Source organism: Mustela erminea, chromosome 13 (assembly GCF_009829155.1).
Source record: "Mustela erminea isolate mMusErm1 chromosome 13, mMusErm1.Pri, whole genome shotgun sequence".
Lineage (NCBI taxonomy): Eukaryota > Metazoa > Chordata > Mammalia > Carnivora > Mustelidae > Mustela > Mustela erminea.
The window spans coordinates 29044582-29188760 of NC_045626.1; positions in this window are offsets into that span (position 1 = coordinate 29044582).

Here is a 144179-nt window from a genome sequence, read left to right on the forward strand (position 1 = left end):
GACCCATCTCCTGGAAAACATTCACATTCATCACACAATACACAATAAATGCATAGGAATTCTAGAAATAAAAATTTTAGGCATGAAGGATACAAAATTACTTAGGTATTTTGATTATGATCACTGTCACTGTTACTTGAAAAAGTCTACTGGCTTGCAGTGGTCTTCTTTCCCCCCGCCCCCCACTGGTGGAATTACACATAAATTTACCCCCAAGTTTTCTGTAGTAGTAGTGTAACTCTTACTTAGTGTAACTCTTACTACTGAACAGTATTTAATTTTTTTTTCTTCTCTTCAGGGCATCAAGAATCAACATTGTTAATGTGTTTGCTATTGCTGACTTTAGAAATGAATGTTTGGATGTTAATCTCATTTTTATTAAAAGGATAAAAGTAATACATGCTCATTGTTATTTAAGGAAAATCTTCATAGAGATATGTATTAAATTAAAGTATAATTTACCATTCTTTTTCTATTCTTTTATCTCCAGTCCAAATCAATACATTTGCATCTTAACAAAGTAAAATCTAGATGTTTTAAAAACGTAAGTGTAAAAAAAAAATAGCTTCAAAACTTGAGAAAATACATAAGATAACTTACAGGTATCTATCTTCAGAATGATCACATCCAAGGTGATTATTTAAACATGCCTAATCATATAGATATATTTTTATGTATTTGATAGCATTAAAATGAAAATGATTTCTATGGCAAAAGACAACATACCAATATGAAAAGATATAACACAAAGGGAAATATATATTTGTAGATAGTATGAAATGTTAGTACAGACTACACAGAAATTCTGGAAGTCAGCAGTGAATAGCACAGTGTAAGTGGGCAAAGATTACAGATGGACAATTCTTAAGATACAGATAGTTATTGCCAATGTAGATGCAAAAAATGCTAATCTTCACTTGCATGGAGTGAAATTCTTACTAACTAAAATAATTTACTAACTAATGAGGTTAATAAATTGTATTATTCACCAGGCAAGACAATTAAAAATCTCACTATACAAATTCTTGGCAATGACCTGGAGTAAAGGAACTTTTCTGTATTTCTTGTGGGAGTGTGAATAAGACCAATCTATTTGGAGATCCCTTTGACAATACTTAATAATGATTCAGCAATGCCCTTCTATGTACAGAGCAACTACATAGTCTCCATACATGAGGTCCTCACTCATAATGATCATCTGAAAAGAACTATCAGGACATGCCTTAAAGACTCTCAGGGAAGTGTCTATAAGCTCAGAGGAGAAAAAACAACTTTACCTTAAGAGAAGGAAAAAATAAAACAAGGTGGGACCAGGGAGAGAGACAAACCATAAGAGACTCTTAATCTCAGGAAACAAACTGAATGTTGCTCGAGGGTAGGGGGAGAATGATAGGGTGGCTGAGTTATGGACATTGGGGAGGGTATGTGCTATGGCGAGTGCTGTGAATTGTGTAAAACTGATGATTCACAGACCCTGAAGCAAAAAAAAAAACAGAAGAAAGCATTCAAATCACTTCCTATCAGTATATAAAGACTTTGTGGCCATTCTAGACATACTATGCAAAAATGTTAGCTTATATACACAAAGAAACATGTACAAAATATTTATCCTAGCAATGTTTGTAAGAGCAAAATGGAACAAACAAAACCAATAACATCTTTAATGTCCACTGATATAGGCATGGGTAGGTGTGATTTAATTCATATGTAGATTTAAAATTGATGATCCCTTTTATCATATCAACCTATACAAATTAGTAAACATGTTTCACCAAAAAGCCAATTACAAAGTACTATGTACAGCACCTCTTTATAGAAGAAAATTAATTATAGACATTAATATTATTTATTGAAGGGTACATATATACACAAACATATATATGCACACACTTACATGTGTATTTATTAGACACATATAAACATATATGTACATGTAGGCATTCAAAACATAGAACAGATAGTCTATTACTTCTAAGTAGAATTGTTTTAGGACAGTGTGTTTTCTCTGGAAAAGCAGGAGGGTTTTGTCATATGTATGTTTTTTTCCTAAAAAATGTATCTGAAACATAGAAAATGTTAATATTTGTTGGAGCACAAGTGTTATCTATTTTTTTCCTCTCTACTTTCAAAAAGTGTCATAATTTAAGAAACAACAACAACAAAAGTCAGAAGGCAAAAATTATTACTAAGTGCTATGGAAGCACAGAAGAAAGTACTAAATTTTCGTGAAGAGAAAACAGGCTGTTTACAGAGTGGATGATACTCATATTTGATCTTGAGTGATGCACAGAATGTCAGCAGACAGATAAGAGGAAGGCCATTCTAAGCAGAAGCAATTTGATTTGGGGTAGAGAAAAATATTTAGAATGATAATTCAAAGAGTGCTGAGGATATATTAGAAGCATATTCAGGAAAATACTATTTGAGAGAAATTTTATGGAATTTAGGAATATGAAGGCAGCAGAAGAAAGGAATTGGGTCAAAGTCAGATGTCAATGAAGTGTAAAACAGAATGGAGGCTGAGAGTAATACCTTCATTTGTACTATACTGAGAAAAGAGAGTCTAGGTATAGTTTGATTTGAATTAAAAGTACAATGGATGGGGAAGTGGCAGCAGCCACCCCAGGCCTTCTTTGCATTACTTATTGGAGAATGACAAAAATACAGATAAAAGGAACACTTCAGCTGGCTACATGCAAGTTTGTTGTCACTATTGTTTTGTTTTTAAGCATATGGGATACTTGGATATATTTCTATTCTGAGGGGAAATCATCAGAAGAAACAATTATGAGGCAGGTCTTGGGGGACCTGGAGGAGATAGACAAGGTTATTATCCATAGCAGAGGCTGAAGAGTAAAAGTAGCAATATAGTGATGGTCAGAGGGAAAGAAGAGGATTGAAACGCTTGTGGTAGAGGACCTAGACATCTGCAATAAAGTGAGAAAATAAGACAGAGCAGAGACAGGGTTGCCACCTTGGAGAATTAGAAATAGTTTGGAAAGAATGCTAAAGGGAATGAAAGTGGACATTGAGTGTAGACACAAAGCTTCCCTGACACACTAGACTTCATTCCATCCTCTGCTGAAGTTTCTCTCTGGTCTGTGGTAACACATGCTGCATTGTGTTGTGGCTATTTGTATGCCCACTTTCCTTTCATGACTGTTCACCGGCACATGCCAGGAACATAGTATGTGTTTAACAAATGATTCTTAAATGGATAAGCAAAACATTGCTTTAGTTCATAAGCTCTATTCAAATTCTGTGTCTCTGGTTCATACCAGGGCATCCAAGATGAGTTCTATGAATTCCAATAAAAACTGCTTGAGAAAATTATTAGAAATAGGTAAGAACCCAAGCAGATGTATTGTTGGCATTCCCTTTTCTAAAAGAGAAGCTCCATAGGACTGTTTTTCAGAGTATAAGCCTGAAAGATAGACTGTCACCACCTAACAAAGGAGTGATCTTGGACAAGTGGCCTTTCTTTGTAAGAAAAAGTAGGTTTGACATGAGGACAGTATTCTCTTACAGTCAGGGTTCATAAAATCTTAGCTATTTTACTATTTGAAATAACTTTACTATTTACTATTTTAAATATTTTACTATTTTAAATAATTTTATTCCTTTAAGCTCTGTCCACCAGATGCAGCGTGCAATCACTGAGTGCTTCTTATGTTCATAGTACAGCTTGAGGTATACCTTTTTTAGGTGAAGGTAGTTAAGTGTTATTTTTTATCATCATTGGGTTGCTTGGTGGAAAGCTCTAAGTGTTATTTTTTATCATTGGGTTGCTTGGTGGAAAGCTCTATATATTTTGGAATTAAACTTATGTGTATATTCAGCTAGTGACATGGATTAGAGCTAAATCCCCTCACCCTGTCAATTAGCTTTGTCATGCTGCTTTTTAAAGAGCTTGTATGATGTATAGGATACGGTTTGCAAAAGTTTAAGTACAAATTTAGGCAAAGGAGTTAGACATTAAAGGAAAAGCACAGTGGGTAACTAAAAATACTCTTAAGAACCAAATTGAATATTTACTAGGTGGATGTGCCAGGTTTAGCAAAATTAAATTTTAAAACCATGTCTATAATAAATCTATGATACAGAACAGGAATCTGGGCTTAAACAGAAAATCAAAGGGTAGAGTAAAGGAGAAACATGGCAGAGGCACACAGTTTATATTCCCAATTATGTATGTTCCATTCTAACAGATCTTAGAGCAAGTAACTTAGATCCTCTGTGACTTTTGTCTATTACTGGAGTAACAAGAGGCTACTGCTGTGGTCTGTAACTATTATATTATTTTACTCGCAAAAATCTTATAAGTCTTAAAAGAGCTTGGTGCTCTTTTACTCAAGAGAACTAACTCCAAAACATAACCTTAAATTTTCTTTGTCCTCCATCCCCCAAGAAGGAATTCTCCCCATAAATAGAATAATAAACGTGGGTGTTGGTTCCCTCAGATATCTAAGTCAAAATGAACAATATTTTGTAATGAGAAAAACCAGAAGTAATTTTTAAAAAGATAAGAATATGAAATAAGAGAACAACAAGTTCAAATGATTTATCTGCCTATAGGAGATGTAGGCAAAAATATTCTTTAGGTCCAGTTCTCTCTCACACAAAGGGAAAAATCAGTTCTTGAAAAGGATGGAATGAAACTTTAGCAGATAGAGAGAACAATCCTTGGAGCACAAGTGTGGAACAGCACCACTCCTGAGATGACCCTCCCTGGAAGTCAGTCCTGGGGGAAGATACTGGCAGGTCTCCTTCCTCACAGCTCACCCCCTTTCCTAACCTGCACATGTGGCCAGTGACATCAAGGCCCTGACCATGTCTCCTTTGGAAAGTGGGTCCAGTCATATCTAACACACTTTCCTAATAAGATAGTAGGACACAGAAGGTAAGTAATCCTTGGAAAAGTATAAAACATTAATGAATTGTATGAGCAAGGATTTATTCACATGGTCAGATTGCAGCAGCAATGATCACAAAGCCAATGGCAGTGTTTACACAGCAGTGAACAGGAAGATGTAAAGTGAAACACTCACTGTTCAATCAACCGGATGAAGGAACTGCAGAGTGCCAAACAGCTGGGTATTGGGAAACATCGAGACATTTGATAGCACAGTTCTTCCTTAAAAAAAAAAAAAAAAAGGATTTCTCTTCAGAGCCAGAACATATTCCATACAAGGGAACTGGTTCCTGTCAACACCTTCTTTCCCTCTCCTTTGCTTTTTTTTTTTTTTTTTTAAGCCATAGTATGATTACTTTGCTCCTTATTTGAAATATCTATATTGAAAGTACTATTCATTGTTCAAAAAAAAAAAATCAAAGACACCTTCAAAGAGCCAAGATTTGTGATTCTTTAGGATATTTAGTAACATCGTAAGTCATAGGTTCTGAGCACAATTATGAAAGGTGTCCAATAATGGTCCAAGGATGAAAGAGACATGCAGCTTCAAAGGGACTGTTAGAAGGATGAATTCATTTGGCTATGCTAGTTTGTTTCTAAAAACAAAAATACATTACCTGTAAGTTTTGTCACCTCAACTAAAATATAAGTTCTGTATTTTCAGGGAGGGATAATCTTGATTATCATCATTTTTATTCAACCTTCTGCCTCCTATATACACAGAGAATTGACTTTATTGACATATATACTCCATACTTGTCTATGGATTGAATGGTGACCTGAGTGTCTTTTTGAAATGTACTAGTATGAAGCTTGTGCTGGAATATCCTACATCTGGGGGTGGATGTGGGGAGGGGGAATAACCAACATTTTCATTGCAGAACATGTGGTTACTGGAACTGAAGGTTCTTAATTGCATCTTTAGAAAAGGCAAAGGCATCTCTATTAGGCATTTACATTCACTGCACTGCAATGTCTCTTTTTGCACTTTCCTCAGTAATTGGGTGTTGACTCTGTGCCTTCAGGCTAATTCAATGCTTATGGTGTTAAGATTTAGACTGGCTGCTGCTGTGTGAATACTTCCTGGCTTTAGTCCATGACCCATCCTTTTCCCAGATTTCAATAATAAATAGAGGCCTTCATTCACTGAAAGAATGTCCTTGGACTTGTTTATGCTCCGTGATGCTCATACACTGCACTGTTGCCTTGGCCTTTGGCTTAGTAGCCTGTGGTTGTCCAGCAGCCTGGTTTCTTTGACAAGCACCCTTATGCTGTGGTTTTGTAGAACGGGGATCCCTTCCTGCCAGAACCTAATTCAAGTCTCTACACACACTCTCGAAACGGCACATACTTACTTAAAAACTTCGCTTTAACATGATATTTCCTATTCAAAAAGCATCTGTAGGTCTTATTTTGATAAAATATCATAATATAAATCTTCCGGTTGGTTCTCAAGGATTTCTATAAACAAAATTTGGCATTTCTGCACTTCTTTATATCTGAAAGTACTGTCACAGGCTTCTGTCAAATATAGGACTTCTTCCTCACTTTCTTTGGAATATAGCAGAAATCTGTTATATATATATATATATATATATATATATATATATATATATATATATAAAATACATATGTAATTACAGAATATATATGTTCTATTAATAAATACTAACACTTTCGTGAAAATGTTTGTGTCATCTTTTCCATTAATATTTTTTGGAAAATGAAGTATAATTTACAAAAGTGAGGTGCATTGATTTTAACTGTATAATTCAATGCATTTTGGTAAGTGCTTACACCTGTATAATTCATACTGCTGTCATGATATGAAACGTTTCTGTCATCTCTGAAAGCTCCTTTATTCCCCTCCCAATATGCTCCCCAATCACTGTTCAGCATTCTACCACCATAAATTACCTTTGCCTGTTCTAAACTTCATATAAATGGGTTATTAGAGCATGTACCCTTTTATGTCCAACTTGCTATCGCTCAACATATTTATTCATGGTTTTTCATTGATCGGTAGGCTATTTTTATTGCCAAATATTATTCCCTTGTATGAATATACTATAATTTGTTTATCCATTCCTCCCCTATTGGTGGAAACCTGAGTTCTTTTCAGTTTTGGCCGTTATAAATAAAGCTGCTGGGAGCATCCATCAGCGAACCTTTGTGCAAACATCCATTTTCAATTCTCTCAGGTAAATATACGAGAATGGATTTGCTGGATCATAGGTAGGTGTAACTTTCCAAGAAACCAGCAAACTTTACCAAAGTAGTTTTGCCACTGATAGAGTTCCAACTTTACTGCTGGTAGAGTCCCAGTTTCTCCACACCTTCACTAATTTGGGTTTGTGTTACTTCATAGCTTTAACTATTCTGGAGGATGTGTAATGCTACCTCATTTGATTTTATTTCTATTTTTTTTAAGATTTAGGGGACGGACAGAGTGAGAGAGAAAGAGAGAGAATCTTAAGCAGACTCCCCACTGAGCATGGAAACCAGCATGGGGCTCGATCCTACGACCCTGAGATCATGCCCTGAGCTGAAATCAAGAGTTGGATGTTAACTAACAGCCACCCCGCTGCCCCACCCTCATTGTGCTTTTAATTTTTCTTTCCCAGATAACTTATAATATTGAACATATTCATATATACTTAATGACCATTCATTTTTTCCTTCTTCCCTTTTGTATGGGAGAAGTGTTCTGTTTTTCACTTCCTAGAATGTTATATGCTACGGGAGTTTTAGATGCCCTTTATCAGACTAAGGTAATTTTCCTGGCATGCTGAGGATTTTCATCCCAAGTGTTTCTTGAATTTTGTCAACTGCTTTTCTGGATCTGTTGAGAAAATAGATTTTCCTTTTTTTATGTTAATGCAGTGAATTACATTAATTGATTTTTCAAAGGTTGAATAAATCTTGCATTTCTGGTATATACAACACTGGTCATAAAGTATTCTTTTTATATATCACTGGATTTTATTTGCTAATACTGTTTTGAGGATTTTTGTGTCAATGTTCATGACATATATTGGTTTATAATATTCTCTTGTTGTAGTGTCTCTGTCAAGTTTTAGTTTCAAGGTTATAATCACCTCATAAATGAGTTGGGAAGGGACCCCTCCTCCTGTACTTTCTGAAAGAGTTTGTTGAAAGACTTTTATTACTTCTTTCATGAATGTTGGATAGAATTTGCTACTCTTTTGTCTGGTATCTGACATTATTCCTGGCTTTACACCCATCTATATTTATTTTGTAATTATCACTATTCCACCTTTCCTGGTTGTTCTAAAGTTTCCATCCATCACAAAAGTATTTTCTTCTTTTTTTTTTTTAATTTTTTATTTTTTATAAAAAAAAAAAAAAGTATTTTCTTCTATTAAACGTTCCTTAATGCTGTGAGCTGAGAACAATCTTTCATATTCAAACTTTCATAGTCCCTTATCTCATTGATTTGGTGCTTATCATTTTCAACCCTTGGATTTCAATTATCAACCTTCATGTTTTATATTCCCTAAAGAGACTGAGCTTCTTGAATGTATCTTTTTTTCCTTGAATGCATCTTAAAATTGTTTTGAATCAGCAGCGTACAATATAAAATTTTTTATCTAGTTAGTAATTCATTTTTTTATTTAGTTAAAACCAATGGAAGGTGGACTTTTGCTTCTAACCAATTTAAAGTAATGTAACAGGGATAGTGTTTACCTTGTCACCTGAAACAACTGCATTTCCCCTTCCTAAGGGCAAAATATATGAAATAATAACTTTTAAGACACTTCACATCAGCAATGAAGGGAAAGCTATCCCTGTGAAATGGAAAATAAAATGACTGTCCCAGCTGCCTGCCTTGGAAGAGTTTCTAGGCCACAGCACTGAAAGGTGGACACCAGGCTAAGTCCAGTAGAATCCCTCTGTTGAGGAGACAGATCTGAGAAGGTCTGAGAAGTGGCTGAAGTTCACAGCACACCAGAGAAAAAGAACTTCAGACGGAGAGACTCTGAAGGTCTCCAGAGGACTCCCCTTATGTATTCAGTGGAGAGCAGCTTAGTCAATTTGTGTGAGGAAACTACCGAAGACCAGGAAGGTAAGAATGGCTGGTGCTGACACAAAGAGAAGGATAATACTTGTTTCTGTAAGTCATCCTGGAAATCTTCATGCTTCTCAGGGCTTTGGGTAGAAAACCCGGAAGGGGGTTTCTTCAGTAGTGGGATAATTAGCCCAAGACTAAGTGCTGCTCTGGTTTCATATAACAAATTATTGTTCAATTATACTATAGCAAAGCTGCTTTTTTAAAAAAAAGAAGTTGAAATTATTCAGTTGAAAATACTTTGGAAAAATTTCTCTGTAATGTTATCTTTGACCTAGTGAATATTTAGGAATTTTTTCCCCCCAAATGTTGGTGCTCTTTTCTTTCTTCAGGTGTCCCTTTCTTATTAATGTAACATTTAATTCTGCTTTGTCAAGACAATAATTCTGTATATATTAATTCTTTGACTTTTATGAAAATGATACTATTATCTGAACTGAGGTATAATTTTCTGTCATTGCTTCTCATCTCAGGATTCTGAACTCTATGCTATCTCCTTCTACTTTCAGCACTCACCAGAAGGTAGCCCTACCCAGAGTCTGCTTTCAGTCCTCACTGAGTTCCAATGTCAGTGTTCCAATTGAGACAGTCTTTCATTTTAGCTATGCCCAGTGAAGTTTGGAACAACACCAGTACTCTTTATGTCTCATCCGTCACTCCACAGAACAATAAACAATAGAGAAGTTGAAATGGAACATTTGGGGGTTTGCTTAGCTTATGTGTGATTGGCCTCTGATAGGATGTCCAAATTGCATTTAAACCCACGTACAACTCCTCTATTACCTCAAAGTCATCAAACAAGGTGAATTCCTTTTGTGGACACTTCAGCCATAAGAGTAATATCATGTTACTTGTAGATTCCTCTCTTCTTCCTTTACTTATCCACCCCAGGTTTTTATTAATGTCTTTTACTATGCACATTTTTATGTCCCAGGCCACAGAATAAAACCATGGTTAGCAAATTCTTCGTTAAGATGAGTAGAAAAAAAAGTGTGTCATTAATAATCACTATCTTTGTTTTAATTAAGTTCTGCTAAGTTCATTTAGTTTATAAGTAACTGTGGGAGACAATAAGACCATATGTTTCTATCTCCACATATACATATCTCTACATATTTAAGAAGTTTCCCCACACTTCTTCCCATACTTAATTTTGAATAATTAACAATAATAGCAAGAACTTACTTCCTGGCAGAATGCAAATCTTCAAATAAATGAAAATGCATTTACCTTTTCCTACAAATGGATGGCCCAAGATCCATCAATTATTCCTTCTGGAATTAACTGGAATTAACTTCAATCCTCTTTATATCTAGTAAAGTTTGCACTAATAATGACCATGCCATATGAAAGTGGTAGGAAAAATATATTATACACATATACATATACACACATATATATCAGAAAGTTAAATTATTATCTAGATCTATCCGCATATCAATATCTCTCTATTTATAATTTAGATACTATAGATAATATACTATATATATATGTCACACTCTTCATATATATATATATATATATATAGAGAGAGAGAGATGGAGATATTAGTCTATCGACACATATCTAAATGGATATTTGGGTAGATAGATAGAGAGCAAGAAAGATAACAGCTATGTTCTAGAGTTCTCATTCCTGCAGCTGGCCACAAAGCTGGGATGGTATATTTAACTTATTTTCTCCACTGTTCATTCAACATTCCTCTTGTCCTCAACCAATGCCCAGTTTGTCAGAAGTCTTTTACTAGAGGGACAATTCATATCACAAATCCTGAAGAATCTGAGTCTCTGATAGTTCATAATATAATTAAGATCTCAATATACTTTATATTTAACCTGAGAAACTTTTGAGTTGGAGAGAGCTATTAATAATTATGCTAGTAATGGTGTGCCTGGATGGCTCAGTCAGTTAAGCACCGAACTTGATTTTGGCTCAGGTCATGATTTAAGGGTTATGAGATCAAGCCCTGTGGTGGCAAGCTCTGTGCTTAGTAGGGAGCCTGCTTGAGATTCTCTCTCCTTCTTCCTCTGCCCTCTCTCTATTCATTCTCTTTCTCTCTAAAATAATGAATAAATAACCCTTAAAATAATTATGCTAGTAATAAGATGTATAAATGAAGACAGTCTTAGACAAACCAGGACATCTGGCTGTTCTATGTATATGTGAGTTTCTTTATTGGTATGCTGAATTTTACTGATGGACACAGAGATACTAGGAGAAATTCAGAGTACGCCATGTGTTCCATACACACTTTTTCTTACCTCCTTATATAGCAGAACATCAGTTTCTCCATAATAGTCAAGATTAAGTACCCTATGCATCAACTATAATTCAAAAATAAAATTTAAAAAAAAGATTAAGTATCTTAACTGACATAGTGAACATGGAAGAGTTGTCCCTTCTATGTCTGATGGTTCAATGTCATGAGAAACTAAATGATGTCTCTGATAAAGGATTAGTATCCAAAATATATAAAGAACTTATACAACTCAACACCCAAGAAACAAATAATCCAATTTAAAAAATGGGCAGGGGGCGCCTGGGTTGCTCAGTGGGTTAAAGCCTGTGTCTTCGGCTCGGGTCATGATCCCAGGGTCCTGGAATCGAGCCTTGCATCGGGCTCTCTGCTCCAAGGAGAGAGCTTCCTCCTCTCTCTCTGCCTGCCTCCCTGCCTACTTGTGATCTCTCTCTCTGTCAAATGAATAAATAAAATCTTTAAAAAAAAATGGGCAGAAGACATGAGTAGACATTTTACCAAGGAGGACATCCAGATGGCCAACAGACACAAGATCATCAAGGAAATGCATATCAAAACTACAAGGAGATATCAACTCATACCCATACCTGTCAGAATGGCTAAAATCAACAACACAAGAAATAACAGGTATTGTCGAGGATGTGGGGATAGAGCAGTTCTCTTGCACTGTTGGTGGGAATGCAAACTGGTGCAGCCATTTTGGATAACAATATGAAGATTTCTCAAAAAGTTAAAAATACAACTACCCTATAATCTAGCAATTACATTAGTAGGTATTTACCTAAAAAATACAAAAATACTAATTCAAAGGAATATATGCACCCTGATGTTTACAGCAGCACTATCTACAATAGCCAGATTATGGAAATAATCCAAGTGTCCATCAACTGTACACACACACACACACACAGAGGACTATTACTCAGACATAAATAAGAATGAAACCTTGCCATTTGCAATGACATGCATGGAGCTAGAGAGTATTATGCTAAGTGAATCAAGTCAGAGAAAGAGAAATACCATATGATTTCAGTCATATATGGAATTTAAGAAGGAAAGCAAATTAGCAAAGAGAAAAAAAAAGAGAGAGGTAAATGAAGAAACAGATTCTAAACTATAGAGAACAAACAGGGTTACCAGAAGGGAGGGAATAGGAGGATGGGTTAAATAGATTAAGCAGTGTACTCGTGATAGGCACTGGATGTTGTATGGAAGTGTTGAAACGCTATATTGTACACCTGAAACTAATATTATACTGTATGTTAATTAATTGGAATTTAAGTAAAAACTTTTTTTAAAAAGATACAATTCACATAAACATAAGTTCTTGGGGGATTTAAATTAATGTTTCAATAAGAACTTTCATTTCAATAATTGAAGAGTCCTTCATAAAGGAGTCTTGAGACCAAAAAGTTAGAGAACTTCTCTAACTAGTTATCTGCTGAAAGCAGCAGAATTTTGCTCTAGGAGCAAACCGCTAGGTGCCTATACACTGTGAGACTCTTATCAGGGCTTTTCAGAGCCCATTTAAAACACTCTAATCTGCCATTGGCACCATAAGAGCCAAATGGCAGAGCTGCTTGAATTGCATCCCAGACCAGGTGAAAAGCCTTATTTTTCCCTGGATCTTCCCCAAAGTTGTCAGTTTAGGGACTTCCCAATAAATAGCTAGCAGCAAAACAACCAGATACATCATATGTGGCCTCTAAAGCCCTAAGATCCCTACCCCCAAATTAATACTTTCTGAGCAGCTGTTGTAAGGTGTTACAATTTTTCTTTCCTTTTAAAGGGAATATCCCAATGGACCATAAGATTTCTAAATGTTTCATCAAGTGGCAGAACCCTGATTTTTTTATGGGATTTATCTACTGACCCATGTATATAACAATTGCAAGTTACCAGGACACAAAATTTCTTCCTATATTCTGCTTACCAGGTCTTATCAGCATGAGAAAATCAATGTAGTAGACTAATGTGTCCTGTGGGATAGAAGAATATCAAATTTCTTGCAGACTAATTACAGTTGCTATAACCCTGATATAAGAATATAATGTTATACCATTGTCCAAGTCAGGAGAAATCTGAACTATGCACATGTGTACACAATAAAATGTACTCAAAAGATCAATAGCTACTAATCAGATGTCACTGACTGTGCTGGTTTGCCCTATTGAGGAGACTACATGTGGAACAGCTGCAACTGCCATCACTAGCTGACTAAATTTATGGTAATCATTCTCCTTCTTCAAGATCCATCCATTTTCTGCACAGTCCACATTGGTAATTTAAAGGGAGATATGATAAGGATAACCACCTTGTGTCTTTTAAATGATTGAATATGGCACTAATTTTTTTTAAATATTTTATTTATTTGACAGAGATCACAAGTAGGCAGAGAGGCAGGCAGAGAGAGAGGAGGAAGCAGGCTCCCCACTGAGCAGAGAGCCTGATGCGGGGTTCAATCCCAGGACCCCAGGACCATGACCCAAGCCGAAGGCAGAGGCCTTAACCCACTGAGCCACCCAGGCGCCCCTATTATGGCACTAATTTTTGCAAAGCTCTCATGAAGGAAGTACTGCATTTGTTTTATTATTTTCCATAAGAATGAGAGCTCCTGTTTGTTTGCATTAGTTTTTGTTTTTCTTTTTGTTTTTTTTAAAGTTGGCTTTTTTGAAAGCTCCAACCTAATGGGTCAGAGAATCTGGATAGGAATTCTGTCACTTGCTGAGTGCACCCAGTCTAACAACACACATAAGGACTGGGAAACAGCCATATGGCCACTCTGCATTGAAGTAAACTTGAGTCAAAAATCCATTTATCTCCTAGTCCCATAAATTCTCACTCTGACCAGTGGCTCACTAGGGCTTTCTGGGTTCCCAAAGATAAACAGTAACTCAGATTCCTGACTCAATTATTTCAAAAATGTCTGGGTGTTTTCCTTTCCTCAGTGCACAGCCACCTTGTTATGCCTATAACAAGCATCATGTAAACACCAATTACTTTGGAGAGGAAAGTTCAAGCACAGAGGAAAATTTAAGCACATACTTGGAAATAACTGCAAAAATCTTCCTTAAGCTTCTCCAAAATCTCCCCATTTTCTTTCTTTCTTTTTTTTTTTTTTTTTTACAAGAGAAACTGTTCTTTACTACATATACAGATATTGCTAGAGCAGAAATGCTTGAGGAGCTTTTATTCAGATCATATTAAGTAGGATTTTATTTCTAGGGAATCTCATAATCAATGAGACATCATCAAAGATCTCTACATTATCAAAACATTGATTGTCATCCCTATTTTGTCTCTGATAGTTAAGTGCTACTGCCCTCTACCTCCCAGGAGTTCCATTATCTGCCCTATAATCAGTAGTCCTATCACAATGCTAGCATCTTTTTACTTGCATCTATAGTCTGCAGAGAATAAATTCAATATTTTTCAAGGATGCTAGAACTCCTCTCAGAAATTCACTTCTCATGATTCTGTGGAGCAAATTTCTATAAATGGAGTCCAGAGTGGGTAAGCTGGTCACATGCAATACGTCCACACTTATTCCCCTTCACCAAAAAATAATAATGATATAAGAGTAGTATTTAAAAGACTAATTTCCTGGGGGCACCTGGGTGCCTCAATCAGGAAAGTGCCCAACTTGTGATTTTGGCTCAGGTTATGATCTCAGGGTTGTAAGACTGAGCCCCTCATTGGGCTCTCCATTCAGCAGGGCATCTGCTTGAAATTCTTTCCCTCTACCCCTCCCATTACTAGCATGCTCGCTCATGTGCATTTACAGGGCTTTTCTGTGTTGGCCTTTTCTTTCTAAAGATCAGACTACTCATGATGCTTGATTGACCTGTCTATCCAGACGATGAGCTGAAGAAATAAGCAACAATGAAAATATATGTAGCATATGACTAATTTTGGTAAAATGGAGACCAACTAAAAAACAGATGTCTCCTTTCTCAATCCAGACCAGTTTTTAAACTAAACTTTAATTTTTAGAGAAGTTTCAGGTACACAGCAAAACTAAAAGTAAGTGTCAGAAATATATCATATCCTCCTTGTCCCTACTCACACACAGCCTCCCCCATGACCAACATCCTGGACCACAGTGATAAATTCATTACAACTGTCGAACCTCCACTGACATGTTACAAACACCCAAAGCCCTTGGTTTACTTTAAAGTTCACTAGTGGGTTCTACGTTCTGTGGCTTTGGACAAAAGTATAATGATGTGTATCCACTATTATACTATTATACAAAATAGTTTTGCTCCCCAAAATTTCTCTGTGCTCTACCCATGTCCCACTCCCCATTTCCTGGCAAAAACTGATCTTGGACTGTCTCCATCATTTTGCTTTTTCCAGAATGTCATATAGTTGGACTAATGCAGAGTGTAGCCTTTTCAGATTGGTTCTTTCACTTAGTAATAAACATCTAAGCTTTATCCATGTCTTTTCATGAGTTGATAACTCCCCCTCCTTTTTTAATGCTAAATAATAGCCCATTGTCTGAATATACCACAATTTCTTCATCCATTCACGTACTTAAGTTTGGGCAATTATAAATGAAGCTACTATTAAAATCTGTGTGTTTACAGGTGTATGTTATACACATCCACATGACTTGTGTATGGACAGTTTTCAACTCCTTTGTGTAAATACCAAGGAGCACAATCACTGGATCATAGGGGAAGTGTATGCTTAGTTTTGTAAGAAACAGCCAAAATGTCTTCCAAAGTGGCTGTACCATTTTGCATTTCCACTAGAAACAGATGAGAGCTTCTGTTGTTCAACATCCTTACCTTAGGTGTTGTCAGTGTTTCAGATTTTAGCTATTCTAATAGGTAAGTAGTGATATCTCATTGTTTTTTAATATTTATTTCTCTGATGGTATACAATGTAAAGCATCCTTTCCATATGTTTATTTGCTGTCTGTGTATCTCTATGGTGAAATGTCTGTTAAGGTCTTTGGCCCATTTTTTTTAAAGATTTATTTTATTTATTTGAGAGCCACAGAGATAGGGTGAAGGGGGTGGAGAGGGGCAGAGGGAGAGAATCTTTCAAGCAGACTCCCCCCGAACATGGAGCCTGACATGGGGCTGGATTTCACGACCCATGAGATCATGACCTGAGTCAAAACCAAGAGTCAACTCCTTAACTGAGCCACCCAGGCTCCCCTGTCCCTTTTTTTTTTTTTTTTTTTTTAAATAAGGTTGTCTGTTTTTTTATTGCTGGGTTTTAAGAATTCTTTGGATATTTCTTGTCCAAATATATAAAAGATGCCCAGTAAAGGTACTTATCAGATATATATTTTGCAAATATTTTCATCTAGTCTATGGCTTGTCTTTTTACTTTCTTGGCAGTGTCTTTCACAGAGCAGAAATCTTTCACTGTAATGACATCTAGCCTATCAATTCTTTCTGTCATAACCTGTGCCTTGGTGTTGTAATCCAGGCCATTTTTGACTGAACTATTCAGATAATTAAGCAATTGAAGGGTTTAGAGCATAATTTATCCAAATTATCATTGCCATGGTTATATACTGTATGCCAGTGATATATATCATACTGTTTCTGTAACTCAGCAAGACCAATATTAGTATTATATTCCAAGTTCTTGAGTCAATTCATATAAATAATGAAATGTCATTATTAAGAGTACTTTTTAAATTAAAAATATAGACTATATGGACATTGGGTAGGGTATGTGCTATGGTGAGTGCTGTGAAATGTGTAAGCCTGATGATTCACAGACCTATACCCCTAGGGCAAATAATACATGATATGTTAATAAAAATAATTAAAAAAGAAAAATATATATAGGCTACATATATGTCTTCAGAATATTCAAGTGAGAAAACATAAGTACATTTCACTGTTTACTCTCAGGTTCAATTTCACTTCAGGGAACCTCTCTGCAAATCCCTTTAAAGTGCTGAGTTAAAGGAGGGAAGAAAGCGTGTTAGGAGCCTAGAGTCGGCTAAATTTAGATATGTAAATGAATCAGCAGGGCTTGCTTATACTCTATAGGCAGTCTGTGCAACCTCCCTTTTTCCTCCTTACTCCACCCTCAATTAAAAGAGGAGTTCAGTTACTGGGTCAAATTCCCTGTGTTGACCTAGCTTTTTGGCCGCTTTGAGAGGGTAGAAGCCTGTACACCACAGAGAAATGGGAATTAGTTCTGTCGTAATTAAGAAGTGAATGGCACTAGTGAATGGAGGTGGGCATTTCTATTCTGCTGAGGGAAAAACATAGGATGAATTAAGGAGAATTTTCTAGGCATAGCATCCCCTAGAAATAGGTTCACCATTTTTCTGAAAATAGCATACAGTCCTGGGATGATGAAAAAAAAAAAAAATTACGGCAATTTTGAGTTAGCCTGGAAATTGGAGAAACTCATGCAGACCTACTCAAGAAGAGAGGCCCTTGGAACAAATTGGTGCCATTTATAATGGGATAAAAAGGTCTGTCAGCCCCCCAGAGAAGAACTTCAACATACTGTCATGTGTTACTTTAGAATCAAAGATGATTGGGTATAGAAATATATATGAAGTTACTGTTTTTAGCCTTATTTCAAATTGCCAGGTGTTCAAATAACAGAGGGGATTTATTCAGCTTTGTTTTTGGCGCAGGTAGCAGAGAACTAGTCAACTTATTTAAGTAATGGGGATTATTATTGCCAGAATAAATATCAACAGATTTAGAAATATAATCAGAAAAGTACCAGGAACCCAAGTAGCTGTATAGGTTGTCCAGTACCTAAGTCTCTTCTTCATTGTGTATCTGATGTTTTTCTGAGTTGAAATCCCTTCTCTCTTCTAATCAGCTATGTCTGCTGACTCACTATTCTCAGTCCATCATAGCTTTGACTTAATAGGGCTCTCAGCTTGGCATACTTCCAACTCAAGTTCCCTACAAAGATTTGTTGCCTTTTAACCCAACCAACTGATTCCTTTGCTTTCATATTCCTAAGAGAGGAAATGTGAGGACCAGCTAACTTTGAATGTCAGTATGCCCTAATTTTAAATAATTAATCTGCCCCAATATTTCTATTATACCAATGTCTGTGTTTATTTTAGAGTATTAATTCCAGTCTGTAACTATCTTGCTTTTAAGAAGCTTTTAGATTTTTCTCAGTTCACAAACACACACACACACACACACACAATGTGACTTACAATAGTTTTCTATTAGAATCCTATTTGACCTGGAGGTATCCTCCCACATTCCTCATATTTACTTTTCTTGGCTACAGGGAACCATTTGAGTTTTTCCAACACACAGGTGGCTGCAGAACTTGGAGATGGTTTCAGTCCAATGGACTGGACATATGTACTGGTCTACTGGACAACAGTGCTGGACAACAAACCACCTCAACACTCAGTGACTTATGTGACTTATAAGTCAACAGTCAGTGACTTATGATGATGAACATTTATTTCCTGTATGTGTGTGGGGTCAGCTATTTTATCTAAACTAAAAGCCTCACTGTCACCCCTAGATCATTGCTCTAAACTGTGCAGAGCTTCTGAAAGATGGGTTACTTCCCAGAACTACCTTAGGGAAGAGGGCTTTAGGTCTCTATCATCCCTACTTTCCCCCTTACTCTACTGTTTGCCTTGAACGTCACTGCCAAGAATTGACAGAGACCAGTGTCTCTTTTCTAGCCAGGTAGATAGACATGGTACGTATTTAGATTCTTGGCCTCTTGCGGAAGCTGTTTTATTTTGTTCTACTTTTCTTTATTTTGTTTTTTAATTAGGTCTCTAAAATGAACATGTTATTTTTGTAGTAAGCTAAAGGAGGAAAACCCACTTGATCTATATATAAAAAGTGCTTAGTGTATGATATCTGAGTCAATATGACCATGCCACAAAAGAAGGCAGAGGGACCATTTATTTTATAAATAAATCCATGAAAATGTGACATTATACATTAAGGAAATCCCACAGACACTCTAATGTCAGCAGACAGAAGTTACTTATTTTTCTATTTCCTAACTGATGACTACAACAGTACCCTCACAGCCCTCTGACCACCTCTAATTCCAGCCAGCTACTATGTACCTCTGTCCCATTCACATCATCATCGGGGAAATCGAGCCTTTATACCAACAGAATAGTGAGGGAGAAATCATACATGCTCTAATTCTTCTCTTTTACAGAACACTTTTTCAAATTTTGGGGTTTCCAAAATAAGTATCCATCTTATTAATGATGCCTTATAAAACATCAGTACACACTGTTGAGAAAAGCACTGGTATATGCCTTAATGGCTCAAAATTTATGTGAGTTACTTCACTGTCCTTCATAGAGGGAGGATTCATTTTGGACTCACTTCTAGTAGTGGAAATAGAACCGTAGACAGTATTTATCCCCACAAAAGAGGTGTTTTGTGAAGTCCTCAGTCATCGTAGTGCTTCAGAAATTTCTCCCTTTGGGACTTTCTCACTCTATGTATTGGTCTGACTCTGTTACTATAATTAGTTAAAGGAAAGGAATGTGAAGGCTTTAAAACGAAGGAACCAATAAAACTAATCTAAGTAGCAGATTGTTGGCCATCAATGTTTTAGCAATTGAATATATACTCTTGGCAACTGGCCACATAGATTAGCTTTATATTTCTCTTTTCTACCTATTCTTTCAAATGGGTGTAACCAGTTGACAATGATAAAAACAAGAAGATATTCCCACACATCAAATTTCTAATCACAGACATCTCACACATGAAAATGAATTTCCTCACTGAGCAGCTACATTGACTTAATTATTTTATGGTAAAATAGTTTATAGATATCTAAGTTATGTAGTTGAATAAATATATTGAAATATAGAATAAGTATGAGTTGAAAACCATATACACATACACACACAGTGTCACATCTTAAAGCAAGAATACTAAAAATACTCATAAGACCCTTGTCCTGAAATTATTTTAACTGAGCTTGGGAGACAATTCTGTAAGTTTTGAGAGTTTTCTTTTAACTTTCAGAAGAGAATATTAAGTGGCTACACACCTATAGGAAAAAACACAAAGGCATATGCATAACTGTGCATACATACACACAGTGATATAAGCTTGTATCCACATAAGCAGACAGTCTAATGCATAAAGCAGAAGTCACCAGTTTTTTAACTCCACCATTTGCCTGAAAAGAGTACTGAATGGGCTGTTTTTTATATCATCATAAATATTGTGGTTTTGTTCTTTTAGCTTCAAAATAGGAAGCAGGTTTTGACCACAACTATGGGAAATGTCTTTCTTATTTGTTACCCAGGATTCTCAGATTTCTTTGGAAATCTTAAAAGAAATAAACACACAATGAAATAAACAAGCAAGCCAATAAATTTTACAATTTACACTATATGGAACACTTTTAAAATTAAAAGAAAAGTTTTCACACATCACAAATTTCATCAACAAACCAGAAAACTGTAAAAGGGAAGGGACTTGGATGACCAGTTGTTTGGTTAGTTTGTTTTATTGCTGTATCCCAAGTGCCTTGATCAGTTTTTAGCATATGGTCCAACACTCAGTAAATATTTGGTGAAGGAATAAATCTCTTATGAATGAATTCTTCATATTTTTCACAAAATTCATGGTCAAGAAAACCCTAGATTTTGGGGGGCATCTGCATCAGCTTTCACCACTAGAAAGAAATATATTTCCTAAACTAGCGTATGGAAAGAACTTTGTGCCACTGAGTCAGAACTGTGACAATGCTTTGATAATTCTGCAAAGCAAATAGCCAGTTTAGGGTCATGTTATGGAATAGGAGATTAGAAGGGTATTGAACACTTTTAACACTAAGAAAAAGTGTTTACACATCACAAATTTCATCAGCAAGTAACAGAGAATCAGAAGCATATTTTCAATCAGTGAAAAGAACACTGTGCCCGTGAAGGATTAAAAAATTTAGAGGAAGTAGAGACATATGTAAAGAAGTTAAAATATAAAACCTTTAGCTAAAGGACAGTCAGTATCAGGATTATAGTCCACCAATAATGGGAAAAATAACAAAATGAAAGAGAAAATAAGAGTACGGGAAACCACCATGATGACAGCAGATTACTTTCCTAACTTGCCAGGATGACTGGTTCTCAAAAGAAGTTGAGGACCTGAAACTTTGAAGCACAGCTCAAGAGAAAGTGTTGATTCTATCACCTAGGACAGTACCTGGCATGTAGGAAAAACTCAATAAATATTTGTTGAAAGGCAAAATGATGAATTCCTTTATTCTTAGTTCCTCTGCTTTCAGGAATCCTAAGGAAAAAAACACAATTATGATTATTGCAACCCAATTACCATGAAAAATAAAATAGTAGTACTTCATGGGGGCAAGGACTTAATCTGTTGTGTTCCTGTTGCATTCTCATTGTCTTGAACAGTGCCTAGCTCATTTACCACGCTGAATGAATATTTGTTTAATAATAATAATGACAATAATAATAATAATAATTGTAAAATGGTAATAACAAAGATCATAGGGTTACATATCCTGGAATCAGCCTACATTTTTATGGCATAATGCTCCCCACCCCCATACCTGAAATAGTTCTTTCAGTACTTCACAATTGCTAAAGATTAGAAATAATTCCTTCAGATTAAACATTGTTCTTTCTCTGTAAATCTCACTTAAAATGAAAATATCCATTAAAAAAATAACAGAATAATTTCCTATCACTTTAACGCTAACCTGTGCAATGAAATTCTCATTTCCTCCTAGGGCATGCAGCTCCCAGGTGATTTCCTAATGTTTCCCCTTGGGCCAATGTCTCCTAATTCCTCGTGTCAACCAGGAAAATTATAGAAAAAGGGATTTTTATTTTTCCATGAAGCACATTTGAAAAATGACATTGAATATTCCATGCCAGCGGTCTTGCCTCATTAGGATAGGATAAGAAGACAGCTGTTTCAAGCAAGCTGCAGAAAGCAATTAAGTGAGAGACAGTAGGAGAAAAAATTCTTTTTAATCTTTAACTTTGGAGTATCCAGTGTTCTAATATGCTAAGTAGTCTTGTCAACTAATCAACTTTAAAAATCCCACTCGCATGGCCACTTAAAAGAGAGTTTTTCATTAAACTCTGTTCCAAGAAATTCTAGGGTATCACTTCACATCTGTCTTCTTTCTCACATCACATCTGCCTTCCCTGTAAGTCTGAGATCAGAGTGGTCTGTTCCTGGTAATCTTCCATCTTAAATCTTGAAATTGACCAAGCAATTTAACAAACTCTTTTCTTATCACCTGAGATTGGCGAAACTAGTTTCTGGGTTTAATGAGCTCCTTTGTTCTGAGTATTTCTCCAAGGCCTGTCTGAAAAGTAGACTTGGCATACCTGTCTAGCACAAGAATCAGGTCCTTATCAATGACACATGTGTTAAAGGTGATGTACAGAGTCATTCTAAAGGCATGAGTAGGACAATGCAAGAAGAATTATAGAAGTGGCTAAGGGTGTCCTTATTATCATCCTAGCATCTCTTTAATCACCTTTTCCATACTTTTTGGGGTCCTTCCCTAAACTCCACATGCGCACAGAAGCAGACGTAGCATCAGTGGTGAACTTTATTAACAATGTTTTTGGTGAAATCATTTTGGCGTCTCATCATAGTAATGTCCCTTAACCCTCTCTGGTGACTAATCTGGGACTAATGGGTTTACCAGACACGAGATATTCCCTGATAAAACTAGGAAAGTCCTGGGCAAACTAAGATGGTTAGTTACCTTAATCCCTGCAGAAATTATTTGCCTAATACTGTTGTGGAATGCCCTTATTTGCTGCTACTCCCTCTCCTCTCCTAGCCACACATGCTTCATCTAGATGACCCTTACTAACCCTCTAGCCCTCATCCAAGTCCTCAGTTTCTCTAAGAAAACTTCCTGGACTTCCTTAAGACTGGCATATGCTTATTCTACAAGTCCAGGTCATTACCCTGTTTGGAACACCTTTGGTAATACTTAACATATTATCTTAATTGACACTCCTCAGTTTCCCAGGCAATTTATCATGTTTACTACTGTAACCTCATACTTACTACATTTTTTTTTGAGAGATGACAGCGAGGTCTAGTAAATATTTGTTAGAAAGAAAAATGGTTTCCAACAATAGAGGCAAGAATGGGCTAATGTCCCAGTGGTCTAACAGCAAATGGACTTGGAGGAAAATGGTGAACATTATGTCACTGGAAATGCTGAAACATTCATCAGGAGATTTTATATGTAATTCATGCTTTAGTTAAGTTTTCAGACTAACTGAACTCCACAGTCCCTTCACACTGAAGTCATATGAATTTTAGACCAATCTCCTTAATCTACGTATCGGAGTTATCTGAATCCCCAAACTCTGATTCTAATGGTATAGAGTCAGACTAATGAATTTCTGTATTTCATTGGCCTCCCTAGAGATTCTGGTATACAGCTAATTTTCCACAGTGGCCACACCAACTTACATTTTCCCCAAAAGTACTTGAGGGTTCCTTCTTCTTCAAACCCTCACCAACAGAGTTGCTACATGCTGTAGCAATGTTTAAAACAAAAGGCATATATGGGTGCCCAGGTGGCTAGGTCAGTTAAGCTTCTGTCTTTGGCTTAGGTCATTATCCCAGGGCCCTGGAATAGAGTCTCACATCTGGCTCCCTGCTCAGCGGGAGTCTGCTTCTCCTTAAGCCCCTTCCCCCACTTATGCTTTCCCTCTGTCTCTCAAATAAATAATAAAAATCTTAAAAAATAAGCAACATACAGTAGTCCTTGTTCAGTCACCACTCACAGTCCAGATAAATGGTCTGAGAACTTCTTACACGATAGAGTGTTTAAGTTCTAGTTTGTCTTTAAGTTCTAGTTTGTCTGGGTCTGACTAAACCCGGCCCTGCTCCAGTGCAAAACCTTTGAACTCCCATTAATTACCTCAGAGTCATAGATCTAGAGCAGTGGTTTTCAATCTTGAATGTGCATTGAAATCTCTTGGGGAACTTTAAAAATATATGGATGCTTATCTCTGATCCTGACATAATTGGTGTGGGGATGGCCTTTCCAGTTGATTCTAAGGTTCAGTTTAGGATTAGAATGACTCTAGAGGAAGTAATGGCTAAGCTGATCTGAAATGTTCAGGAGTTAGTTGGTCAGATGAAGAGATTGTGTGTGTGTGTGTGTGTGTGTGTGTGTGTGTTGGGAAAAATATGGTTAAGTAGTATGGTTAATAAGAGAGGAAAATCTAGACAAAGTTTTTCAGCTGGGAATAGTTCTAATAAGTTTTGTAATTGGCAAGACCTGTGACTGAAATTAGCTGGAGATAATGTACATAAAATATTTTGTAAAATAGAAGGCATGGCTTAACAAAATAAACTGTAGTTAATTTAACTGAACTGAATTTTAAATCTTTAATGGTACTATTTTTAATCTAAAGAAATTAAAACTACTAAAGATATTTAAGAGATCAACTCTTCATATATAGGTCATCCTTTAAGGTAGTCTCTGGTTATTTCATTTCATTTTATTTTACTTTATTCTGTGATATAGATCTACCCCCGAATCCCAATTACCTTGAATCCCATTTGGCTGTGGAAAACTTTCTTAAATGGATGGCTCTATGTTCTTGCCTCATTAATTCCTATCTGGTAAATACCACTCCTTGAATAAATGAGTAAGTTTGTGATCCCTCAGGGACATCAATTAAGTATATAAGAAATTCAGAGAGAATGTCCCAACCCTACAACATAGACAGGAAGTGGCTTTTTAAGAGAAATGGCTAATATCAGCTCACTTTACTATAATCAGCTTCTTTCTCTTTAAAGAAAAATTCTGGGTGTGGCGTATTTAATTGTACTTAACTGAGTTTGCTACATTCCAATTCATTGTAGTTTCCTTGTACTTGGTAAGTGAAGGTGAACTGTAAAGCTCTTCTTGAGCAGAACTTTGTATTGAATGACCTGTCTCATGGGCCTACTACTGAGATATAAAAACATCTCTGCCAGGATCCCCTGTGCCTGATGAATAAACTTACCAAACTTCAGTATAGATGTTTGTGCCATGGAATGGTCTGTTCTATGTTGTAATGTGTCTTTCTTGTTAAGGAGAGTGTGGCAACCTTAGAAGAATACAGGCTAGCAATCAGAACACTTGGGTTCATCTAACTTAACTCACTGACCAGGCCCTCAGAGATTCTCTCCTCAGCTTTCAACTAGGAAATACTAGTCAACTAGAAATAATAATAAATATCTCCATGATTTAATTTAAAAGCTGAGTTAAATAAGATTCTAAAATATCACAAGTCTTCTAGTTACAATGGGAGACCCTGGAAAATGTTTAACTCATTAATGGGTCCTTCTGACTTCCAATGGCTCAAAACATCTCCCTTTGTGTGCCATGATGGCAGGGAAAATTAAGTCCTGAACCTATGTACTTTACTTTCCTGTTCATTGTGAGTTGATCTTTTCTGGGGTTTCCGGAGTGTTCCTGATCAGGTTCTTCCAGACCTTCCCTTGTTTCCCAGTGTGGTAAGCAGCCTTTAAAATGGCCCCGTGGACTCCTTCCCCTGTTTTTTATGGTCCTGTCCAATTCCCTTCCCATGAGTATAGGCTGGACCTAGTGATTCCCTTATAACAAAGAGAATACATAGGAAGTAATGGATATCAATTTAAAGATTATGTCAAAAACAAACTGGCTTCAGAGTGCCTGAGTGTCTCAGTTGTTGAGCCTCTGACTCTTAATTTCAGCTCAGGTCATGATCTCAGGGCTGTGGGATCAAGCTCCTCATCAGGCTTGGTGCACAGCACTGAGCGTGCTTGGGATTCTCTCTGTTTCTCTTGCTCTGCCCTCTCCCTGCTCATGCTCTTTCTTCCTCTCTCTCCAAAATAGATAAACAAAATCTTAAAAAACAAAACAAAACAGACTAGCTTCTTCTCTGAGCCACTGCTCTTGGAGAAGCAAGCTGCCATGCTGTGTGTAGCAAAGAACTGACACCTGTTGAAGCTTGTCAACAGTCACCTGAGTGAACTTGGAAAAGGATGTTCTGAGGCCCACCACCATCCAAGTGGCTGAGCTTGGCGGCATATCCTTCTCACCCCAGCCTTGAGATGACTGCAGTCCTGGCCATTACTGTGACCACAGCCTGTGAAAGATCCTGAGACAGAGTCTTGCAGCCATATCTTGCTTGGATTCTTGACCCACAGAAATTGTGAGGTAATAAATGTCCGTGGATCTAAGCCATAATGTTTTGAGGTAAAGTTTTATACTGTGGGAGGTAATTAAAATAGTCTCCCCAGTCCCAGTGGACACCAGCACTGGCCTTTCTTCTTAAAGCCTTAGACTACCACCACATAGAACCTGGGGTTCAAGACATTCTCATTCTATCTCTTAGCCCTAACCAAGCTCATGCTAAGCCCTATGCCCCCATCATCCTAAACCAGAGCTCCAGCGCTCCTCAGCTCACCGAGGAGGGATTGTGGTTATTTATAACAACTCATCAGTGACTCACCTTGATTCTCCTAAGATATTGTGAGATAAGTATTATCATACCAATTTTATAGATAATGCTATTTTCACTCAGAAAAAATAAACAACTTGCACAAGTAAGAAGTATGATTTTTGACTCCAGTTTCAACAATATTATATGAAGCTACCTCTGTTCTGTTCTCCTATATATTACAGAGATTCTCACAAGTTACTAAACAAAAAGAGGTAGTTCTAGAAAATATCAAACCATCTGTATGAAGTTCTGAGTAAATTTATTTGTTTTTAATTTTAATAAAGTTTCATACTACTATAAAATATTGTCATTAATATGCACATGTAGAGATTTTTTTTCCTGTTTGAATCTTGTGGGAATTTACACAGTTAACTTTCAATTAAAATTTTCTCTAATATTTGGGACTCATACACACCCCTTATATGTACATTTGGATAATTAAATTTGACCCTGTATATATGGTCAGATATAATGTATTTTTCCTCTGAATTTCATTGCTGAAGTTGATATCGATTTTTATTTTGATTTTATTTTGGTAAAGATTAAACAAGAAGGGAGTATGTCATAACAAATACAATTCATAATGAATTCTTTCTCTCTACTGCTTGTGTTAAGGGACAGGGGAAAGAGAGATTTTTAGCATAAACCATCCCAGATCTTTAAATTTGTATGTAAAACTGGCACCAGTTCATCACTGCTTTTGCTGAAGAAAAAAAAAAAATCAAAGTCGCCCACGAGGATTTCCCCCCCTTTTCTTTAATAATGGATACTTTCAGAGACCTCCTAAGGTCCCATTCCCCCTGTCATGTTTAAAGGGTTTATTGTTTCCAGAAAAGCTTTTGCTGCTCCCTCTGGAGACTGAGCTGATCCAAGGTAATATTAATTCTGTGCCTCTCTCTTGTCGGAACTCAACTTCAAATGGAATATATGAGATGAAAGCTGAAAGAGAGGTTATGTGGGCTGTCATCTGCCATTGTGTCTGAGGCATCAACGGTGCTCAGAACAAATTAGGTGTCAGTCTGGTAAATCACAGTCAGGAAGGCAAATCAGTTTATAGAAGACTTATTTGGTCTCCTGGAAGGCTCCACCATTCAAAGATTAGCTAATCTTTCTTTTCTTTTCTTTTTGGTAATTTAAAAAAAAATTTGAGATTTAGTTGGTCATTTTTATTGTCTCCTCAAACCCCTCTGCACTCACTCCCTGTTTCCCCTACAGGGATGAAGAGCTATTGCTCTAAACTACTAGTTTAGTAGAATTTATAGGATGAATCACAGGGAATGTTTCACTATTTTAGCCTAATTTCCTAAATGATGGAAGATCCCCAAAAAGGAAGGGGTTGAGTCTGAGCAAGGGAATGATGTGACTTAGCTGCTGGCCTTGTGTGTGGAATGTTTCCAGATCAAGGAGAAGCAACACAGGGAGAAGCTGATAAATCTTGCTCTCATGGGATTTGTTTCAGTTTTTTCAAATCCTTCTTGATCCCATTAGACCCTCATTAAGAAGTTTGGATGGCAGAAGAAAGGGAATTGCTTTTTACCTTGGAATGTTGAATTTTGAATCTGTCACACCTCTAACCTGAGGGAAAAAGAGAAAAGAAAGAAGAAAAAATTGCATTTGTCATATTAGGCTATTCAGTCATTTTTGCTTTAATCTGAAATTTTTAAAAAATCACTAAAATTTATAAAGAAATAGGTCCCAGAAAACACACACACACACACACACACACACACACACTCCCCCCTCCCCGCAAAAAACTCAACCCTAGATCAGGAGTATTCTAGTTTTGACTCAACCAGTAATTTCAAGACCTTGACATAATTACTTTAATATGCTAGTTCACCCTCTTCTCATCTACAAATGGCGATTATTATTTCTACCCTTGCATTTGTTAACATTGTTATTATGTGGTTCAACTGAGAGAAAATCATAATGAAATATAACATGTAAAAAATCAAAGGCGATATTATTATAAAGGCCCCACCACTTGGTCCCATCTGTGCCACCACTCTTCACAAGCACAGAGGTACCTGTTCTCAAAGTTCATGCACTGTAATTTGGAATTCCACTTTACTTGTATTTGCCTCCACTGCCAGCTCTCCCAAAAGTACTTTGGGTGCTTGTGACTTGCTTCTGGAGGTATAATCAGAGAGTCAACCATTCCAACTTTAAATGATTTCCTGGAGTTTGCCTCATAGTTCCTGCAGAGAAAAAAGCACTGGGTACCAATAATTGTACTTATTTTCTCATTTGGTTCAGTACCCTGATCTCAGGTTTTTCACCCTCTCCTAAAAACCCATTTGCTTGATTCAACATCAACCTTTCTACCTGCTTATTCCAGTCGTGTCTGTCTGTCTGTCTGTCTGAACATCTTGACTCCTGATCTTCCTTCTGGTTCTAGGATCTAAATTTAATCACAAATCATATGTCTAGACAACTTTTCTTTTTTCCTGTTCCGTTTATACTGAACTTGCAGCAACTCAGATATAACATTAAATTTTCGCAACAGTCATGTTGCTTGTTCCCATTAGCTTAGATTCTGATTTCCTCTCCTGTTTCCATTGAGTTACTGCAACATCTTAATAGAAACTGATTCACCCATTTGGCTTATGGGCATGTAGAAAAGCACATCACGCCCCATTCAGTAAAGCCTGTGTGGAGGCTGCAGCATCATATCAAGGAGAACTGTGCACAAAGGACGTAGGTGGCTGCTAACAGCTAACAGGGCCAATATGAGAAGTGGAAGCCAAGGTGATAACATACACTTGATCTTCTAAAACTTCTACAAAGAGATGATCAGAGGCTGGCTGGTTGGGATTGACATTTGTAATATATTCAAGTTTTCCTTTCACCTGCTATTTCTTCTCACTGGCAATCTTCTCCTACAAAGGTATCACCCCATTGCTCTTCACTTCACACTTGTTTTAAAGATTAGCTACACTCTAATTTCTAGTTCATGATCGCTCACTCACTCTCCCTCTGGGATTTTGCTTTTTCCAATCTCTCTCCCAAAATGACTCTTCTATTTGTATCTATAATCCTCTAATCACCAAATTTAACAATCTCTTTGTTTCTCATACTCCTGGAAATCCTTGTGACATTTACAATGTCAGGCACACACCCTGGGAAAGGCTCTCCTGTTCCAGTTTTCATGTCCTAAACATGCTTGTTTCCTCCTCCATTCCTGACCACTCCTTTTCTATACCCATCACTTCCCCTCAACTGTCTATCTTTGGATCTTCTCAACTCTTTTCAAACTCTACTAACTTTAAATTCTGGGCCCTGTACTTCTTTTGTCATCAAGTTTTCAGCCCTTCTCTTCACTTCACATCCTGACTGATGTTTCCAGCAACTCCTTAGGCATTCCATATCCATGGCATATGGGTATATCTGATGTATTATACACGAAACTTAACTTCACCAGAAGTTCGTCACTTTCTTCTCTTGAATTTTTAGCCCTATGTTTCACTTAAGAACTCTGACTAGAGTTTTTATAGTTATTTGCAACTCAAGTTCTACCTCTCATATAGATCCCAGGTGTGTCACTCTTCCGTCAGATGTAGTCTCACTGTCATCGTTAATGAAGGTCCTTGTCATTTCTCAATCTGACTCCGAACATCCCCAAGTAGTTTATTTTACTTTTTCCCTATTCACTCCCACCTTGTGCAATGCAAGCTTCACGATATGTTCTTTCCACAGCTTTCTGAATATGTTATGCTTTTGTCTGCTTTTTTATTTCATACGGATTCTCCTCTGCTAAAAGTGCTCTTTCTCTCCAGGTCAAATGCTTTCATATGTCTTTGCTGAGTTTTGGCTCCTCCTGAGTTACCCCACTTCCACTTTGCTTCAGATAAATTTGGTTACCTGCTAGGTATTTACAATTTGTTGCTGTCTGTATTTTGTTCCTGGTATCAGGTTCAAACTGAAGTCAAGCATATCCTTTATTTTACCTCAGAGCTATAATCCATGACTTTTTCTGATGGGAGAAACTGTGATTTCCCTTTCTTTTCTTTTCTCTTTTCCTTTTTTTGTAAGTAGGCTCCATGCCCAACATAGAGCCGATGAGGGGTCTTAAACTCATGACCCTGAGATAAAGACCTGAGCTGAAATCAAGAGTCAGATGCTTAATCAACTGAGCCACCCAGGTGTTCCTCCCTTGATTTTTCGGATGGGAGAAATTGTGATTCCCTTTTCCTTTTCTTTTTTAACTCAAACACTGTCTCTTTTCCATTTTAGTAAAAAGGGGTTTATTTGTTGTTTCCAATTGTGTGGTTGTAATTCAAGCCTACTTGAAAAGTGATAATTTTGACTATTAAAATCTGGAGAAAGGCAAACCTGGATAAGCTAGTGGAGCTACGTGAGGCTGCATGGGGTATGCTGGAGCCACCTGGATTTATTTATATCTATTAAAAAATCCTCTTGTATTATGATAGCTGGCTTTTAGGAGATCAAAGGAACCAGTGTGGAAATGTTTTTCTGACTGTGCAGTGCACAAACATCATTTAAATGTCACCTCAACACGTGCATATATCCAAAGCCCGTCAGAGCATCAGGGAGCAATGGGAGCTGGCACTATGCCTGCATTGTTAGCCTTGCTCCATAATGATGGAAATAACAGGCAAAACAGAGACAACAGTAAGGAAGGAGGTAGAACATGTTGTGGCACGGGGACACAGTGCCTGTAACAGATGCCTGAATTTCCAGTTTTGTCTTGAGAAAGAAAATCAGTCTGAGGATGGCTCTATAATTTCATGGCTGGAGGTTATCTGTCAAAAAGCTCCTGCTCTAGTCTCTTTGGAGATGGAGTTTGTGGCTATACAACATCTTAGCATTGAGATTAATCTCCCAAGTTTGGATGGCAGAAGCAGCAAAATAGGCAATGTGCCTGTCTATGTAAGTCGAATGACAACTGCCAAGAGCAAATAATCAGCAGAAAACAATATTTCTGGTCATTCTTCTCCTAGGAAGCTGTTGCTTCCAGTATATTGTGAGTGCACTCCATGGGATGATTTTCATGACATTAAATTATCAAATATATCTTGCTATTCAAACCACTTTTATATTTATTCACTCATTTGGAACTCACATCTCTCCTGTAACATTATAAAACATTAGAGCTGGAAATTTTGTTAAAGATCATTTCTCCAACACCAGCATTTACTAAGACCAAAAGAGATCTCAGTTTGGCTAAAATTCTGTAAGTAGCTTGGATCATATACCACTGATTTTTCACTCTAACAGTTTTCCCCATAACCCCAAAGAGCCATCCAGGCAAGAATTTGTTCATCCTAGATCCTTTGCAGGATATAAAAGGAGATTATGGCTTCTACAGTTGAGGATGGGGGCTGCACACAACACCTTCTCTAATCTAGAGAGGTATGTGAGTGAACAGTGCAAAATGAGATGCTTTTCAAACAAATATATGCCAATTACGCAGTTTTTATTTTTAGTATTAAATAGTGGGGCTAGTATTATCCTACGTTCTTAGTTTTCTCTCCATGCTTTATACTGAAAGAAATAATCATGTATATTACTATGAAAGTATGGGAAAGGCATGCTCTTAGTTTTGAGGTTTGCTCTCTCCTCTGGGCATTACTGAGGTAACTTCCCACACAGGAAGGGCACACTCCTTTTAGGTCATTCCCTGATGTGGTGAGTTGATTATTGGTCCTAACTATCTCATAGGTTAGATCACGATGATATTCCTTGACAATTCCTCAACTTACTATAGAATATTTAAAAGGATGAAACACTTGGATTTCTGATCTCAGTAGTGAGAAATGATGCTTCACTATGTTAACAGATTTTTTTCTCTAAAAATTTTCCATTCAAATAGTTCCAGTAGAAAAATAGTTTCCAGTAGAAAATTCTGTTGGGCATACAGAGGATACCAAACACTACTCACTCCACATGCTTCCTCTCTTGAAGTGCTTTCATTTCCTACTCATCTAAATTTTACCTATTGTTTGATCCAGTCAACATCACATCTCTTATAGGAGGCATTTATTGAACACAAAACAACGAATTATCTGGATTTCTATAGCAACAAAGAGTTCTAACTACAAATCTAGCATTTAAGGATAAACTATGTTTTTTGTCTCTTTTTTCTTCCCTAATTACATCATGGGGTTTAGTTAGTCTCACCAGAACTCTAGAACTCTAGGAAATTCCAATTTAGTGCCTTTAAAATATTCTATCAGAAGCTTCTGGAATTGTCAAGGAATAGCTTTGTGATCTGGCCTTCAAGGAAGTCAGGATGAGTAATCAATCTGCCACCTCTAGGAAAATGGCCCTTCAGCATGCCCTGCATGGGGAGTTACCTCAGCAAAGCCCAGTATAGATCCTTTGCATGTTTTTCTCTCTCTGCTATGTCTTATAGTGCTCTCAGTGCAGGAATGGACCCAGAGTAAAAGTGGTTAGTATTTGTTGATTTCTTTTACTTTCTCAACTCCCAACATCAATAAGAAAGATTCTGATAACTCCATCTGATACTAATTGTGTTATTGCCCCTAACATACATTATTAGGTATCAACCAATTACAGTCCTTTCCCCAAGTCTGTCATGTTGTAGTTATATGAAATTACACAAAACCATTTCACTCTAAGAACATGTTTATCTTCAGTGTAGAAATAATAATTTTTGTTCTGCTCATCTCTAGAAGCTCTAGCGAGGAAAAGAGTCTTACGTGAAATGGCCATAACATTCCTAAGCTTTATACATAAGAAAAATACTATTGTTGTGACATTATCATTTGTTCTTACTACCATACATTTTGAGTCTTCATATTTAGCTTAATACTTTGATATGCTATTTCATATCTTCTATCCTTTCTGCTCTTAAATCTCATTTTAGTTTTATACATGTCAAATGCAGACAAATATATACATGTATTTTAAAAGTCTGCTCTTAAGTCAGGTCAGAAATCTCAGCAAATATTGCTTTTACCCTGGATTTGAATCTATCATCAGACTCTGTATTGAGAACAGAAATACTGGTTTCAGTATATGAAAACAGAGGTGTAGAAAAAGAAATCATTCAAATTTTCAGTTGAATTTTATATAATGGAAAAAGAGATGATTAAAGTATATATCCATGGGAGACAACATTACATTGGGGGGGGGGAGCACTTGTTATATGTTTGTGGGACTCCATCTGCAATCACTGCCACCCTGTCAAGAGGTCAGAAGATGTGATTATGGAAGAGGCAGCCTTGCCAACACTATTTAATCATGCACACAGAACTGCTCACAGTAATCAGGAGCGACAGGCAGAAGGCTGCTGTCTGTGTGGGGTGCAGGGAGACAGCCCTCATCTGATGAGCTTCTCAGTACTCAGTCTTTCTCTCCTCACCTCCAAAGAGTCACAGGCTGAAACTGGCTGCACTGACTCCCTCGTTGCCAGCCTTAGCTGACTGGCAGGTGACTGAAGTCTTCATGCAGCTAGGTGACCAGGGATACCTCATGTACCCTCCTTGTCTACCTCTACCCCAGTCACCAGCCCAGAGAGCCGGAGGAGCATAATTGCATTGGCATTGCTCCAGCACTCCAAGGGCTCATTGCCTGCTACTCTCTCACCTCTTCACCAGGCAAACAGAAAGGTTAATGGTTAACGATGTCAAGTTTGATTGCTCTGCTAAAGCATAGGTGTGAAGGATGCATAAGTTTCAATCCAGGAATCAGTATCTTCTGTGTCAGATATAAAGTAAGACAGGGAGGAACTATGATAGTGTACTTCTGGGCTGGGGCACCAGACTTGAAGTTCATGTTTTAGCTTTTTTATTTAATCTTAGCTCTTTCCTTTGTTGAAGATGGCATTTAGTGAAAAATAATCTCTAATTTCTCTATGATCTCAAAAGGATCCTTTAAGTTTGAAAACTGAATTTTTGCACAGGGAACCTCTCTACTTCCCTATTTGATGAAAGATTGTCATATATGAAATAATATAAAACAGTTCTAATATGGTCTTTTATGATTAATCCTGGAAATTATTGTCTTAAATAATCCATTCCATTAAAAATATTAAAATAGATCACATAAAAAATAAGAAATATTATTCGGCACCTGCTCTATGTTTACCATTTTCTATGCTTCTGTCCTCATCAAGATTAAAAAGATTAATATGTAGGAAATAATTTAAAGGCAATGAAAATTATGTATAATTAAACTATGTGGCAGCCATGAAAATTCATTCTTTCCCCATCACTGACTTCTACCTCTAAGGAGTATAGCTGATCAAGAACTTCACGATGGAGTTAATGACTGTATTTGTTAAGAGACCACATTTTAACAGGGTTACACTAAGGGCTGACCTATTTCTGGGAAATCTGGGGCTCCCCTAATGGCTATGACATGCATTCTTAGGCTGGCATGGCAGTCTAGGATCCTTCCACCTAATATTTACTCCCTCTGTACTTCACTTGGGATCTGATTTGTATCATAGTTTTATAGTCCTTACAGCCTTCCCTGGCTCTCTCCCATTTTCCCTCATCCAGGCGTCCCCAATAAAATCCTTGTACAATAAAACCTGTCTTGACATCTGCTTCTTGGATCATTCTAACTAAGTAAGTCTAAAGTAAGTAAGCATAAAGTAGAAACTGAAAATTGTAAAATTTACCTCTGGGCTCGATCAGCAGCTCTACCAATAACTAGATCTATAATCTTGGCTAATGACTTACCCTCTCTGTCTCAGTTTTGTTTACTGTAAAATGGGGATAATAGTATTATTTACATCTAGGGCTTCGGGGAATACAAAATAAGTTAAAATGTGTCAAGCCCTGAGAAGAATGCCTATTATATTCTTTTTTTAAATTTTTTTTTAGATTTTGTTTATTTATTTGACAGACAGAGATCACAAGTAGGCAGAGAGAGAGAGGGGAAGCAGTCTCCCTGCTGAGCAGAGAGCCTGATATGGGGCTTGATCCCAGGACCCTGGGATCATGCCCTGAGTTGAAGGCAGAGGCTTTAACCCACTGAGCCACCCTAAATATGATGTAATGGTTAGCTACCAAAGATGAGATAATAGAAGGCCAAAGAGTTTAAAAAAGAAAACAAAAGCCTTTGTTTAAAATCTCAGAGCTAACTAAGTAGAGGCATCAAGGTAAGTGCTTGATAGATTTCCTATCAGATGCTCAATATATTGGTTTTGTTTTATTTGTTTTTTTGTTTTAGCTTCCTACATGTATTATCGAAATATGCTGAAATAGGTGTAGAAAATTAAGATAAGAAGCTGCTCTTGCCTTCCAGGAACTTATAAAGGGATGCTAATGTCTTGTTTCATATCCTTACTGCCCTCAGGGTGACTTTGTTGTTTGCTGTCAAAGCTTTGTCACTTCACACATTAATTTATTTATGATACACTTACTGATGTTCTTCTATTGGTTAAATACTATGGTAGGTACTGGAATACCTTGAAAAAGAAAAGCTAAGCTGGAGGCATCACAATTCTGGATTCAAGTTATATTAAAAAGCTGTGGTGACAAAAACAGTATGGTACTGCCACAATAATAGAACACAGATCAATAGAACAGAATAGAAAACCGAGAAATGGACCCACAACTATATGGTCAATTAAACTTTGACAAAGCAGGAAAGAAAATTCAATGGGGGAAAAGACAGTCTCTTCGATAGATGGTGCTGGGAAAACATGACAACACGCAAAAGAACAAAACTGGACTACTTACTTACACCAAACATAAAGATAAATTCAAAAGGAATAAAGACCTAAATGTGAGACCTGAGACTATATAAATCCTTGAAGAGAACTCAGGCAAATATTTCTTCGATATTGGCCCCAGTAGCTTCTTTGAGGGTATGTCTTTGGGGGCAAGAGAAACAAAACCAAAAATAATTGGGACTACATCAAAATAAAATCTTCTGCCCAGTGAAGGAAGCAATCAACGAAACTAAAGGGCAACCCATGGAACGGGAAAAGGTATTTGCAAACAACATCTGGTAAAGGATTTGGATATATATATATATATTCAAAATATATAAAGAATTTATACAACTCAACACCCAAGAAACAAATAATCCAATTAAAAAATGGGCAGAAGACATGAATAGACATTTTTCAAAGAAGACATCCAGATGGCTAACAGACACATGAAAAGATGTTCAATATCACTGACCATCAGGAAAATACAAATGAAAACTACAATAGGCTATTAACCTCACACCTGCCAGAATGGCTAAAATCAACAACACAAGAAATAACAGGTGTTGGTGAGGCTATGGAGAAAGAGGAAATCCCTGAACCACTGATAGGAATGCAAAGGGCTGCAGCCACTCTGGAAAACTGTTAAGAAGCTTCCTCAAAATGTTAAAAATATAAATATCTTATAATCTAGTCATTGTACTACTAGGTTTTACCAAAGAATACAAAAATACTAATTCAAAGGGATACATGCACCCCAATGTTTATAGAAGCACTGTCTCTAGTAACCAAATTATGGAAACAACCCAAATATCCACTGACTGATAAATGAGTAAAGAAGAGAGGGTATATGTAATAGAATATTACTCAGCCATAAAAAATACTGAAATCTTGCCATTTGCAAGGAAATGGATGGAACTGGAGAGTGTTTTATGCTAAGTGAAATAAGTCACTGAAAGAGAAATACCATGATTTCACTCATATATGGAATTTAAGAAAAGCAAATGAGCAAAGGAGAAAAAAAAAGAGAGAGAGAAGCAAACCAAGAATAGACTCTTAACTACAGAGAACAGAATGACTGATGGCTACCAGAGAGGAGGAGGGTGGGCAGATGGGTTAAACAGGTGATGGGAATTAAGGATGACACTTGTGATAAGCACAGATTATTGTATGGAAGTCCTGAATCAATGTATTGTACACTGAAACTAATATTGCACTTTATGTTCACTAACTAGAATTTAAATAAAACTAAAAAAGGGACATCTCAAAAAATATTATATCAAAATGATAATCAAGATGGATAGCATTTAGTAAGCAATCACTATGAGTCAGGCAGTGAATTACATGAATTATTTAATTGAATGCTCATGGCACACTTTTGAAGCAAGTTCCTATACTGTCATTCCAATTTGACAAATAAGGTACCTGAGTACAAACTGTGTTAAATTTTCAGAGTGAGGATATAAAATAAGTGTTTGGGATGTTTCTTAAATTCAAGAATATCTAAATTAAAGGCCAACATTCTTCAGACAGACATCATCCTTGCCCTTGAGAGAACACAATAAACTTGACAGAGCATATAGTGTCTGATGGGTGTTTCACAGCCCTTGATTGAAGTATGTGGGAAACTAGGAAGATTTATGCAATTCACTGGTGCACCACAGGGGTACTAAAGGATAGCAGATTGGTCAGAATTTGAGGAGGGCTAAAGTACCCTCCATAGTAGTACCCACTTTCTCCAGGAAGCCTTCCCTAACAATAGATAATGGACAATCTCCACATCTGAATTTTTGCAGTTTCTTAATACTTAGGAAATATATTTTTATACCGAGTACTAACCTTTAAAGTATAATTTTATTAGTCTATTTAAATTGCAGTTCTTTGAGGGCAGGGCCTATTCTGGGTACTCTGTGTAGATCTCCACCCAGAAAATATGTTAAAATAATAGTTCAATTCAATTATATTCTCATCATGAGTGATTTACTGGCACCTACTAGTTCTCTTCTATGGACAAAACATGTGTATCAGATACTGTTCTTGTCACCACACAGCTCTAGTTTCTCTTAGGGAGAGAACATTTACCCATTTAACAGTAGGAAGCCTTGTCACTTTCTGTATTTCCAACCTTTGCTGTGTTCCATACACATTCCAACTTAACATGAAAGTTCAAGTGCCAAAAAGTGAAGGTGGTGGGGAGTCTTTCCAATAATCAGCATGTGACTGGAATTGAAGGCCTTTCAGAAATCCCTGTTTAAAACCTGTTTTATTCATTCAGCAGCAGCAATTTCTTTAACAGCTACAGTTATAATTGAGAGGTTTGGGGCAGAGAGAATTGATTTCGATAAACGTTTTATTCTTTTACCAGTAATTCTCTTAAGTGGACTTCAGTGAATTACCTTTGTTATGCAGCTAACCAGGGATAACCTCAAAATAACTGGGGCATCAGCCAAGGAATGTCTTAACTATTGTAAGGGAATGTAGCCCTCCCTAGAGAGGTAGATTTTTACCCCAGTGCTGGGGATAATAATCACAGCACAGCATTTGCCTTTCTGTAAAACTGGGCATTTGAATCTGGGACTACATAAATTAAAGCTCTTAATAGAAACTGTGGGAATTTTTCTTAGAAAATTTGTGAGAGGGAACTAGTTTTGCTTTTTTTGTCCACTACAGTGAAAATTAGTAGCACATGGCTTATTCTGTTAAAACCTGTAAGGAACTGTATGTTCCACCAATCTTTCTACCAAAAATGTTCTGCCTAAATATCAAAGAAGGCTCTTCACAAAAGATGATGCTGGGTCTTCCAAAACACACAAGAGTCAGTCACTTAAGAGAAGGAAAGCAAAAAAAATCAGTCAAATGAAAGCTAAGGACACTATAATTTAAATGAAGTGTTTGACTAATAGACAATAGAGCTTGAAGACAGAGTATATATAAATTATTCTGAAATGAGAAATTTATAGAGGAGAAAAAGTCATAAGTTATTAAGGATATAAACATATATTTAAACTCATCAGTAATTTAAAAAAAACTAAACATTTGCAAGATTAGATATCACAACAGCAGTTACATTGCAAAATGTTAGCAAGTAAGTAGGGATTTAACAAAGTTCATAAACTTCTGGTAATAGAAAATAGTTGTTGCTATCCTGCAGAAGAATACAGTGGATGTTATTAATTTAACACATATAAACCATGTCTTTCTTTTGCTATGAAGAAGAAATTATTAGATGAAAGCTCATAGTGCAAACTGGAAACGAAAAGCAATGAATAACTGTTTGAAAGTATGAAAAAGCAACAGAATAAGCCAGAATGTGGGAGCTAAGATTCTGAAGAGCAAATATTCTAAGATGAGTTTAACATTTTGCACATAACTTCCCCTTGAGCAATTTGCTGACTCCTAAATTGCATATGGATATAGTTACATCCAAAAAACCATATACAAAGCAATTTTTAAGGGACTAAGCAGCTAAAACTTCTTTTTTGAGTTTAAGATCATGGAGAAATAGATGCCCATCCTTCTTAAAAACCCTAGAGTTTAGTTGTAACCTTGGAAAATATACAAACTGATGTTAATGACAAATAAGAGCATACCATACATTCACTACCTCACATACTTCACCTCTGGAGATAATATAATGATATTTAGACCCTCTACATTTTTTTCAAATATTGTACAGCATAAAAACAAACTTTGCCGGCCACACTAGGAAAACAACAACAACAAATGATCAATGTTCCAGTGAAAAAAATAGTCAATAAATTTAGGCTAATGGATGACCAAGATATTAGTGTTCAAACATGAATAATCAAAAATAAATTTCAGAAGATACTGAATTCTATAGGATAACTGGCATCTATAATAACCAAATCACTACAATTTTAAAAACCAATAATTTCAGCTAACAATTCAATACATGAGTTTAACCATATAATGTACAGTGCAGAAAATAAAATATCCAAAAGTAAGATATGTAAATACAAAATATCAGTATTGAAGGAAAAATAACTACAAAAAGTAATCACAGAGAAATGGATAAAAAAACATATGCACATCATGGAGATCTCAAGGATGTACATACTTCCAATCTAAAAAAAACAGAAGGGATATTTGAGATAGATGAACTATCTGAAGATATACTTGTCAAGAATTTCCCAAAACTAATGTAAAACATAAAGCCAAAGAATGAAACATCTATATTATACAATCACCAAGTAGTATAAATTGAGGGAATGATATACTTATTCACATTAGAACAAATTTCTGGAAACCTAAAGATAAATGTAAAAATTTAAGAAATCAGCCAGATAAAATAAACATTTATTTTCGAAGCATAACAAAAATATGACAGCTGACATTTCAACAGAAACAATAGTTTCCAGAAAACACTGGAATGCCAGTTTTTAAGCATAGAAAGAAGATAATGGCCAAGTCAGAATGTGATGCCTAGTGAAAATAAGTTTCAAAACTGAAGGTAAAATACAGAATCATCAGGAAAAATAATTGTCGAGAATAGATCTGCACAAAAATAAAAACCTTATCTAGGTTTCTTCACATGGAAGAAACAGGATTCTTGAGGGAAGTAAAGCAAAATAGAACGAAACGAGAAACAAGTAAAAGATCAATTATGTGGATATATCTAAGTAAATATTTACTATTTAAACAATAATAATGATATTTTCTGGGGCGCCTGGGTGGCTCAGTGGGTTAAGCCGCTGCCTTCGGCTCAGGTCATGATCTCAGAGTCCTGGGATTGAGTCCTGCATCGGGCTCTCTGCTCAGCAGAGAGCCTGCTTCCCTCTTTCTCTCTCTCTGCCTGCCTCTCCATCTACTTGTGATTTCTCTCTGTCAAATAAATAAATAAAATCTTTAAAAAAAATAATGATATTTTCTGGGATTTTAAATACAAATTTGGAATTTGTTGAATTTATACAACTTATAACAATAGAAAAATGCAGAGTAAATGGACCTAAAGGTTCATATGGTGAGATATTACTTAGGATGTGGTTAAAGTATTAATTTAGAATAATCTCTAATAAATCAAGGATGCAGGTTTGTCTCCAGGGTAACCACTAAGAGAAAAGAAAATAGTGTAATGTTTAAGTTACAGTTTAATGGGGAGTATCAGGCAATGGATAGGATGAAATATTAAGGCAACACAAGAAAGAAGAACAAAGTAAATGAGGCAGATGGAAACAAATATTGAAACTCTACTTCAGATATATCAATAATTATATTTAATGGAGAAATATATTACAAACACTGCAACCTGGATATAAAAATAAATCTACTACATATGGCTTACAATTCTAAAATATGAGGAAAAACAAAGTTTGAAAATAAAAGAATGACAGAAGTTAAATTATGCAAACATAAACCTAAGGAAAGCTAATACTATATAAGTAAATTCTAACATCTATAAAAGTAGAACTTAAGAATACCACTAAATGTAAAGAAGGTCAATTCAATAGAAAGTCATTAATTATTGTTATATTGAATTTTATTTATGAAATATGATCAAAACAAATGCTAAGTATGTGCTAGAAAACTCAAAGCAATTCACCACATTAATATAAAACATAAAAGGTACATGTGTATAAACATACATTTATGCAAATGTATAGTTGATAAAAATATAAAAGTTAACCCTTATAATATAGAAAACTAGAAAAGAAGGAATTTCTATTAATCTTGAAAGAAATAGCAAGAAAATGTCTAGAGCAAACACTAAATCCAATGGTGAAATACTGAGACCCTTTACTCTGAATAGAAATTAACAATCAGCACTTTTATTCAACCTATGTGGGTCATAGCTAGTGCTACAAGCCAGAAAAAGAAACCAGATGCATAAGAGGTGGAAAGGAAAGCAAAAACTTGTTGGTTTATCCTCAAACAAGATAATAGGCAGAAAATCTTTAAAAATCTAGACTTTTCTAATTAACACATGCATTTAACAAGATTAATTTATAAAAGTTAATATACAAAACAACTATATTACTGCATATCAACAACATCAGATAGGAAAAAATTAAAGAAATAGTACAACGCAGAGTAATACCTATTAATGTAAGAGAAAATATGCAAGACCTTTTCACTAAAAAATAGAATATAAATGTAAGTAAGTTGAAAGAACACCGAAACACTTGGAGAAATACACTATTTTCATGGATTGGAAGACTAAGCATAAAGGTGTCAGTTCACATTAAAGACATAAATTAAAGACATAAATCCAGTGTAATCTGAACTGTGTTCCAAAGATTTTCTTTCTGCAAAATTGGCAAACTGATTCTAAAATGTATAAGGATTTGCGAGGGGCTATACAAGCATGACATGTATCTATCCAAGGACTTAAATATCTAGATTATATACAGAACTCTTACATCTCAATAATTTTTTTAAAACACAACTAAAAGAAATACTGCAAAGATAAAACAGACATTTCACAAAATATTCAAATGTGGAAAGGTACTCTACATCATCAGTCATTAGAGAAATGCAAATTAGAAATGTAATGGTAGATATTACTTCTTTACCAGAAAAACTAAAAGTGAGACCAAAATAGACAAAAAAAGACAGTAATAAAAACATTATTTAAAATATTAGTGAGGATTTGGAGCAGCTGCAACTCTCAGAACTGTTTATAAGGATGTAAGTTAGTATATTTTTTAGCAACTTCTTGACAGGGTCTTTTTTTTTTTTTTTTTTTTTTAAAGATTTTATTTATTTATTTGTCAGAGAGAGGGCGAGAGCGAGCACAGGCAGACAGAGTGGAAGGCAGAGTCAGAGGGAGAGGGAAAAGCAGGCTCCCTGCGGAGCAAGGAGCCCGATGTGGGACTCGATCCCAGGACGCTGGGATCATGACCTGAGCCGAAGGCAGCTGCTTAACCAACTGAGCCACCCAGGCGTCCCTTGACAGTGTCTTCTAAAGGTGAAAACATTCCTACCTTGACTCAGCAATTCTGCTCCTTCAGAATACGTTAATGTGAGGCACAGAAGACATATACAAAAATATTCCTAGCAATTATTATGCATAACAGATAACCAAAAATAACTCCAATGTTCATCCATCCTAGAATGGATAAAAAATAAATTGGTATGTTCATAAAATGGTACAGTATGCACTTTCAAAAAGTGAACTACAATTGTATGCAAGGACATGAATTAATCTTCAAGTCATAATGTAGAGCCAAGAAGTCAACTGCAAATGTTCATATATTATTCCATCCATTATATTAGTTACATTTAAAAGCAAATAAAACAAGTCTATGTCAACTGAATAGTGATTAAATTTGGTGCAGCTAATGACTAGAAGGGGCACAAGGAAAGCCTCTGTGTTGATAATGTGCTGTATCTTGATCTGCATGTAGTTATATGTATGTGATACTTTATTATGTATTTTATATATTATGCTTGAATAATGAAACTTTAAAAGAACAGACTCAGTTGCAAAGTAGACACTAGTATTAATATTTTATAGATGATAAATCTGGTAGTAAACTGGACTCAGGAATTTTTACAATTTATTTTCCCAACAAACTTCAAGAAATGGTCTTCAAAATGGCTGTTCTGAATGTTACTGAAATTCATCCTCTTTCTACTTTAATGCTGATGGTCTGATAAAACTCCATGGAAGTTCTCAAGTTCCAGAAACTCTAACACCCCATATTGTTTTGCCCTGTAGTATATTTATGTTTTGTTTTCAAATTTCTGCATATTATACCCTTTTTTACTCTCTGCTACTAAAACCTCTAAATGATATTTGAATTATACATCAAATTATATTTGAACCTTATTTTCCTTATGATTCTTCAGTCTTATGATTTCCTAATATCTGACAGTATTAAGATTTTATAATGTTATAAAATCTTATGATTTTATAACATTATAAAATAAAATATTAAGGTTTTATAATGATTCATTTTGGACCTTTATATCCTGGGTTGGAATGCAGGATTTTGGTGACTTTAACTTTGTATGTGATTTAGATGGATGGGGACATGTTAAGTGAAAGGTGAACTAGGTCAAGCAATGCAAGCATTTGAATCGGTGCTTTCCAAACTCTTTGGTAAATAAGGATCACCTGGGGAAATGCTACAGTAGAGATTTTGGAACCCCATATTCACAGTATCTGATTCAATAGTCCTGGAGGTAGAGTGGCCCAGAAATAGGCAAGTTTAACAGACACCTCAGGCTTTCTGCTACAGATAACTACAGAGGACTACATTTGCACAGTTGTTCTCTGATGCTTTACCATCAAGCCTTAGTGAATATAAAGATCCCGCTAGTACAGACAGGATGAGTGGCATAACAAGAAAGAAGAGGGTCACAGGGAGAATTGAAATGGACGGTAGCCAAAGATAAATTTACCCACTTCACTGGAGCTAAGCTGGCACCTGAGGCATAATATAAATTTGTCTAGATATTGTGCACTAAAATAATTATAAGTTTCCCAAACTTATGTAAAAGAAAAAGAACCATCATTCTTAAAGTCAGAGATCTATTCTAATAAAAACTCAACTAAGAACTGAAAATATTTTTTAAAAATACAGTGAAATTTTTTTATTTTTTCAGTGAGATTTTACTAGGTTTTAAGTTATTTTTATGATAAATGCAAATTTATTTGTGAAGATAAATGAATGTTCTCTTCTACTGTCTTCTTTAGGAGTAAGCAAATAATAAGATCACAGACATGGCTACCATAAAGAAAAAACAGAATGTCTTGAAAAGTTTTGCTTTTTGTTTTTTCATAAAATAACATGAGAATTCTACATTTTCCCCACCTGTTCTAGTTGTGAGACATAGTCTCTTTATCTGGAAACGCTGATGGGTCCTTTTTCCCTTTTCTATAAAAATTTATTTCAAAAGCTCAAGCTAAAGCCATCTCTTAAAGTCCAATAGAACAACTCAAAATGGAATGAGTTCTGGAAGAAAACTTGTAGCATCTGAGTTGAGTTTTGGCATAAAGGACTTGCCAAATGTTATACACTTTTGCTATATGAACTCGGTTGCACCATTTATCATGTCTGATACAAGGCTTCATCTTTTGTATAATGGGGCAATAACGTTGGTACTCACTGCAGAGTAGACAGGATCCACTAAGATAGTTAATGGGCCTTAGAGTTCTTTATAAAGTCAAATGCCCAGTAAAAATATTTTGTAGTATATGACATATGATAGGTGACTGGGGTGCAGGTTATATAAAATAGAGGAAAGAGAAAAAAGATTGCGAAGACAGTTTCTGAACAAAATGAGCATGGGTTTGAACTCCCAGACCAAGGAATATGAAAAACGGAACATGAGAGAAAATGTGCTAGTCAACTATATGAGTGGAAGTAGTAGAAAGAACACTGAGTTGAATACAGCCTTTGTTTTCTAGCTATTGGGGGACTAAATATATGAAACAACTCTCCTTTTTTTTTATTAAATTTATTTATTTTCAGCATAACAGTATTCATTATTTTTGTACCACACCCAGTGCTCCATGCAATCTGTGCCCTCTATAATACCCACCACCTGGTACCCCAACCTTCCACCCCCCTGCCACTTCAAACCCCTCAGATTGTTTTTCAGAGTCCATAGTCTCTCATGGTTCACCTCCCCTTCCAATTTCCCCCAACTCCCTTCTCCTCTCTAACTCCCCATGTCCTCCATGCTATTTGTTATGCTCCACAAATAAATGAAACCATATGATAATTGACTCTCTCTGCTTGGCTTATTTCACTCAGCATAATCTCTTCCAGTCCCATCCATGTTGCTACTAAAGTTGGATATTCATCCTTTCTGATGGAGGCATAATACTCCATAGTGTATATGGACCACATTTTCCTTATCCATTCGTCCGTTGAAGGGCATCTTCGTTCTTTCCATAGTTTGGCGACTGTGGCCATTGCTGCTATAAACTTTGGGGTACAGATGGCCCTTTTTTTCACGACACCTGTATCTTTGGGGTAACAACTCTCCTATTCAAAACAACCAAAATGCTGATTGTAGGTATTTCTGTTTAAAAGAATTGCCAAAGTACCTTGAAAGGAACAAATCTTCTGTGGTCAAAATGAAGTAGAGCTCCAAGCCTGAGAAATAATTATCACTATATTGCTTTACTTGAAGGTTTATACCAAACCCTAGAGACCCCAAAGCCTTGCCTTAGTGCCCTCAGAAAGCTGAAAGGAGATGACATATATATATGGCGTTGGGTATTGCCAGATCAGCACATCCAATAAGAGCCCATACATGAAGCAGAAATCCCAAGGGGCTAAGTGAAAAATAAATCTGCTGCAAAGAAGGGATAAAGGCTAAATTTCCTTGTCTTCATTATTCATCCTGAGTTGACAGAAATACAATCTTTCCTGAGAATTTCTAATGACAAGACAGAATATATACAAGTTTAAATCTATAATATTTGGAATATTAATTCTTTTGAGGATCTTTAAAACATAAAGAAGATAATTACATTTAGAATGATTTAAGATAGTGCCCAAGAGAGGACTGACAAAAAATCCTCTCTTCATTCTCAAGGGAAATGCAACTTTAACCGGGAACACAAATAATCCCCAAGATAAATTTCCAGAGAAAATGCTCACTGTCAAAAATTACAAATACACAAACAAATAGGTCACCATTAATGAACACCACCAAAAAAAAAAAAAAAAGAATGACAAACTATTTTAATATTGAAAATTTTATACCAGTATATAAAATGTCCTTGAATATCTGAAACCAAATTAAGGCTTGATTTCACAAAATTCACAAAAAGGAAAGGAGAATATAAAGGAAAAATAAGCATCTCTGAAAAGGAACTAAATGTAAATTCTAGAAATGATACATACAGTTGAAATAAAATCTCAAAGCGTGGTTATTTAGATTAGACACAGTTGGAGAGTGAATAAATGAAGAGGAATATACAGCATAAACACAGCACAGCAATGCAAAAAATGAAGAATGTGATAGACATATGAAATTACATAGGGGACAGTATGGGAAGTTCTAATATATATCTAATCAAAACTCAAAAATAAGAAAAACAAAAACAGGGGAAAATAGTGTTCAAACATTTTCTAGCAATCAAAATATGGTCAACATTTGGAAAAACAATTCTTGAGCACAAGTAGCCTAATAAAATTTCAAGCTTGAAAGCAAAATATAGGTACATAAAGATGCACACGAAAACTATAGTAAGTCAATGTTGGGGTACCTGGGTGGCTCGGTCATTAAGCATCTGCCTTCGGCTCAGGTCATGATCCTGGGGTCCTGGGATCAAGCCCTGCACTGGGCTCCCTGCTCGGCAAAGAGCCTTCTTTTCCCTCTCCTGCTCCCCCTGCCTGTGTTACCTCTCTCACTGTTTCTCTGTCAAATAAATAAATAAAATCTTTAAAAAGAAAAAGAAAGAAACATTACATATACGTTGACTTACAATGTAAGTCAATGTAAGATAGGATTATAAAAGTGGCCAGAAAGAAAAGACAAATCCTTCACAAAGAATCATTATCTAACCAAATATCAACTCCTCAACATCAGCAATGGAAGTCAGACTGTGTAAAAAAAAAAATCAGTGATGTACAAAAAAAAAAAATTCATGTCAAGCTAAAATTCTATAATCAGAAAAACTGTTAAGCATGAGAATGAAATGAAAATGTTTTCTGAAAAATACCAACATACACTCCCTACAGCAGATTCTAAAGAATATCCTTTGGGATTCCTACGTGGCTCAGTTGGTTGGACAGTTGATTCTTAATTTTGGCTTGGCTTATGATCTCGTGGTCCTAAGATCGAGCCTTATGGTGGGGCTCTGCACTCAGCAGGGACTATGCTTGGGGATTCTCTCTCCCCCTCTCCCTCTACCCCTCTCCCTGTTCTTTCTCTCTCTGTAGAATAAATAAATAAATCTAAAAAAAAAAAAAGAATATCATTTGTGCACAAGTTAAATGATACCAGAAGTTAGATTTGGAATGCGAGAGGCAATTTTGAGCAAATAAATACTGACAAATAGGATTGCTTCCAATGAAAGCAACTATCCCTAATTTGTAGATTAAGAACAACAACAAGATTTTATTTATTTTTTTGACAGAGAGAGAGAGGGAGAAAGCACAAACAGGGGGAGCAGTAGGTAGAAGGAGAGGGAGAGGCAACAACAACAACAAAAAAGAAAGAACAAACTAGATTCTCCTTCTTCCTCTTTTTCTCCCTGATGTTCCCATGATGCACTTCATTCATTAGGGCTTGCATGACTAGAAGGCTCCCATCTGGTACATGATAGCCCACAGAATTTGCAGAACCTTGGAGAGTCAACTAGAAGAAAAGTTAATTACAAAGCAACTGAGCAAATAAGTAAGTTTATAAAGAATAAGGAACTTAGATATTTTATTGTCAGAGAAGAAAGTTACGAATATAGAAAGGGGTAAGGTAAATTAAACTTTATGGTGTAAGATTGCAATTAGAGTTATTAGTATAAACTTTGTGATATTTTAATATATATGGATATGTATACAGATAAAGCATATGTGTACAAGTGTTGGTACACAGATGTATTTCTTAGCTTTGTCCATTACAAGAGCCCAAGAAGCACTGGTATCTTAAGAGCAATAAGCACACCTGGCATCTGTATGTTGATGTTCAAATATGATTCTCTGCTAGAAGATACCAGCAGAGTTTGGAGAAATATTTGATTCCAGGGCTGGGGTGGGGAAAAATATAAGATGAACCCTAGAATATCTTATTGTGCCTTTAAGTAAGGAAGTATTCAAGGAATAAGCTAAATGGAAGGGACTGACTCCCACTGTTCAAATATGTGACAAACTGACCTCCAGAATAAATAATGATAGCCATGGATTATAAATGATTAAATAAAATGGAAATTCTGAGTCCATTCATATATAAGCAACAGAAGACATAAATAAATGACACAGAGAGAAAAAACTTCATCTTAGCAAACAAAAAAACATCGCTTATTGGGGCCCCCGGGTGGCTCAGTTGGTTAAGTATCTGCCTTCAGCTTTCGTCATGATCCAAGGGTCCTGGGATCAAGTCTCACATAAGGCTCCAGGCTCAGCTGGGAGCCTGCTTCTCCCTCTCCTTCTGCCTACAGCTCCCCCTGTTTGTGCTCTCTCCCTCTCTCTCTCTGTCAAAAAAAAATAAATAAAATCTTAAAAATAATAGTTGTTTATTAACAATAAATTGTTATAAATGATTTAACAAAATATGAACAAAAATACTTATTAAAGTTTATAATGAGGAAGACTGGCAGACACTATCTTAACAAGTGGCAGGATTTAGCATCTCCAGTAGCAGGATGGATTGGTATCATGCACCTACTGATTGGATGCACTGCAGTATTCCTGTCATAGTTGCATAACTTGCCATAGTTGCATAACCTTAGGGAAACAACAGACCCAATTCAAGAGGTATTTGGCAAAGTAGATAGCCTGTTCTTTTTAGAAAATGTCCAAGTCATTAAGATTAAAAAAAGACCAAGGAATTGCTCTCTTTTGAAGCAACTGGAAAAACAAGACTACTGAATGGAGTAAGCAATCCAGAATTAAATACTAGACCTGTCAAGTATGTTATTGGGACAATTCTTGAATGATGTAGATTATATGGCATTATGGTATTAATTTCAATTTTAGAATTCTGATGGTTGTACTGTGATTAGGTGAAAGAGTGTTCTTGTTTCTAGTAAATGCACACAAAATTTCTAAGGCATAATTAGGCACTATGTCTGCAATTTACAAATGATTCAGGATGGAAGAATGATTGGCTAAATAGGTTAAAATGTTGGCAACCGTAATATGGGAGTTCTTTGAACTACTTGGGGAAACTTGCTGTAAGATTATAATCATTTCTAATTGAAAAGCTCAAAACTTTAGAATTTTAAAAAATGAGGTATCAGTAGTTCATAACAGAGGACGTGGAGTCACCAAGGTTAAGGCCTTCAAAGGAGCTTGTAGGGCTTGGGTGGCAGGTCAATAGATTTAGTTCAGACTTCCTTAGTTTGAAGTGGAAATAGATTAGCAAAACCACTTGGAAAAAAAAAACAATAACTTCCAAAATAATAAAAAGAGAAAAATGAATTGAGAAAAAAATCTTCTAAGAAGAATTTATTATTGGCCTTCAAAAGGATGAAGATTATTCTTAGATGGAGAAAATAAAAAATCAGATCTTCTGTTTTGAGCAAATCTTTAGACTAGATATCTAGGTATCATGAAAAAGGTTTTTCCCACTTAATTGCCAAGAAAACTGTGATAATATTATATTACATATATACATAAATATATGGATAAATGAATTAATAAACATGCATTCATTTAAAGTTGTAGCCAAATTTCAAGAATGCAGGTGAAATCTCTAGGAGTCAAGTTTGCTTGAAGATATTAGAGAATTAGAGAAGATATTAGAGAAAAACATAGGAAAAAAGTTAATAAATTACATAATAGCCAAAATAAATAAAATTAAAAACAAATTTTCAATTATGTAATGCTTTCTTAATAGTAGCAGATGCCACTAAAAGTAAAAAAAAAAAAAAAAAATGTAAAAAAAGCAAACCACGCAGACTGGGAGAAGGTATCAGACAAAGGATTTATATCCAGAATATAATAAAACTGGTAATCAAGGAAGCAACTAATTCAGTAAGTTCTAAAAACAATAATCAATTTAATAACCCTCTGGAAAGAGTGGAAAGGGCCAAAATAAACTTAATTCCAAAATCGGATAATGTCATTATAAGAATAGAGTATTAAATGCCACTCATACTTATATCTAAGAAAAGAATTTACATACTAAATCCAGAAATATATACAAAAGATAATAAGACATAATGAGTTGTTTTATCCAAGTAATACACAATTGGTTTCAAATTAAATAACTAAGCAGTGAAGGACCTAGGATCTAGTATATCATGGCAAGGAAACACTTCTGTTATCCACTATAAAAAGAGAGAAAAATTACAAAAATAAAAGAGTGTGACAGCAAAAATGACATAATGAATTAATATTCCAGAGAAGGAAAAACAATCCAGAAGTTTGCTAATGATTGAAGGCCATTCTCCTATACAGAAATATGCCAATGCTGGGCATGCCTATGGGTTACGGAGATTGCTCCTACTTGAGGAAATTGGCAAAGTGAGGGAGAGAGATTGTGAAGGGTCAGAGTAACAAAACTAGAGACATGTAAGTCCTCAAAGAAAAAGCCAATTTATCCAAAAAAACTAAGAAGGTGAATAATTGGGCTGGGCAAAAATACTACATTAATGTGAGATGCATTACACAGCAAAGAGTATGACAGGCAAAACAAAAATAATGAATTTATAAGAATGTTTAAGCAAGTATTTCTTAAATTGGACAAACATTGGAGAAAAACATCAATAAATTAAACTTGAATAAAATTAAAAACTTCTGTGCTCATCAAATGATATCATTATGACTATAAAAAGCAAATCATAGACTGCAAGAAGATATCCAAGGATTTATATCCAGAATAAATTTTTTAAAAATTCTGCAATTTAATAAAAAGACAACCCAATTTAAAAAACAGACAAAATTCTATGGCACTAAAGAAACAGAAAACCAAAATGACTAATAAGCATTTGAAAAGATACTCCACATCATTAGTTATCATGAGATATGACAACACATCTGTTAAAATGACTAAATTTTTTTAAAGATTAAAAATATCAAATGTTGGTGAGGATGTAAATAACTGGAATTTCTGGTGGGAATGTAAATTGGGACAACTTTGAAAAACTGGCAGTATCTACTAAAGCTCAACATATGCTTATCTTATGAATTAGAAACTCCACTTTTAAGTAAATATCCAAGAGAAATAAAGACACATGCCTGCTAAAATCATATATTAAAATGACCAGAGAAACCTTATTCATACCAGTTTAATATTAGAAAGAACCCATTATATTCAAGAAGATAGAATAAGTTAATATCTATTCATACGACATAATATATATTATATAACATACATTACATTTTACCATGTACTATGGAAATTAGATTGACAAAATGAAAAAAGTGTACATATCATGATTTTATTGACAGGAATTTTACATAGCTGAATACAAAATTACGCAGGTAAGTAGAAAATAATTAAAGTGAACCATAGAGGGGAAAAAAAGACAGAAGAGAAAGAACATAACAGAAACTGGAAAATACCATGAAATGCACTTAAAAGTTTTAATATGAGAATTGGATTCTCCTAAAGAAAGCAGAAAGAGAGACTACACAGAAGAATATCTGAAAAGATACAGGCCCCAATTTTTTTTTTTATTAATTTTTTATTTTTTATAAACATATGTTTTTATCCCCAGGGGTACAGGTCTGTGAATCACCAGGTTTACACACTTCACAGCACTCACCAAAGCACATACCCTCCCCAGTGTCCATAATCCCACCCCCTTCTCCCAAACCCCCTCCCCCCAGCTGCTCCATATCACTCGGCATCAGGGAAATACAAATCAAAACCACAATGAGATATCACCTCACACCAGTCAGAATGGCTAAAATCAACAAGTCAGGAAATGACAGATGCTGGCGAGGATGTGGAGAAAGAGGAACTCTCCTACACTGTTGGTGGGAATGCAAGCTGGTGCAGCCACTCTGGAAAACAGCATGGAGGTTCCTCAAAATGTTGAAAATAGAACTGCCCTATGACCCAGCAATTGCACTATTGGGTATTTACCCTAAAGATACAAACGTAGTGATCTAAACAGGCCCAAATTTTTTAAAAAAATGATTAAAAATGCCAATCCATGGATTTAAAAATGTCAATGAAAACCAACAAAGCAACATAGTTAACAAAGAAAAACTACCCATGTTAACCATAAAATACTGAAAAATAAAGAAAATATTTTAAGTGCCCTGAGGGAAATAACAATACTATACAAAAGCCACAATGGATAACTGACTTTAAAGAGACAAAAGAAAAAGAAAAGAACAAAAAGAAAGAAAGAAAAGAACAGGAAGGAAGGCAGGCAGGCAGGAAGAAGAAAGAGAATGAAAAAAAGTCTTTAAAGGCTAGAAATGGCTAGTCGGGATTTCTATGTCCAGTAAAAATATCCTTCAGAATCAAAGGTGAAAATAAAGATATGTTCACACAAACACTTGAGGAAATTTTTCATCAGAAGGCCATCACTTAAAAAAGAAACACTAAAAGAACTTCTTCAGCCAAAAAAGGCAATGTGAGACAAAAATATGTAAATTCAGGAAAGAATAAAAGTAAAGGAAAGTTTAATAATATGAGTAAATAAAAATGAATATAAAACTAACAATAAAAATACAAACAATGGGATGTCTGCTCTCACCACTGTAGTTTAACATGGTACTAGAAGTCCTAGCCTCAGCAATCACACAACAAAAAGAAACAATAAGCATTCAAATTGGCAAAGAAGAAGTCAAACTCTCACTCTTCTCAGATCACATGATAACTTTATGTGGAAAACCCAAAAGAGTCTATCCCAAAACTGTTAGAACTCATATAGGAATTGAGCAACATGGCAGGATATAACATCAATCCACAGAAATCAGTTGCATTTCTATACACTAACAATGAGAGATAAGAAAAAGAAATTAAGGAATCAATCCCATTTACAACTTCACCAAAAACCATAAGATACCTAGGAATAAACCTAACCAAAAAGGTAAAGGATCTGTACTATAAAAACTATAGAACACTTATGAAAGAAATTGAGGAAGAGACAGAGAGGGAAAAATATCCCATGCTCATGGATTGGTAGAATAAATATTGTTGAAATGTCTATGCTACCCACAGCACTTCTCACATTCAATGCAATCTCTATCAAAATACCATCGACATTTTTCACAGAGCTAGAACAAATAATCCTAAAATTTGTACGGAACCAGAAAAGACCCCGAATAGCCAGAGGAATGTTGAAAAACAATGTGGTACTGGCACAAAAACAGACACAGAGATCAGTGAAACAAAATAGATAACCTAGAAATGGACGCTCAACTCTACTTTCAACTAATCGTCAAGAAAGCAGGAAAGAATACTCAATTGAAAAAAGTCTTTTCAACCAATGGTTTTGGGAAAATTGGACAGCCACATACAGAAGAATAAAATTGGACCATTTCCTTATACCACACACAAAAATAGACTCAAAATGGATGGAAGACCTAAATGTGAGATAGGAATCCACCAAAATCCTAGAGAAGAACACAAGGAGGAAGTTCTTTGACCTTGGCCACAGCAACTTCTTGCTAGACATGTCTCTAAAGGCAAAGGCAACAAAAGCAAAAATGAACTACTGTGACTTCATCAAGATAAAAACCTTCTGCACAGCAAAGGAAACATTCAACAAAACTTAAAACTAAAAATGACAGAATGGGAGAAGAAATTTGCAAATGACATATCAGATAAAGGGCTAATATCCAAGATCTATAAAGAACTTATCAAACTCAACACCCAAAAAGCAAATAATCCAGTCAAGAAATAGGCAGAAGACATGAACAGATATTTCTTCAAAGAAGATATGTAAATGGCTAACGGACACATGAAAAAATACTCAACATCACTTGGCCTCAGGAAAATACAAATCAAAACCACAATGAGATACCACCTCACACCAGTCAGAATGGCTAAAATTAACAAGTGAAGAAACAACAAATGTTGGCAAGGATTCGGAAAAAGAGGAACACTGTTACACTGTTGGTGGAACAGCCTCCCTGGAAGTAGTAGAGAGGTTCCTCAAGAAGTTAAAAAAAACAACTACATTATGACCCAGCAATTGTACCACTTGGTTTTTAACCCAAGGATACAAATGTAGTGATCCAAAGGGGCATCTACACCCCAGTGTTTACAGCCACAATGCCTACAAAAGCCAAACTATGGGAAGAAGATGTGAAACACACACACACACACACACACACACACACACTGGAATATTACTCAGTCATTAGAAAGAATGAAATCTTACCATTTACATCTCTGTGGAGGGAACTGGAGGGTATTATGTTGAGAGAAATAAGTCAATCAGAGAAAGACAATTCTCATGTGGTTTCACTTGCAAGAGGACTATAAGAAACAATACAAAGGATCAGAGGGGGCAGGAAGGAAAACAGAATGGGAAAAAATCCAAGAGAGATGCAAACCATGAGAGACTCCTAACTATGGGAAAGAAACTGAGGGTGGATGGAGGGGAGGTGGTTGGGATTGGGTACCTAGGTGATGGGCATGAAGGAGCTAATTTGATGTGATTAGCACTGGGTGTTATATACAACTGATGAATTACTGAACTCTAATCTAAAACTAACGGTGCAGTACATGTTGGCTAATTGAATTTAAATAAAAGATAATAATAATAAAAGAAAAAATACAAACCACATAATTTGAAAATAGGGAAATTACTTGAATATAAATTTCTTCAAAGAAGATATGCAAATGGATAACAAGCACATGCTCAACATCAGTGTCATCAGGGAAATGCACATCAAAAGTACAATGAGGTGGGAGGTTGGGGTACCAGGTGGTGGGTATTATAGAGGGCACGGATTGCATGGAGCACGGGGTGTGGTGCAAAAATAATGAATACTGTTATGCTGGAAATAAAAATAAATAAAAGAAAAAAAAATAAAAGAAAAAAAAAAAAGTACAATGAGGTCCATTTCATACTCTCTTTTTTTTTTAATTTTTTATTTTTTATAAACATATATTTTTATCCCCAGGGGTACAGGTCTGTGAATCACCAGGTTTACACACTTCACAGCACTCACCAAAGCACACACCCTCTTAAATGGCTATAATTTTAAAAATGGAAAATAATAAGTGTTAGCAAGGATATACAGGAATGGAAACCCTTTTGCATTATTGATGGGACTGTAAAATGTTTAAGCCTCTATGGAAACAATTTTGCAGATCCTCAAAAATTTAAACATAGAATTTACATATGACCCAGCAATTCCCCTCATAGATATATCCCTTAAGGAACTGAAAAATTTAAAAAAAAATAATAAAAATATAAAAACACTCAAACAAATGTGTTTTAACATGTTCACAGCAGCACTATTCACAACAGGCAAAAGATAAAAACACCCTTAATGTCCACCAACAGATGAAAAGATACATAAAATGTGGTATATCCATTATAATGGAATATTACTCAGCCTAAAACAAATAAAATGCTGATACAGGATAAAATGTGGATGAACCTTGAAAACATTATGTTAAGTGGAAGAAGTCAGACATAAAAACACACATATTCCATGATTCCACTTATATAAAATACTCAGAGTATTAAGTCCATGGAAGCATAATGCCTAGTACTAGTGTTTGCCAGGTGAAGGAGAAGGATGAAAGGAAAAGCAACTTCCAATGGGTACAGGATTTCCACTGGGACGATGAAAATATTTGGGAACTAGAAGGAGATGGTAGTTGCACAACATCATGAATGCACTAAATGTCCTGAATCATTTATCTTAAAATGGATATTTTATATTATGTGGCTTTCACCTCAATAAAAAATATTTTTTTAAAAAATAAACATTAATACTACAGAACTATAATTTGTTGGAGATGTTAAAATATGAACGAATACATAGCATTATGCATTCTGCAAATTAGTGCATGGTGCACAAAATACAAATAAATGCATGACTAGGATACCTGGCTACAGGAACAAGATTGTTTGGAGGAAGCAAAAGAGGGGAAAAGTTTCTGAATTCTAGTGGCATCAGGAAACTGGTAAAAATAATAGTTTTTAACTGATGGAAATGAATCAAAGATTTATATCAAGGATAACTACTAGAAATGGTAAAAAAAATGTATAATTAAAAGATCAGTAGAGGAAAAAGGGGATAAAATTTGATTAATTGGTAAAAAGACAAGAGAGGAGGAAATAAATGGTAAATAAAACAAGTTGTGCCAAATGGGGGGAAAAAGATGGGAGGTATAAATTCAAGTACATCTCTAGTTACATTAGATATAAGTAACTAAATATTCCTAACAAGGGTGAGACTGTCAAATTGGACTTAAAGAGAAATTGATGGTTGAGAAAAACAGTCCTCCAAGGGCCCAGCCCTTCTTATCTTTGCTGTGTCAGTTTTAAGGCCTAACCATCCTCTGACCCTGGGACCTTTTAGCATGACTACTATGCAACTGCTTCTTCCTTGGGGAAGTAAGACTGGTTTGTTTGCTGTTTGCTACAAAAGATGTAGAGCACTTGACCTTGGTTTCTTCAGGTATAGCACAACCCAGGATGTATGGGCATTATCTGGGCTGGCTGGATCACACAGTGGGGCTTGGTCTTATTGGAACTTGTGCTACATGCAGAATCTCCAGCTGCTGGCTCGGCTTGTGAGTGATAAATTGTCTTGCTCCAAACCACTGAGTCTCATGTGCAGAGTCTCCTGCTATTGGCTCTACCTTGCCCCCAAACACCGAGTCTCACTGTCTCTTATGGCACCTCTGGAACTGTGGCAGCCACTGCTTATTATTTAGCTGCTTAGTTATTTCTTTTGGTTTCTTTTTATTCCTCACATCCTCTAGGATGCTGGGAATCTACCCTGACCTCAGTCAATGTAATCCATTATATTCACCAAGTAAAAGAGAAAAATCATAGTTTGCTCAATTGATGAGAAAAAGCAATTTGATAAACTTTAACATTTACAAATAAACATTTAGTAAATTATGAATAGAGGAGAGCTTCTTAAATTTCTATATAAAAAAACCATGGCAGATATTTTACTTAATAGTGAAATATTGAAGTATTTTCCTATAGCATGGGGAAGGAGATAAAGATGCCCCTATTACTCTTTCTTTTAAGTGTCCTATAAAATGTAGGCCTTATAATAAGGCAACAAAAATAAATAAATAAGAATTTGAAAATTGCAGTATTGTCATATAGTATGTTTTTCCTAACAAAATCCAAAGTAATCTGTTTATTAGAAATAATATGTTTACTGAGGTTGCTGACTGTTAAAGTTAATAGATAAGAATTAATTTTATTTCTTTATACTAGTTACACACTTAATAAAATTAAGCTAAAGATACCATTTTAAGTAGTGGCAAATATATCAAATATCTAATAATTAAACTAATGAATTATGGGTAAGACATCTATACAGAACACTATAAAGTACCATTTAGAAAAATTGAAGGATATTTAAATAGTGGGTAAATATTACCTGCACATGAATTAAGACAGGCAAATTCATCCAGAGATTCAATCCCAACTAAATCCCAGTTAAAATCAGAACTTCTTAAAAATTAACAAATTACACCTAAAATTATGTGAAAAGGAAAAAGAAAAAGAAGAGCTCTGTCTTGAAGATAACCAAAATGGGAGGAAATAATGGTTTATTATAGGAGATAATAGAATTTATTTTACAGCTGATTTGAAACAGTTTGGCACTGGTACAAGAATAAGCAATTATGCCTCTGAATAGAATAGAGTCCAAGAACAGAACTATATATATGTGAAAACTGAATTTAAGATAAAACTTACTGCTGAGCAATGAGTTTATGCTTGTCCTTTAAAATAAACACTGCTTGATCAGTTGGAAGGTGATCATATCTTTTATTGTCTAAATTATGGCAATTTTCAGTGAAAGAACAAGATCTGATAATCCTCCAAAGCCATAGGGAGCTAGGACAATTAGATTACTGAATTAGAAACAAATGCATGCCTCCCTTTCTCATACAATTAATTAGTAAAAAACCAACCCAAGAATACTGAATATTGATACATGACAGGTAAAACATTAGATTTCCTAGAACATCATTTCTTTATTACTTTGGAACATGAGCTATTTTTTAAGCAGGACAAGGAAACAATTACAGTACTAAGAATTGGCAAATTTGACTATAGTAAAATTAAGATTTTTTTTTCACTAAAAGATGCCATTAAGACAGTGCAAGGCTAAGTATTAATATATTTGTAACATCTCGAGCAAAGTGTTTATATCTAAGATATATAAAATACCTATGTAAGTCAGAAAGAAAAATGACAACCAAATATTAATATATATAAGACACTAATCAGGAACTATCCAAAAGAGGATATCCCAATGAGAATATTCAAATGGCCAATTAACCTATAAAACAGACCCAGCTTTATTAATAATCAGAGAAATGCAGTTAAAACTGCAATGAGATGCCACTACATAGTCTTCAGAATGGCAAAGTTACAAAGATTCACATAGTCAATCTTTTTTGTGGATGTGGACTAAGGGGAAAAGTCTGATTGACAGCAGGCGTGTAAACTGGTACCACCCCTTTAGAAAGGTATTTGATATTATTTGCTAGAGTTGAAAATATACATGTGCTATGCCCCACTCTTAGATATACATTCACCAGAGGTGTGATATGCACCAAGAGAAATGCATAAGAATGTTCTTTGCAGAATTAATCATAGGAGAAATCAAGGATAAAAGTTTTCACAGCAGTAAGAGGAAAAAGATGAATAAAACTCAACTGTTCATACAATGGAATATTCTCTAATGCTGCAGAGAACAAGAAAAACTACAGCTACAAACTTAGCAAACAAAAGAGTGAGCCAAGAATGCCAGATAAAAATTAATGTGATACATAATTCAATTAAAGTTAATAAGAGGCACAATGATACTATGTTAAAAGTTAGCATAATTACTTTTAGAGCAAAAAGAGAGGTAGAGATTGCAAAGATCATTAGGAGATATTTGAAGGTGCTGACAATACTCTCTCTTATGTTGAAGGTGATTATACTAGTGTTTATTTTGGGGAATTAAGCAATATATTTAAGGGGTGTGTGTGGGTGTGTGTGTGTGAATGTGTTTTTTTGTGTGCGTGTTTGTTTTTTGCATATTGTATGTATGTTCTGATGCAAAATTTAAAAAACAAACTAAAAAGTATATAAATGTGTATAACTTAACACACTCGCTATAATGAAAAGGACAGAAAGTGATGGAGGCAAGTCATTTCATGGAAAGTCAGGGGCTCCTTTGGTTTCCAGAGCTTTCTGCCTCTGCCTTCTCCTTTGGGAGCGATTTCGATTTTTCCAAATCTATCTGTGCTTTATTTATCAGAATCAGTTTCAGTTGCTAATAACCAAAATAATCTCACTAATACAGCTTTAAAATGACATGAGTTTATTTATTTTGAATATCCTCCACTAATGAAGTTTGTATTTCAATCAAATAAGCTTTGATATTACACACACACATCAAATTTTCTATCAATTCAATTTATAAATCAATTTCATTCCAAAGAAAACTTCTAGGGCATTATTTTTGGAGGATGATACATGATTCTAAAGTTTATCTAAATAATTAAAGCCTTTGAGGAGCCATACTTTTGAACAAAGAGATAGTGAGGGTGGTAATTTCCTACTAAAAATTAAAACACATGACAGCACCTCAGTAATTCAAGCAGTATTGTACTGGTATAGGAAGTCAGGCAGAAAAATAAAGGACATCTGAGAAATGCAACAAAAATATCTGATTTTAGGTTCTAGATACATATTTAAGTATATAGATAATAAATTGGTAAGTGGATGAGAGCCAAACACAAAAAAGCTGTTGAAATAATTTATTTACTTTGGAAAGGAAATAAGTGAAGATCTAGGCCTCTAATAAAACAATCCACCATAGATTTGACATTTTAAGAGTAAAGGTAACTATAAAATTACTAGAATAAAATGTAAATCAATATGTTGTCTTGCAATTAGAAAGGACCTGTATACTTTAGTCTCAAAGTTAGAAACTATAAAAATAAGAGCATTACCATTTTGACTTTAAAACATTAATTTTTTAATATAATAAAGGTACGATAAGTAAAATTAAAAGACGAAATACAAGATAATATTTACTCTGCATACACTTGACCAAAGTTATACATCTTTAATGATAAAAAAGTTATTTTAGGCATAACAGAAAAAAAGGGGGGAGTATACCCAGAGAAAATTAGTAAAATACAGAAAAGAGAAAACTACAAAAGCAAAAACACCAAGAGTAACATAATCTCTTCCAATCCCATCCATGTTGATGCAAAAGTTGGGTATTCATCCTTTCTGAGTTATATTCCACTGTATATATGGACCACATCTTTATCCATTCATCTGTCGAAGGGCATCTTGGCTCTTTCCACAGTTTGGCTATTGTTGGCATTGTTGCTATGAATATTGGGGTATATACGGCCCTTCTTTATACTACATCTGTATCTTTGGGGTAAATACCCAATAGTGCAATTGCTGGGTCATAGGGTAGCCTGTTTTTAGTTTTTTGAGGAATCTTCACACTGTGACAATATATATGTAAAAAAAGTTTCAGTGGAGATTGTTTAAAATTATATACAACAAATTGGCAATAATGAGAGTATATCCACTCAGTGAATTTAAATAAGTCATTAAAATGATCTAGTTAATTGTTTACATGGGAATATGTTTTAAATATATTTGTAAACTTAAATGACTGTATGATAAAACTATTAGAATTATAAGTAGTTTCATTAAATAAAAATGCACATTTACCTGTTTAAAATAAGCATTAGAATGGACAAATATATACTAAAATGTGAAGTAGTTATCTCTAATTACTGAGTTCATATTTTTTCTCTAAGCAAGTCTGTACTTTCCAACTGCCACATAATACTACATGAGGTCTGGCAGTTTCTGTAACAAGAACCTACTCTCAGGGTGAAAGCATCCAGGTATAGATACCTAACTCACAAAATTCGTCTTTCTGGGGAATCTGGAAGTGATAGAATCTAAGAGTGATAGGCTCTGAGTTGCAATCAATGAGTGTTCTCCACAGAATCCCTAGGACAGACTGCTGCCGTAACCAAGTGCTGCTCATTGTATTTGCTAAGATTAATGGTTATTTTTTATTATTACTTTTTATTGGCTGACGTTTTCCAGCAACCTTTACTTTCTCCCACTATGTTAGTCATAAGTTATTCCATCGTTTCTTTCCTGGTAACCTTGAGTCACAAGATTACCCAAGCAGTTTTTACCTCAATATCCTATAGAGTCTTTAATTATCATTAAGTTTTGATCATTTTCTCATGGTGGCCACAAACAGAGACAAAATATGTTAAGAAACACTTTGAGGGGCACTCGGGTGGCTCAGTCAGTTGTGTCCAATTCATGGTTTTGGCTTAAGTCATGATCTCATGGGTTGTAAAATAGAGTCCTATGTGGGGCTCAGCACTCAGCAGGGAGTCTGCTTGAGAGTCTCTTCCTCTCCCTTTGCCCCTCTCCCAACTCATGTGTACATACTCACACTCCTCAGTCACTCACAAATAAATAAATAAATCTTAAAAATAAAAGAGAAACACTTTGCTATATAGAGAACTGTCATCTCAATGACTCACACTTGATTTCTTTATCAAAGAAATATAATATAATATAATTCTGGACTCTTTCTTTCACAAGGACACCTTTCCCCCAGAAAATTCTTCAGCTTTTGTGTAGTGTCAACTGACTTCTCCCTAGATATAACCAACACAACCTCTTAATAAAACAAAGCTGAGGTTATCGTTTACCACAGTAAAGGAGAATCGGAGACCTTTGGAATGTCTCTGAGGGGGAAAGGCAAGAGAAGTATTTACAAATAATTTTAAATTTGGTTTAAGGCAGGTATTTGAAAGTGAGAATTTGATTAGGATTAGATAAGGCTTACAGTAGAATGGTAGAATTGATGAAAATAACAAGGCAAAAATTCAACTAAAATGTTGATGGCTATTTTGGGCAACTCCTTTAATGAGCAATCAAGTTATCTGCACGGGAAAGAGTTTCCTGGAATAGTACACTTAATGAAGACAATGGAGGAGTAATGATAGCTTCAGTTCAGTTCAGCTGGTACTTTCCGTCTTCAGTGTCTATCTGTGTATGGGAGTAAATGGTTTTCTTCTTAATAGGTTCCTAGTGTCCTGAGTTACCAAGTTTGTCAGACATGACATGATAGCCCTAAATTCCTCGTTAAGCTCAGTCTAGGATTCCTGCTCCTAATGAGTTTGATTTTGATATATAGGAAGAAAACTGAAGATAATTGTCTCACACAAAAAAACAGTCATACACAAGAGTATAGAGTTAGAAACTAAATATATTTTGCTGAGGAAAATGGGGATTGCCTAGCCACAGTGGAATCTTTCTTTAGGAACAAGAACAAAATGGATAAACATATGATACAGTATAATAGCCCAGATTTTACCCCTAATTTTCTAAGTGACCTTAAATATTTGAATTCTTGCCATTAGGACAATTTTCCACAACTGTAAAAGCAATTCTTCAGACTATTTTTTTTCTAGCTCTAGTAGCTACAGTAGCTTATGAAAGCTAATATTCTGATAATGATGAATACCTTCCAGATGGGCAAATGGCCAAACATTATTTTTCTGTCTCTCCATCACAAGTACCTTCTTGACTAGAGGAGGTAATGGTATCCCAGCAACAGATAAGCAATGCTCCATTTAATTGCCAAAGATTATATTTTAATGAACTCTGGAAAAAGGAAGTCAAGTTGACTATAGGGTTCTTTGATTAATTTGATGAAAATCTATAAACATCTGACCTAGCTCATTAACACCTTAATGAAGACAGAAGAATCTCTTATGCTCAATTTCCACAGAACAAGTGTTGTGTGTGGCATTTTGATTTTTCCAGCCAAAGAAAAATGAGGTCCATGAAGTAAAATTTACATATCTGTAAGTCAATGTGAATGTGGAAATCATCAAACAACAAATGGGGTACCAAGGGCCTTGGATGATCTTATTAAAGACAAATTCCCAGTTGATACTCTCATCTCTTCCTCCTTTCTATTTCCCTCTCCTTTTTTCCTGCCTCATCACTGACATGCAAGTACACAGTATAAGTTTACTACCACCTGAAAGACAGGTTCCTCATGGAAGAGGTGACTGGGAACACTAAACATTTATTGATCAATTACTCTGAGTTAGAAATCACTGGAGTTGAAACACTGAGGGAAAAAAAAGAAAATCATAGATGATCTTTGCCCCTGGGAAGCTAGCAAATTTGGCTGATTAGGATGACAAGGAATTTGATGGAGATATTTTCAGATAGTTAATGGAAGGGTCGCCTTGGTGGCTCAGTGGGTTAAACCTCTGCCTTTGGCTCAGGTCATGGTCTCAGGGTCCTGGGATCAAGCCCCAAATCAGGGTCTCTGCTCAGTGGGGAGCCTGCTCCCCGCACCCCCCGCCCGCCTGCCTCTCTGCGTACTTGTGATCTCTTTCTCACTCTGTCAAGTGAATAAATAAATAAAATCTTAAAAAAAAAAAAAAAGATAGTTGATGGAATTGTTGGGAATACTACAAAACCAGGCCAGGCTGGCTCAGTTATAACAGCTAAGACCACAACTAGATGCTGAAATGAATCTCCCTGTCTTTAATATACTAGGAATTCCACTTTGAAATCTCTGATTCTGTTACTTCCTTTTAGGTCCTTCCTGAGTCCTAAGTCAGTCCTGTACCCTTAAGTCAAAGTCTTGCCTGTGTTTCTGGTTAGTGGGATCTAGTCCACTAGTCCAAGCCACAAATGCAAGGGACTTTGGAAAGCAGATAATACAATAATTTCAGCTTTTATAAGGGAGCATGTTTTTCCCACCAAGCCTCATAAGGTGGGGATTCCCCAAACAGAGAAGGTTAGTGGATGCTTAGAAGGGAAAATATTTACAGCATGTTTACAGCTTACACTCCATGAAGCATCAAAAAGACAAAGGCCGGGACGCCTGGGTGGCTCAGTGGGTTAAGGCCTCTGCCTTCGGCTCAGGTCATGATCCCAGGATCCTGGGATCGAGTCCCGCATCGGGCTCTCAGCTCAGCAGGGAGCCTGCTTCCTCCTCTCTCTCTGCCTGACTCTGCCTACTTGTGATCTCTGTCAAATAAATAAATAAAATCTTTAAAAAAAAAAAAAAAGACAAAGGCCAAGGCAAGGTTGCAACAATGCAGGAACTGCTATCAGAAGAAAAAAAGAATGATTGACACAGACAGAGGTAGAAAAGAATAACACCTGTGGTAGGGAACAGGTAACGTGAATAAGGATTAAGAAAGGACATCCCAGGAAGTGGTCATAGCGCAAGCAAAGGCTCAGAGGCCTGAAACAAATGAAGAATTCCCCAAATTTGCATCATTCTCTGAACATGTTATATCTATTAAAGGAGAAAAAGCAGTTGGATTTTAAGATGCACCCTAAAGGACAATTACTGTGATAAAAACTGAAAGGCATCTGAAAATTCACATGTGCTAGGAACTACAAGGAACTATGGCAAACTGAAATCGTCAAAGAGATCAGATTTTACCGTAAGAAGTTTACTTCATCAACACAAGACAGCATGGAGCCCACAGTAAGTATTACTTAATTTAATATGAGGATTCTGTTTCTTGAACTTCGTATCTATAATCACATTTCTCATCCCCTTTTCCTTGCTGTAATAAATTATCAGACCATATTTTTAAATGTGTTTCTATTTCTTTTTTTGTTGTCATTAATTTTATTTTCTTCCCAAGTTTTTATTTAAACTCCAAGTTAGTTAATATATAGTGTAGTGCTATTTTCAGGAGTAGAATTTACCTACCATCACTTACATACAATACCCAGTGTTCCTCACAAGGCCTCTCCTTAATACTCAAGATCCATTTAGCACTCTTCCCCACCCACCTCTCCTCCAGCAACCCTCAGTTTGTGAACTATAGCTAAGAGTCTCTTTTGGTGTACTTCTCTGTTCTTGTTTTTATTTTTCCTTGCCTTCCCCTATGTTCATCTGTTTTGCTTATTAAATTCCATATATGAGTGAAATCATATGGTATTTGCTTTTTCTCTGATTTATTTTGCTTAGCATAATACACTCTAGTTCCATCCACACCACGGCAAATGGCAAGATTTCATTCTTTTTGATGGCTGAATAACATTCCATTGAGTGTGTGTGTGACACCACATCTTCTTTATCCATTCCTTGAATATCAGATCAATTCTCACATAGTATTTTGAATATTTCTTCAATTAAGAGACTTTTACAGATTCTTCTATGGGCTCCTCAGTGGGAGCTTTATTGGCTTCTTATTATATAACCAAGAGTATTCCTGAATTTCAGTTCTGTCAGATTTTTATGAAGAGGGGCATGAAAGACGTTAATGTATAAAATGATGATATGATTTTGCAAATTTGTGTAATAACTATCCGTGGAATAGCCCTTTTCAGTGGAGACTCTTAAAAACAAACCACTTTGGGGCGCCTGGGTGGCTCAGTGGGTTAAGCCTTTGCCTTCAGCTCAGGTCATAATCTCAGGGTCCTGGGATCGAGCCTCACATCGGTCTCTCTGCTGAGCAGGGAGCCTACTTCCCTCTCTCTCTCTCTCTGCCTGCCTCTCTGCCTACTTGTGATCTATCTTTGTGTCAAATAAATAAATACAAAATCAAAAAAAAAAAACTTAAAAAAAAACCAATCCACTTTGAAGACAGTATCATAGTTTTAGGGAAAGAGCACTAAGACTGGAGCTTTTTGACAGTAGTGCTTGCCTGGTGACTTATTAAACTTTTTAGGAAAACTGCTTTCTTCACCATTTTAGAAAGTTATACTCACAAATGAGTTTCACTGTTTTAGTTTCTCCTTGTTGTCAACCCAGCAAAAAGAAGAGTGTTTGTAATTGTCTATCATTATAATTGTCTACCATTTTTCTCTATATAAAATGGATGACTCTAGGAAATTTGGATCAAGAAGGCTAAAGCAAGTATATAAAGCACCATCTTAGTAGGATATAAACAACAACAACAACAACAAAAATATATATATATAATTATTAGGCAAGATGACATGTGGGATAATAACACTGACTGTGAATTAAATTGTCCTGCTATAGAGTGTTTGAGAGAATTACATGCCAAAAGATTAGGTAATATGAAATAGTTTTCTAAGAGGTGTCAAACTTTTATCATGTGAACCTATAATTATCTGCAAAATACTAGAGTAAAGCCTAGAAGGAAATGAATGAAATTATGTGTAAATCAATCTAACCAATTATAAATTCTTGAATTGAAATGGTGAGACTTGGACCATAGATAAGTAGTATTTAATTCAATGTTGATAGAATAAAAGAAAGAATGAAAAATAAAATGAATAAATAAAAACAATTGACAAATATTAACTGTCTTCTATGACTGCATATACTACACAGTTTTAAATGTGAAAAGACAGCAGGGTAAATATATGTGTTGATGCTCTAAAATAATTTTAAATGTATTTAAAATGCTCTTCTATTACCACAGTAATGGCATGCCAGAATTTAGTCCCTAGTACTCTTATCCATTTACATACACTTCTTTAGTGAGCTCATCCTTTCAAATTTAAATATTATCTAAATGTTCACTGTTCCTAAATCCATGGATACAGAACAGACCCTTCTTCCAAATGAGATTTAAAAATCCAAATGACTCAATGTTTCCTATCAGTTGTCTAATAAACACTTAAAAACTTAACTGGTCTCACGACTGTTCCTCCCAAATTTGTATACCTGTGTTAGAGGACAATTTTTGAAATAAAAGTAAAATCGTAACTTTCATAGAGATATAAGATTATCGTACATTTCAAAAACTGACCATGTGTTAAAGGTCATGTTTAATTCATTATTAATCAGGTAATAAATAGGATGTTACAAGCAATTCAAAGGATAATACAAACATCAGACACATTTATAAATCAGGAACATTGAAAGAAATGTGCAAAAGAGGCATAACTATCTTCTACCAATGTGGAAGTGAAGTAAACTGAATCTCCCTTAGACAGAGTTTGGGTGTCTACAGGTAAGAGTTATTTTACATTGCTATCTGTCACATACAATTAGCAGAGTTCTAAATTCACTTAAAGTCAATTAAAGGGCTCAAATCCATCCACAGAATCAGAATTAGATGACCTAGAGGAATGTTTTCTAAACAGTGCATAGTTAAGAATGAAGGAAAATAAAAACATAACCAGATACATTGGAAAAACAAGGTTTACCATTCTCCTATTTTCAGCAAAAACAATTACTAAAATAGTCACTTCAATAAAAAGAAAAAAAAAGGATTAACTTTTGAATGTTATGGGACGCAAGAAAGAAGAAAAGCAAAGATTTAGTAAATGAATTATGTACTACTTAACTAACTATGTACTACTTAACTAACCTACTTAACTATGACTGTAAATCATTCATTACTTATATATTAGAAATTTAAAACTATAGGTAGCAATAAAAACATAGACAGCCAGATTTTCAGTGTGTGTGAAACATGTTTAAGCTCCTTGCCCTGTTCAAGTGAAGGAACTTAAATTTTTAGAACTATGTTATTAAAAATGCAGTTAATTCTTGAACAATGGGGGGCCTTAGGGGTGCTGACTGCTACACAGATGAAAATCTACGTATAATTCTTAACTCACCAAAACTTAACTATTCATAGCCTATTGCTGACGGTAAGTCTTATTGATAACATAAAAGATTGAGTAACACGTTTTGTATGTTATATTATTACATACTGTTTTCTTACAATAAAGTAAGCTAAAGAAAAAAATCATTATTTAAGAAAATCATAAGGACAATAAAATACATTGATAGTACTGTACTGTATTTATTCTTTAAAAAAATCTGCATGTAAGTAATCCACACAGTTCAAATCCATGTTGTTTAAGGGATAACTGTAAATGTTAAAAATTTTTGTGCTAAATAATTAAGAGAATTGCTTAATTAAAATATAATCTATTGTTACTAAATCAAAACAGAATTTAGAGAGTAAAATACTGTAAAAAAAATTTCACCTGGACATAGGAAGGTGGAAAAAATAAAAGAAGTTAAAACAGAGGAAAACAATTCAAAATAGCAAATAGCATATAATAGATATAAATTAAAATATATTAATAATAATGATGGATACGTAGAAATTAATTTATCACTCCCCAATGATTTAGAAATTCTGCCATATACTGTGTAAATGTCACAACTGAAACAAAACTACATAAAAATGTTTAAAACCAATGAATAGAGCTAAACTATGAAACACTGACCTAACAATGTTGATGCACAAGATTAAATTACATGCAAATGAGAACAAAAAGGAAATTTGCTTGAAATGAGTAAATCACATTATATAATAATAAATGAGAAAATGCACAAAGAAAGTATCATAATGTAAACTGACAAGATAGCATTCAAATACATAAAGCAAAACTGTCAGGATTATTTTACAATTAATTTAGTAAATCCATTTTTAAATTCAGAGATTTTTTGAAGCCATTTTTATTGTAAACTGAGAGTTCTTGCTTACAAACAATTCAGCAAGGAAATAGAAGACTTGATTACTACAGTTAACAACCTTAATCAATATATGTGTACATATGGCCAATTTACATAAATAGATTACCTAATAGATTTCAAAGGATATCTCAAGCTATTTCAAATAATTGATAGCACATATAACACATTGTCTGGCTGTAAATCAATTAAATTTGAAAACAACAATTAATTTTTTCCCCCAAACACAAATGTTTGCAAACTTATAAAAACATTACTAATTAACATTGTGGGTAAAGAGAATATCAAAATGGAAATTACCAAATACTTAGAAATGAATGAAAATGAAAGGACTGAATAGGAACTCTTGAGATACAGCTAAAGTCATTTAAAGGTGGAAGCACAGCTTTAAAAGATACAGGCATTGACTTCAAGAAGCTGGGGAAAAACATTATAGTAAAACTGGGTAAGAAAAATATGATACTAAGAATATGTGGGAATTAATGAAATTTAAAGCACAGAAACAATAGAAAGGAGGATTTGCAGATTCTCTTCAAATCTAAATAAAATAAATCTAAAAATATATATATATCCTTCTACCAATATAGATCATGGGCAAAGGCCTGATGATTCACAGATCTGTACCCCTGGGGCAAATAATACATTATATTTTAAAAAATGGGGAAAGGTACAAATAGACAACATTAATAATTAATAAACACAAAGAGAATAAAATATTTTAAAAATATAAAACATATTATAAAAATTTTTATGATGAATTTGAAAACTTACATGAAATAATGTATTGCCTAACTAAATAATAATTATCAAGGGGCACGTGGGTGGCTCAGTTGGTTGAGCAACAGCCTTACACTCAGTTCATGATCCTGGAGTCCCAGAATCGAGTCCCGCATTAGGCTCCCAGCTCCACGGGAAGTCTGCTTCTCCCTCTGACCTTCTCCCCTTTAATGCACTCTCTCACTGTCTCTCTCTCAAATAAATAAATAAAATCTTTTAAAAAATTAATTTGAGTAAAGATAGAAACTCAACTCTTTACTCTTTTTTTTTAAAGATTTTATTTATTTATTTGACAGACAGAAATCACAAGTAGGCAGAGACGCAGGCAGAGAGAGAGGAGGAAGCAGGCTCCCTGCTGAGCAGAGAGCCCAATGCAGGGCTCAATCCCAGGACCCTGAGATCATGACCTGAGCTGAAGGCAGAAGCTTTAACCCAGTGAGCCACCCAGGCACCCCGAGATAGAAACTCTTAATAAAACTCCAAATATTTATGTAATTGGACTGGTAATAAGACACTTCCTTAAAAAAAAAAAAAAGGGAAAAAAGACAAGAGAAGTAGATAGTTTTACTAATGAGTTTAGGCAGAGATGATGCCTGTCTTATTCAAACTCTTTCAGAGAGTTAAAAATAGAGGAACATACATCCAAGTCATTTATCAGGAGTGTGTAACTTGATTGTGAAAGAAAAAAGGGAATATGCAATAAAAGAAAACTACAGGCAAATATTACTTACTAACATAGATGCAAAATTCCTAAATAAAATTCTAGGAAATATACTTCAGTATAATTAAAAATTCATCAGGATTAAGTAGTATGTCTTGGGAATCCAAGGGTGATTCATCATCAGAAAATCTACTTATATTATCGGCCATAGTTAAAAAGAGAAAAGTAACATGGTCTTTTAAAGATCTATTCAAAAGCATTTGAAAAATTTAACACTCATTTATAATTAAAAAATTAGTTTTCTCAACTAAGGGGAGAAGAAGGAAAAGGTTATAATGTAAATTTTAAAAAATATATCTACCAATAGCATTCATTACTTACTCAATGGTGATATTCTTCACCTATTCCCATTAAATTGAGGACAATAAAGGAAAGTCCACTTTCCCTATCTCTAAGTTGTAGTCAATTCAATAAGAAATATGCAGTCAAATGCTCCACCACTGAGCTATACCCCCACTCAATAAGAAACATGAAATGAATTCTTATTCAGTATTGATAATCTAAGAGAACTAGGAGCTATTAAAACCAATAAAAGAGATTAGCATGTTGCTGGAGAAAAAGTCAACAGAGAGACATTCTTAGAGTATACAATTTTTTTTTAAAGAAAAATAAGAACTCCTTAAATAGAAATAAAGGTATAAGGTAACTAAGTACAAATTAAGCAAAAGATGTGTATGTTTGTTATGCAGAAAAAAAATCATGAAGGGTATAATACATAACAGATGACTTAAAACATAGAGAAATCCCTTATAAATAGAAAGCCTAATACATTCTTCCCTTAAATAAACTATCAGCTACTGTGAGGGATCTCTTTGGAGCCCTTATCCAGATCAAAATTTTTCTCTTAATTATCATATTACTCAGAGTGGGGTACCCAAGAGACACTTTAGTACTAAGTGACCTAGTTGCCCACAGATGACATCTAACAAGGATAATAAGAAAGGGCAAGGTGGTAGGAGAAGTTTCCCCCACAGAGCAGGAGATAAGAGTCCATTGCCTTTAGAAATAAAAATAAATAAATAAATAAAAATGATTAAAACTACTTACATTTTTACAATTACCATAAACCAGCAATTTGAATACTCTTCCTCCTCCTAAATCATCATTTGTTGTGCTAATGTCTAAACCAGTACTGTGGTTAGTGGGAGTTGCAATAGTAATACATATATAAGATTTTGATTTAGCACATTGCTCTTAAATTTAATTAATATTGTACTTTAAGTGGGAATTTAATTTTTTTTTAAGATGTTATTTGTTTATTTAAGAGAGAAAGCACGCCCATGCAGGGGTAAGGGCAAAGGGACAAGCAGACTCCTGGCTGAGTGCTGAGCCTAAAGGGTAAGAGTTCCACTTGGTGCTTTATCCCAGGACCTAAGTTCATGACCTGAGCCAAAGTCAGATGTCTAACCTACTGAGCAACCCAGGCACCCCAGAATTTAATTTTTTAAAATCCTCCCTTACACAGTGGTTCTTAAAACAAGTGGGTCCAGCGACATGCATTTCTTTCTTCCTTCCTTCCCCCTTCCCTCCCCTCCCCCCTTCACACGTTTTCCCTTCCCTCCTCTCCCTTTCCTTCTTTCCTTCCCTCCTTCCTTCCTCCCTTCCTCCCTCCCCTCCTTTCTTCTTTCTTGCTTTCTCCATTTCTCTCTCTTTCTTTTATATATAGAGAGAGGGAGAGAGAGCACACACGCAAGGGAACACATGGGGAGGGGCAGAGGGAAAGAGAGAGAGAGAGAGAGTCTTTTTTTTTTTTTTTAATTAAACAGTCATTACCATTTATTTAAACCCATTGTCCCTAAGGACGGTGAATACATTTTAAGCTGGCTGTAACCAATTCATCAAGTATACAGAAAAAATGTGAACATCTATTGATGTGTCTTTTTTTAAAAGTTAATTTTATTTTTTCAGTGTTCCAAGATTTATTGTTTATGCACCACACCCAGTGCTCCATGCAATACGTGCCCTCCTTAATACCCACGACCAGGCTCACGCCCCCCTCCCCTCCAAAACCCTCAGTTTGTGTCTCAGAGTCCAGTCTCTCATGCTTCATCTGCCCTCCGATTTGCCCCAATTCACTTTTCCTTTCCTTCTAACGTCCTCTATGGTATTCCTTATGCTCCACAAATAAGTGAAACCATATGACAATTGACTTGTGAGAGAGTCTTAAGCAGGCTGCATGTCCAGCACAAAGCCCTATCAGGACTCCATCTCATGACCCTGAGATCAGGACAGGTGCGGATATCAAGAGTTAGACTTAACTAATTGAGCCACCCAGACACCCTTACAGGCACTTGTTTCTATATAAGAGCTGAAAAATGCTCAAAATCTCTTCATTTAGAATCCATAACTACGACCCTGAATACTATGTATTCCTACATTTCAACAGCAGATTAATATTGAACAATGATAGTACAGTGTACAATGATTGTAAAAGCCAAAAAAATAGAACTGAGTTACTTTCATTTTATCTTAGTGACCATAAGACGTTATTTGTTTAAACTGTTTGGTTGCAGAGACATCAAAAAGTCACTCAGATCAATCTTGAAGACTGATTCAATAGTCTTGCGATTTTAGGGATTTAGCATCAAATGGAATTTTTGTGAAGCTCTGCCTAACTTTTGTACACATTTCGGGATTCTCACAGCTGTCTGTATGTCTGTTGTTTGGCAAAAAAAATACATTTTAGAAATTAAAATTAATAAAAATGATTTATGAACTTTAAATGAAGACTAATAAATCTAGCTCTGCTGTCTACTGAACATGGTTAGGAGAAATACAAATTTCTATAATGTCATGACACAATATGTAGAAGACTCAAAGACACAGTTGTAATGTTCTTTTTCTTTACTGAGACAGATGAATACATGGGTATAAATGTTTCATCTCTTTTTCAAGCTATACATTAATATAATTAAAATTACTGATTCATTATTTTTTCTCCTTTGTGGACTTGATGTTTGTTTTATTTTATACATATTCACCTAATATTAATTTTCACTAGCATGATTACATACACAAAGAATAATGGTTTTTTCCACAGCCTGAAAATTTTTCTGGCCACTCTTACTATTTGTTTCATTTCTTAATTAATACTAAAAATAGTTTGGTATACAAGAGGAGGGAGATCTTAAAAATTATTCTCTCTACATGTCAACTGCATCTTCTGTATTGCTGTTAGAAACCAGAGCAAAGATGAAAGCCGTTCCTTTGTAATCTCTCTCCCTGGAATTGTTGTATTTGGACTTCAAATTCCAGTTCTCACACCTCTCAAGTGAGTACATGCACATTCATGACAGACTAGGGAGAAGGCATCCTTTCCTCTTGTGTACAGTTCATTAAAAAAAACAGTATTTAGGGAGCAGATAAGCTGAGAGAAGTGCGTCAGATTCTTGATGCCTTTTCAGTTTTTGATTCCAAGTCCTGTCAGAGACCCTTTTTTCATGAGAAGACTTTTTTAAAGTAATATGTTCTCTTGTTTCTTCCTCAAGAGCTGGAGATGGCTTCTATTTCATGGAACCAAATGACAACAAAGATGCTTGAACTCCAAAGCCTAGAGAATTCAGAGAGTGGGGAATGTATCTTAGAAAGTGGGGGAGGAAGCTGCAAGAGTGGGTTTGTCCATGAGGTCTGGGGAGAGAGAGGTCTGGGGTGGGGAAACCGCACTATGTCTGTCACCTTGCCCAGATCTCTAGGAGACTATTTCATAAAGACATGGGTTAATTTTTACAAGAAGATCTGTAAGACAAGAAGCCCTTTGCCATAGCTATTTGGAAGTCAGCTGACAAAGTGAGATTTGGCCTGGCCACATTATAGCCTACTTGAAGAGAAACAACTAAATATTTGGCAACGTACTTTTAGGTATTACTTCCCATTTTTCATTGATTAATATTTGTCTCTACATCTAGCTGTCTATATATTTGTTCACTGACAAATAACGGTACATTGAGTTGTTGCTATACGTAGTGAAATCTAAATCTAGGGCAAATTCCTCTTTTCTCCTATGGTTTATACTTCTTCATATGAATCATATATGCTTCCCTAGTAATAATGCTTTAAGGTGTGATTAGTAAACAAGTAAGTTGACTTTCTTTTAAAGCACAGTACACAAATCTGAAGGCATAAATATTGTTTTTCAGAACTTGCAAAATGGTATTTTATCCCTTGCTGACAAGGGAACAAAGGATTTCTATTTCTGGGCTTTTAGCTATCCTGTCAGGGAAGAAAATGAATTCACTGCACTGGGATACTGTCTGTTCTTTGGAAATAATAAAATCAGAAAATAACTAATATTGACTATAGTTACTGAAATACAAGGACCAAGTTCCAAACATGCTGGCCTTTCTTTTAAAATACTGTTTTTCTCAAGAGTAATATTTTTATGTAAATCAACTATTTTTCTTATTTCACTTAACAGAAAATCTTATATATCACTTGATCAATCATATCAGTCAAAATGTGAATGAAGCCAGCTAGTGTCCAATGCCTACAGGAATTAAAACAAAACAAAACAAAACAATATTGGCCTCACGCTTTCCCCTTGAAAATGTGTAATTTTGATGAAGGTGAAATTTGATATTTTTAACTGATTACATAAATCTGCTGTGTTTCACTGTTTCTCTCTTTAGACACTGAGTCTTTTGGTCAGTGTTTAATCATAGGTTAAGATGGTATGTTACTACCTCATATAAGTTCCATGTGTTATAAATATTTTATGTCTAATCTCTGACTTTAGAATTAAATGCTTTACTGATTTATTTTTGAAACTAGGATTGAAGGAGAGTAGAGGGAAGATTTGGGGAAGGGCCAGTTTTCTTAATGCCCTTAACTACTACCTATTCTACTCATGCATTAGGATGGACTTCAACGAGTTGCCTCAGTGATGCTGGGGGAAAAGAACAAGCAGGTGGTTGCTTTTCGTGGAACTACACTAAAAGCATAGAAAGGAACAGGGCAAAAGGAACCATACTAAAAGCATAGAAAGGAACAGGCTGATCTAAAAATCAGTGGTCAAACAATATAAGCAATTCAGAAAAGAAAGCTATTAACATTTTGTCTTCTTCTAGTGAAAATCTATTCTCTTCTCCAAGCTCCATTGCATGTTTTGGGCCTGACACACAGTATTTGTGCTTACATTAGGTTTTAGGAACCAAGGAGTTGGTCTCTGCAACTCCAAAAATCTTGCCTTCTGTAGGGGCATCTGAAGTTTGTATCATCTGACTTACTTTTCAAATGACAAATCTTTTGTTTCTAAAGGGTTTTCATGGTTAATTATTTAAAAAAATCAATCTCCACTTAACTTTTATTACTTATCATTCCTCTAAATGACAGTAAAAGAAGATAAAGCTAAAAGTTTAAGCTGAAAAAAAAAAATCCAGAGTTTTGGCCCTTGATAGGACGGGAGTAAGTAAATGTGTTTTGAGGGAGTGATAGAAATGGGTCAGAGGTAGTATCCTAGTTTTCTGGAGTGGATGGAACCATATCAGGGTGAAGTCCACTGAAATATATGTAGATTTTTTAATAATTTTACATCTTCATAGTTATGCCAAGAGATGACCTAGTGTAGTCCATTGGATCTGAATTTCTTTTGAACTAAATACATAATGAGAAAGCACAGAGTCATCTAGTTAATTTGCTTCCCACAATGAATGAATGAATCAATAAACAGTTTATTCTTTGAAGATACCAGAGAACTCCTTTAAAGCACTCACTCACACATGCTTTTCAAAGTATTAGCTGAATATTTTTGGCAGGATTGGTGAATTGATTTGAGGTAAATATACTGGGACACACTTAAGGACCCTGAAAGGGGAATTTGTGCTAAAAGAATTTTATTTCTAAATCAGTTAAAGGTTGTGCATTTTATTTCAGAGTAAAAACTTATTTTTCAGGTAAGGAATTAAAATACAAAGCTGGAAACATAACTATATTCCTTGTTTGGGAAACTTCATATCTTCATAAAAATTTAAAGACACTTCTTAGTTCAACATTAAAGGTATTTACCAAATCTAAAATTTGTTACCTCACTAGATGATATTTTATTTTGCCTCTCTTAGAAAGAATATATCTATCCCACTAGTCTGATAATGGCAAAAGATGATATAATTTGTTAGTGAGAAAAGAATCTCTATGCCAAAACATCTCTCCATGGCTCAAAACATGGCCTCAAAGGCCATCATTAAAGTCATTTCTTTAAATGCATCATATTTAATATACATTGCAATAAAATAATGATGCACATGGCAGTGGTAAACTATCAAGCCATTGCCTATCATCTGCATCTCATTGGAAATTATCAAATCATTTCCAAAATGATTCCAGCTAATGGCGGTTTTGATACGGCTGGTTTTGGTATCAAGACGTGCATGGATAGAGTGGATTTCGCCTCCCCCTACCCCCAGTCTTCACTGACTCAGTATTGTACCCTGAATAATCCTTTTCTGTTTCCAAACAGGAGTATTTTGCTTTTAAATAAACGTTTGAGTTAAATCCCAGCTTCCCATTACAGATGTCTGTCTACACAGCTGCATGCAGTAGCCCCTTCTTAAAGTGGAAGGCCAGAGAGGACCTGTCTCACTGAATAGAAGTAGATGACCTTCCTCAGTCACCAGACACTGGACAGCCAGACTGCTGACCAACTGGTTGACTGGGTCCAGGTGGATAGGAGCAGGAAAGCTTTCTAAACTGTGACCCAGGCCAGGCCTAGGGTGTCATTATTATTTTGACTATGGCTGTTTCGAAAATAAGTTCCGGTTTCTAGAGCTTACTTGTCTTACCACTTAATGCTCATTCTGAAAACATCTCAAGTGAGGAGTCAAATAATTCTCAGAAATCATCCTATTTTATCTCTTTTGTAAAATGACAGCTTTATTGTCATCTCATCTTTTAATTTGATTTATATCTCACCTCTACAGAAGTTTCTGTATTTTGAAAGGTCAACAACAGCTCTCTATAACCTACTCTTTTCTCAGTTCATAATCTCTTCCCAGAGGATGATAAAGTTGGAAACTCCTTCTGGATATTTATCTGCTTTCTTTATTAAAATAGGTATTAAACAGAATTTTTCAAAACTCATCAAGGTGCTCTTCTTACATTTAAGTACAATGATAACCTCCCACTTTGTGGCTGTAGGTCTGCACTCTACTGCCTTGTTTCCAAATGCCTGAATTTCTTCACTGGCTGTTTTCACACAAAATCTCTTTAAATACTTTAAAACTGCTATCATATCTCCCTTAGACTCTCATCTTCTTGACGCTAGCCTCCATAATTCCTTTAATTGCTTCTCACATGGCATGATTTTCAATCTTTCTAACATCTTGGTCATTCTTCATGACCTTTCTGTCCATAGAGAACAGCACCAATAATGGAATGTAACCCTCCTATGCAGAGAAGAGCAATACTTTCACATCCCTTATATTCTAGTTGTTTTCACATGTGCTCTAAACTACATTTCTATGAGCCTTTCTTGTAGCTACAGTACAAGGTGGATTAACATTGAGCTTGTTGTTTATTAACATGATTATGCTTTAACCTATTTCTGTCTCACTTTAAGAGTTGATCTTTTAAACCCATTTGCTGTCCCCACATTTATCCCTGTCCCTGCATTTATCTAAAGTTCGTGCCATTAGATTCAGCTGATTGCTCAGGCTTGCCATGATCTTTTGAGATTTTTATTTTGTCATCTAACACAGTCACCCTCCTTTTCAGAATCAGGATACTCACTGATTTTCTGAGCATATATCTTCTTTATTGTCATATAGATTATGATAAAAATGTTTATGTCATTGTATCAAGAACTATTCTTGAGGTTGACAGCAATCTAGTAATAAATACTTTTTAAGCTTGGTTATTCAGGTATTAATCTGCAAATGTTTAGAGTATCTCAAACCTCTCCTTTTAAATAAAAGCTGTTACACTGCACAGTAAAAAAAATAAATATGGGACTTTTTATGATATGTGTAGAGATCTATCTTCCTATCTATCTATCTATCTATCTGTCATAACCTGGTCAAACTGGAACATTAAATGACTGATATAATGTACTTTCAATAAATCTATGCTGGCTCCCAACAATCACTGCTTCTTTTCTTAGCTACTTTTGAATAATCTCTTGGAGCTCATAAATCTATAATTCATGGAATTTCAAACAATTGGCTTTTTCTATATTTCTAGAATCTCTCACATTCTCTGTACTTTCTTGAAGAGCACTTATGTTGGTTTGGCAGAATAATTTTTAAATTGTCTCAGTAATTAGAAAATGTACAAAATAAAAAAATAATGTGATATCATGATCAAAGTGAGCTGGGAGTTTCAGTTCCAAGACAGAAGTGGATGAGGATTTTTAGGAACGCTAATAGAAAGGCTATTGGAACAAAGTGATCCAGCCTTCTGCTTTTGGACATTCTTCCATTTTTCATCCATTCTACAAAGAAACTAACTTAACCTGATTTTAAGGATCCCTGGGAAAAGTCTATTGCAAGGAGTTGGAGAAAACTCAGGTGATGTAAGAACTAAAGGATTAGAGTTGACACGTTCATGACTTTGATTTTCATTAGCTCCAGTCCATTAAACAAGCATTTGCCAGTGTAATATTATATGCATAAAACAACTGAAATATTCATTAAGTGGGAAAAATGACTGAGGATGCAGGCCAACCGTTTCTCTGAGAAAGTTTTGCTGCAGGAATACAGCTCACCAGGGTCCACTGCTTCGTCATTCAGTTTAATTTTTTTGAATTTAAGGCTCTTGAATATCTGTGCCTCAGCAGGCAAATATATTTAAATGTTTATGACAGAAGTTACTTTTCCTTGGAGCAAACAGTTGATATACTAAGTTTTCAAATATTTTTCACAGAAGGTTCTGACTTCTATGCTTCAAGTTATCACACAGGGCCAGTCTTCTTATGTTTTAAGCAGAGATACTTCCTCTGATAAACCAGTTTGATTCAGTGTCCCACAACGCTTCTTTGCAAAAGAAACAAAATAGTTTTTTCAATGAGTGTTATCTATCTACCAAGCATTCTGCTAGACATTCTGAGGGGGTAAAGCCGGATACATTATTGCCTTCAGATTTACAATATAATGGAGAGGTTAGATAGAAATAGGCATTAGTATAAAGTAAGGTGAAATAATTCAATGGAAAAAATGATCTGAGTAAAATTAGGTGTGGATTTAAAATTAAAGAATATTGCCATGTTCTCGTGAAATCATGTTTTAGATGGAGTTCGATGTAACAGGTAGATACAGTGGGTATTTGATTCCAAGTATACAATAGAAACCTATGATGGTATCAAACACTGAATCTAGAATCAGGAAATCTGAATTTAACTTTGGCTCTGACACTCCACTAGATTTGTGACATTGCACAAATCACTTGGCCTATCTGAGGAATGTTTTATAATTTCTAAAATATTCTTAGATTTCTAATGCCAAACACTGAAGACAAGTAAGATAAAATAAAATGAAAATTAAAAAAGAAAAAGATTTCTAATGCCATACTCTGAAAACAAAGAAGTATGAATATCATGTGCAAAGATGTGAAGATAACAGTGGGACTTGTTCAGGAAGAGCTGTACCATCTAGTTCGGCTGGATTTTACTACATAGGGGAAAGAAATATAAATGAAAAGATAAAGGCTTTCAAGGTCCTTCTGTGCAAAAATGAGGGGTTTTTGAAATGAAGGAGTCATGATTTTTAAATTCCAGGAAAACTTACATATAATAAATGTCATCTATTTTAAAGATACAATTTACCTGGTTTGAAATGTTTTGCCATAAAACTCCAAAGTTGTCCTATGCCCCTCAGTAGTTAATCCCCTCTAATTCCAAATTTTCGGTCCTCTTCATATGACTATCATCTTTTCTTTTCCAGAACTGCAAATAAATAAAATTATACCATATATAGACTTTTGTGAACGACTTTTCTCTTAGCATAATACGTTTTTGATTTCTCCATGGTATTATACGCATCAGTAGTTCATTCTGTTTTATTGCTGAGTAAGAGTAGCTGTATGGCAATCTTACAGTTTGTTTCCATTCATCAACTGCTAAACATTTGGGTTGTTTACAGTTGGAAACTACTATGAATAAAGACAAGTCTTTGTGGGGATGTATGTTTTCATTTCTTTTGGGAAAACACCTAGGAATGAGACGGCTAGATCTCAAGGAAATTGTTTAAATTCTGAAGAAACTGCCAAATTTTTGTCCAAAGTAGATGTGCTATTTTCTAGTTCCAAAAGCAATATGTAAAAGTTCTAACTTCTTTTCTTCCTTGCCAATATCTGACACTGTCAGAGTTTTTAATAGGTGTGTAGTTGTATCTCAATGTGATTTTCATTTGCATTACCCTAATGATTTATAATTGTACCATCCTTTTAATGTTTACTTGCCATATCTCTACTTGAGTGAAGTGTTTCTTTTTTTAAGCTTTGCTGATTTATCAAATGTTTATTTGATTAAGTTTGGGTTATTAAAATTATTAAATTTTTTATAAATTCCAGATAGAAGTCTTTTTTCAAATACATATTTGTGAAATATTTACTCTAGAAAATACATCTCGCTTCTTAGACAATTGATCCGTCCTCCCCAATGTTTTCTTTCTTTCTTTCTTTCTTTCTTTCTTTCTTTCTTTCTTTCTAAGATTTTATTTATTTATTTGACAAAGAGAGACACAGTGAGAGAGGGAACATAAGCAGGGGGAGTGGGAGAGGGAGAACAGGCTTCCTGCTGAGCAGGGAGTCCAATGTGGGCTCGATCCCAGGACCTTGGGATCATGTCCTGAGCCAAAGGCAGATGCTTAATGACTGAGCCACCTAGGTGCCCTTGCCCAATGTTCTTTCTATACTTAAAACAAACTGACCATTGTGCTCTGCCAGGTTCTAGCCAACATTGGCACAATCAAGTTTCTGGTCTAAACACCCAATTTGTCCAGTACTATGTAACCTGAATAGAACTACCCTGACCTAGATCTCTATTCTGTAGTCTTTCTGTGCCGTCCATGTGTTGGCCATTTGCTATAGCTTTAAAACTGTTGTCATATAGACTGCATCTGAAAGACAGTTTGGAAATTCCAGGAGTAGACAGTTTAAGTCAATGGGGTGTCCAATCATTCATACTATGAATGAGAAAATATAAAAGAAACTAAATACAAAAGAATATTAAAAAATTTTATTTTTCTCTTCATCTTGAAGAATGCATATATATATATATATTATATATATATAATATATATATATATATTAATTGAGTCATTTTGAATGTTTCTGGGCTAGGAAAGCAGAATAAAGCCCAGTAAATTATTGTCAATTAAACTATTTTGTTTTTCTGCAAAGGAGGTTAAGGATAAATTAAGAAGGTTTGATAGCTGTAATTAAAAAAAAAAAAAGATTACAATTCCAGACAGTGTGGAAGACAAAGTAGCTTCAGAGGTGGGGATATGAGAATACTTCAAATTATTGTTTTAGAACCTTGTTCCTCTGGGCAGTGTAAATTGTATTCCTCCAAAAAGACAGTGGAATTGATGTGGTGATGTCTTCAACTTCTAGAATTTTAGATTGTTTCCATGACAGGAAGGAGGTCTAACAGTTCCAAATTACTATAATTTTGTAATTTAAGGTGTTTCTTACAAGAACTGGATAAGAATAAGGAACAACAGACTAGAATCATTTTCAATGCCATTTGCCTTTAAATACTCATTCAATTAGAATCATGAGATATGAAGATAGTGGTGTGAAAGAAAATGTCTGTATCAGTTTATATACATTTTATAAAATGTTTAACCTACATAGCCAGTTTGGATCACTGTCTTACATTTTAAAATGCAGTAAATTTTCTTGATTGTTGGTATTTCTCCATATGCAAATATCCTAGTTCTTCACTAAATACTTACTAATATTAATTAACTTGATTGTAAGATTTGCGTTGATTTCCTTCTCTACCACTTCTATCATCTTTTTCTCAGGATTTTTTCTGATGCTATTCCCTAATCTCTCACCTATTACCAAGGATACACTAACCACTTTATATTCTTCATTCCAATCCTCACTATTGTGTAAAATCTTCCTTGTTTTTCAGAAGCTAAGTCATGGAAAATTCATGTTGCTTTCCTAATTGTCAATTCTGAAGACATTTTCATTCCTCATCGTCCTTGCACTATCTCCAGCATTTTAAGGTGTTACCACCTCAAATTTGAAATGATCTTCCATAATGATGTCTGTGGTAGGCATGTCATACAGTTTCTGTCTCTTTTTATAACTAAGAGTCCATTTTAAGTGCCAACTGCACTGCTTATAGCCCTACCTTAAGAAGCCCTGTAGAATAAAGCACTCTGTTTTACACTCCTTGATATTGACCCTCATGGTATCTTTTTTGGCTCTAAGATGGATATCTCCCAAAGGACAGCAATCAATAGCAACAGTGGTCGTATGGAGGGATACCATGTACAGAATGTGGAAGCAGAAGCCTTGAAGCAATATAAAGTATGATTTGTGTAGAACATCTCCTCTGCATACATTATCACACAATCTGGCATTCTGTGAGATAAGTAGCAAAGGATTCATGTATCCTAGATTTGGCTAAATATCACCTAATTAGAAGTGAAGTCACTTAAGCAGCTCTGCTCCTACCCACGACTTCAAGCTGCTTAGATTTTTAATGCTGGGGTTAAAGTAGTTGAACAAAAACCTGGGGGGAGGAGCAGAAGTTGGGTTCTGGCCTATAGCATCAACTCTAGTCTAGGTAATAACAGCAAGAATAGATAACCGGGTCTTCCATAATCAACAGCACCAGTTTTGCTCCCATTTACATCTTCAGTGCATGCCAGAGCCGTTTATTATAAACCTCCAGCTCAGGACAGGATTATTCCTACTTTTACAACTTTTACTTTTTTGTTTCTCTCATTAGGAAAGCCCTCAATTTCTGTTTTCTCTAGAAAATGTCTACTAATTCCTTAAGTTCTACTTCAAGTGCCATTTGTTTACTCAAGCATTTCCTATCCCTATGCTTTACTATTTATGATTTCCCTTCTTGTTGGTTCTTTTGGAATCTGTTGTCTCTTCCTTTTAGCTGGGTGCATAATTAATGCTTTGTGAAGACTTTTTAGCTTTTCAGATGGTGGTGGCTTGTCCCAACTAAATTTCAAGGGCACTGAGAACCATGAACTTATTTAATCTTTCTTGTATGTAACAGAGCACAGAGTAAATATCAGTGAATTGATTGAATTAAATTGAAATTGATGATGCAAGATTAACCTGCCCAACACTGACTATGTACAGAACATTTTGAGCTAGTATTTGGATTTTTTTCAATACACCAGTCCTACTAAAATCTTCAATCAGCAAATATTATCTATTTTGCTACTGGTATAAAAATTTGATCATTGCTGGTGCCCTCTCACACAGAATCTGGACTAGACGGGCCAGGACGAGTTGGAAAGTACTTGCACATCTATTTCTCACTGCTTTTTGGAACCTGGAGACTACCATGCAGTACAGAAGCACAAGCAAGCTTCCACCTGAAGAGACCATGTGGAGCAGAGTCAAGCCAAACCAGGTGAGGTTATGTAGCCCAATCAGCCTGACAACTGACATGAGAGGGAGGCTATCCTAGATCATTCATTCTAGCCAAGCTGACTCAATCCAGCAGTTGGCCAGTCTACCCATAGTATCAAGAAAAATAATGAATGCTTATTTTAAACCACTGATTTTTGGCACTATTTCTAAGCAAAAGCTAACAGATTTCTGATATCACAGCATGCAGAGGGAAGGGCAATTCTTTTAAATTTTCCCTGCCCAGTGGGTTTTGTGGTTACCAGCAGTTTTTACGGCAACAATGACAAAAGATTGTATTTTAGTCAGAGGTTGAAGAGTTAGTTGTGTGCCTAGGGTCTGATTTGAGAAGCATATGGAAGGATCCTTCTCTTCTGAAATGTTTGTTCCAGCCTAGAATTGTTCCACTGCAGACTGCCTGGAAGGAGTGCAACATCACAAATTTACTTCCGCAGGTTGTTCTGGTGAGTTTATTTAATTAAGCATCTAATTCTTGAGAGAATGGAATATAGGACAGCTTCTCTATTTTCTGTAAGGGTTCACGCAATACTAGGATTATCCATTCATTAATTATGAGGTAGAAATATCTTTAAATTACTGAGTCTTTTATAAATTATGCTGATAGATAAGTTTTTCACAAGTGAGTCAAATCTTAAATGGTTATAAGATTGATTTATTTAAAATTTCTACTTATATAAAATTTAGTAGATTATATTCAAAAGGGAATTTTCTACTGCATTTATGCTTTCAAATTCATATTTTCTCCATATTTCAAGTGAAATCTATGTATTTAGCCACTTATTTCATCTTAATATCATTTATTTCTACATCTTTGTTCCTTGGTCAATTTTGCTGGAAATTTGGCTGTTTCAACAGATTTTTCAAAGAACACTTGCTTTTAATTTTGTTTGTTTTCCCTTTTAATTTTAATTTCATTAGCATTTATTTTATTTACTACTTTGTTTTAATTTCTTTTAATTACAGTTGTTCTTTTAAATATCTTGTATTGAATATTAGTTTATTTAATTTTTTTCAAATATAAACCTTTTGGTGTAAAACTTGTTTTAAACAGCGCTTTGTTTTCCATCCACAATTTTTGATATGATATGACTATATTATATTCATTTTCAAATACTTTCTAGTTGCCATCATGGTGTACTAATTCTTTTTATTTCTTTGCTCTTCCCTAAGCTTTTAAGCTTTGAATTTTTCTATCAAAATATATCTATTTGTTGCATCTTATCCTGATTTTGCCATATGATTCAATAAACTTAATGGTAAAGATTTTGTTATAACACTGCTAACATTATAGAACTTATTTAATTTTTATTTAGAATGAAATTGAGTTCTACATGAAGATTAGAATTTGAAGACTCTGTCTTTTTCAGTGTATCCAAATCCAGTGTTTGTTTTTTAATATTTTAGGAGTGCACACTGTGTGCCAAAGACTTTAAGAAGTGTTTCATTTACAGAATCTCATTTCTCTCTTTTCTTTTTCTTTCATGTTTACCAGTTCATTAAAGGATATGACTAAGGATACAAATCAATAAGACTCCAACAAAGGAGTTTCTGTTTTCTTGGAGCTTGGGGCCCAGGATGATGGCACATGGAAGTGTTCTGCTTCCCCAAACATGGAAGCTCTCAGAAAAAGCTATATAATCTCATTTCATCCTGTATTTTAACATATTTAATTTCGAGGATGCGGAAAGTGAAACATGGAAATGTTAAGTACCTTTACAAAAACAGAAGGGTTGTACCTGGGGTTGAAATCCAAGCTAAATTACTCCAATGTCTCTACTCTTAACCAAAATACTACTTTACTCCTTCTCATAAACTCACTATGTATGTTACTGTTCTATACAATTATCAAACCTCTTTGAATTAAATTGAACAATAAAACAAATTTTACCCCAGTAAGTAATAATGCATGCATTCATCTACTGTCCATATTTAAGAAGATGTGTGAGTGTGTTCTAAAGAGGTGAAGAAAAACATAACTTTTTAGAAAAGATGTTATTTATTTGACAGAGATCACAAGTAGGCAGAGAGGCAGATGGGGCGGGGTGGGGGTCGGGGTGGGGAGCAGACTCCCTGCTGAGCAGAGAGCTAGATGCAAGCTTGATCCTAGGACCATGAGACCATGACCTGAGCCGAAGGCAGAGGCTTAACCCACTGAGCCACCAAGGTGCCCCAAAAAATAACTTTTAAAAATAAAAGAGTAGTAAAACAAAACAAAACAGAAAAGAAACTGAAAAGAAATCAGAGCGTACTAGTACTCTGACTTTGTCATCAATATTATAAGCAATTAGTGCACTTGGGTAAGCTGTTTGAATTCATGATTCCTCCTTTTTATAATGAGAGGTGGTGATTAAATAATCTCTTAGGTTCTTTACAGTTTTAATAATCTTTGAGAATCTCAGTTTTGCACTGTCCTAGGCAAGAAGACTGTGACATTCTGGGGCAAACACATCCTTCCAAATACTTTTTAAACTGTACACATATATTAGACTTTTTTAAAAATGCAGATACAGAGTTAGCTCTAAAAGGTAGTCTTGAAAGTGTATAATTTCAAGTCACAAGATTATAGGTTTTCAGTTGAGAACAGTTTGCATCCACAGGACCAAGCATAGTAACTGGCCCCTTACAAGGACTCAATAAATATTTTCTGATTAAATTAGATGTTATTGGTTTCCATCAATGTCCATCAATTAATAATAATGTCTTATACTTTAGGTGTGGGATCACTGCCCAACAGTCTAAGTGCTAATCCTTCAAGGCAGGAGTCGTTCCCTATAGTCTTTCCTTAACAACTAACAAGAGAGTGAAGAAAGCATTCTCATTGTTTAATTTGATCTAATGGGGAAAATGCATTTCCTTTTTAGATTTGTTGAAAGCAACTCCACTTGAGTAAAATGACACCTGTCAAGTTCCTTGATGGTTTCACTTTTTCTGAAAAAATTATAGGCGTAGAAAAGCACACCAGGCTGGTCCTAAGCACTTCAGTGTCATGAACAGTAGAGCTATAATTAGTGACTTTTGCCTGGTGTTAACAAATGCCAGAGGGCATCTCAATCTCTGCAGATGAGTTCTCCAGGATTTAATTAGCTCTACCCTTCTATTCTTTGTAAAACTATACTGTTCCTAATATACCTGGCGCTTGCTTCAGGCATGGGTCAAAGTATGCAGCTGTCAATTATTTAATATTCATGACATTTTTTAACAAATGAAGTGTGCATGAAGCCTGTAGTATTGGAGGATATAGAAGCCGTACATTTGTAGGGTAGATAGCCTACTTCATTGAATAATAATTTGAAGAACTCAGGATACATGAAATTTTGTTCTTGAATCTCAAGATCTGTTTTTTCTCTTTGCTTGCAGTCACCAAGAGGGAGAGAATAAAGTAAGTATTCTGGATTTTAGTTCCTATTCTCTGTTATCCCAGTATATCAATTTTGCATATCATCGTAGGTTTCAATTTTTCATGTTTAAAATGGAGAATTGAACTAGCTGATTTCTAAGCCTCCTCCAGTTTTAAAAGCCTAGGCTTTGATGATGATTATGGAAATTTTTATCAAATTCAGACTCATTCTTCTTTAAAATAGATTACTGGGAGGAAATTTAATTTTGTTTATTATACTATACATATGCAAGAACAGAATGAAATCCTACAACTTTTTAAACTACATAATTTTGGTTCCTTGTAAAGTTGGAAAACATACATTTTTTTTTAACTTATGCCAGTGACATGGGATACATAAAGTCATTTTGGAATGAATCCCTGGAAGTAAGTTATACAGTTCGGAAAGTTATAGTAGTTTTTCCAGGCTTCAGTCTATGTTTTGTGTCCTAAAGCAGGAATTTATTGGGTATTCTGATTATTACCACTCCCCAAAGTACCAAACTAAGTACCTCTCCTATACTTCTGGAGAATCTGGCTCCTTACAAATTTGTTACAGTTCATTTTCAAGCTATTTCTGAATATTGGTTTAATGGCTTGGCTAATGGTCATTGCTCATTTAAGCTAAAGTTAACATTTCTTTACAGAATGAACTTTTGATTTTACTCTCAGTTATCTGAGCAATTACACTGGTGACATCAGAATGGAAGAGTAATTTATGCCATATAAGTGTATATGGGTATGGCAGTGAACTTTCTTTACAGTTTAGGTATTGCAGTAAGGTATTTTTTAAGTACTGACAATGACTCTGACATATTTGGATATACCATAAGACTAGACATCGCATACAGTATGGCAAGTCACAAGATCTTATGAACAACATTTGTTTAATTTCAGTTGGTACTGAGGATAAAAATATAGACATAAGCTTTAATAGCTTTACTGAGGTATAATTGTTTATAACAATCTCCATACATTTAAAGTGTACAATTCAATCAGTTTTGGCACATGTATATACCAGTGGAAGCATCACCACAGTCAATAAACATATCATCACTTCCCAAAGTTTCTTTTTGTCCTTTTGTTATCACTCTGCCTTGCTCATCCCAGTCCTCTTCCCCCAAACAACCTCAAAGATGCTGTCTGCCACCATAGGTTTGTCCGTATTGTTTAGACGCTTACATAAATGAAATCATATAGTATGTATGTATTTATTTGGTTTGGCTTTTTTTCACTCAGCATAAATATCTGAAATTCACCCATGCCATGTGTGCAGCAGTAGCTTCTTCTTACCCATTGCTGAGTAATATTCCACTTTATGAATACACTGCAATTTGTTTATCCATTCCTCTCCTGACGAGTATGTGGATTGTTTCCAGGTTTTGGCTATTACAAATAGGGCTTCTCTGAATATTTGTGTATAAGACTTGTACAGATATATATTTCCTTTTCTCTTGCGTAAACTGTGAATGTTAATGGCAGTTATTAGTTCCAGTTTTGTTTTGTTTTTCTTTTTGCTTTTGGTAGCTTTCATTAGATTTTCTATATAGATTACATCATATTGAAATAAAGACAATTTTACTTCTTCCTTTTAAATCTGGAAGTATTGTATTTATTCATTGCCTGTTTATTAACATTGGCTAGAGCTCCTAGTACAATGTCAAATAGAATTAGTGAGAGCAGACATTCTTATCTTATTTCCAGCTTGGGGTTAAATATTCGGAATTTCATCACTAGGCAAGATGCTGGGTAAGTTTCCTTGAATTACTAGCTTGCTTAGAACTTTCATCAGGACTGGATGCCAAACTTTGCCAAATGCTTTTTCCTGCATCAATTGAGATGATCATGCCTTTTCTTTTTCAGTTTGCTAGTAGTGTGAACTACCTTGTTGATTTTCAAAGATTTTTTTTTAATTTATTTATTCATTTATCAAAGAGAGAGAATGAGAGCACAAGCAGGCAGAGTGGCAGGCAGAGGTAGAAAGAGAAGCAAGTTTTCTGCTGAGCAAGAAGCATGATGAGGGACTTGAAACCAGGACCCTGGGATCATGGCTTGAGCCGAAGGCAGCTGCTTAACCAACTGAGCCACACAGGTGTCCCTACCTTGTTGATTTTCAAATATTAAGCTAACCCTTCAATTCTGGAATAAACCCCACTTGATCATGATATATTATCTTTTTAATATTTTGTTGTTTCAATTGAGCAGAATATATTTACTTCTTAAAAGTACTGAATAACTACGTGCCTTGGATACCGTCATGAGCATTTATTAAGTACATAGACAATTTAGCTAAATTGCCTATTATTAGGGGCACGTGGGTGGCTTAGTGGGTTAAAGACTCTGCCTTCAGCTCAGGTCATTATCTCAGGGTCCTGGGATCGAGCCCCGCATCAGGCTCTCTGCTCAGCAGGGTGCCTGCCTTCCCTCTCTCTCTGCCTGCCTCTCTGCCTACTTGTGATCTTTGTCAAATAAATAAATAAAATCTTTTAAAAAATAAATAAATAACTAAATTACTTATATTAAAATCCAGTCTTTGTTAAGTTACTAAATCTTTCTGTGCCTCAATTTACTCCTCTATAAAATGTCAATAAAAGATAATAGCCTAGCTATATCATAGGTTGTTAATAGGATTCAATAAGATAATGTAATACCTACTACATAACATGTGCTAGACATGCTCAGATAGTATTAATATATTTTGACTATGATAAGTCCAGACCAGTAATGTGTGGTAGGTTGTCATTGGTGGGAGGAGATGAGGGGAGAGGGTTTGGGAATAATTAGGAAAGGAAGTTACTGAGGCAGATGGAGGCATTGTTAAGAGCCAGTTACAAAAAACAGTAAGAGGTAGAATTGGGGAGGGGAATGCCAGTTTAGAATTGGCAAAAGAGAAAGATTCTGGGCTAATTCTGGAGGTGAAGAGCTGAGTGTCCCTAGAATATATCTGTTAAGACGATAAAGGGACTTTTATGCAGGAGATAGAAGGGTCAACCAGGTAATAAGAGGCATTTAATAATACCATGTCCAAATTCCAATTCCACTCCTCCATCTAGTTTCTTGGGACCTGATCCATAATGATGTTCAAATAGTTTTGTTCCATGGACCTTTCTGTCACTCTGGTGAAGCTATAGAGTCCTCCTCAGGATAAAAATTTTAAATGTATAAATAAAATAAATAGGATTAAAAATAAAAATTAAAAATGACTGTGAAATACTCTTCTACACACAGGCTCTCCTGGAGGGTGGGGGTTGTATCTGCGCATCCCAAGTGAAGAAACTGGCAATAGTGAGATGGAGACTGAGATAGGTAGAAAAATTAAGATTATGTTTCTTAAATTTCTTATTGTTAAGTGAAATTTATGTTTCTTCTTTCCATTCTTTTTTTTTTTTTCTTTTTACAGTAGGCTCCATCCCCATTGTAGAGCCCAACATGGGGCTTGAACTCACAACCATGGAGACTGAGAACTGAGCCGAGATCAAGAGTCAGATGCCTAACTGACTGAGCCACCCAAGCACCCCACTTCTTTCAATTCCACTCTCTATAACACTGCAATCTGACTAGATACTCTCTGTGTTCCCTGGCCCACTTCTTTGACTTCATTTTCCTTGAGTACTTGCCATTCTCTCAACACAGGTTCAGCCACCATGTCCTGGGGTCAAATCCAGACTACCTCCTGTTTTTGTATTATCTGTGAGCTAATGATAAGTTCTACATTTTTGGAAGTTTTTAAAAAAAAATCAAAAGAAGAATGTTCCATAACATGGAGACATTTTATCAGATTCAAATTTCAGTGTTCACAAGCCAAGTTTTGTTGGAACAGCACCACATTCATTTTTGTTTCTATATTTTCTTGGCTGTTTTCATATCACAAGTTCAAAACTGCATAGTCATATTATCTGGCCCTTTGCAGAAAAAGTCTGCTGGCCTCTCATCTAAAATACTGTGTTTTGGGGGCACCTACCTTGCTCAGATTGTAGAGCATGTGACTCTTGATCTCATGGTTGTGAGTTTGAGTCCCATGTTGGGAGTAGGAATTACTTTAAAAAATATTATGTTTTATTTTTATTTTTGTATATACTATTTGTCTATTATATTTTTATTTTTCATTTCCCCCACTAGCATATAAATTCTTTGAGGGTAGGGATTCATCTGTTTTGTTCCCTAGTCTACTCCTGATGCCTAGAAACAGTGTGTGGCATGTTGTAAGTACTAACTAAACATTTGTTGATTGAATATATGCCACATCAATCACATGATATATGGGGCAGTTGAGATGAAGCAAGTACTATCAAAAAGGGAAGAGATGTATCAATGTATGGATTTCTGAGAATGCCTCACTACAGGATCTTGATGGATGAGTATGCCTCTGCGAGGCAGAGAGGAGAGGCGATGCCAAAAAAATACCAGGAAATGAGAGGGAACTCAGTTTGCCAAGGCAGACATTAGTATGGCTTATTCAGGGTGTGATGAGAAACTTAGAGAAAGCAGTTAAAAAGTTATATGAGAAAGAGAGAGAAATACGGTTGGAAAATGTAAAAGTGAGTCAAGATTAGGTACAGCCTACAATGCCAGGATGAGACATTTGGTTTGAGACCAACTTTTCAATGTCCTGACTCAGATCTGTTTGTTTACAAACCTTGGAAAGAAATGGGGGAGGAAAAGGTTACAACTCAACTGAGAAGATGTCAATTTGCCCTGTATTTACTTGTGATTTGGAGCAATTCCAAACAAAAGCAGCAAATCGAAAGACCCCATCCCCTTTATTTTCTTCCCTTCACTTTCAGAATGCCAATTACAAGTGATTGAAAGAAAACATTTTCTTGGTATTTCCCCAGACCTGATTGTGTTACAAGTCTGGAGACAATCTCCAGGGCTCCAGCCGGGACACATTTACAGGATATTGAGTTTGAATTTTATGCCTTGTTTTTGCCATTATGTGGAGGTTACTTTGATGTTTATTATACTGCTGGATTGATACAAATTATAGTCAGATAAATGCAATCAACATTTTTTACTAGTTGTTCAAATTGTGACTTGTCCTCAGTAGGGGACAATGGTAATTTCTGGTATTTTAGAAATGTGATGCAACTACCCGGCTCGACTCCCAAGTCATTGAAAGGAATTTTTTATACTTTTAACCTACTTGAACTTTCAGTATTTGATTTAATATGCACTTGCTGATATCAATTGTTACCAGTAAAATAATTTTAATAAAGGCCATGAAGTGTATGAATTAATGGACTCAATCAAATTCATATAAAAAAATTAAAAACATGAAAAATTTCTAGTTGGTGATAAAATAGGATTATGTGATTATAAAATGGAGCTTCAGAATACAACATTAAATTCCAACATACGTATTTCATAATGTCAAAGTATGCATTTTCAACAGGGGTGTATCACCTTCTGAGGGGGTGAAATTTATTCTTGCGGAATGAAAGAGATCTTAGCTATTGCAGTGGCTGTGGTCTCCATACTGCCCACAATATAAAAACAGATATACTGCATATCTTTGGATTAAAATTTTATGGTTGGAAAAAGGGAAATAAAAAGTATATAAAGACTTCTTAGGAGGGGGGAATAATAATAATAATAAACAGGTTCAAAAACACTATAATAAAAAAATGGATGCTTATTTTCTTTTTGTCAGTCATCCTGATATCCTGATAAATATATTTTTAACTGTGTTGTATGTATCTTCAAGGTATCTGTAGTGTGTGTGTATGTGTGCATATGTGCTTACACGTTCTACCCAGTTAAGGTATAATATATGACTCAAGGGTAGGGACTGAGCCTCCTATATTTTATGACCTTGTAAGAAGTTACAATTTACATGTATCTTAGAATAGCTAGATAGTCTGATTAAAGATGAATCATAAAGTTTAAGTTTTTTTTAACCCTATGTTCTTATTTGACTTTTTTAAAAATCAATAACTTCTTTATAGATTTTCCAGTAATTTATAAACCAAAAGAAATACTAATTAAAAATAATTTCCATCACAGATCCCAGTATCAAGTCAAAAAACCATCTTCAATATGAATAAAATATACACTATGTACTGGCTTATAAAAACAATAGGAATTAATTTCTTACACTTCTGGAGAATGATAGTCCAAGATGTCAGCATTGTCTGCTTCTGGTGAAGGTCCTCTGTGAGTTGCAGAATCCTGACTTCTCATTCTACCCCCACAAAAAAAGAGAGAATATCTGCTATTTAAACATACTAAGCCTCCATTTTTTCATCTGTAAAATGAATATTATATTAGCAAATTTCATAGTGTTGTTGTGATAATTAAATGAGATAAGAGATATAAAACTGCTAGTATAGAGGCTATATTAAAAGCAAAGAGGCTATATTAAAAGCAAAGATAGTAATGGTGATGGCAGAGTAGAAATAGTAGGATAGTAGTGATAATGATAGTCACAGTAGTGTAATAGATTAATGACCATGTTATCTACATGTTCAAATTCCTGTGCTAAACTATTACTTTAGAAACTCAACCTAGTGACAAGAAAGATGATGAAATTCTAGGGTATTTTCAGCCTGAGATGTGATCAGTGGCTTTTAGAAAGTTGATAGTCATAGGGAGCAAATGAAGCTGGAAGGAGATAGTTCAACTAAGGAAAAAGGGGGAAAATTAGCAGAAAGAGGTCATGATAAGAATAAATTATAGGCACCATACACAAGACAAAAAAAAAAAAAGGAGAAGAGGTAAAAAGAGAGAAAACTGTCAAAAACTGTAACTTCAAGGTAATATTCAAAATTCAAAAGGAGAATCTTTCCAGTTGAAGTAAGATCCAATTATGGCTGTGCTCATGGACAGAGCTAAAGATCATCTTATCTAAGGGAGTAGAAAAAAAGTTATCAGTTTATCAGATGGATCATCAACATGTCTGTTTACATAAAGGAGAAACTTGGCAGTAGATGGGGTGAGAAAGAAAACAACTGGGCAAGTTCTTGAAATCCTCAAAAAAAAAAAAAAAGGGTATCTGAGGAGGACCAAAATATTCTGGTGACTAGAGATTCAAGAGTGTATATAAAAAGCAAATTTTGTTAAACTGAGTTAGAGTTTGTGAAGAATTTACAATAATGCATGGCACATTTTGAAAACTAAGTCAGGGTATATATAACAAAGATATTTAAATAAGTATAATGTACTCCTAATGGTACAGGTACACAGTGCACATTCTTTGCAACGGTGATCATGGTGGTTATGGTGGAAATAAAACACCAATGATTGTTCGCTACATGTTCATGTCAGGATTCTACAGGGATTACTTCCCTGAAACTAACTAGCCAATCTAAAAGAAGTTGGCAACCCAGATCTCTTCTCCTCAATTGGACTGGACAGTTAATGTGCTGTGTGACCTCTGGCTTAAATGTTAATGTTTATAATAAAAAAAAATTATAGTCAAACTGTTACATGTGCTCAGAAAATAGAAAATTAATTATGAACACCCCATTGAATGCAGGGAGGGTTGAATGTCCACAGTTTCTGTTAAAGCATCATTGAAGTAATTCCCCTACCACCGACTGAACATTTCTATAGAACTCATCTAAATGTGCTCAGTCAATGAATCCCCAGAGAGTTTCTGCTTCATTAACTGTTTACATGGTGACCTCAATAGAAAGGTTTTAGCCTGATGAGATGTCTCTCTTACAGGCTGCCTTAAGGACCAATTGTACTAGGGCTGCACAACTTTTCATGATATATTGAAAAATAATAAATATTGCATTAGCATTCTTAATCTTGCCACATTAAGCACTGAAATGCCCCTTGTTGTGTTAACCTCTAAATAGCTCCCATAATGACACATCATAAGCTCTATCTCTGATGTCCTCTATTTTCACTTATTTGGAATGAAAGATATGTAAGTGATATTTCTTCGTATTTCAGAGCTCTAAAATCCTAGATTTGAAAGCAGGTCCTCCACATGTTCCATTCATTTTTTTAATAGCACTATTATTTGCATCATATATTACAAAGTCAAGGAAACTCGTGTATTCAAATTTCACTGGGCATCTTCTGAGAAAGAATGACTTTTCAGTAAGCAAGATGTTAAAAGAAGAGAGAAGAGGAGAGGAGAAGGAAGGAAGGATTGTTTACTATGTATTACTTGTCTGGTAACAGAATCTCTATTATAATAAAGATTAGGGGGGCGCCTGGGTGGCTCAGTGGGTTAAGCCGCTGCCTTCGGCTCAGGTCATGATCTCAGGGTCCTGGGATCGAGTCCCGCATCGGGCTCTCTGCTCGGCAGGGAGCCTGCTTCCCTCTCTCTCTCTCTCCGCCTGCCTCTCCATCTACTTGTGATTTCTCTCTGTCAAATAAATAAATAAAATCTTAAAAAAAAAAAAAAAAGATTAGGTAAGTGGAATCATCCAGTAGGTGGATCAGAGAAAGGCATAAAAATGCTGTTAGACTTTTGCATAATATAAAGACTTTCAAATATATATTTTGTAATACACACTGATCCCAGCAGATCAACATGGATTTTAAAAGAAGGATTAAAGAGAAGAAGAGTCACTGTAACTGGGTTCTGGTCCCCAAATGGTTGGTAAACTCTGCCGTATTGTGTGAATAACTTTAGAGTTTAGGGTCTCAGTTTCTACATTTCTAAAATGAGGGAAAGGGTGACATACTCTCTAAGAACTCAATTCTAAATTCTGTCATATTATGTGATATTGGCTACTATTTCTATCTATAAGATTATTGAACTTGAATATCAGGAGCTCTAAAGTCTAACTTGAAAGTTCTGTGATTTTAGTGCTTTTCCCTATTTATTCTGTTCACTCCCATTCTTTTCCAACACAGATTTAAGTTGTTTCCTTCAATTATTCTTGGTAATTATTCTCTAACCGATCTTAATTTTGCTAATCTTCTTTCCCAGCCATATTATGCTCATTAGATTCATATTTCTAATAAAAATAGTATTCAAATTCAGTAAAAATTCCTGATATTTACAGAGTAAAATCGTTTCTATCTACACATACTCTATGGTGTACTTCATGTTATATATCATCCTCTATCTTTGTTATAATCTTGTTGACTCTTTGAGCCCATGTCAGTTTCTCTCTTATCCATAGTTCTACAAATCCATACAGCTTATATTTGGTTTTCAGTTGTTCTTCCCATAGAAAACCCTTTGAAAGATGACTTGTTTTCCCTTGTATTACCTGCAATCCTTAGCATAGTGATGAACAAACAGCTGGTATTTGGTGTACAATCACTGCTGAAATAGGTAATAGGCATGTAGTTTGTTATAGCTAACCATTTTTTCCCATAGCACTAGGATCTGGGTTTTGAGACTTCTAGGAATGAACAGATTTTGCTGATTCCAACTGTCTCCTTTTCTCTGAGCCTCTTTGAACTAAAGACAGTGGATTTTCTGGATGGATTCAGTATTTTTAAGTTTAGAGCCAATTTCAACTGAAAAGTTATACGCAACTATTTCTGTAATGTAATGTTAAGGTCAGAATTAATCTGGATTCAGAATCTTTGACTTTATGAGGTTCAGTCTCTTGACCAGCATAAAGGAATTAAAAAGTTTTCCATATAGACCTCACTGGCTTTCCAAGGGAATCAGATGAGGAACTGGATGAGAAAGAACTAGAACATTGCACAGTGCTGTGAGATAAGAGGAACTAATTTTATTACATTAGTAATATGAGTAGTGGTAACAGAAGTAATAATGTTAGCAGGAATTGTAAAATCATTAATTAAAGATCTGTTTGGCTCACATAGGGGTGCAAGGAATTCTCAGAGCTACTTCACATGACCTAAAATTTCAGAATTAAGCAAGTTTGTATTTGTGTGTGTGTGTGTATACACACATATATGTATGTGTGTATATACAGATACATGAATATTTGTATAATTTTTTTTGTGTTTCATTAGTTGTATTTTTGCCCTCCTTTTCTAGCTAATGCTCCAGTTCCTCAAGACTCTGACTTCTCAAGCCTTTATTTTTGTTGTTGTTGTTGTTGTTTTTACATACAAGTTTAATATTCAAAGCCAGGCAGAGCATGAAATGTCCTGATGTTTTCAGTTGCAAGGAACTGAACACATGCAAGAAGACTCAAGTAGAATGCTGCTTATTTAAAGACTTTAGCAAATAATCCTTGGATAATCAAGTGTCATAAGGCAGCTGGAAATGGTAAGTTGTAACAACAGCCATTGCCTCCAACTCTCATTTAAGTGCATTTTCACTTCTGCTTGCTTTCTCATTTCTTTTTTCAGTCCCTCTTTTCCCAAAACTTGCTCATGCCTTTATTTACTAGCTCTGGTGCCCAGTCTCACACCAACCTGACATGACTTTTTAGTTCAAGAGCCCATCATTATTTGATAGGTTGATTCTTATGTTTTCTATACTCCAATTCTTCAGAAAAGGACCATTTTAGACCCTTTGGATGTTAGGTTCCACTTAAGGTGTCATCAGATATGACCCATCATAGGTGATATTCAGTTGGGAGAACGAGGCAGAGATATATTGCCCAGATGTACATTATTCCAAGATAGATTGTTGGTAATGACTCACGGATTTTAACATATTCACCATTATAAAAAATTGTTTTTGATATCATTCAAATGAAACAAAAAATGCTGTGTCTTGGTTAAAGGTAACTTCACATTCACTTACACATTTAATGGAAAGTATTTAAAATAAATTTACAGAAATTCTCTCAACTCTTTGGGATATCAGAAAATGTACCTTTTACTCATTGTAGATATCTAGAAGCTTTCTTATCTGCTCTTAGTAGTGATCAAGTGAGTCCTTGGCTCTTACTTCTATGGTGCTGTTTAACCAAGTAAGTCTTAGTGCACAGTGCTGTGAGATAAGAGGAACTAATTTCTACGTCAACCTCTTGAACTAACTTACTATATAGACTATATGCTTATGCTCTTTAGGTCACAGAACAAAATCCTTCTCTGTGTGAGCTCAGACTGGATATAATGAGATGAAAGAAACTGCAAAATACTGGAGACAGTTAATTTGTATTTGAATGTTTTATTATGGGTAATATTTTCTTATCTTTTGTTATATAGAATTCATACTTTTAAAAATAGAAATATAGTTCATTTTACAATTATATTTGCCTTCTTTTTCTCTATAAAGAAGTATTTAAACTTTTTTTGTCATCTTGGACTTTTCGAGACTCTAATAAACTTATGAACCCTCTTCCTAGAGAAATGCTTAAAAAAATGTCCATACTATTTCAAGAGTTTCACTGAATCTCTAAAGCTCTTCCATGGATTCTCTAAGGGTTCAGAGTTCATTCTCAAAATGTACCACTGTAAAGAGAATGATAACAGAAATATTTTCCAATAATTGCTTAGAAAACATACTTAAATAGGACATTATGATTACTAATAGAGTCTTTGCTCTAAGTTTTCCAAGTTCACCAATACATAAATTTAAAAATCTTCAAAAACATTTGTCCTTGCTTTTTTCTTATTTTGCAAGTGGGCCAGCCAAGATAATCAGCAATCTAAATCTAACAGAGGTCAGGGAAGCTCAGTGGTATTAATTTCTTTAGAGTAAAAAATTCCTTATTTAAACATAATCCTACAAAGGAACCCCAAAATGAAAACTGATAAAAATTAAACTGCCTAGTTGAAGTATAATTTAATAGGGTCATATTTAAGTCCTACTTGTATATCTTTTTTTTTCCCACTTGTCCATTCCAGCCCCAAATAGAGTCCTTGAGGACTCACTAGGAATCTGAAACACATTAATCAATCAATAGATAAGATGAAGAAAGTATAAAGAGTATTTCAGTAGACAGGTAGAAACAATAGTACTCACAAAGTTATCAAGAAAAGAAACAAAAGTTAAACATTGCCTTAAAGAATTAGAATGTAGGTGGGTAGAGAACAAATGATAGATTTTTATAACAGCCTCCTCCTCCAGGGCTTTATATTTTATATTAAATAACTTGAATACTATTCTGCAAGTATGAGGACCCACTATGGATTTTAAGTACAGTAGTGATGTAATAAGATTCAAATTTCATAAAGATCACTCTGAAAACTGTATATAAGACAAATTAGAGGAAAGGAACTAACTGGGGACAAAAGGGGATAATTTAAGTAATTCAGGAGAGAAGTTATTCGAGCCAGAATTAAGAAAATAACACCACAAGTGGAGTAAAATTTCCAAAGATATTATGTAGGTAGAAGAATTGACAGAACTGGGACAACTTGGGTATGGGTGATAAGTAGAAGAAGTAGTTACTATTTCTACCATATTGTTCATGTGTGGTGCAGGAAATAAGGGGAGAGTTAAAGGACAGATGGGATAGATAATTTCAAGTTCATCTTGCCCAGTCCTTTAGTTCTTTCATGTGCATAAAATGTCACTTTGTGGCTACATGATGATTTCACCAGTTAGAGTGAAGAGGAAAATCACCCAGAACGGGCTCTCCTAGAGTAGACCCCACTGGGCAGAGCCCCGTAGATAGAAAGAGCAAGAGATAACCAACTGTTTCTGCACTGCCCAAACAGCCTAAAGCAATCCCCTGCTCCCCCAGTTTAAACCCACCTACCAGCAGCCAGCTGGTAAGGTTGCCCTTGGAACCTTATCAACTGTTCCCCCTATAAAAACCCTGTAACCCCACTACCCGGGGCCCAGAACTTCAAGCATGAGCTCATGTGGGTCTGCAGGCATAAAATAAATCCGGGTTCTCCTACTTCTCTGAGTGTCTCTCACTGGTCTGATTATTTTCTGTAACAATATGTTGTGCTTTATGAAAAACTCTTTAATGTCAGGGTGGAAATAAATTAATACAAAGTAGATTAATACGCAGGAACATCTAGGTTGAGAAGAATGGCTATACCAGGGCTCAGTTGCAGGAAGTTTACTATGACTGTTTGACAATGTCCGCCATGTCTGTGGGAGAAATACCTTATGTATTGCATGTACAGTTATGTATATAATAAAAGTCACCTTGTCCACATGTGACAATTTTTATAAAGAGTGTTTATTTATCAATAGCAAGGTCAGGAAAGACTTATAAAATTGGTGAATTAAAATAAGCTATAAATTCTTTTATTAATTAATTTACTTTATTCATCCACATTTATCGAGTGACAATATAGGTATATTTTTCTTATCACGGAAGATAGAGAGATAGATAAAATAAAAGGAACGACACAGTCCTTGTCTTTAAAAAGCTTATGGTTGAAATGTTGAAACTATTACGTAGGAATACTTTTTATCATCACATACCTCTTATTGACAGGAGCATATCTGATTTCCTGAAATCAGGTACACCTGAGAATCCTCAATAGGAAGGTAAAGCTATGGTAGTCAAAGTGAAGCACCTTCTGCTCCACCAGAAATCCTAGCCAGCTTTGGAGAACACTACTTGAAAAGCCTTTGTGGAATGCAGAGATGACAAATAGTTTGGTCTAAATCTCAAAACCCTACTGGAATATATATGTAGGTTGTACTTAAAAAATGCCTACAAGAAAGTCTAATGCTTTTCAGAAAACAAATGCAGCAATGTAATTGCAGTGGTAAATGAGCACTATAAAACTGTAACTTTAAGAAAGATCTCTAGGCACAAGCTCTCTTAGGGCCTGTGGACCATACCACAAAGACAATGACCTGAGGCCACATGTGCATGAAAATGAATTACCATTAGGAGACAATGGGCAATGGGAGGTCGGGGTACCAGGTGGTGGGTATTATAGAGGGCACGGATTGCCATGGAGCAATGGGTGTGGTGCAAAAATAATGAATACTGTTATGCTGAAAATAAAAAATAAATTAAAAAAAAAAGGAGAAAATGGGCGTTTACCTAGTAGCTTATGTGAAGCAAATATCTTTGGAGAACGGACTGCCAAAAACACTTCAGAATTTATTTTGATACTATCACCTTTGGATTTGCCTGGCTTGCTTTTTAGATATCTCCACTCTAGGAAACAGTTTGGCCAAGTCTAAGATAGGATGGAAGCTAAAAAGAAATACGGATAAACACAATATACTTCTCTCTCTCCACTGACTGATCAAATAGGCACAAAGTAAGTATTTATTAGTGAGCCAAGTAATAAATAAATATATAAGATATTTAATCCGTATGGGTTTAAGATTTTTTTAAGGATTTTATTTATTTATTTGACAGAGAGGCAGGCAGAGAAAGAGAGAGAGAGAGAGAGGTGGAAGCAGGCTCCCTGCTGATCAGAACACCTGATGTAGGGCTCAATCCCAGAACCCTGGGATCGTGACCTGAGCCGAAGGCAGAGGCTTTAATCCACTGAGCCACCCAGGCGCCCCAAAGGTTTAAGTTTTATTAATGTTGCTTGGTTCCTTCCTTTCTTCCTTCCTTCCTTCCTTCCTTCCTTCCTTCCTTCCTTTGTTTCTTTCTTTTCTTTCAATAGAAGATAGGTTACCTTCATATTTTCTCTCTCTGTTTCTCCTTTTATTGTGTCCTTCCCCAGGTGGACATAGAGACTTTGGACATACAGCCTTCCACAAAAGATACCTGCCTACTGCTTTTCCTCCAGTGCAATATCAAATGCATATATTTTAGAATGCTCTGTCCTTTTAAGGTACTGCTTCATAGTAGATAGTAATACAGCATTGTTGTCATCATCATCATCATCATCATCATCAGGAATTATAACACATACTTTGAAGACAATATTAGTCTGCATGTCATTAGCTGCCAACATTCTGTTAGTCTCTTAATTGGGAATCACTTAATTAAACTAACAAGGTCAATGGCAATTCCTTTTTCTTAAGCTCCGAAGCACACTCACAGCCAAGGAAATTTTTCCTCCTTCAGATTAAATTACTTCACTTTTAAACAGTCATTAACTGCAGCCCTGGCACTCCTTTTCCAAATTGGCCTGAGGTATACAGGGGAGCTTCAACACATACTCACGGAGAGAGCTGCTTGGGGAAGGGCTCCTCCTCTCTGACTTTCCATGTACTGCTAGAGTTAAGCAGGCTCGATGATAAATCATGCACTGTTTTGGTTTATTCTTCAATGCAATTTCCCCAAAACATTTTTGACAACCATTTAATTTGCAGAGGGATATTTATGTACTAACCCACACTTCAAGCAATTTATTCCTGAAAATGAAGTAGGAACAATAGACACAATAGTATGATTTCAGTAAATAACAAAAATTTACAGCAATTGTTGCCATATTAGGATATAGCTTTACTGTCTTCAGAAACAGATAGGATTTTAAGAGAAAAATGCCTTTCAAAATGACAAGCAAGATGTAAAATTGAGATAAACAGCTCAGAAGAGTGAGTACCCAATTGTGTATGGTCTTATTGTTGAGCTTGTTACATTGCTTTTCTGAAGGATTTTGTACCTTCCTGAGTCTTGACTAAACTATCCTTTTAAAGGCTGATAGAAAAGCAATAAAGCAGATTCTGACCAATAATTTTGCCTGCTTCTCTCATTCAGGAAATACCAGAATTAGATTTAGTTTAGCTATAGAAATTCGGAGAGAATAGTTTGCTTTTGTGACTTAATGGTAAAGCTTCCCACTTCATAGCCTATGATACTGAGAGCATGCCTACTCACTTATCCTTTAGAAATGTTTTAATGGGATTGAGAATAAAATGGATAATTATTTTTCAGAGACAGTTTTGTTGGTAGAGACTGTAACTTCTGCTTACTTCAGTATGACTATTCCACCAATTTATTTATCTTATTGTATTTAAATGCTCTTTTAAATCAAACTACTGCATTGCTACAACAACCATAAGAATAAACCTACCAACAGGTATTTTCTGGGCATGTATATATAAGACATTAAGTTAGGCATGAAGGAGGTTTCACACAACTGTAAAACATGGAGATTTCAATAAAGACAAGAGATAAATAATACTAATTTAAAAGTATGGACAAAATGTTATATTTCAGAACAAGACAGTGCTACAAAAAATACCTCAGATAAATATTATCAAAGAGTGGTTTAGTTAGCTGGAATAGGAGAATTGTTCCTAGAAAAAAAGGAACCTATGTCAGGCTTGTAAGGAGGCACTATTTGGAATATAGAAGAGGAGGAAAAGTGGATTTTCAAAAGTGAAAATGATGGTATAGATGTAAAAACTGAAGATCCCAGAAGCTATCAAAGAGAGCATTTTGTAGGGGTGCCTGGGTGGCTCAGTGGGTTAAGCCTCTGCCTTCAGCTTGGGTCATGGTCTCAAGGTCCTGGGATCAAGCCTCATATCTGGCTCTCTGCTCAGCAGGGAGCCTGCTTCCCTTCCTCTCTCTCTTTGCCTGCCTCTCTGCCTACTTGTGATCTCCGTCTGTCAAATAAATAAAATCTTTAAGAAAAAAAAAAGAGAGAGAGCGAGCATTTTGTGGAAGAGAAATGTTTTCACTCATATGGACAGAAATTAAATTGGCTAAGTATAAAAAGTCAGGTTTTTTTCCTAAAGATTTTATTTATTCGTTTGAGAGAGACAGACAGACAGAGAGCATGAGTAGAGGAGAAAGGCCGAGGCAGAAGGAGAAGCAGACACACTGCTGAGCTGGGAACCTGACATGGGGCTGGATCCCAGGACCCTGGGATCAGGACCCTGAGCTGAAGGCAGACGCTTTACCATCTGAGGCACCCAGGCAACCCTAAAACATCAGTTTGAGGGAATTCAATGTCAGAAAGTTTTTTGTTTGTTTTTTAAATTTTATTTATTTATTTGACAGACAGAGATCACAAGTAGGCAGAGAGGCAGGCAGAGAGAGGAAGGGAAGCAGGCTCCCTGCCAAGCAGGGAGCCCGATGTGGGGTTTGATCCCAGGACTCTGGGATTGTGACCTAAGCGGAAGGCAGAGGCTTGAACACACTGAGTCACCCAGGCGCCCCTGTCAGAAAGTTTTTTAAAGCCTATATTATATAGTTTGAAAGTCACTTCATATTGCTTCTCTAGCAGAAAAGTCACACAATTTTAAATTTAATTTTAAAGGAGCCAGAATTCATACATATATTGATTTGTTTGTATTTTATATATTCCTTTATTTCTTCATTAAATGTAGATAATGTTCTGGTCACTGAGGATCTAGCATTGAACAAAACCAAAACAAAGAAAGCCTGCTCTCATGGAATTTATATTCCGGTAGTAGAAAAATAAATAAATAAATAAAACAAGTAAGTGAAATATAGCACATTAGAATGAATTAAAAAAAAAAAAACATAAGGCAGAAGAGAAAATATGATGTGTCTAGTACATTGAAATGTTTGTTCAAGGGCCCAGTGAAGACCTCATTAAGAAGGCAACTTCTGAGTAAAGGCCTATAGGAAGTAAGAAAGTCATCCATGTGGGCATCTGGGGTCAGGAAGAGAATGACAAGTAGGGATAGAACAAGTACAAGGCACCAAAGCAGGAATGATGAAGGGGCAGAATAGTTGGAGCCCCATGAACCAGAGAGGCCAAAGAGAGAATACAAATCAGCTCATGGACAGGATTGTAGCCCTCATAAGGACATCATTTTTTTTAATGATTTTATTTATTTATTTGACAGAGAGAGAGAGATCACAAGGAGGCAGAGAGGCAGAAAGAGAGAGGGGAAAGGAGGTTCCCCACTGAGCAGAGAGCCTGATGCAAGGCTTGATCTCAGGACCCTAAGACTGAAAGCAGAGGCTTAACCCACTAAGCCACCCAGGTGCCCCAGGACATTGGTTTTTACCTAAGAAGCCACAGAGGGCCTTGAGCGGAAGCTAGATGTGTTCTGACTCATAATGGGTTATGCAGTGGGTATTAATACGGCTGTTAGATAGATTTACAGATAAAGGAGATTTTAAAATTGAAATCAATAAATTAAAAAGCTGTAGAAGTCCGAAGTAGTATTCAAGTATGTGTGTACTTCTAAAAGACTAACATAGATACTTATTAATGTCTTTTTTGTATTTAGTGGAAACTAATAATTTTTAAAATTCCTATATAATGACCATTTTTTAATTGGCAAAATTTGCTACAAAGGTCTAGGATCATCAGATCTATGGGAATCATGTTAGTAAATGGACATGTTTTTATGAAAGTAATTTCCAGTCATATGTGACTTAGTCTGAATCAACATTTCTCGTGTGACAAGTTCAGAATTTTGAGTAAGCATACATGGGTTTTAAAACTAGATCAGCAACTAACAAGCTTGGTGGTCTTAGGTAAATCACTGAATGTATACAGACTTCAGTTGACAATCCCTACTCTGCCAACCTCCAATTATGCCTACCATAATTGGCCCCTTTTAAATGCAAGCAGGGAAACCCCTCAGGTGGAGTTCTCTAGGACTAAACCAGATCACAACTCACTCCTGTCTTCTGCTTTTCACTCTGATCTCCTGTGATTCTCTTACTTTAACGGTTATGACCACAGCTTAGATAACTTGCTGTGCACACTGTTGTTTTAGCCGCCCCCCCACCTCCTTTTTTCTCCTTTGACATAATCTAGTACTCTGTCTCCTAAAATTCAGGGCCTCTTCCTTGGCATATTCCCCATTTGGTTTGCCTGTCAGGAAACAGATGGATCTATATAACTTTACATATGGCTAATATTCTCTATCACAAATCCACACCTATAGTGAGTTTTCTAAATACAGTTTATTAATTATTGCTTCTTCAGGTCCTCTATTGGTAATGCCGGTCTTACAGTGTGTGTTCATAGCTGATAATCTTACATAGTCATGGAAATCTACCTGAGTTCCCCAACATAGGACACTTAAATAAGTGCTATAGAACTGATCCTGGGTAGTTTATTATTGACTTGGATACTTGTAATCTGAGCAATTAAATCATAATCCACACCTTCGTCATGATCACTGTTATGATTATAGTTAATGGATATTGAGTGCTTGCTGTATACCAGGAGTAGAGCCAAGAAGTGTATATAGGTTATCTCATTTAATCTTTGCAAACTATCCTAAGAAGTAGTATTATTAGCCTCACTTTTTTTCAGATGATGAAACTGAGGTACAAAAAGCCTACCTTATTTGTCCAAAGTCAAATAATATAAGTGATTAAGCTGAAATTTGCATCCATAACATCTGACTTTGAAGGTCTTCTTTAAGAATATCTCTAGCTATTCATTTTGGCCTCTACTGTGAAATTGGGGTTGAGGCTTTTCTACAGTGGCAAAAATAGAAATATTTTCCTTAACCAGTGCAATAAAAATGAGTAAGAGTGGTAATATTTCTGAAATGTTTATCACTGGCCATAAGAATATGAAAAAGGAGAATGACAACATGTATGTATATAAATACACAATACACATATACCAAATTATGACTGTAATAAAGCAAATTTGCCCAAACACTTCAGTACCTTTCAAATCTAGTGCTAAAAAATGGTAGGCGGTGTTATTGATTTGTGTCCTTGCAGATTTTGAAACAAAATCTGTGCTGTATAACACAGACCACACAGTATTTACAGATGAGTGAAGGCATCGACCAACTGTCCAAATAGGCAGAGAACGGAGGAAATGATGTGAGTTTATTTGGAGATGCCTATCATCAAGCTCACATTTCAGGCTATTGTAAAGCTGTGGAATATATTACAAACAGATTCGTTTTAATTTAATAGTGTTTTTTCCCTCCTGGAACAAGAGAACATAAATGTGAGCAATAACATTTTAGGATATGTAATAGTTCAGTATGGGCTTTCTCTGGCATTTTGATGAGTAAAAGAAAAGATGAGAACAAAATTTTTCATCCAGGCAAATGGATCTGGATTATTAGAATATAAAAGTTGATCACTCAACCCCATTAAACACAGTAAGGCAGCATATAATAGCAGGACTACTAATGCTCAGATAAAGTTTTCCTAGGGTACTGGGAAGAGGGCTGAACTGCAATTAGGAAGCTCACTGGTTCTTCCCTGTATTTTCCTAAGTTCCTGTTCCTTTATCTGTAAAATGAGTAATTCAGGTTGAAATAATCTCTAGGAGCCTTTCTAGTCCTAGCATTCTGCTATTTGGATTTTTATTAGAACAGAGAATTCCTTTAGGATGAAATTTATCTATTATGAGAATAATTTCCAGTAATATCTAATACGTTGCTTAATGTGAACTATAAGATTATTTTCACTTTAGAAAGAGTTTGTTGCAATATAGTGAATGGAATGCTGGCTCTGGAGTCAGAGACTTAGTTTTTTATTCCAACATTTCCATACATTAGCTATGGGTATGCTACTTAAATCTGTTACATATGAGGCTCAATATACTGTTAGATGTTTGAAATAACAAGACCTATTTCACACAGATGATGTAAGCATATAATGTTTTGAGAGCACTTTATAACCTATGAATTAATGTAAATATAAAAGGGACATACAGGCCTTTATAGGATCTCAGACCTTTGACACAAAAATTCCACAATGACAGGGACAATGTCTGCCTTAGTTAGGGCTACTATAACAAGAAACTATGGACTGGGGGGTTTAGACTACAGAAATTTATTTCTCATAGTTCTGGAGGCTGGAATGTCTGAGATCAGGGTGCCAGCACATGTGATTCCTAGTAAAAGTGCTATTCCTGCTTTGTAGACAACCAACTCCTTGCTTTGTTCTCACGGTTGCTCAGACAGCTAATCCAGGCCTGTCATCTCTTTATGAAGACACTAATCCTGTTATGGAGTATCCACCCACATGACCTAATTCAATTTCTAATTCTAATTACCTCCCAAAGGCCCTACTACAAACACTATCAGATTGAGGATTAGGACATCAACATATGAATTTGGGAGGGAGCACAAACATTCAGTCCATTACATGGCCTGTTCAAAAACTGAATTCTGAACATTCAGAATTGCCTTGGCTCAAAATAAGAGCCCAGTAAATATAACTATTAGGGTTAATATACATGTGCATTTAGTGCTAACTTTAATCATGTATTATAGGTGACTCCTACTAATCTTTGAGATTCTGGAAAATAAAAATAAGAATCTTGACTTATCTTCCCGTAGCAGACAGTCCCTTAACTCAATGGTTAGAATAAAATATGTTAACAGATATAGATATAGATACAGATATAGTGAAGAAGCACAGGCTTTGTGTCTCATGGATCTGGTTTACTTTTTAGATCTTAACCTATTTCGAAGCCTCAAGAAACTGAGAAAGAGAAAGCTAGAGAAAGAAACTGCCTCATAAAATTTTTCGGTGAATTAAGTTAGATTGTGTTTATAAATTAACTAATTCAGTATCTGGTCCATAATTGGAGGTCAAAAAAGATTTATTTCTTTTTTATCCATGCTATGATATCCCATAATGGGTAAGTAGGAAACTGGGATAAATAAACAGGAAAATAAAAAGTATCATTGCCACATCTAAAGATAACAATGAGATCATCATGCTTTATGTCCAAATTCTTGAGAGAGTAAAGAGAGAAAAGATCCCTATCTACTGCTGGATTTTTAAGATATTGTAACATGTTATCTGAAATAAAAATCTGTTATAAAGAGTGGTGGGAAAATAACCTACACATAACATCTAGAATACATGCCCCAAGAGGTTGCATCAATTTGCTTATGAGATGCAGTAATATGAAAAGGTACATCAGATGCCTTTATATTGCATTTTACTGGCTTTACTGGCTTTATGATTGATTTAAATATTAGAATAAGAATGATTAGTTTTTGACATGCAAAAAACAGAGGAATCCAAAACACCAGGCTCATGCTATCCATAATCTTGTCAGGGGGAAGCAAGCTGCTTCTGTATAGTGTCAGACGGTAAATATTTTAGGCTTTGTGGGCCACACTAACTCAACTATTCAACTCTGCTATTGCAGTAGGAAGATAGCCATAGGGGGGAAAAAAATGTGAACTAATGGGTATGACTGGGTTCCAATAATACTTTATAATAGTAGTGGCCAGATTTGGCCCAGGGGCCATAGTTTACTATCCATTTATTAGTCCACTGGATAGACAGCATTCTCATAATTTTGGAAGCCTTATTACATGCCTGGCTCCCTACTATATGCCTTGTTTGACTCAACTGAATAGATGTAGATCTAGATGATACAACAATCAAGTAACTCCATCAATAAAATTATGAGCAGGTAGCTGAAGATTTGCACCATTTGCACCCAGTTTGTACTATTGATCATTCCTAAAAAATATAATTCCCATTCCTACTCATGTCTCTTCTTGTAGCTGGTTAGGTCATACATATAGTAGGAAAACTAGTTAACGGCTGAAATAAATTTTTATCATCAAAGGAAATTTTTCTTAACATCATTTATACAGACAGAGGATTTCATGATCTGTGGCCGAGTACCAGGCTTGATATTTATCTAAAATTCAACATAAATTTCATTGTTTTATTACAGAATATGACAAGAATCCCTCATGGAATATGCAACGCACATAAAAACACGTGTAAATTAATTAAAAACCAACATTCTCAATTGTTTTCAACTGTACACATTCCAATATGAGTTAATTTCTGTTCTGGCTTTTTTGTTTGTTTGTTTGTTTGTTTTTTAAGTGGCAATAAGCCAGAATGCAGATTCTGATAGGTACAGAACAGTGTGGTTCTTGTGGAGGCCGAGAAAAATTAAGGCCATCCCACCTCAGGTTTAGCCTTAGCATAAGTACAGCAGCCATCTCAGACCCTTGTGTCCAAGGGCTGAACTTCCCTACTTTACTTTAGTTCTAAGAACCCCCACCTGTTTGGTTCCAGAGACACCCACCCTGCTTTAGTAACAGGAAGCCCCACCCTGCTTTGGTCCCAGAAACCCCCACCCTGCCTTAGTAACAGGAAGCCCCACCCTGCTTTAGTAATAGGAACCCATAAATACCCCTGCCTTAACTAATCTTGGGGTCCAAGTCCCTACTCTGCTGTGTAAGGTATACTTGGGCTCCAGCTTAAGCTTGTCAAATAAGCCCTCGTGTGACTGCATTGGTGTTAGCTCCTTGGTAGTCTCTCTGACATGAAAACTTGGGCATAACAGTTCTCAAATTGTGATGTCTGGACGAACATCCATGAAGTTTCACCTAGGAATGTGTTAGACTTACTAAATCAGAAACTCGAGGCTGGAGGTCCTGAAATCTGAGCTTTATCAAGTCATACAAGTTATTCTAATGCTAAAGTGGAGAACCAATGGCCAACAGACTACACAGTCAGGATTTTCTGCAGACCCCTTCTGTTTTTTCAACCTATTCTTTTTAGTGAGCCAATTCTAACAATTCTTTAACTAGGCTATTTTTTCCTTCCATTGATCCTTATGTACAAAGCACATAGAATCTCTGTACTGTATGTGTTACCATATTAAAATTTTCGAGATATCTCTCTTTTCTCCTTCCTTACTTCCTTATCCAGTTTACACCCCATAATCAATCCCTATAAATGTTCTTTTGCTATTCCCTCAAGTACTTGCCATGTTCTTATTTCATTATACCACTTTGGCAATACTATAACCCTGGTTAAACCCATTCTCTGAGCAGGTACCTGCATGGCTGAATGGAGATGAAGAAAGATGGACAACCAAGTGACTATTCTCACTTAACATTCATGATCACTGAACATAAGTGGAACATTAATGTTGTCCAGTAATCAGACTAAAATTCCCTAGTGCTTTTCCCCCCACTCCTTTGGCCAGATACTTCATACTAGCTCCTTTCTCAAACCTACAATATCTCTTCTGCTATGGTCAATAAAAATTATAGCCATATTTCACTGAATGAGGAATATCCACTCATCTAGCTAAGACTGCCCCTCAATTTATGCATTAGTTCTCATCTTTTTTACCTACTGGAAGAGGCTGCTTCAAAGCTTTTTCACATCATTCAAGCAGTAACACTTTTCTCTCTCTCTCTCTAATTAATCATTACTATCACAAAACAGTCACACGGTTATGTCTCCCTTATTAAAAAAAAAATTAAACTCTCTTGACTCTACCTTTCTTTCTGACTACTTGTCCTGTCTCACCTTCTCTTTACATCAAAATCTCCTGAAAGAGCTCTGTATACTAGATTTCTCTCATTTATCTCTTGGGCTCATCTCAACCAAGTTTCCTCCTTTCCACATCCTGCAAAGACTGCCTTTATCAACATTGTCAATTGCCTCCATGTTATTCAGTCCAATAGTAATTTGTTTGGTTTTCATCATACTTGGAACTTCTGGATCATTTGATATTGCTCATTTTAAAGTATTTTCTTCCCTTGACTCAAAAGACCATCTATGTGCCTATTTTTCCATTACTTTATGGCTTCTTCTCTGCTTTTGTAAGCTGTTCTTCATTGTCCTGCCTCTAAATTCTGGAGTGACCCAGGACACAGTTCTTTTATCTCTCACCCCTATTTATTTCCTAATGAGAATTTCTTGACCATAGCACACAGAGGGGGTATTCCAAGTGGAGAATAACAACTGCTGAGGCTACAGATTGAAAAATAAGAAAAGGTAAGGTAGTTTAAGTGTACAGAGAAGTGTCATACAGAAGAGAGCTTTACAGAGAGACAGTTCTGGATATCCACAGAGGTTCTCCTTAAGTTTTCAACTGAGTACTGATCAGTGTACTTGCACAGAAAAACTACTTCACAGTCAGAAGGAGAGGGACACTCAAAAGGAACAGAAAAAAATGTCTTTAATTTTCGTAAAACCAGTAATTTTGTTCCCATAAGCCAGAGCAGAATCATAATTCATGGAATATTTGGCATAGCACTCAGGAAAGTACTGCTTTGGTAGTGGGAAAAAAATATTAGCCCTGGACGAGTCAAGATGGCAGAAAAGTACCAGGCTGACTACTTCAGCTAGCAGGAGATCAGCTAGATAGCTTATCTAAAGATTGCAAACACCTGCAAATCCATCGGCAGATCGAAGAGAAGAAGAACAGCAATTCTAGAAACAGAAAAACAACTACTTTCTGAAAGGTAGGACTGGCAGAGAAGTGAATCCAAAGCGACGGGAAAATAGACCCCGGGGGAAGCGGCGGAGCAACAGAGCACAAAATCGGGACTTTTAAAAGTCTGTTCCGCTGAGGGACATCGCTCCAGAGGCAAAACCGGGGCGAAGCCCACGCGGGGTCAGCATGGCCTCAGGTCCCGCAGGGTCACAGGAGTATCAGGGGTGTCTGAGTATCGCAGAGCTTGCAGGTATTGGAACGGGAAAGCCGGCTACAGAGACAGAGCCCATAGTGAGCTCACAGCTCGGGGTTACCTTGAACCAGCCGCAGGCTCTGTGAGCTCGGAGCTCGGCGGGAGGTCAGGCAGACGGGAGTTACTGGGCACTGTTCTCTGAGGGCGCACTGAGGAGTGGGGCCCTGGGCTCTTGGCTCCTCCCGGAGACAAGGAGGCCGCCATTAGTATTCCCGTCCTCCAGAACTCTACGGAAAGCGCTTAGGGAAAAAAAGCTCCTGAAAGCAAACCTGAGGGGGATTACTCAGCCCGGCCCCTGGTAAGGGCGATGCAATTCCGCCTGGGGCAAAGACACTTGAGAATCACTACACCAGGCCCCTCCCCAAGAAGATCAACAAGAAATCCAGCCAAGACCAAGTTCACCTACCAAGGAGTGCGATTTCAATACCAAGGAGAACAGCAGAATTCCAGAGTAGGAGAAAGCAAAGCAAGGAACTCATGGCTTTCTCCCGGTGATTTTTTAGTCTTGCCGTTAATTTAATTTTTTTCTTTTTCATTTTTTTTCTCTTCTGCTGCTAAAATTTTTTTTTAACTTTTACCCTTTTCTTTTTTAACGTTTTTTAACTAGTTTATCTAATATATATATTTTCTCTTTTTTATACTTTTCTTTATTCATTTTCCTTTTTTTAATTCTCTTCTTTTCTTTTTTTTTTTTTCTTTCTTTCTTTCTTTTTGAACCTCTTTTTATCCCCTTTCTCCCCCCTCACGATTTGGGACCTCTTCTGATATTGTGAAAGCATATTTTCCTGGGGTTGTTGCCACCCTTTTAGTATTTTACTTACTCCTTCATATACTCTTATCTGGACAAAATGACAAGGTGGAAAAATTCACCACAAAAAAAAGAACAAGAGGCAGTGCCGAATGCTAGGAACCTAATCAATACAGACATTGGTAATATGTCAGATCTAGAGTTCAGAATGACAATTCTCAAGGATCTAGGTGGGCTAGAAAAATGCAAGGAAGATATTAGAGAAACCCTCTCAGGCGATATAAAAGCCTTTCCTGGAGAAATAAAAGAACGAAAATCTAACCAAGTTGAAATTAAAAAAGCTATTAATGAGGTGCAATCAAAAATGGAGGCTCTCACTGCTAGGATAAATGAGGCAGAAGAAAGAATTAGCTATATAGAAGACCAAATGACAGAAAATACAGAAGCTGAGCAAAAGAGGGACAAACAGCTACTGGACCATGAGGGGAGAATTCAGAGATAAGTGACAACATAAGATGAAACAACATTAGAATAATTGGAATTCCAGAAGAAGAAGAAAGAGAGAGGGGAGCAGAAGGTATACTGGAGAGAATTATTGGGGAGAATTTCCCCAATATGGCAAAGGGAACGAGCATCAAAATTCAGGAGGTTCAGAGAACGCCCCTCAAAATCAATAAGAATAGGCCCACACCCCGTCACCTAATAGTAAAATTTACAAGTCTTAGTGACTAATAGAAAGCAGCCCGGGAAAAGAAGTCTGTAACATACAATGGTAAAAATATTAGATTGGCAGCTGACTTATCCACAGAGACCTGGCAGGCCAGAAAGAGCTGGCATGATATTTTCAGAGCACTAAACGAGAAAAACATGCAGCCAAGAATACTATATCCAGCTAGGCTATCATTAAAAATAGAAGGAGAGATTAAAAGCTTCCAGGACAAACAAAAACTGAAAGAATTTGCAAACACCAAACCAGCTCCACAGGAAATATTGAAAGGGGTCCTCTAAGCAAAGAGAGAGCCTACAAGTGGTAGATCAGAAAGGAACAGAGACAATATACAGTAACAGTCACCTTACAGGCAATACAATGGCACTAAATTCATATCTCTCAATAGTTACCCTGAATGTTAATGGGCTAAATGCCCCAATCAAAAGACACAGGGTATCAGAATGGATAAAAAAACAAAACCCATCTATATGTTGCCTCCAAGAAACTCATTTTAAGCCCGAAGACACCTCCAGATTTAAAGTGAGGGGGTGGAAAAGAATTTACCATGCTAATGGACATCAGAAGAAAGCAGGAGTGGCAATCCTTATATCAGATCAATTCTATTTTAAGCCAAAGACTATAATAAGAGATAAGGAAGGACACTATATCATACTCAAAGGGTCTGTCCAACAAGAAGATCTAACAATTTTCAATATCTATGCCCCCAACGTGGGAGCAGCCAACTATATAAACCAATTCATAACAAAATCAAAGAAACACATCAATAATAATACAATAATAGTACGGGACTTTAACACTCCCCTCACTGAAATGGACAGATCATCCAAGCAAAAGATCAGCAAGGAAATAAAGGCCTTAAACGACACACTGGACCAGATGGACATCACAGATATATTCAGAACTTTTCATCCCAAAGCAACAGAATACACATTCTTCTCTAGTGCACATGGAACATTCTCCAGAATAGATCACATCCTCGGTCCTAAATCAGGACTCAGCCGGTATCAAAAGATTGGGATCATTCCCTGCATATTTTCAGACCACAGTGCTCTAAAGCTAGAACTCAACCACAAAAGGAAGTTTGGAAAGAACCAAATACATGGAGACTAAACAGCATCCTTCTAAAGAATGAATGGGTCAACTGGGAAATTAAAGAAGAATTGAAAAAATCATGGAAACAAATGATAATGAAAATACAACGGTTCAAAATCTGTGGGACACAACAAAGGCAGTCCTGAGAGGAAAATATATAGCGGTACAAGCCTTTCTCAAGAAACAAGAAAGGTCTCAGGTACACAACCTAACCCTACACCTAAAGGAGCTGGAGAAAGAACAAGAAAGAAACCTTAAGCCCAGCAGGAGAAGAGAAATCATAAAGATCAGAGCAGAAATCAATGAAATACAAACCAAAAAAACATCAGAACAAATAAACGAAACTAGGAGCTGGTTCTTTGAAAGAATTAATAAAATTGATAAACCCTTGGCCAGACTTATCAAAAAGAAAAGAGAAAGGACCCAAATTAATAAAATCATGAATGAAAGAGGAGAGATCACAACTAACACCAAAAAAATACAAACTATTATAAGAACATACTATGAGCAACTCTACGCCAACAAATTTGACAATCTGGAAGAAATGGATGCATTCCTAGAAACATATAGACTACCACAACTGAACCAGGAAGAAATAGAAAGCCTGAACAGACCCATAACCAGTAAGGAGATTGAAACAGTCATTAAAAATCTCCAAACAAACAAAAGCCCAGGGCCAGATGGCTTCCCAGGGGAATTCTAACAAACATTTAAAGAAGAACTAATTCCTATTCTCCTGAAACTGTTCCAAAAAATAGAAATGAAAGGAAAACTTCCAAACTCTTTATGAGGCCAGCATCACCTTGATCCCAAAACCAGACAAGGATCCCATCAAAAAAGAGAGCTATAGACCAATATCCTTGATGAACACAGATGCGAAAATTCTCACCAAAATACTAGCCAATAGGATTCAACAGTACATTAAAAGGATTATTCACCACGACCAAGTGGGATTTATTCCAGGGCTGCAAGGTTGGTTCAACATCCGCAAATCAGTCAATGTGATACAACACATCAATAAAAGAAAGAACAAGAACCATATGATACTCTCAATAGATGCTGAAAAAGCATTTGACAAAGTACAGCATCCCTTCCTGATCAAAACTCTTCAAAGTGTAGGGATAGAGGGCACATATCTCAATATCATCAAAGCCATCTATGAAAACCCCACCGCAAATATCATTCTCAATGGAGAAAAACTGAAAGCTTTTCTGCTAGGTCAGGAACACGGCAGGGATGTCCATTATCACCACTGCTATTCAACATAGTACTAGAGGTCCTAGCCTCAGCAATCAGACAACAAAAGGAAATTAAAGGCATCCAAATCGGCAAAGAAGAAGTCAAATTATCACTCTTCGCAAATGATATGATACTATATGTGGAAAACCCAAAAGACTCAACTCCAAAACTGCTAGAACTTATACAGGAATTCAGTAAAGTGTCAGGATATGAAATCAATGCACAGAAATCAGTTGCATTTCTCTACACCAACAACAAGACAGAAGAAAGAGAAATTAAGGAGTCAATCCCATTTACAATTGCACCCAAAACCATAAGATACCTAGGAATAAACCTAACCAAAGAGGCACAGAATCTATACTCAGAAAACTATAAAGTACTCATGAAAGAAATTGAGGAAGACACAGAGAAATGGAAAAATGTTCCATGCTCCTGGATTGGAAGAATAAATATTGTGAAAATGTCTATGCTACCTAAAGCAATCTATACATTTAATGCAATTCCTATCAAAGTACCATCCATCTTTTTCAAAGAAATGGAACAAATAATTCTAAAATCTATATGGAACCAGAAAAGACCTCGAATAGCCAAAGGGATATTGAAAAAGAAAGCCAAAGTTTGTGGCATCACAATTCCGGATTTCAAGCTCTATTACAAAGCTGTCATCATCAAGACAGCATGGTATTGGCACAAAAACAGACACATAGATCAATGGAACAGAATAGAGAGCCCAGAAATAGACCCTCAACTCTACAGTCAACTCATCTTCGACAAAGCAGGAAAGACTGTCCAATGGAAAAAGACAGCCTCTTCAATAAATGGTGCTGGGAAAATTGGACAGCCACATGCAGAAAAATGAAATTGGACCATTTCCTTACACCACACACAAAAATAGACTCAAAATGGATGAAGGACCTCAATGTGCGAAAGGAATCCATCAAAATCCTTGAGGAGAACACAGGCAGCAACCTATTCGACCTCAGCCACAGCAACATCTTCCTAGGAACAACGCCAAAGGCAAGGGAAGCAAGGGCAAAAATGAACTATTGGGATTTCATCAAGATCAAAAGCTTTTGCATAGCAAAGGAAACAGTTAACAAAATCAAAAGACAACTGACAGAATGGGAGAAGATATTTGCAAACGACATATCAGATAAAGGACTAGTGTCCAAAATCTATAAGGAACTTAGCAAACTCAACACCCAAAGAACAAATAATCCAATCAAGAAATGGGCAGAGGACATGAACAGACATTTCTGCAAAGAAGACATCCAGATGGCCAACAGACACATGAAAAAGTGCTCCATATCACTCGGCATCAGGGAAATACAAATCAGAACCACAATGAGATATCACCTCACACCAGTCAGAATGGCTAAAATCAACAAGTCAGGAAATGACAGATGCTGGCGAGGATGCGGAGAAAGGGGAACCCTCCTACACTGTTGGTGGGAATGCAAGGTGGTGCAACCACTCTGGAAAACAGCATGGAGGTTCCTCTAAATGTTGGAAATAGAACTGCCCTATGACCCAACAATTGCACTACTGGGTATTTACCCTAAAGATACAAACGTAGTGATCCGAAGGGGCACGTGCACCCGAATGTTTATAGCAGCAATGTCCACAATTGCCAAACTATGGAAAGAACCTAGATGTCCATCAACAGATGAATGGATCAAGAAGATGTGTTATATATACACAATGGAATACTATGCAGCCATCAAAAGAAATGAAATCTTGCCATTTGCTACAACATGGATGGAACTGAAGCGTATCATGCTTAGCGAAATAAGTCAAGCGGATAAAGACAACTATCATATGATCTCCCTGATATGAGGAAGTGGTGATGCAACATGGGGGCTTACGTGGGTAGGAGAAGAATCAATGAAACAAGATGGGATTGGAAGGGAGACAAACCATAAGTGGCTCTTAATCTCACAAAACAAACTGAGGGTTGCTGGGGGAGGGGGGTTGGGAGAAGAGGGGTCGGGTTATGGACATTGGGGAGGGTATGTGCTTTGGTGAGTGCTGTGAAGTGTGTAAACCTCACAATTCACAGATCTGTACCCCTGGGGATAAAAATATTTATAAAAAATAAAAAATTAAAAAAAATATTAGCCCTAATGAAACACTGTTCTGGATCAGCGTCACAAAGCACAAAACAACTATAAATGATCAAACCATTTCTACATAGCATAACTGCATCTCAAAACAAAGCTCAGGAATATTTACATTCACACAAAACATTCACAGCCCAACAAGATAAAAGCATAATGTCTGGCATCTTCTCAGAAATTACCAAGTATGCAAAGAAACAGAAAAATATGACACATAATGGAGCAAAAAATCAATCACTAGAAACAAACCCAGAAATAGTGTAGATAGCAGAGTTAGTAACTAAGCAATTAAAAATTATCATAACCATATTCCAAACACTCAAGAAGACTGAACAGGTTAAGAAGAGTCAGGAAAGAGATGATGAGCCAAATCAACTTCCAGAGAGCAAAAGTACACTTTTGCTCACTTTATAAAAATACACTGAATTTCATGAACAAAAGATAAAAATCTGTAGAAGAAAACAATATTGACCTTGAAGGCCTGGTAGTAGAAACTATACAAAACCAACAACAGCAGCAACTACAAAACCTCCGAATGTGTCAGTGAGTAATGGGAAGCATCAGGCGGCCTACACACATGTATGTGGAGTATCCAAAGGAGAACGGGAGAACAGAAAAAAAAGAAAATTAGGGAACAGAGGTAAAAATTTTCCAAATTTGATGAAAACACTAAATTTATAGATTTAAGAAGTTCATTGATCCCCAAGCAGAAGGAAATGGAAGAAAACCACACCAAGACACATCATGATCAAATTGCTTAAAAGAAGTGATGAAAAAAGAAAGAAAGAAAGAAAGAAAGAAAGAAAGAAAGAAAGAAAGAAAGAAAAAAAGAAACCTTAAAAGCAGCTGGAGAGAAAAACACAATTATGTAGAGAGGAACAAAGTTAAGAATTATAGCAGGTTTCCCATTAGAAATAATACATGTGAAGAGATAGGAGAATAGTATCAATAAAGCACTAGGGGGAAAAATCTCCAATTTCTAGTGAATACCAAAATTCCTTATAAAGTACCATTTTATCCATCTTCTTCCCCTGACATAATTAGAGACCTCATCTTCACTTACTCTCCATCAAGCTCTGTGTATAGTTGTATCCATTGTAGCATATACATTTTTAATCATTTTTATTTCAACGATATTTCCCCAAGGTCTGCGTACACCTTATGGATAAAATCTATGTACCAGTCATCTGCAACCTACTTGGCATAAAGTAGGATTATTAAATTGAAGGGAAGAATAGAGGATAAGATACTCTCAGGTTGTAACTACAAAAATAGTAGTTGACTTTACTGAATACTTAATAATTGTATATAAAATAATTTATACATTTGAACATAAAACATCTAATTTAATCATCTTACCAATCCTGTGATGTAAGTACTGTTACTATCTACTATTAATATGCTTTTGTTATGATTGAGGAAACAAGGCATTGAGAGAGTGCGGGGTGGATATTAGCCCAGCTTTGATGACAAAGTCTCACTTCTGACTTTGAGTCATAAGACCTGAGTTCAAGGCTACTGTCTGTCCCTCCGTAGTTCTGTATAGGTCTGGGACTTCTAAAAAGTCATTTGTATTGCTTGGCTTTAGTTTTTTTTCACTTGCAAAAAGGGGATGATATATACAAATTTCATTATAATGATTAAATCTGACTATGTATTTCAGAGTATCTGGTGTATAGTAATAATCAACATCTATCTATTATTTCTTTGATACTAGCTAGCTACAGAAAACATTACCACAAGAGGGCTTTCAGTGGGCAGCCTACAGAAGGGGACTTATAATACAAAAGACATGTGCAGCGGGTGGATAATAAGTCCTGTTAGTACCAGAATGCACTTATTCCATCTTCAGTCATCCCGTGTTGTTTCGATGAACTTGTGTTCTTTAAAAAATGGGGAAATATATTCCTTTTCTTAATATGTATCTGTTCTACGAAGAAAGTTTAAAAGAAGACAACATTCACTGACCTTCCTGGTCTACTAAAATGAGGAGCTCATGACTATAGGAAGTCCTATAGCTATAGTCATATGATTATGGCTAGTGGAGCCACAGGCAGAGGATGTTATTATTATTACTACTGCTGTTGCTGCTGCTGCTGCTGCTGCTATTTGCACTGGAATCCAAGAACAGGAAAGTATTCCTGTTGAGACTGGGTAAAGGAAGGTTCTGAGAAGAGGGAGATTTAGATGAACCTTAAGTATTTTTGTAGGCCACCATTTTAGAATTAGTGTTCCTTTTTGCTGACATCTTTGGTGTATATTTTTGTCTTAACCTTAAATAAAAGCATATGCTTAGAGTGAACCCACCTCAAACACAAATTTGTGCTGCAGTAGCTTTTGAATGAAAATTGAACAAAAACCAATTAGGAGTTTTGTTTTCACCTGTGCAGATAATGCCTCAATTAGTTGTATTTGTGGCATGCATATCTTTGGATAATTATTCTCATGGACTTTTGCCAGGAGGCATATTTCCTCTTTCCCAGCACTTTCTAGCAGGAGCTAAAATACTAGACAGGCACTCTTATAAGAAATTATATTAGGAAGCTTAATTAGTAGGAAATAAAATATTACACTGATATTAATCATTAAGTGGTTAGACTGCATAGAGACACTGACAATTACTTGGTCTATGTAACTTTTATCTAACCAGCAATTTCGGCCCCTTCATTCTATTTCTGGTTTGTCAAAAAGATCTCAACAGACTGGCTTTGCGTCTGTGTTCCTAAGTTTCTAGAGATTCCTGTTTTGTTGGTTTCTGTTTTTGTAACAGGCACATGTGTCTTGATATTCACTGAGATGCAAAGCTCATTTCTTCCTGAATGCTATCATTAGTATCTGATATACATCAATGTTTTGCAGCTATGAGGAAATCTTTTTGGATCAGCTCCAGCTAAGCACTGTATTTCCTCTTTGCCATAAGTGACTCAGATCTTGGTTCCTTCAATTCACAGACCATGCAGCCCTCATCCTTTCTAGCCTATACTTCAACTGAAGTATACAATGCTGAGAGACTTTCTGATGTCCCCTGCAGAAGGAGGGGGGTTTCTTTCACAGGTTAATACAAATTTCTCTCTGCATATCCCCAGGCCATTCATAGTCCTTTGTTTTGCTTTGTATCACTAATTTGTGTTCCTTCAGCTTTCCATCAAGTCTTTTTTTTCCCTTGGACCACAAATTCCTTACCCAGAAGAACTTAGGTTTTTCATGTATATTATAGATTTTCAGGGTGTTTGTTAAATAAATCAGATGATTGGGATGACTGTTAATATTTTTCATGTATTTATATAATGAAAACATTTTGGATTTTTTTTTTTCTATTTCATAGGTGTTATGCACTATCCTCTCATTCACCCAAATCTGGAAAAAAAGAAGAATCTAGAAGTTGCTACTATGTTGGCAAGAAACATGTTTTGCTGGCTCAAATTTTAGTGTATATATGCTCGGTGTCATTGCAAAACAACTGTATTTCTTCCTTTAGATGATAATTTTTTTTTGGTAAAGAGTACATTTCATTACTTATCTCTTCTTATCTCATTATCTCCCCAAATTGATAAGTAATCCATTTTAACTTACATCAAATTCTTGCTTTCATATCATAATTAAGCAGATTTATCAACCCATATCTCTATCAGTAAAATGGTTATTATTAAGATAGAGTGAAACATAATTTTCTCCACTAAGACTTACTTTCTAAAATTGTTCCATGTATGTGCTACAATACTAAAATACATATATAACAATAAAAAAATCAAGAAGCTAATAGAATATTGAGTTGTTTACTCAATTATATTAGAAAATAGATACAAGGTTTAGTTGACTATATAAAGATTGCATTCTGAAAATAAGTTTATGAAACAGAATTATAGAAAGGAAACAGGAGAGGAAGGGAGTCAAGAAATAACGGTTTTTGCCATTTCTCTACCCTCATCATAGCTCTGATTTTGACTACTTTTTCCATGTTCTTAGGTCTATTTTCCCAAGTATCCATTTAGAAAGATAAATCTGGAAATGTCTCTGGGTGTTTTGGTGATTCTAATGAAGGAAATTCAAGAGTGTGTTAAATGTACTACTATATGTGGGAAATTCCTGAACAACAAAGGACTGCCCCCCCACAAAATGCTAATAGCTCCCTAATAAGTAAACTAGGCTAACAATATCTAAGACTGATTCCAACGTCAAGATTCTATAGTTGTTGTTATTATATTGAATCCTAATATAGTTCTAGAAGTGAATTTAGTGCTATGAGCAGCCAAGGTTAGAGACAGAATACAAGAAAAGAACTGCAAATTATCTTCTCAATAAAAAGACTGTAGACCAGTTGAAAAAAATCAGTCACACACAAAAAGAGAGAAAATACATTAAGACAGCATTTTCATTATAACAAAATACGTTAGAATTCTAAAATGATCCATATTTTAAGTCATAGAAAGTCTTTCTATTTTGAGACAATCAAAGACGCTATGATATATTGATACGATACACCTATCCCAAAACACCTCTCCTGGTGGGACCTCAGATGGGAGGAAACCTAAAGTGATATAAGCTGAAGTACCCAAACATATCAGGAAGCCTCTAGAAGTTAGAAAATACAAGAGCGCAGATTCTCCCCCAAAGCATCTAGAAAGGAATGCAGCCCTGCTGACGCCTTGATTTTGGTCTCGTGGGATCAGTGTCAGACTTCTGATTACCAGAACTGTAAGATAATAAATTTGTGTTGTTTTAAGCCACTGAGTTTTTGGTCATTTATTATGGAAGCAATAGAAAACTAAAATAGAGAAGCAACAAATAATATATATTATTATTTTCTGTACTCAAGAAGGTAGACATCTTTGTTTAAACACAACTGTCACCATAAGAGACTCTTAATCTCACAAACGAACTGAGGGTTGCTGGGGGTGGGGGATAGGGAGAGGGAGTTTGGGTTACGGACATTGGGGAGGGTAGGGAGGGTATGTGCTATGATGAGTGCTATGAAATGTGCAAGCCTGATGATTCACAGACCTGTACCCCTGGGGCAAATAATACATTATATGTTAATAAAAATAATTTTAAAAAACACAATTGTCTATATTTTTCCTTATGTAAATTTCTTATTTGTAATTTTCTTTTTAGCTCAATTGATTTTGAGTTCTGTACATAATCTAGTTATTAATTTGCTTCTTATATACTTTGCCTTTTTCTCATAGAATGTTTTTCTTTTTGGTGTGTTTCATTATGCATATTTTTATAATTAAAAATTATATATAACAGGGGCGCCTGGGTGGCTGAGTGGGTTAAGCCTCTGCCTTCAGCTCAGGTCATGATCCCAGGGTCCTGGGATCGAGCCCCATGTCACGCTCTCTGCTCAGCAGGAAGCTTGCTTCCCCCTCTCTCTCTCTGCCTGCTTCTCTACCTACTTGTGATTCTGTCAAATAAATAAATAAAATCTTTTAAAAAATTATATATAACTAATATAATAAATATAAATAATATGAATATAATATATGATATTTAAATATATTGATCTTTGGTTTTATGGCTTCTGGATTTCATGTCTTATTTATTAGGAAAGACTTCTCACCACAAATTTACTAAAACAGTCTTTCAAATTTTCTTCTAATTTATGTTATGATTAGTTATATAGTCTATTTATAATTTATTTATAAATTGCAACTATGTGGAAATCTTTTTGGATCAGCTCCAAATGTAAAGTATAAGGAAAGAGTGTAAATGTTTATCTTCAAATAAAGACCTAATTATCCCAACATTATTAAATATTTTTCCGTTGATACACACCACTTTTAACAAAACTACATCACATATATAATTGTTTCTGATTTTTTCATTGTTTCATTAATCCATTTGTTTATTACTATGCCAACTATATATTGTTTCCATGGATTTAATTAGTAGAATTTATTTGTACGGTTTTATTGGCTGGAATGGCATGTTACTTACTATTTCTTCTACCCAAAATTTTCTTGGCTCTTATTGTATACTTTATAATGGGTCATGCTTTTCTCTTGTTAGACTTATTATTGAGTACTTAACAATTTCTCTTGCTTCAACATTATTACAATTGCATATTCTATTTGGTTATTTCTAGTGTGTTGAAAAATGTAGCAAGGCAATTAAGCACCTGCCTAGACTCTGATGGCAGACTGCCTGAATTCAGCTCCTTCCTCAGCCACTTATAATTTGTGTTATGTAGCCAGTATGCACCAAAGTTTTGTCATCCATAAAATGGGATGATAATAGAAACAACCTCATTAATTTGCTATAAAGAATGGCTTTTGTCTATAGACTTAGAACACATCCTATATATGTCCAGTACTGTACAAATTTCTGCTAGTGTTGTTATTTTGTATTATGTTGATCATTTACCTTCATACGGTTTATTGATATACAATTGTATAGTCCACAAATAGTTATCTTTGTTTCTTTCCAATTGGCATGCCACTTATTACTTCTACTTGTATTTTTTCTAATTAGCATATAATGCATTACTTGTTTCAGGGGGTACAGGTGTGTGATTCATCAGTCTTACACAATTCACAGCACTCACCATAGCACATACTATCCCCAGTGTCCATCATCCAGCCATCCCATCCCTCCCGCCCACCTCTCCTCCAGCAAGCTTCAGTTTGTTTCCTGAGATTAAAAGTCCCTTATGGGGGCGCCTGGGTGGCTGAGTGGGTTAAGCCTCTGCCTTCAGCTCAGGTCATAATCTCAGGGTCCTGGGATCGGGCCCTGAGTCGGGCTCTCTGCTCAGTGGGGAGCCTGCTTCCCCCTCTCTCTGCAAGCCTCTCTGCCTACTTGTGATCTCTTTCTCTCTCTCTCTCTCTCTCTGTCAAATAAATAAATAAATAAATAAATAAAATCTTTAAAAATAAAATAAAATAAAAGTCTCTTATGGTTTGTCTCCCTCTCTGGTTTCATCTTATTTCATTTTTCCCTCCCTTCCCCTATGATCCTCTATCTTGTTTCTCAAATTCCTCATATTAGTGAGATCATATGATAACTGTCTTTCTCTGATTGACTTATTTCGCTTAGCATAGTACCCTCTAGTTCCATCCATGTCATTGCAAATGGCAAGATTTCATTTTTGATGGCTGCATAGTATTCCATTATATATATATACCACATCTTTTTATCCATTCATTTGTTGATAGACATCTAGGCTCTTTCCATAGTTTGGCTATTGTGGACATTGCTGCTATAATAATTCGGTTGCACATGCCCCTTCAGATCACTAGATTTTTATCTTTAGGATAAATACCCAACTACTTGTCTGTCTTAACTATGGTTTTCACATTAAGAATGAATCCTAGCAGTGAGAACAGCATTTTTACTTTCCTCTTTTTAATGCTTACGTTTTTACCAATAATAATGGTGTTCTTTTGTAGACATCTATAGATGAACTTTAAGAGATTTGGGGAATTTCTTTTAATCTTATTTTTCTAAGTTTTTTTTTATTGTGAATGGAAATCAAATCTCATGAAATGTTTTTGCATTGTCTTATCGAAGTAACCATTCTAATTCTGTAATAAAATGGATATATTCCTTAAAACATGAGCTAAATCACGGGGTGCCTGGGTGGCTCAGTGGGTTAAGCCTCTCTGCCTTCAGCTCAGGTCATGATCCCTCTCCGCCTGCCTCTCTGCCTACTTGTGATCTCTGTCTGTCAAATAAATAAAATCTTTAAAAAAAATGAGCTAAATCTCAACATATAATTTTGATGAGTATGTGGATAAGACAGGGCTAGAATTTTTTCTTCTAAATCTGAAAAGAAGAAGATTTTTCTTTTTAATCTATTATCTTCTGATTCTGTCTTACTATCATCAAATAATATAGCTTGAATGATTTATATTCCTTGAAATTTACTGAGATTCATTTAGATATAATACATCAAAACATTTTTGATTGATTTACATGATTTTAAAGATAATATGTATATGGAATGAGTAAATCTTAGCCAAGCAGAACTGACTACATGCTTCTCTCAGGAATGTCTGAAGTCTGGTAATGCCTGTTGACCAAATCTGTAGAACCTACTAACTAGAGATAAATGGTGTTTGGAAACCATGGGTATTTTAGAAGTAGCACTGTTGATGGTGTCATGATTTGCACCTGCTTTCAGCAAAGCATGAAGCTATACCTACGTAGCATGTATAACCTGGTACTTAAGAAAAAAAGAATACATACTGTGATAATTATTTGTTAATTACTTTAGTTAATTACTGAAAGGACTCCTAGGACTCAAATACTTGATTCTCATGAAACATCTGAAAAATAGGCAACAGCAAGACATGGATATGCATTGAAATGGTCTAGAAATGTCAAGAGCAAGCTACTTTATTCTCCCATCACTAGGTCATTCAGGATATGATTTGTCTCTAGGTCTTGAACCACCACTAGTATTTTTATGATTTTCATTATGCCTCAAAATTAGTCCTAAACATAAGTTTTATAGATTCATTTGTCCAACAATATTTTTCTTTAATATTTTACTCTTCCTTAGATTCAGCTTAAGTAACTCTTAAAGTAAAGCTTAAAGTAACTTTTTCAGAGATGTATTCATTTTGTCCTAGCAGAAAGTATAATCCTCTTATTTCTTCAGCATGGCTTTCTTGTCTTTTCTCTATTGCCCTTTATTCATGATCTGCCCTGCAGCACCTCCCCCTCCCCCATTAGTCTTCTGATGGTATTGGTGAAGTGATATTCTTTAGTCTTATTTCTCTGAAGAACTAAGGCACTCTACTGTCTGATTTTCTGGAATTCCTTCCAGATGACATTCTGGTGACATTCTTTGTTCACCCCACTAATATTTCTTTATTTATGATCTGTTTGTTGGAAATTTTGATGGGATTTTAATTGGGAGATGAAGAAGAACATCAGTTTGTTGGCCTCCTTAATTCAACCACTCTTAATTAATTTTCACAACAAATTTGTGATAAGGTGTTTAGAATTCCCATTTTACAGATGAGGAAAAATGAGGTTCAGAGAATTTAAATAATTTGGGCAAAAAAGACACAGCTAGTCACTATAGATCTTGGGTTTATAATCAAATGTGTTAGTCTCAGAGTTGGTTTTTCTTTTGTTCCAAAGTAATGGCTTATGAGATTGATATATGATCTAGGTACTATTGCTCCTAGATGTAGTAGAGGTACTTATACGTGGCAGAGATGGGAGTTTTTGAAATTTATTACTCAAGTTTATTCTAGTGATTTCTAAATGAATAAAAGTGATGTTAACTGGAAGCTCTGTATAAGAAACCATAAGTTAGTGTAAAGAACATGCATTGTAGAGTATAGCACATTTGTTTTTAAATATTGGTTTTCAGTTGCAATGATTAACTGGGACTTCATGTATGTAATTATTATCTTTCAACTTCTTCATGTTTTAGTGTCTTCATTTATAAAGTACATAGAGTAGCATATATTTCAAGGACTTATGTGAGAATTGATTGAGATGCATATTTAAGAAGCCAGAAGGTGAGACATATAATAGACACTAACCAAATGGTATCTTCTTTCTCATTCTACATATCATATTTCATTATGAGAACAGCCCAAGATTGGATATTATCATCTTTTTAGTATTGACGAGGACTTTTAGGCTCAGAGAGGTGAAACATGACTTGCACTAAGCCGTGTATCTAATAAATGGTACAGTAAAATTTAGCACGGAAGGTTGCAGGACACTACACTTTTTGCTTTCTCCAGTGATTTTTCTAATTCCCATTCTGAACTTGGTACCATATGAACATTTCCTTTGATCTAAGCAGTCATTCCTGTTGGAATCCCCTGAGTTTATTTCTTCTCTTTGGTGTTTCAGGCCACTGGATTTAATTAAAGAGAACTGAGTTTCTCTTTGTTGGAAAACCTTCAGGAAAGGGACCTATTTTTAATGATTTGGAAAATGGAGAATTAAACAAATCTGAGCCTGTAGCTGAAATCATTAGCAAAGAGTTTTGGTAGTAGTTAGGATTATGGGTAGAGAAAAATTAATCTCACACAGTAAGGCAGAATCACTGCAAAGGGGAAAAAAAAATCTCTTATTCTGTGTATGTAAATAAAAATGACTGCATTTAATAGAAAGTTATCGAGATGGCTATATTTATCTTAATAGTGTAGAAGGCAGCCTGGATTTGGCTCTGCAATTAACAACTATACAAAAGGTTTTGGTATACAGGATTGTGTATCTGTGTGTTTGGCAATAATTACTGACACATTCAAGCTATACCAATAGATCTCTTTGCACTTTTGTGGCTGTAGTAATAGCGGGGCCGTAGTTTGTAGTTTGTATTCAGTTTTCACCCTGAAGAATGATGGAAGTTGTTGAAGGAGGGAACACTTTAATTGCCTAAATGAAAGAAGGACGTCTCACAAGTTGGTTATTGAGGATACTGACATCCCATCGTGCATAACTTTAAACTTCCCCTGAGCATATAGATGATGTTGTTTACTGCTCACCAAAATCTTTGAGGTAAGTATATCAAATGTCTCCTGTCAATTTACTAGATGAGATCTCTAAGGCACAGAGACCTTGGATACCTTACTAGTGCTTTAATTACTACTTAGTATTAGGGTTTGTGTTATAACACAAGTGGTCAGATTTCTGGTCTAACCCTCATTTTAACATATGTGAATTGGTTTGGGAAAGATAACTCTTTTTACTGTGGTATCCTATTAAAAGAAAGAATCTTGATACCGAAAAGAACCTCCTTAGAAGGTGATTCATTCTATCCCCCTGAGTTTGTGTGATAATCCACCCAAGCGCCTTCCATAAAAAGAGTGTATGCCTTTTTATACCCTTTAATTTACAACCTCTGCCAAAAAAGCTCACTAAGCTTCTATGAATAAATATTTAGTTAAATTTGAATCATGTATCATGGGCATAGTGTACTTTATAGACAGATTTTTTCAATTTGGAAATTTAGGACTCTGAATTCTTTTCAGAATTGATGAGCTATAAATACCTTTGGAAATGCCCAGTTGATTTAAGGTTGGTCAGTTAGTGAATTTGAGCCAATCTTGGTCATGGGGTTTAAGGGAATTACAGGTGCAAATTTAATTATATGTGCAAGGACACATATTCAACTGTAGAGGACATTAGGCTCGGATAGATATTTGCTTCACAAGAACTAATGCATTTTGACAGAAGATCCCAGAAAGCACAATTCTATCAAGCACTTATTTATTTATTTGTTTGTTTGTTTATTTATTTATTTTTTAAAGATTTTATTTACTTGACAGATGAAGATCACAAGCAGGCAGAGAGACAGGCAGAGAGAGGAGGAAGCAGACTCCCCGCTGAGCAGAGAGCCTGAAGCGAGGCTCGATCCCAGGACTCCGAAACCATGACCCGAGCCGAAGGCAGCGGCTCAACCCACTGAGCCACCCAGGCGCTCCTATCAAGCACATATTTAGAACATATATCGCAAACTTAGTTTTGGAGAGAAACCCAGAGATTATCTCCTGTAAATACTTCATTTTACAGAGGTGGAAACTAAGGCACAGAGGGCAGAAGTAACTTATCCCAAGTCACCTACTTGTTAATGGATAGATTTTAAAGTTGAAGTTCCAAGTTTCCCAATGACAGTTATCTTGATAGACTTAACAACATTTTTCATCATTATTTTATGCTTGGAAACTGACATCCATAAGTGTCAAAGGATCTCAGATTCAACCATTTAGAGATACTTTCTCTTATATATCTAATAACATCACAAAAACCCTGTGCTTCTTCCATATATCTACTGGCATCACAAATATAAATAAAAACATACATACAGAATAGAGAACTTAGCCTTTAACCCCCTTCATGACTTTGCACAAATACTGAAAATTTTAGGCCTCATTTTCTTTTCTTTTTTTTTTTTTTAAAGATTTTATTTATTTATTTGACAGAGAGAGAGAGATCACAAGTAGACAGAGAGGCAGGCAGATAGAGGGAGGGAAGCAGGCTCCCTGCTAAGCAGAGAGCCCTATGCGGGGCTCGATCTCATGACCCTGAGATCATGACCTGAGCCGAAGGCAGAGGCTTTAACCCACTGAGCCACCCAGGTGCCCCACTGGCCTCATTTTCAACTGCGAAATAATGGACTTCAGTTAACTCTTTTAGATCTATGAACATAAATACCAGATGCAGTATTATAATGATTAAGTACACTGAAGACACCATAGAGTGAAGCAATGTTCCCTCTGAAAACCAGAATCAGAGAATGTTTCATTTTGGTTCCTCTTGCCTGGAGGTAACGTTTTTTTTTTTTTCCCTCCATTGTATTTAACTGGAGTTAATTTTCCTTCACAGATTTGAAATACATATGATTTCTATCAACATGTCAAGATTTGGTCTTTTTATTAATATTGCTATATATGGCATGAAAAGTCCAAATCTTTGTGTATTTCAATTTGTAAGTTTTTTTTTTAATTGAACTAAGCAAGATAAATATGACATATATCAAAAAACCTGAGACCCACATTCGGACCTTCTGGCTGACCTGTGTGACTACACAAATACATGTAACTCACAGAGGAACCACCAGTTTTAACAGCTTTACCTTCCATCTAGTTAGAACAGAATTACCTGCTAAAACAAAGTCACAAAAGATTAGCAGGGGTATCTACAAAGGAAGACTTAGTGAAATCCCTTTCCACATTTTTCTATGATTCTATGATTTAACAATTAACAATTTAATTAACAATTAAATTAACACTTAAATTAACAATTTAATAATTTATTAATAATAGTTAATTAATAAGTTAACTATTATTTAATAATTAACAATTATTATGGTTAAATAATAATCATTAGAATAGAAGAATAATACCAATTTGAAGAAAAAATATTAGCAATGATTTGGTACCAAACAATTTTGTACAAATCAGTATTTATAAAAAAATAACCAAAACCTTCTTTCAGAAACGTTTGTGATAGTTTTTTGTGTTTTTGCTTGTTTGTTTGTTTTTTGTTTTTAGGTTTTTTGTTTGTTTGTTTGTTTTGTTTTTAACATGTATTAAGCTTGTTTCTGGAGGCTCTGGTTAACAGCACTGGGGCAGAGCTTAAAGCTAACAGCCTGGACATTAGTCACCCAATAAAACCTTAATATAATTTCTTTCTGAAGAGAAGCACTTCTTCATTTACTATTGAAATAAACAACACATTCAAAAGATTACTCATTCTTTTGTTAACTTCAGCCCAGTGTTCTTACATGTTCACACTGAAAAGTTCCATGAAGTTTATTTCAAGCAACAGGAGTCTGAGAAAGCTGATTTCACTTATAGTTTGAGGTTTCTTCCCCTCTCTTTAAATATTTATACTGCCAATAAACAAACACAGATGTTTAAAAAGAGGGGAAAAAACTAAGTAAAAACCTTGCCCTGTGAAAACAGGCATATGTTAAGGGTTTTCGGTATGGTTTGAATTGGGATATACTAGAAATGATGCAATTATTTGATAGTTTTTGCATAACAAATGCAAAAATTCGCTGGCCTATGTAAACTATGAAGTTTTTACAAGTCTTTTAACCTATATTACAAATAGATCAGTAATCAAGTTTCGATAGATGTGGCAGAACTATGTAAAAGCTGAAAATATCTGGTATGATCAAATAGCCAAGTGCATCAATCAAATACAGGCAACTGATTAAAAACAATAAGTAGATTGCTAAATCATCAGTTAATATATCAACAGGGAAGACCAATTAGGAAAGTCATCAGTGACATCTTATTTTCAAGTTATTATTGAAAGCTCATTGTTTCTGTAATCTATAAAGAACCCTTTAGCCCTGGAGTTGAACCATAAACAAAAAGCAAACAGAGGAGTCTATGCATTATTTCTTTCTCCTGTATGTGTTAGCCTAGATTTGGTCTTGACTAAGAATATTGTGACATAAATAAATGTGCTCTTGCTAACTTTCATAAGCTAAGTTTCCTTAGCAATAAACTGGAATACAAAATACATTCCATTTAGTAGGTACTACACAAAATGGAGAATCTATCTTTATATCTCTCTGTGGGGGCATTCCAGTGTTGTGATTGTTGCAATAGGGGAGAAGGAGCAAGCTCCTCTTTAACTTTGAAAGGATCTTCACAGTTAATGCTTTACAGGGACCCAAGGAATGGAGGTGGGAATAAATTGCTCTATCTTTCAAAATGACTTTTTGTATGCTTTTGCTTTTCTTTTATGTCCTGTTGAAAAGCCTGTGATTTGAGAGAAAACAGAAAATGATGGCTGAAATCAGAGACAGAATGAAAAAAGGGGAAAATAAGCTGATGAAATCAGAGGAGATTAAAATAATTCTTATTAAAAATATCACATTGAGTGGCTAGGAATTTTTGTGGCACCCATGATATATGATGGGAAATGCTTGTAAGAATGAATGTGAATATTCTAAGCTTCATTCTGGTATTCATGAGAAAAGTATTTCCAATATAGACTGATTGATTTCAGTGCCAAAAATAGTGAAATAGAATAATAAAAAAACTATCTTTTGATGAGAGAATTCAAATAAAAATCTTAATTAAAAATGGGGGATACACCTTACTGCATGTAAGTTATACTTTAATAAAATTTGAAAGGGGAAAAAAAAATAAAATGCATTAAGCAACCTTGCACTTTGAAAGCCAAAAAAAAAAAAAAATGGGCTATATAGACATGAATAGTATTTATTTCCATCATTCACCCACTCACTCAATCAAAATATATTTGTTATGTATTCCATGCCAAGTGATCTTCAGGTGAGCATAAAGTACATACAAAAATAAGTGAAGCATACCTACTAGGATGGCTGAAATAAAAAAGATGAACAATAATAAGTGTTGGCAAATATAGAAATTGGAACCCTCATTCATTGCTGATAGGGATGTAAAATGATGTAATCATTTTGGAAAACAGTTTGTTAGTTCCTCAAAAGTTAAAGAGAGTTACCAAGTAAACCAGCAATTCCATTCCTGAGTATAAATACAGGAAAACTGAAAACAAATGCCCATGCAACTATGTATACATAAATGTTCACAGCAACATTATTCACAATAGCCTCAAACTGGAAACAACCCAAATGGTCACTGACTAATGAACAGATGGTCAAAAGTGGTACATCCATACGCTGGAATATTATTCAGCCATATGAAAGGATAAAGTACGAATGAACTCAGGATATGAGTCATTGAACCTTAAAAACATTTTGCTAAGTGAGAAACCAGACACAAAAGGCCACCTATTTTATGATTCTGTTTACATGAAATGTCCAGAGTAGGGAAAGCCTTCAAGATGGAAGGTAGAAAATGGTGGTTGACAAGATCTATGGGTGGAGGGAGAAGGGAGAACGACCACGCATGGTTTCCAGGTTTTATAGCCACATTCAGTGGGATAAATGGGGTAGACTATGATTACTTCATCTTAACTAAAACTGTAAACATATTCTCTTTTCAATTCAATAAAGGTTTTGTTTCCCACACTCAATTGAAACTGCTCCTGTTGAAGTCATCAGTATTCACCATGGTGCTAAATCCACTGTTTAATCTCTGTCTTCATTGGTGATGACATTTAAGCCTTTGATCAAAGTTTGCCTTCTCAATGAGGTCAATTCTAACAATTTAAAGCCACAAACTTCCCCCACAGAACTCAACTTTTCTTTGTTCCTCTCTACATTTTTTACAGTTCTATTACCTTTTCAATTTCAGACAACTTAGTAAGTTATTTTATTCATTTTTTCCTTCATCACTCTAGAATACACACAAAGTCAGTGATATTTATTTTATTCACTTTTGTATTCCAAGTGCCTAAAAGAGTGTTGAACTTATAAAAACCCAATTTGCTGAATAAATTAATGAGTTGTAGGAAACTTCTCTCAAATATTTATTTGAAAATTTCTTCTCTCCTTTTTATATATGCTTCTTAGAAAAGAGTTAATATTGTAGATTTGCTATCCTTAGAAAGTCCTTTTTACAAGATAAGCTGTTGACTGGCATCTGGGAACTTGGATTTTAGGAGGACTCCCACTATTTGCAGAACTGACATGGGTGGCATTTCCCACATGATGTTACAACACATTGGTGGAAGAAGTACATCCTGTATTATCCCACTGGGAAAATACTCTCTGAAATTTGCACCTCCTTCCTCTGATCTTCAACCCATCAACTTTGCCCTTTTGCTGATTTTGTTTTGTATCCTTTAGCTGTAATAATTTATAGCCACAAATACAACTATATGTTGAGTTCTGTGAATTATCCTAGTGAATCAATGAAACTGGAAATGGTCTTGGGGAACTGTAAAACACATGCTTGTATACACACTCATATATGTACATATGTGAATAAATACACACATATATATATTCAATCTTGGCCTTCTTGCATTATCTTCATGTTTTCTGTTTATTGTACCCTCTATTATTTATATGGGAAATTTTCCTCAAGTAGCCAGAGATAGTTGATTACCTATCAATATTAAAGGTGATGCATATAAATTGGCAGTTCTGTATATACCGATAGGAGTTGTTGCTTAAGAATTATCAGCAGAGGGGTGCCTGGGTGTCTCAGTCAGTTGGGTAACCAATTCTTTTTTTTTTTTTTTTTTTTTTAATTTGGAACCTTTTTTTTTTTTTTTAAGATTTTATTTATTTATTTGACAGAGATCACAAGTAGGCAGACAGGCAGACAAAGAGAGAGAGAGAGAGAGAGAAAGAGAGAGGAGGAAGCAGGCTCTCTGCTGAGCAGAGAGCCCGATGCAGGGCTCGATCCCAGGACCCTGGGATCATGACCTGAGCCGAAGGCAGAGGCTTTAACCCATTGAGCCACCCAGGCACCCCAATGGGTGACCAATTCTTGATTTGGGCTCAGGTCATCATCTCAGGGCTGTGGGGATCAAGACCTGTGTAGGGCTCCGGACTCAGCAGGGAATCTACTTCTCTCTCTCTCTCTCCCTTACCCTACTCATGTACTTGTTCTCTCTCTCTCTTTAAAAAAAAAAAAAAAATCAGCAGATGAACTGCTGATGAACTGACAATTATGAAGATATATGAATATCAAAATTCAGAAAACATTTTTCTAGCAGTGCTCCATTTCCACTGAGAAAAATTCTCAGGTATCTTTCCCAGAACATAGACGTTTTCCTATTGTTGTTTTCCATGTTTGTAGTGGTGATAGTAATGATGGCATAGTTTATCTATACAACCATCCACCCCCATTTTTTACCTCTCTGTCTTACTCCAGACCTCTACGTCAGCCTTAGGATCGCAGCCTCCTCTAGTGGTATACCCTGCTCTGCCTAAACACAAGGCCTTTGGGTCCCTCAGCCCCATTCCATCACTATCACCCTCCATCTGCTTTTCCAAAATACTGTTGACATGTTTTGTCAGCTTGACCCCTCCTCTGTTTTATTTTTGTGGATTTATATATTTTTAATATTTTATTATCATTTTAATAGGATCTTGGGATTAAGAGAAGATAGAAACCCATGTAAAGCCCAGTGACAAACATTAATTAGTTTATAAAATGTTCTGTAGAAATAATCCCTGAGCAGACTCCTAGGCTGCACACATGGTGTGATCTCCGCAGTCATGACAAGATTGTTTCTTCTCCCCCAATGTCCTCTTTACCTGCTTATTCACACGTGAAATCCTTGTTCCTTAAACAAGGACTTTAATTCCACAAATACAGACAATATTAAAAAAAGATATTTTGATGTCTGTAAAATGTTGGTATAATTCAAACATATATGAAATAAAGCTTTCAAATCTTACTGAGAGTAAATTTTGAATAGGGAAAGTAAAATATAGTATCAGGACTCTAGACCTGAGTCCTAAGCCAAATTCCTATTTGAAAACCAAAATAGACATAAAATACATAATACAAGATGTTGAGGTATTAAAAGCAACTCACTTCTGATAAGGTTATATAAAACACAGTGTAAGCCAGACTGAGAAACAGGCTTAAAAATATAATCTTAGCATTACCACACAGGCTTCAGTGGCTTTTGCTATGCTAGAGAGGATTATACTAATGATACTTAATTCCTCACCAGCTCTAAAATCCTATAATACTTTAGAAATGTTTAAACTGGAATAATGAATATGCTTGTTGACCTATAACTAGTATTATTATTGATGTTTAAGTATTATTACTTATTATTATATTATTATTATATTATATATATTATTATATATTATATTATTATATTTTTAGTATGTGTGAACATAGATTATTCTTTCAGATTTTCTTTAGTTGTCCTTTAGTTAATGTCTCTTCAGTTTAAGGGATTCATTTAAGAGGGCCATGTCTCTTCAAGAGTTTTTGAGATACTTATTCTAATCAGAACAGGTTTTTTTTGTTTGTTTGTTTGTTTGTTTTTATTCTTGTCCTTTCTTGCTTCTAATGGATGTTGTGTTGATGTACTCTCCCAGGTACCATAAGCAGAATAGACATTCCTTGAGACTGCTTTCATTCTGACCATAGGTTTTTCATTTCTGCTCTCCACTGGTGGCAATGTGTGGATATCAGGGGTACATAGTTTACAATTCCAGCATGTTCTTGGTAAGACTTGCATTTGAGAGTGTCATCAACAAAGTAACAACCTTTGCGAGAGTCATTAGAAGTCAGTGTTCATGGTGGCTCAATAAATGATCCAGCATAATGACCAATGGGGTAGCCAGCATTAAATAACTGATAAAAGTGAAATTCAGAGGGACGCCTGGGTGGCTCAGTTGGTTAAGCAGCTGCCTTCGGCTCAGGTCATGATCCCAGCGTTCTGGGATCGAGTCCCACATCGGGCTCCTTGCTCGGCAGGGAGCCTGCTTCTCCCTCTGCCTCTAGCCTGCCACTCTGTCTGCCTGTGCTTGCGCTCTGTATCTCTCTCTCTAACAAATAAATAAAATCTTTAAAAAAAAAAAAAAAAAAAAAAAGTGAAATTCAGAGGCAAAAGTAATCAGAAAGATATGGCATTTTGAGTAGAAACAGTGTTGCTAAGTCTTCATTGCAGTGAAGGATATAAAATTAGCTATTATCAGTTCATTTGACAATTAGTAACTCAAAAAGATAGTTCTCAAATCTGAATAGAAAAAGATGGTTTCTGGACACGATGAAGAATCTTCACTGACTGAACAATAAACAAAAATGTGTCTTTTTTTTTTCATTTTTCTAAATCTTCATCAATAAATCACTATACCTTTCATGGGTCCATAAATTTTATAATTCCTTTTAAATTAAAATATTTATACACACAAGAGACTCACACAAAAAATATTTGCTGAGGACCCCACACAACTATGAGTAGCCCAGACTGTGAGAACTAGGTCATATATTTTATCAGATGGCTTGTATGAAAGAAGGCACTGAGCAATGAAATGAAGTTTCCAATATTTATCATATTTGACAAGTACATTTCTAGACAAAGGGTTAAACATGTCATTTAAAAGAGAGATAAACAAAAATATTGATATATATTTAAATATTCTTTTTTCCAAATTACATTACCTTATTATTTTCTTTACAAATATGTGTTAATATGAAATTAAGATATTTCTGAAATTTCTAAAATTTAGTACAAAATTTAGATTAGTTTCTTGTCTTTATAATGCTATAGAACCAGTATGAATTAACAATTTTGTTTAATTTTTGCTCCTACAATCTACAGGATAAATTGTAATTTATTACAGAGCATGAAATATCCATATTTTATATGCTGGTATTAGATGTCTTCATATAGTACTTTTAAGGTATTACATTTTTAAATAGAAAAAGAAAACAAGTTTTAGAAAAACTTGTAGTTTGAAATAACTTACATATAGAAATAAAATTATAGAAAATAAGAGAATATTTTGTGTAGGACTAAAAGTATATGTGATGAATGAAAGTAAATGCGTGATAATAATAAATACCATATTATATGGAGGCTCTGGTGGAAAGAGAGAAGTGCATGAGTGTTTTATTGATAAGTACGTACATGTTTATTTTCTTAATCATTTATTTTCTTACTCATTTAAACTTTTTAAAAACTATTTTGTGATAACCTTTAAAAAATTAAGAACCTCCATCATTTCTCACTGTAATTAAAACTGTTATTTTACATTACATTATTCTATATTTTCTCTTAAAATTTTGAGTTTTAGGGGTGCCTGTGTGGCTCAGTGGGTTAAGTGTCTGTTGGTTTCAGCTTAGGTCATGACCTCAAAGTTGTAAGACTGATCTCTGCATCAGGCTCTGCACTCAACAAGGAGTATGCTTGAGATTCTCTCTTCCTCTCCCTCTGTCCCTCCCCCTGCTCTCTCTCTGTTCTCTTAAAAAAAATTGTTGACTTTTACCTTCATAATTTTTGGATATAATATATATCCAAGAATTCATGGTATTAGAGCACCAATTTTATTATTTTTTATATGTGCAACCATTAGCTCCAACATTGCTTATTGACTAGTCCATTCTATTTTCAATAATTTTTAAAGTCACCTTTGTCATATATCAAGTTTTTATATTTGGATGATTCTCCCTGGAACCTCTATTCTCTTCCATTGCTACATTTACTTGTTGTTCCTAAGGGACAACACAGTCTTAATTATTCTAGTTTTATCTTCTTTTTATGTATGAAAGCATATTAGACAACTTATTTTTAATGAATATTAATTACAATTTTACTTTTCCACATCAGTTTTAGTATCAACTGTCTGATTTTCAAGGAAGAGTGAATTTGTATTAGAATCACATTGAATTCTAATATCATTACTATATTGAACCCTCTCATCAACACTCACTGTGTTCCCATCTATTAAGATTGTTTTTAGCAATCTTTAATAATGTTTTGTTAGACTTACAGATGTTTCAATGGATCCTTTCCTAGCTACTCGTAAGCCATCATTATTGTGATCATTCTTTTTATGTGTTGTAGATTCTACAGCTCACAACTTTTCCCCTCTCATTAGTCATATGCCCACCTTCCTGTTTCTTTAACTTTCTCAACTCCTATGTTTCTCCTTAATTTTGAAATGATTTCTTTCTTTCTGCTTCACCTGGATAACTCATGACATTCTTTAAGATGCAACTGAAGCATTTGTTCCTCAGAGAGACCTCTGCTAACACTCCACTGTAGTTAGACCCTTCTATTAAATGGACATGTATAGTACTTACACATTATCCTCTTGACTCTTATAGTAATTATCAATATAACAATACTTGTATCATTTAAAATTTTAATCCATCAGACTGTATGTTTTTAACAGTAGGGAATGTATCTGTCTTCTTTTGCTTTGTTTCACTAGTACCTAGTACAGTGCTTAAGGCCTAATAATCACTCAATATTTATTAAGTGGATATCCTGATTTTGTCTCTCTGGTTGATTATCATGCTCACCATTCTAATCCTTGTGAAAAGTGCACTAAAAGGAGGAAGGGAGGGTGAGAGGGGGAAGGAAGGGAAAGACAGAGAGAAAAAAAGAAGAGACAGAGGTAAAGATATATTAAGATTTGTGTGTGTGTGTGCTATCGGGAAAACATTGGATCAAGAACCACAGGTTCTGGAAGGTGCTAGGTCTGCAGTCAACAAACTTTTTGCCAGGGTCAAGGGCAGGCATGAATTCTGTCTGCTTCTCTAAGTGATTGGGACTGCCTCCAGGACCTTGGTTAGTAGGACCAGCAGTAGTTCAAGAGCCCCCTGTGAGGTCTGTAGAAAACAACCTGTTACTAGGTGTGCAGTTGGGTGTGGCTTCCTCTTGTCCCTAGCAGGAAGGATTTGCCTCAGACCAGGGTTGGGGGGCTAGAAAGGTCACAGGCCTCCTTCAGGATTGGCAATCAGATCAGTAGCAGTAGACCTGACTCTGGTCGCACAGCTGGACTGACATGTCTCCCTTCATTTCCCTGTGTGAACAGGACTATTCCCAGCCTGTGGCAGAAAGGGACTGGGGTTGAACTATAGGATTATTTCAGGATCAGGATTCAGATCTCGGTCAGAGGGCCTGTCTCAGGATATGGACAAGTGTGTCTCCCAGTGAGTCTCTGGGTGGGCAGGAGTGTCCTGGCCCCTGGCAGGGAAGGCCTTGGGGCTGAGTTACAGAACGTTTCAGGATCTGCAGTAAGACTAAGGTGATAGGGACTGTGTGAGGGACAGCTGGGCATGTCTCTTGACAGGTTGCCAAATGGATGAAATGGATTGTTAGGAGGGGCTGGAATCACATCAGGACCTTCAACTAGGTCCAGGAGGTCCAAGGTCAGCAGGTCTGTCACCGGAGGCATAAATTCTGGGTATAACATTCCCTTGAAGAATGGTGCTGGCAGCAAGACCAAGGACACCTGGGGCTGTAGCTGACTCTATACAGAGACTGGGCTGTTTTCAAGTCTGTAGCTAGGGCCAGGGTTAGAATTTTGCCACCTAGGCATGAGCCTGCCTTCTCAAAATGGCCCTTCTTGGTCTTAGGCTTCTCCAAGTTTTCACAGTCTCCTGCCTGGATCCCAGACTTCCCACAAACACACATTCTTTCATGGATGGCTACCAAATGATTGTTGCTGAAGGAGGGATATAAACAGTGGATCTCCTTTTCTACCATCTTGTTACCTATTTAAATCTTTAATTTCTCTCAGCAATGTACTTTATAGGTCTTGTGCATCTTTTTTTAATATTTTATAGTTCTTTTATGTTTTGCTATTGTACAGAATAATTTTTTTCAAAATTTCAATTTGTAAATGTTTGTTGCTAATATATAGTATTACAACTTTTTAATCTATTTGCTATCGTAAATCTTTCTAAAAACACATTATTTCCAGTATCTTTCTTACAGGTTTCATCAGCTTCTCCATATAGGCAATCAAGTCTTATGCCAATAAAGACAGTTTTACTTTTTCCTTTACAATCAGGATGGCTTTTATTTCCTTATTTTGATTTATTGCCTATCTAGAACCTCTAGTACATCTTTCAGAATCCTGAATTTTAGGGGAAAGGCATTTGATTTTTAACTGTTAAAAATCACATTGGACATAAGTTTTTATACATCAAGTAAAGAAGTTCCTTTTTATTCCTAGCTTGCTGAGAGTTTTTATAATAATGTTTCCTTCTGGAATACAGGGCAGTCATACCACCCATTATAAGAGAATATGGTTCCTTAAACTCAGTGACTTTTGTAACACAATCCACTGTGTATGTAGGTATCATCTGGCCTCCTTTGTGTCAATCTGTGAGAATCAGGTCTTGGCAAATTAACTCCAAAATGCAGTTATTTTGACTCAATTATTGCCATGAGTAATAAATAAATTTACCTTCATCTCTGGCCCAAATGTCTTATGTTTCTATAAACACCCATGATAGACATTGTAGCAGACTAACTCGCTGGCTTTCAAGCTAGGTAAAATCTGAGACTTTTCAGAGTTCTTTATAATACCAAGTTCTATTGGTCTAGGAAAGAGGTCTCAGAAAAAGAAATAATTCTATGATCAGCATTACCAAAAGGAACAGATGGTTTATTATGATCATAAGGTCTAATGCTTCTGAATGTAAAAATTATCTTCCAAGTGTACTAGCCCAAGCCTATATCCTAATATCAAGGAAGATCTGAGAGTTTCAAAGAAATATTTTTTAATGCTATAGTGAAATATAGTAAATATGAATGGTTTTACTCCATTTTTTATCAAATATTATGTGCTAATTTCTTTGCAAGTATTAACTAATTTGATTCTCTTAATAACCCCATGAATGCTGTTAGCATTTTCACAGCATTGCACTTAAATTGTCCTGCAACCTTTTCCTGGAATTTTAAGGTCTTGTTGAAAATCATGTAGTGAGAAGAAATAGATATCTTTTTGCTTGCTTGTTTGCTTTTTGTTGTTGTTTTAAATCTGGCACTAGAAACTTCAATATGGCTTCCAGAAAATGGTACTCATGTTTTACCAATAATTAGTATTCTAAAGAAAGGTACTCAACCTCTTCTGTACACATTCCACATGCCAAGTGGTATGCTACACAAACATCACAGCTACACAGGCATATGCAGACTATATACACAACGCCGAATCATTCACATGCCCACACACACAAACACATGCACTGAGATTTCTTGGCAGTTTCTCTGGATTGTATTTCTACATAACAGGTCTATGGTTTCCAAGAGTGATGAGATAAGAAAGTGCTGAACAGGATCTATTTTCCATTCATTACAGAACAAAGATATAGGCAGACACAAACTATTAGAAATATTGGTTCAATATATGAATGTACTTGCTTAAAGACAAATCAGTGACAACACAGTTCTAATTACTATTGTTTCTCTGAGTACTTATGGTAGAACCATCATACATTCCAAAGTTCTGAACTATTGAGAAAGTTAAGGTTATATGGACCGCTGAAGTCCATTAAGCGTCACTGATAAGTACTTTAGCTAATTATGCCTAACTTAACATTTCTATTCTCCACCTTTGGTAAAACTGTCCTCACTGAAGATTCTAACAAAGCAAAGAGCAATCAACTGTTAGTCTTGAACATAAATAAATCAGCTGATGTTTTCTCTTTTTTTTTTTTTTGAGCTCAATGAACACCATATTTGACATGTGAGGATGATGTGAAGATCATAAGTCATGAAGTCAAACAAACAGACTGAATAATATTATCTTCTGAGTGCCATGTTTTACCCTCTTTATCTCATAAGTTTGTTTAAAAAGATGCAATACAGTATTTATAGTGCTATAGAATTCCTGAGATATAATAAATATTTCTTATACTCATCCTTTCTTCTAGTACTCCCATCACTTAAATTTGACAACAAACATAAGTAAGTAAACAAATCACTTGTTAAGGGGGGGGGGAAGACAGCCACAATCTATCAAATTTTTGATCAATGAATGACAATCTCTAACATTTATTCAGACTATTATCTTTTGTATTTAAAGATAGTGCTCTTTCATCTTAATTTTGGTTTACAAGGCTGAAGAGCCTAACACTGTACCCAGTAAAGTACAGCACGTTTATATTCCATTTTTTTACACTTTATTTTTGTTTTTGTTTTTAACTGATTTGTTTGGGCAGGAAATGAGGCCCTTCAAAGGAGCACACATTTCTTTGCAGCAATGAATGACTAAATGATGGAGTAATGACTATAACAATGAAAATGAAATTGGTCTGGGGACTTCTCTTTATAAGTTTTTCCTTTCTCGATTCAGGCAACTTTTCTCTTTCACCCCTTTTTCCCTTCTCTTGAGAGTAGAAATGTGGTGTTTTGTTAACCACGTGTATCACATAT